We start from the raw sequence: 144,179 nt of genomic DNA, 5'->3' as shown, positions 1-144,179 counted from the left end.
TTAATAAAAAATTTGCACGTATTAGGACTTTAAATTTAATTTTTATCGATATAACTTTAATGGCTATTATATAATATGAAAAAAAAAAAGTTACGATCAAAATTAAAATTAATTAAAATTAAAAGATTTTGTCGACATTTTAAAATTTTAAAAGGAGAAAGAATAAATATTTATACATTTATACTTACAGGGTCCGTAGCTCTTTATTTATAAAGGGTCCTGCTATAGAAACATTCCAATTCGATATAAACACATAAAATACCTGTCATATGGTATTTATACATTTATACTTACAGTATGGTACTTTAATATTTTGGGTCAAAACGAGTATACTCGTATTTATACATTTATACTTACAGTATGATACTTTAATATTTTGAAACACTAGCTATGTGTATAATATGTATGACTATCCCTTTATAAACAAATGTACAATTGACCAATGTCATATGTATACAAACCTTTCTCTCAACAAACAAGCTGCAAATTGTATAGGTTTAACAATCACATATCTATGGAGCAATATTCACAATATTTGATGTGGGTTAGAAGCAAAGACACTATTATAAAGAGCTCATACAACCACTCATCATGGGAAGAACAAGCTTTCGCAGAGGATGCTCGGGGTCCCCTTGGCGGATTCGTATGGCCTCCCAAATCTTATTCTTGTAGCTTCTGTAGAAGAGAGTTTAGGTCAGCTCAAGCCCTAGGTGGTCACATGAATGTTCATAGGAGAGAAAGAGCTAAGCTTAAACAATCTCTTATTAATGGTTCACAACAAAACCCTAATAATAATAACAAATCTTTATTATTGGAGTATGCAAATTCTAGCTTCTCATTCCCATCACCTGATTCTCCTTCTGGGGTTTCTTCGATACCGTTGTTGGGTAGTCTAGAAACTAGTACTATTCTTCGTAGCAATTCAGATGCAATGAGTTGTGTTTGTGATGAAGTATTGGTGCTTGAATCTGTTGAAACAAATTTGTATGTAGGGGACGGCGGTGAGGAAGTAACAATGAATTGTAAGAGGCAGAAGACGATGGTTTCACCGATGATTAATGAAGCTTCCATGGAAGATCACTTGGATCTTGAGTTGAGGTTAGCTAGGTGAATTCTTCATCAATGAAAGTAGTAAAATATTAATTCAATTCATGCATACTTCTAGCTAAGCCAACAAGTTAATGAAACTGAACTTTGGCAATCTTGAAGCTTTTATTGTTTAATCAGCCACTATTAATTTGAATTCCTTGTCTAACTGTAATCTTAACTTGTTCTATATCTACCTTTTCTTGTCAAACATTGTTATTAATTTATTCGTAATAGTAACAAGTAATAAAACTTTCAACCAATGTCTGTACGTTATAAAGATTGACCACTCATACGCAGAGGCGGTACCAGAAAAAAAAAATTGAGAAGAGACAAAATTAAAAAAATCATGAAATATAAATCTAAAAGGGGATAAAATGTTAAAAACCTGGAAAAGTTTTTGGTCCAAGTGTCTTCAAAATTAAAGGTTTTCCCTTCAGAGTGATATCCTCAAGGGTTTCCCTTGGAGTAATAACGAGGAAACATGGATCGTGAATTGGGATCTGTGCTGCATAACTGCATATACTGTCTGTTTAAACGTCATTGTACGTGGGGCACTTGATCCCTTACAATTAACTGGAGGTTCTTAAATAAATTATATATTCAATTAAACTTTCAAAACCATAATCAGTCCAAAGGAATCAATCAATTAAGCTCGTAGCTGTGTTTTTAGTTAACTCTTGTAGTCTTGTGATCAAGGAAATTAATTAAAGGTTATATATATATATATATATATATGTGGGGGAATGATTGTCTTGCATGTGCTACTGGCTACCGCAATCCCGCTGATGATACTTGATTTCGTGTGCGTTAAAGCGTCGCAAAATATAACTTATATATAAACAGAAAGTTATCTCTACGAATGAAATGCAACATCTTACGTATGTAATCATTTGCATTTTCATATGAATTATCTATAGATGATATACACCAGTCAGTCTGAAATAATATTAACATCCTGTTTGATTAATTATTCAAATCAGAAATTACCAATTCTTAAATACGGAGTAGCAAGAAGTTGGACCAAAAGAAAAAGGGGCCGGGCTAGAATCCTGCAAATATATAAATAACTTGATAGATCATATATATCGACCGAACATAAAATGTTTAATGAAAAGTTAAACCCACAACTAACCAAAATATATGGCCTACTACTTTAATTTACTTATTTTTCTCAATGCTGATCAATCATGTTTGTCTTAACTTTATCTTGATCCAAACCATAAAGATAATTAAATCGTAATGAATGGAGATAATTAATCACAATGTATATTAACCTGTAAAGTTCTGCTTATAAAACTTTAATTGAAACGTTCAATTCCACCTTACAAAATTCGGTTAAGTATATGGAATGTATGTTGCTTGTATACTTCTTTTATTGTGTGTAAGAAAAACTTTCATTCAGTCATTAAATGTAAATATATTAGCCTGTAAAATATATCAAATTATTTAAACAAACGGCTAGATGTTAACGTGACATCATCTAACATATGATGTTGCACCATCTAACATTTGATGGGGCACAATGAGGAACCTCAACATCAGTATCTATCCGATAGCTTACATATTAATTATATACAATAAACCAGATGCAAATTTTTTCATAAAAGTTACATACAAGCTACATGTCAAAATCTTTGTGGAAAATCCAAATGTATCTTCAATCATTATTACAGTATTCCTCTCTCTTTTATAATCACACATTTTTGCTAAAATTATGACTTTCGACACAACTACAAACATAGTCGCATTAATTATCCTTGAAGTGGATCAACACAATGTATTGCTGTATAACATACAATTATATATGTGTCTCATTAACCAGTGACATGTGTTCTGGGTTAGGGTTTGACAACGAACATTTTTTGTAGATATATAATGGATTTTGTTTTTTGTAAAGTTAGTTTCGATTCAGATGTGCTGGAGACAATTTTAACTAGTGATTTGCTAGCTAACCTCCAACCCCTCCTCATGGAAAATACTTTGAGATGGGAAACCCAAGACTCGAACCAGAAACTTTGGGAAAAACTCACCTCCAGGATCCATGTAGTGGATTTAGAAGATATCCTGGCCAACCCACCTAAGTGTTTATTTTAGAGATTATGACCTGGGAATGTAATTAACTATGCCAAAATATTTATGTTATGTAACTAACTACAAAAACGTTTATGTAATGTAACAAACTACCTGTTTTCGTCTATAGTATGTAAATTACCGGTTGCCATTGGAAAGTAACTGGTTGTGCTTAGGGATTATGACCTGGGATCGTAACTAACTATGCCAAAATGTTTATGTTATGTAACTAACTACAAAAAGCGTTTATATAATGTAACAAACTACCTATTTTCGTCTATAGTATGTATAGCAGCAGATTCCGACGTTGTTGACTCACTATTCAATCCGATCCAATTCTAACAAAAACACAAATCCAATTAAAAACATCAATAAGTTACAAAATCAAAACACACATTTGTCTCATCTTTCTATTCTTCACCTACTAATGAAGATACAATAGATTATTTCATAAACTCGTCTCTCTCTTTCTCTCTCCCCCCCCCCCCTCTCTATCTCTCTCTCTCTCTCTCCCCTTCTCACTCACACACGAACAAACACACACAAGTCTTTCAAATTTGACATTCACCTGTATGCATCTGTTTCGTGGTGCTTAAATATCACAAATATGAAGAATCAATGTTTAAACAAAAAACTTTATAATGAAAGAATCTAACAGATCCATATATATATATAGAGAGAGAGAGCGAAAGCGAGAGAGAGATAGATACAGATATATATATATATATATATAGGGTTTAGTATCTGGTGGTGTAAGTAAATTTTACACTTTTTCTATTGTGTGAATGTAACTTTCATTTGGTTCATTGTATGTAACTAACTCGCTAAATTGAACGATTAATGTAAAAGTGTATACGTGACACACCATATGAGCTGCAACGTAGAAGTTTTTGATTGGTGAACATAAAATTTTTACATTAATCGTTCAAATTTAGCGGGTTAGTTACATACAATGAACCAAATGAAAGTTACATTCACACAATAGGAAAAATGTAAAAGTTACTTACACTTCCAGATACTTAACCCAATATTATATATATATATGATGGAGCAAGAAACTGAGGTGAGTTCATAGATCTATATATAGACGGTGACGAAAGAGATGGGGATAGCTGAAAGATTGGTGGTGGAATAGTCGGAAATTAAACTTCCATGTCACCATCTCGATCTGTACAACAGTGGCGGTGGAGATGGCGGAGCAACAATCTGTCCTACACATATATATATATTCTAAAGAAAATGGATCTATTCATATTGATATCTAAAGAAATTCCATCGATTCCATATCTATATGGATCAATCAATCTCGGTATACTTGTAGCATCATCTTTTTTCTTTTTTAAAGCAAGAATTAATGGGGTCGAGTCTTCTTAAAAGGAGTAAATGAAGCTCCGACAAGGGTTTAATCTCCGGCGAAGGTTTAATCTCCTTGCAGTCTTGTGGGTTTAATCTCCGGCCTGGGTTTAGATAGTGGTAGAGTTTGGATGGTGGTCTGGGGAAAATAAAAGAACAAAAAGAAACATTGATATTTGTCGGCGATGTATAGATACAGATTTGTCGGTGGTGGTGATGGTGTATAGATACTGATTCTGCTGGTGTCGTTAGAATCTCTTATCTCCATAAGCACAACCGGTTACTTTTCAATGGTAACCGGTAATTTACATACTATAGACGAAAACAAGTAGCTTGTTACATTACATAAACGTTTTTGTAGTTAGTTACATAACATAAACATTTTGGCATAGTTGGTTATATTTTCAGGTCATAATGGTGACCGGCTACGTGTTCAACCGGTAATCCTATACATACTATAGACGAAAACAGGTAGTTTGTTGCATTACATAAACGTTTTTGTAGTTAGTTACGTAACATAAACATTTTGGCATAGTTGGTTACATTCTCAGGTCATAATGGTGACCGACTACATGTTCAACCGGTAATCCTATACATACTATCGATGAAAACAGGTAGTTTGTTACATTACATAAACGTTTTCATAGTTAGTTACATAACATAAACATTTTGGCATAGTTAGTTATATTCTCAGCTCATAATCCCTTTATTTTAACCCTAATGTTCATATATCTTGATATATTATAATTCCATTCAGTTGGAGGACTGACTAATAATAGTGTTGATATAGTTTTATACTAATCAAGAATGTTTGTATTTTCTCGATCAATATTTAAATATTCCAACTCTATGTAATAAATCCAAAAAAATCATCCACCATGCACCAACTCTGAATGATCGATCCACAATATACTATGATAACTGTAAAGATCACAGACATATTTTCAATAATATTGCAATTAATTAATAATTGATATATACTTAATATATTTTATGTGTTAAATATTAAATAAAATACACATATGCCATTTGACAATCGATCATTTTTACGCGTATTCGATTTTAACTTGATTATTACTGTACCAATGGTTATCATACCATCATATAGCTATTTGCATTAGTGACATGGTGTCTTTTCCACAGACAACCATCACATTAACTTTTCACTTGTCTTTACATTTACAAACATATTCATCTTTTCTACAAACATACACATAATTTCCACATCACACCTATTTTCTTTTGCAACTTTTGTCATCTATTTCCACTCTTCGTTGTCCTCCATGAACACCCAAAGACGGATACCCTTCATCTCATCATCCAGAACAATATTCTTGTTACAAACACTCTCCATATCACCACATATTTTCTCCGTATTTTTATATTTAACATAAAGATGAATGGATCTTAATCCCCATCGTTGTACATGGTTCTCACTTGTCATTCCCTTCGTCGTTGGGGATTTAAGTTACAAAAGCATACATGTTCCCATTAGGTATCGGAGATCCCCATCGAGTAATCGAGGATATGTTTATTTGAGCAAGTATAATGTCATTGATGTGACCAACGGGTTGAAACCTTAGTGGTATCGCCATTATGTGACCACATAGGCCCACAGATGAAGGCTAGAGGTCACACGTTCCAAACTTGCCAAAGACAAGTGGAGAAACTATATATTGTGATCCCATGTGTGAGGATGGTGAGTTATCAGACATGAGTTCTATGCGATGTCCTTTGGGTACTAAAATGGTGCATGAGACTAGAGGGTTTCCACCCATATTTCTTTTTTTTAATGTCATTGATGTGGAAGATAAGTATGAGAATATGTAGTTCAACCACTTTCTTTATAAAATATGAATATCTATAATATAACTAAAAGAGGTAATTGTGGGTACACTTGGCACCCTTAATCCTTCTCTTTTAGCCTAATCCTCCATCCTTATTAATCTTTTAACTTTTTAATGTTAATCTAAATTAATTTACACTTTTTGGTTTTTCATCACCAATTTACACTTTAACCCCAATCTAAAACAATTAATTTACACTTTTTTGGTTTTCCATCACCAAATTACACTTTAACCCAATTTAAAAATAATTAACTTACACTTTTTGATATTTCATCACCAATTTCCATCACCAATTTACACTTAAAAATAATTAAGTTACACTTTTTGGTTTTTCCTCACCAATTTACAATTTCACTCAATTTAAAAATAATTAATTTACACTTTTCGGTTTTATTGGTAATCTATAATATAACTCATGTACGACAAAAAAAAAGAAACTACGATCAGCTACAAAAAGGTTTTTCTTTTTATATACTTTGCACATAATTAATCATTATTATTATTTTTAACATTGAATTCTTATGTTATTGTTATTATTATTTCTTTTAATTTAGTTTGAGGTTCGTTATGACTTTTTCTTCAACAACAAAAAATATGACCACATTAGTTCATCTTGAAGATCTTAAGCCAACACATGTTAACCATCATTTATGACTCCGTGTTGTGCATGTATAACTGTTTTGGAGTGAAATAACCCGAAGAAAATCAAAACGTTCGAGATGGTCTTTGTTAATGAATTGGTATGTGTTTTTCAAATTAGTTTACACTTTTAGAATATAAGAAACTGTAAAATTTTTATCTAACTAAAGTTGGAAAAAAAAGGTAAACTGGAATCAATATTTATATGGAGTCAATTTTCGTATGTTTCTTTTTTAGCTTTCGTATTGATTAAGTTGTGATATATGACTTAACTAATCTAAATATTATATATTAAATTTTGTATTTGTAACCTATATAAGCTCTTAGGATTTACGATTATATATTTCTATAACCTTTTAGATATAAAGTCTAAATTTGCTATGAGTAGGTTTATGATATATTGACTTTGATTATTTTGATATGGTTTTGAAAGTAGCTCATTAATAGTGTATACTTAAGATTTACGATTATTTCTTTCTATAAGCTTTTAGATAAAAAGTCGATTTTTGCTTTGAGTAAGATTATGATTATTTTAATATATCGACTATGATTATATTGAATCTGTTTTGAAACTAGCTCATTAATGGTGTATTTTTTTAGCCGCTGTTATTCTATCTAGAGAAAATGCTACATATTAAGATGATATTAAATGTTTAAGTATGATTATTTAGCATGGTGGAACAATTCATCATTTAGTTTGTGTATGACAGATATACTTCGAATCTTATGAAAATCATGATATCAACTTTAAATAATACCTTTAGATAAAACTCTTTGATCCACGTTATGTTTAGGATTTAACACAACAGCAGATGGCTTTGCAAGGTTAATTTGTTAAGCGTTTATTTTTTAAAATTGGATTAAATACATAGAAACACACTTACAGTTGTTACCAGTTTTTACCATGTTTTTTTGCTATTTGTAGGGCACTATCATACATGGCTCGGTCAATGGTGAATAGACGAAAAATTTTAGGAGTATTTTGACCGATGGAGTGACTATTCAGTTAGCAAATTTTCAAGTTGATTTCGGTATATCTATTTAATATATTTGAATTCCAATCTTTTACTTTTAGCTTTGATTAATATATTTTGAGACTACCCGTTCATTAGACGGTCCTAAACACTAGTAATTTTATATACAAACAAATATTTATATTATTATAAGTATAATATATTTAGGATTCGGATATATGGGTATGATAGATTTATAGCTTTTTTTTTTATGTTCGTCCCCATCTTCATTAACGAATAAAATTATATCCACATACCCGTCCTTATCCCCAATCAACTCAGGGTCAGAATTTTCTGGTCAAATCGAATTCAGATATCGAATTCTCATTCTCCATCAGATACGAACATTTTTGCTATTCCTAATTTAACATATATGCTAGTGTCAAATCATGGAATGGTTGGAAGACCAAAAACATGTGGAAACTGGCTTTATATAGAACATTGATTAAAGATTCGAAGGCTATAAAACCTAGCTACGATATATGATATTGACGAATTGAAGGTTCTTGCAGATTACACGGCGGTGTTGCCGAGACATCCAAGCGTCCTCATTATCCTACTACTTCTAGTTTCCTCTTATTTAATTATATTCTTCTAATTTTTATCTTTTGTTATTCTTATAGGAGTTATAGCATTATGTCAAATCTATGGGCAGATTTGGTGGTATATTTTATTTTTGTAAGCAACAATTATTGATAACGTACTATAATGTCCATCCATGATATATCCCTTTTACGAAGCCTACTCAAGCTCGTTAACGTAATAATTGTTTATTATCGGTATTTGACCTTTCTTTAAAGCATCAAACCATCTTAGCATCATTTGATGGACGTTACACAAACATCAAATCATATAGTTCTTTTCTTAATCAAGAAAGGCCGAACAAAATAACATTTACACTATATACGTATATATATAGATAGAGGGTTACAGCCCAGTGGTCACCTGCCCCCTTAAAAAGCGACTTGGTGGGAACATCACCCATGTTCGAATCCCTGCAAAAGCATATTCAACCAGCCAAGGTTTCTGGGGTCTCACCGCCAGGCAGCGTTGCAGGGTCGCTAGCTTAAGAGGAAAAATTTCTCTATAGGTAAGGGGTTCCTAGACATTTACCCCTTAAAAAAAAGCATATATACATCATACTTTCATGGTGTTTTCGAGAACTAATTAAGATATATGCTATTTAACAAGATATTTTTGTGACTATTAAAATATTTAGGTCAATTCCTATGCTCCATGTCTCCATAGTCCATACTCCATACTACGAGATGGATACCCGCACAATGCAGCGGCGATGGCGGCAACGGGTGGTGTTAGTGGCGGTGGTAGTAACAATGTGGTTATTAATCTAAAAGTAATTGACATAAATAGTAGTGTAGTTATTTTATGATTAAGGGATGTATCTTTTGATATATTGAAATTTATTAATAAAGGAGGTAGATAGTTTGAATAAATATAAGTGTAAAATATTTTAGGGATATATTGGATAGATTTAGTAAATGAGTTATGAATGTATTGAAAACTAAAAGTATTTTGGGTTTTAATAAAGGTAAAGAGTTTGAAAAAAATGGATGACAGTTTGGTTATTAATATAGTATAAATAAATGTATTATATCTAAAACTTAATCTATATTTTAAAACTGAAGGCTATTCGACTCGACCCACTTAGACGCAGCGTACCACTCGCAATCATAAAGCAGACTATTTCTGGACTAAGCCCAGTCCATTAAGAATAGATCTCTCGACTATTTCTTTCTTACATAGTTACATGAACAATTCAAATCGGGCTGACCCTGTGTTTATATTAGCTTTGTTTACAACATATATTTTTCTTTAATCTGGTCTATCAACAGTATCTTAACCTTATTTCAATCTTATCTTAATCTTAATACTAGCTAATAACCCGGGTTCAATCCAGGCTTATTAAAAAAAGTTTTGTAATATTAAATTACGTCGATGTCTATAAAACTATGAGATAGTTCAACTATACTCATAATCTCGAAATAGTATACCTTAAATTTCGAATATAAGAGCATGGTACCTGAGCAATGCGGAGGCAGTGATGGGGAAGACGGTTTAGTGGTGTCAGTGATTGTACTATTGGTGGTGGTGGCGGTGAAAGTGTCAAGTGGTGTAGGTTGATGTAATTGTGGCTTAAAGTGTTGATTATTAAAATAAAGATTTAAAGCATAAATTAATTCATTAAGGGCAAATTTGGTATTTTATAAAAACTTTTTTCATAGTGGGTGTTTATTAAGGGTACTTTAGTAATTCAGTATGTAACTATTGTGTAACTATCTCTAAATGGAGGGTGTGATAATATTTATAAATGAGTATAGATATAATTAGCTTATTAACCTGCATACTATGTAGATTATTTAAAAATCTATCATGATTAATTTATTTAGATGATAAAAATTTAAAAGACCATGTATAATTTGTTAGAGTTTTTAAAAGAAAATAAGAACTTAAATTTTTTTTTTTTATATAAAAAATGACATCATAAATAACAAAAATAAAAATGAAATAAACTTAAAGAAGGAAAGTTTAGTATCATAAGTAAATTCAAAAAAATAAATCAAATAGTTACATCTTAAGTTACATTGGACTTAAGTTAGAAAAAGACGTAAGTTATAAATCAATTAGAAAATAATTTAAACTTTAAATATAATGATGTCATAAATCAAAAAGGTAAAAAAGATAAACTTGATTTAAATAAGTGTAATAGTGACAAGTAAACATTATTTAAAAAATAATGATGTCATAAGAATCTTATTTTATTTATATAAGAGATATACTATAAGACAATTGAACTAATGATTTATTAACCAATTAAATTGCTTAATTTTATCAAATTGACTTCTGCTTATGTCATCATTTAATTTAATTATAAATTAAAATTCCTAATAATCATTATCCAAATATATTATTATATTTGAATTTGTAGAAAAAGTCTCACTAATTTATACTTTTTTATTTTTCATCAATAATTTACACTTTTTATCCCTAAATACTTAATTTATATTTATTTTAGTCCTCATTGTTATCAAACAGTATGAAAACAATCCTAATTGTCATGTAATTATCATATGACATGTGATTAAAAATAAACTTATTCGTGTTATGAGCCTGCATCATGATCAAAAAATTATGCTTAAATGTCAAGTACATAATCACAAGTATGTTTATATTTTAATTCTTAATTATCTTTCATAATAATATTACATTATGAGTACAATTGGTTTCAAAAAAATTTATAATAGAGAAATTATTGTAATATGTGCCTTGTATATATAATGAGTACAACAAACAATTTCATCAATATGTCACAGCTAATAATGACAATGACGAACTTGTGATTATTGTACTACGTACAACTTGCAAAGTATAACACTTGGAACCATATATTTTTAAACTTATAAGCTTTTATAACTTAAATATATGAAAATCTAATATTGATAATATCGTAAGTCCCATGTTCAATATTAGACACGGGTCTAAATTCTAGTTTTATTTTTATAGTACGTATCAATCTATTTTTGCTTATAACAATCTTAATCCTAGTTTTTTTAACTGATTTTTTGTTTTGTCCACTTCTTTTCCTTTGTGAGAAATCAAAAACATAATTTCATGGCGAAACACGGATTATGATTTCTCATTACAATTATTGTTTCCACACTGTAAGCCCGAGTGACTATCAATTCTCGTTTGCTACATTAGTGATTTCATACTATAAGCCCGGGTATGTCATAAGGTTGTAAATTTATGTGCAAGTAAATCATCATTTTAAAAATAAAAAGAGTAATAATAAGACAAGTTTTATAAATAAAAAAAAAAAAGAAAAAAGAAATTGCTATCGATTGACAGAAACACTTTATGCTTTTTTATCAGAGAAAAACTCACACTAATTTTTAATAGATTATTACTATATTGACCTTTACTATATCAAAGACGGCCTCATAACTCATAAGCTATATGGGTAGGCAAAGACAAAAATTCAGCTCGATATCAGTTAATATTCACTTTTACAATGGCACGGATTACACATCATTTGTGACTCTTGTATTAAAAATAAAATAACGGGCAAAAATGATCAACTAACCTACTGAAATGTTATAATTATTAGAAACATTCTTTTTTAACAAAACTTAAACAATTACCAAACACGGAAAGACGTTATCCCATGGATTGAATGGTCTTGTATAGTGTCCGGAAAAGAGTAGTTACTATCCTACACGGGCTACCCATGCTACAAATTCAATCAGTCCTAAGTCCTAACTTGCATATATACCCCATCATCAATTCATTTGCATGCTAGCCGGAGGGATTGTCAACACTCAACATCCATGCTCAAGCCCCAAACAAAATTACTGCTAATTTGGCTCCTTACAATACGTACGCCATGAAAAAAGCGGTAAAATTAACCTTTTCGCCAACATCAGTATACTCAAATATCAAAAAATAATACATAAAACCAAAGTACCAAACAACTAATTATGTAGGATAAATGAGTCAAGAGATCAAGTTGGTTTTACACTTTTACCTTTCATCCTAGTCAATATTAAAATTAGCTTATAAAAAAATTGTCATGCGATTGTAGATTGCCTGGTGTATTATTTATGGGGGATGAGAATATAAGGTTGTCGGGTATCTAAACTTAGGTGTGGAACACTCACATATTGTTTTTTAATCCATAAAAATCATGGGGGTCATGCATTTATTCATTAAACAAAAAATAATAAAATATTAGTATGTGAGGGGTTCCACACCTAAGCTTAGGTGTCGGACAACCTTCTATTCCCTTTTCCTTATTTATAAATAAATAAAAAATAATAACAATTCAAATCATAAAATAACTATTTATTTTATGGCTAGTTTGGGCATTACTTCACAAATCTACTCGTAATTGAGCGCAACCATTCCTATATGAGATGCCATCCAATACCACCACCCACCCTCCCCACATAGGTGCCACCAGTTTTGGAGAAAACCCACTGCTTAAATGCCCACTGTGGAAAAAATCTACCGGAGTCAAGGATTGAACCTGAGGCCTGAAGGTACCTAAGCCCTCCCACATTACTTTCAATGCCTCTTGATCTATGACCAAACACTAAAATCACTAAATCATGAAATAATTGACGCTATTTCAACTAGTGCGCTACCTATTTATTTTATAAAATCATTTACAATCAACCCAACCCAAAACGAATTTGACCCAATATGTCTCTCATGCCCCGCCTATTTGCAACAACAAAAAAATGCAGAAGCTTGTTAATTGCAGGTAGCACCAGCTAGTGATTATAAATTCCTACATCGTTACAATATAAACTCTTATAAAGTGGATTCCTTAGACGAAAACCTTCAAATATACGGGAACTTCCAAATAATGAATCTTGCACCGAGCGGATAATTTTGTCATTAACTTTAAAATCAAGTAATATATCCAGTGTTCTTTGATCATGTAGCCAAGAAAAATAATCAGGTTCAGCTTATGGAGAATAAATCTAAATGGAACATACCTAGATGGTAATTAAAACATTCAAAACAACACCTAATTCTGCGTTGTAGACGTTACACACTTTGTTTTTAGTGAGAAATTCCAAGTTCAAATCTGGACACCAACGAGTAATAGTTCAGGTAGTGTAGAAACAAATGAGTCCTATTAAAAATTGAGAAACAGATATCTTATAGTTATGGATTCCTATTATACAATATCAAAGGAGTGTTTCCATACTTTATCAACATACTGTAGAAACAAATCAAACATAATATACCTTGTGCAAATGAAAAAGGACTTCATAAGTCATGTGTAATTCGCTCATTGTTATTAAATAATTCAAACAGAATCTACTAGGATTATTGGTCTCAGTTGAGAATGAGATCATAACGATTGAACTTCATATGAGCATTTTATTTGTATAAAAAATTGGTCTTAGTTGAGAATGAGATCATAACGACTGAACTTCATATGAGCATTTTATATGTTTAAAAAGCCTTTTTTTTTTTCTTTTTTAAGACATAGTATCAGGTGATAAATTATTTGAAATGTATATTAAACAGCAATATGTTAATTTCACTAACACTTGCAGTTTAGATATATGTTATCGGATGTAAATAATATTTTCGCTGACTGAAATGATGACGGATAACATTCAACACATATAAACGAAGTTCTTATATAATTGCAAATGTTTTGTTACTATTCTTTCCAAATAAACATGATAATATGACAAATGAAGAAAATCAATTTACATAAACAATCAACAGATGACTTCGAGCTTGTCATAACAGTTCACAAAGATTTTCATCATAGTGTGACTTTGAAAACCTGCAGAAACCATAAAGACAAGTAAGATACAAACCAGTGAGCCATCATCAAAAGTAGCGTTTAAATTTCAAGAACTATGGTTAGCTCAGGATGTATAAGTGCCAAACATGGGTTAAAATGTGGTACTTTTAGCACATGCCCAGATGGGTTGTGTTGACTTGCCGATACTTTTTTTGTGTTACTTTATTTAAATTTTCTAAATCACAAACGTAATTAGCACATGCCCAAATGCGTTGCATAGACCAATTAGTATATAAATTGTTTGAATAGATCAATCCAAGATGTGAAAAACACTGAAATATCACTTTAAGCAACTTCCAACAAGCTTAACCACTTGACCCGTGTGGCTGTGTCATTGGTAAGTTTTAATAGTTGAAATAAAGCCATAATCCAAATCATATCTTTCCAAATGAATTTGACATCGGACTAGCCATAGAAAGCCATAAAAACTACCTGTCCTACGTCCTACTAGTTATTGTTTGTGGCCGCAGCTATTTAAAGATAAAATAAATAAATAAATCTACTTGCAAAATCTTATTCAAAGCATTTGACAATGCAAAATCAGCAGGATGCAAGTCCCCCTTTTCATAAATAGCAAGCAGTTCTTTGTAACTTGTAAATATCTATAAAATGTAAAAGAATGTATAACATCTAGTTGACTCATATGCCTTTGGATCTGTCACCTGTTACCGAAAAAAGCCCATATTGCCACCAGTAAGGTCAAATCAAGATCCAGAGAAAGTGGGGATTGAGAAGATCATAGCTCTTCATCCTCCATAAAGATGGCAGAAGAAGAGTCAGATTTTGACATCTTCTCTTGCAGTTGAAACAAACAAGGAAGCATGTCTGTAAAGCAAAAACAAGGGTCAAAAGTCACATTAAAAGGTAATAACAAAAAAGAAGTGAATTCACTTTAACCACGTACAGTTAAACAATATGACAGATTTAGTTTCCTATTGATGGCGTTACTATACTCCCATGCAACAATTTTAACTTTCGTGGCTTTGTGTCTAATTGAAAGATATCAACATTAACAATGAACAGATATATTTACTGACTCATTAAACTTATAAAACTATTCATCCAATTAAAGATAAAAACCTTAAGAAAATAATGATTCTACACAATGCATGCACATTAGAACATTTGGGTAGCAGTCAACTCATCCAGCTTACAGTGTCTCAATATTAGACAACACCTAGAAGCTAGAAGATCAATAATGCAATGATATGAGCCATGCAGGATAACATTAAAACAAACAGCAAAAACCAATTGATATTTATTATCCTACGAAGCTTGTTACTTTGAGCAATTCATAACCAGCAGTCAGTACTCTGCTCGTGAATGAATTATCTCAAAAAACCAGAGGAACTCTACATTATCTAAATTCATTTCAATGACTTTCCAAATCCTTCATCACAGTTATAAATTAGAATCTGTAGATATCAAAAAGGAGCAAGTTGCAAAACATACCATCCATGAGAATTTTTTTATCATGCATGCTCTGACTTTGTGGATTAGGGTCCTTTAGGTTCCACTTTCAGGATGTCGTGAACTGTCCTACCGATATTCTCAGAAATCTCTTTTATGTATGGAAAATCAGCCTCCTCAAGCTGCTTGCATGCTTCTTCAAACTTACCAATAATTGCCATATCACAACCTTCCATATCATCAAGTCGTATGTTTGGAAACTTTGTCTCCTGAATCTCCTGGATGACTTGCTGGCGACTTAGCAGGATGGCAAGCTTCTTCACCTTAGATAAAGGAGCATTGAACTCGTGACTACGATGGAGTTTTTTCACTACATGGGGCACCACTTCTGATAGAACTAACCTCCGACTACTCAAGGCCGCGTCCTTACTTCTCACAGACTGAGAATTCCCCGTCTTGAGAGCTTCATGGGTTTTTATAAGCTTATTTTCCCTCTCTGTGGCATCCCCAAGTTGTTCCCTAAGATGGGCGATTTCCTTATCTTTCGTTTCATCAGCAACGAGTTTTTGCTTAAGACCCTCAATCTCTTTCTCCTTCTCGGCTATAACTTTATCCATGTCCGAGATATTTGAGGCAACCTTGGCATTTCCAGACACACTATCATTCAACTCATTTGCCAGTTCCTTAAGCTTGGCAACAATCTCCTTCTTAAGAACTTCCTGGATTTTTATAAGCTTATTTTCCGTCTCTATGGCATCCCCAAGTTGTTCCTTCAGATGGACAATTTCCTTATCCTTCGTTTCATCAGCAACGAGTTTCTGCTTAAGACCCTCAATCTCTTTCTCCTTCTCGGCTATAACTTTATCCCTGTCCAAGATATCTGAGGCAACCTTGGCATATTCAGACGCGCGACCAAAATCACTTATCATCGTGCGACCAAAAAAAAGTTTAATAGAAAAAAGAGTAAATTGCATTTTTGGTTCCTTTGTTATCCCTCATTTTGCAGGTGCAGTCCAAAATCACTTATCATCGCAGCAGTGGTCCAAAAATTAGATTTTCGTTGCACTCTTGATCTAATTAGTGATGGTTGTCTATTTTTCATCGTTAAATAGGTGAAAAATTGGTAAGTATATATTTATTTATTCGGTTACAATTTATCATTGTTTTTTCAATAATCTTTCCGATGTAACTGTGTGAAAACGTATTGTATTATATTAATGGGTGTTCGGAAGATTTGAACTATATCCCTTACATTGCATTCTCGAGTTTAATATATAAGGAAAAGAAAAGATAAGAATTGAGAGGGGAAGAAACGAGAAGAAATGATAAACATAAAAGTCATTTTTGGGTTGAAAAAAACTTAAAGAAAAGAAAAGAATAGAAAGAGCTAATTACATTCTTGAGTTTATAAGGATTGGAAAAGAAAAGAAAAAAAAATATTTATTTTATTATTATGTCCTTATATATTTTACAACCATTCCAGAAACAACAAGGGTATAGTATTAATTTTTAGAAGCTTTATAAAATTTTCCTTTCAAGTCAGGCCATATATGGCCAACTTGTGATCAAAATAGGCTTAAGTTTTCCACTCCTTTCTTTTCTTTTCTTATAATAGAAAAACTCAAAGAATACATTTTTGTCAATTTTTCTTATCCTTTCTTTCTTTTTTATATTCTAAAAACAACTCAAGGGGTTAATTATTTATTTTATCACACGGAGAAAATTTAGGAGATGTGAGATAGAAGTATTGTACTGCTAGTTAAGGTCATTTTCTCTATATTAATATTACATTATAAATTGTAAGCCACTTGTTATAATTTTTGATTGGATAAAGATGGATATAAAGTCAGAAAACAATAATACAAAAGATAAAATCAATTATGATAATGTTGACACAAACATTGTTTATTATTTCCTCTATATAAAATCAATGGTGGATGTAACAAGAAATGCATTGCTTATGTGAAACTACATATTTACCTATACAACACCAGACTTGATTTAATTATACTCCGGCGCCATGACGAATATTAATAGCTCTATAACTAAAAATTTTAGATGGTCTTTAGCTGGAACCACGGCTCTAGTCACTGGTGGTACACGTGGAATAGGATATGCTGTGGTTGAGGAACTAGCCGAGTTAGGCGCAGCAGTGCACACTTGTTCTCGCAACGAAGCTGAGTTGACCAAATTGCTGGAACAATGGACCGCAAAGGGCTTCGCGGTTACTGGTTCTGTTTGCGATGTAACTTGTCGTCTGCAACGCCAACAACTTCTTGAAAAAGTTGCGTCTCAGTTTAGTGGCAAACTGAACATTCTGGTAAATTGGTCACTTTTAAGTTTTGTTACAACATTAGTTTTTCAAATATTATCTTGAAGTTTGAATTGAACTTCTTGTTGTGAATAGCCATGACCTTTTAGCAAGGAAATCCGAAAAATGAACCTGGCCCGAACAAACTTGGCCCAGCCCCATCCACCCGAAAGCATTACGATCCGGTCTTCGGTCTTCCAAATTTGTGAATTGTATATTCGGAAGTTACTATTATTCCCTCAGTCCCTCTGCCCACTACATGTGTCCTGTTTTGACTTTTTAAAGTCAATTTTTTTAAAGTTTGACCATTAATATGTTGTTGTGTTATATAATACTCGATGAAAGTTATACGAATAAATTGAGTTTTTGAAAATGTTTTTATTTTTAAAAATTTTATCATATTATATACAGTTTTATATAATAGAAATAAAAATATTTAAGGTAAAAGTTTAAAAGAAAAAGACTTTAAAAAGTCAAAACAATACACATATAATGTGACGGAAACTGAGGCAGTAGTATTTTGCAGATTACATTACCTATCATGTGATAAAAGCGAAAATACCTTGCTATTTTATGGTGTGTACACTATGGTTTATAGAACAGAGTTTAGAAATAAGATATCTATTCTAGTGTACTAGTGTTCCTAGTGAAAAGATAATTAGCATGCCACTTACAAGTTACTAATTTGGTTGTATTTTTTTTATTAAGTAAATCGATTAGACAGAAAAAATGATTAAGAAAATCGGTTGTAACCATTAGATCTTTATACCTATATTAGTACTTACTAAGTTTTGATGTATAGTTTTAGGTTGGAAAAAAATAATGCTCAAGAATAGAAGATATTTTTTGTAATGCAAAAAGTATGCTTTCGACCTATATCATATTATCATATCTCTAAAATGCTTGTTGTCAGGTGAACAATGTTGGGACTTACATAATGAAACCTACTGTAGAGTATACTCCAGAAGAATACTCTATGGTTATGACCACCAATTTGGAATCATGTTATCACATATGTCAACTTGCACATCCTCTTTTAAAGTCATCAGGGTCTGGAAGCGTTGTTTTCATTTCCTCAGTCGCAGGTCTCGTTCACTTAGTCTCTGGATCGCTTTATGGATCCACAAAGGGTAATGGTTGCACAATTCTATTTGGCCCATATATGGAAAGGTGTTTAGATATAATGTTGATCTGTTTAATTTCATGATTCCTAATCCTAGGTGCGATGAATCAGCTTACAAGGAATTTAGCATGTGAATGGGCTAAAGATAACATTCGGACCAACGGTGTAGCACCATGGATCACTAAAACCCCCCTTGTTGAAGATGTAATAATAACACCTCTATTATTAATATTAATGATATTGAAGCAGCTTCCTTTTTTTTTATCATGTAAATATATTGTTCATAAGAAATATTTGTTTTTGTGTAGTTACTTAATAATAAGGAGGTGATGGATAGAGTAGCATCCAGAACTCCCCTGAAACGACCCGCAGACCCAAATGAAGTTTCATCTCTCGTCGCATTTCTTTGCCTACCAGCAGCTTCTTACATCACCGGCCAAATAATTGCTGTTGATGGAGGGTTTACGGTAAACGGGTTTGACTAGTTAAGTGTTATTTGTGTATTGTGTATGTGCCTCAGTGCCTAATTCATGTTGATGTGAAAATTTAATTTTAACCATCTGCTTTCTGCTTCATAATCCAATTTCTAAAGGCCCTGTATTTGGCAACTGTAGCCGGCCCAACAGTACCAGGCCCATATAATATAGGGTTACGGACTTACAGCGCATCACTCCATCGTCCATCCCCAATTATAAATTCTACACCTCTCAAATTCCAAAAACGATCAAATGATAGCTGTTATTTTTTTTAGTAACCGATTCCGGTTATTTTAAAAAAAAAAAATTGATTACGGTTAACCGGTACCGGTTAATAACCGGTTTGGGTTTTAAAACCCTATAACCGGTGTAATCGATTTCGGTTAATAATAACCGGTTAACCGATACCGGTTAACCTAATAGGTTATTTTTTTAACCGCCCACTATCAATAATATATAAGCCAAAAGGGATTTTCTTTTTCAACATAAAACAAGTTGTTCCGTCCAGATCTACCCACAAACACCACTGAAAACATCACTTCTTTTCATCATCATCTGCCCCTCATGGCCGCCACATATATCGATGTATATATATATAACTGGGCGGTTAGTGGAACACACACACACACAGGCACACAGCCACACAGTACATAATATTTTTGATGATTTTGAAGAGGTGATTTAGTGGAGGATCTTGAAGAGGTGATCAGTTGGTTCTTTCTCCGGTCTTCAATGCTTTTTTCTTTCTTTCCAGATGTATGTGACTTCATTTTTCTTTTTATATCTCGATGTATATATATATATATATATATCACCCAGTAAGTGGTGAGTGGTAAGTATAAAATAGAAACAATCCCAATTATATATAATTAATCGATTAACCGGTTAAAACTAAAAATAAAAACCGATTATCGGTTAATCGATTAGGAATCGGTTTTTAGTTTTGAAAATGCAAATCGATTACTAACCGGCGGTTTTTCCTAACCTACAATCGGTTTGTACTGTATCGGTTACTAACTGGTTACGATTATAGGTTAACTTTCGAATCGGTTCGGTTAACCGGTTTTTTTGTGCACCTCTAGATGTAAATAAGAAGAATAATAACAAATACATGATATAAAGAAGATATGTCACCCGAATATTGTCCTGGTAGATATTATATTTATTGTGTTGTATAAGATGTAAAATTTATAACATGTTTTTAGAAACATTAAATAGCTCGAAAAACTTTTGAGTTTTTAATGAATAAAACTATTATATATTAAGGAAACTTGAGAGTATAATTTAATAACACATTAAGAAATTATTAGATAGATGTCTGCGCGTTGTGACAGCCAAACAGTGATGATTTTGGGGATTTATGGTTGTGGTTGTAGTAGACTGCGGTAATTGATGCTAGTGGGTGGTTATGGTGACTGGTGACATATGTGTGTTTAGTGTGGGCAGAGGAACGGTTAGGGGGAAATGAGGAGCGTGTATAGTTTATTTGTGTACATGGGTATTTTGGGTAAAAAAAATGTTAAATTAAGAACTTTCAGTTTATATTATAAGGGGGTATAGAAGTAATTTTTTATAAGTCTTTCTCAAAAGAAGTTAATTAAAGGCAATTGAATAGGATTAGAATCGAATGTCACTAAAAGAATATTAATTAAAGGCAATTGAGTTATTTTTATTTTTATTTTTTTTAATTCTACTTTTAAAAAAGAGAAAAATAACAAAGGGTTTTAACTTTTTTAGACTATATTATAAAGAAAATAACATTTTATTTAGGAAAGTGTTGATAATATGTAATATTTTCACTTACCACTTAAAATATTTTCACCTACACTAGTCACTTAACATTAATGATTAAATTACACTATCAATCATTTATCTTTTAAAATACACACACACACACACACATATATATATATATATTAACCATTGACATCAATTACTTTTAAATCAATTATCTACATCACTTAACGCTTCATCTACCACCAACAGCCGCCCCCATCATCACATCGTCGCCGTCACGACCACCACCGTATTGCACAGGTAACGTGCTAGTATAAGGTAAAATAAATAAACTCATAAGTTGTAACAGATTAGTTGTCATCTAACTAAGCCATTGATTTTAATATTAATTGTAGTTAATTCCTTTTCTTTTTCACACTTTTCACCTTTTCATATCAAATTTCTGATATTTTAAGGTCAATTTTTAATTTTGTTAAACTAAATTTAATCAACCATTTAACTTAAACCAAATGAAATGAAATTTAGATCGCTTGAAAACATACACTTTAGCAACATAGTTTGTACATCATTTTTTTTCTAATTATCAAAATAACAAAATTTTAAAACTAGTTATTTGATTATGTTTTGAGTTTCCTTTAAATTTAAATTTTTTATGGTTTTCATATGAAGAATTACTTGATTACTTTATATCATAAATTCATATGTTTTCTAAATCAACACTTTTAAAAGAATATCATATAGCATTAGCTCAATGGTTGAAATACCATCCCCTTATCCATGAGGTATTGAGTTCAAGCTTTGGATAGAACATAAGAAAGTCCCTATATGAGGGCTTGACATGGGTATACCTATGTTCAAGTCTGAGGGGGCAGGGTTTACCCCTATTGATCGTCATGCCTTCGGCCGGATTAATAGGGAGTTTTCCCCCATCGGGTATTTAAAATATACAATTCTACTTCGAGAGAGCTCTCTAGCGCGGACACGATTAAGACAATCTATTCTAGACCTTCCGCTGTCGAATCGCGACACGAAGTTTCCAGCGAAATTCACCTTTAAAAAAAAAAGTGAAGTATGAAATATATTGGAACACAAGGATTATTTTAGGATATTTTGTGTTAACACGTCTTTAATCTAGTCATCTAGTCATCATTAATTAGGCAGACCATCATTACAATTTCCATGACCATTTTTATATTATTTCTCAACCAACATGGACAATTTCTTATACACGTTAGCTATAATCTTAGGGTTTTATCTAATATATGTTATTATTATTATTATTATCACTGGTATCAAAATTATTAGCGCTAGGATGATTGGACATTTGGACTACACTTTGTCTCTTGAAATCAAATGAGTTGGATCTTTGAAAATCCAGAGCCGAGTATGCTCTCTATGATCAAACAAGAACTTCATATTTTAAGCATCCATGTGTCTCTTAAACTTTGCAAAAGCATTACTAATTAATCAAACAACATTGTTTTTCCTAACTACGATGTTACCCAATAGCTATAGGGATTTACATAATTAAATATTAATTGGTGTTCAAGATTGTACAACTTTTATTTGTTTTACAAAGCCTCGTAATTTCTTTTTATAATATACTCCGTATGTCAAAAGATTATACATTTTATATTTAATCTCTAAACTCTAAATTAAGTCACATAGTCTAATTAAATTTAGCTAACATGATTTAACCAGGATCATATTTGAATTCCAGGGTTTAGAGTTTTAAAATGTAATGAACTACTCGGGTGTTCAATAACTGAGATTTAAAAGTTCATTACATATATTGAACATCCGAGTAGCTCATTGCACAACATAAACATTTGTATATAGTTTGTTCCAATCCGAAACCTGTTGTTCGAAAAAGAAAAAAAAAATATCAAGACCTTAAACCCTAATTTTATTTCAAGTTATTACTTGGATATTTTCGAGATGTAATACATAACCGGAGTAAATAACTCGGTTTTTCTCAAATCATAAACCACCAAACTAAATTTAATAATATTATAAATTTTTATCAATCATAAATACACATTTATATATTCAAGAAAAATTTAACTTTACAAATTACATATAATTAGTGCGTAACCAATTCCATAGATAAAATAAAACCTAATTGAATAAACCCAAAATTACATAATGAAAATAAATATCATGTGCTTAGATTGATCATTAGATTGTTTTGTTAGGTTGATCAATTATTTTCCATAAAACAAATACTTAAAAGGAATTAAGCCGCTCCTATCATGATGATGTTTTACCATATTCTTAACTGTTACATAAGTTAAACTCCATGAAAGATATATTTAAACAAAAAAATATTTATGATATATATCATCTCACCCCAATTAAAAATAAAAGAAAAGTGAGTGTGTGGTTGTCATGTATCTAAGTTAGGTATAGAACCACTTACATACTAATTTTTTAATATTTTGAATAAATGATGGGCCCCATGTATTTTATATATTAAAAAAACAAGATGTGAGGGGTTCTATAACTAAGTTAGGTACATAACAATCACATACTCCTAACCATCTTAAAAATAATTATAAATGTACGTACACACATAAACATTGCCCCACACATTATCATCTTTCCTTTTTTAAATAGAATGTGATCCTTATATAACATGTTTTTGTCATACACAACAATGTATGCATTATATGATTGTACTGTACAATTATACAGTGTTATGTATGGCTAAAAATGGTTGTGTAGGGATCAATTTTTTAAATTTGGACGAGTCATAAAGATGAACACCCAAGATGAAGTTGTGCCTATGATGTCATGAAGTTGTGCCTTTGATGTCTAAATTTGGATGAGCAATTTAAGATCTCGGCAAACAAGATAAAGACCGGCCTGATTGACTAAAAATACTACGAGTACACTTAGAATTACTCGTCATCAACATTAGAACATTGGACATATTTTCATGGAACAGATTATTATTGTGGAAAATACTCACATGTACAATATAGAATATTATTAACTAATGTCCGGTTTTGAAATATATCGGTAAATTACAGAATTTACGACAAAAGTGGTCTTGTGTGTAGTTTTACTTTCTACTATTTGATTTTTTTTTTCTTTGCAGTCCATGTGACCATGTAGTGAGTATTTTTAAGTTATGACACATTTTTTGTTTAGAGTTTAGACAACATAATTGATCAGTGTATAGTTGGTGAATAAACCATTTACCCAATAATTATATACTATAGCTAGCATTCTTTAATTCTAAACGATCGTTATTGTTCCATGTGGTCTTTGACTCTTTTCTTCAATTTAGCTATATATTCTGTTTGTGGTCGGTATCACTAAATTTTAGATATATAAAACGGCAAAAGTGAATATATCGATGATTAGAATAGAATATTAGTTCACGTTTCTTTTCAATTTAGTCATACAACAATTAATTAAAGTTACATATATATATATATATATATATATATGTGAGGAGTTGAGAGGTAGCTAGGATATAAATTCTACAACAAACATTATACAGCTAACATTTAAGTCTGGCTGCAATGGAGAGCGATTCAAAACCTAGAAATCCTCGATGGTCTCTTGCCGGGATGACGGCCGTCGTGACAGGTGGAACGAATGGGATCGGTTACGCTGTGGTGGAGGAATTAGCAGAGTTAGGGGCAGCGGTGCACACCTGTTCTCGCAACGAGGCTGAACTTAACAAGCGCCTAGAAGAATGGTCTGCCAAGGGCTTCACTGTTACAGGGTCCGTGTGTGATGCATCTTCTCGTCCTCAACGCGAACAACTGATAGAAAAAGTGTCGTCTATTTTCAATGGAAAGCTCAACATCCTTGTAAGTTGTTCTCAACCATTTTTGGTTTCATTTACAACTAATTAATAATTAGTGTGCACCATCATATATATCTTTAGAATTCAAACACTACTTCTAGATCAATATATATATCCCGCTAAAATACTTTTAACAGTGAAGACTGTCCCTGATATCGAATATCGACTTACCATTGAAAAAATATATCCAACTAGATAAAAAGATTTTGATCTTGATATGTTCGATTTATGTCTATTAAATGAAATGGCGAATTTATGAAATTAAGAAGGTAATGCAATGGATGATAGTTAATTGAAATATTGAACAGATTATTGTTATGATCATTCCGCTATCATGTTCCATTGATCTATCAGAAAATAATGAATCATTTCTCTGTGGTGTTATTTGGTATGCCGCGACAAACACATGAATTAATAAAATTATCCAAAAACTGCAAAAATGCTTATATAAATATATGAAAAATAAATTATGAACTTGTTAATTTTAATCATTGTCAGGATTAAATTTGAGCCTGTGAGGCTTGTGATCTTTTATAATTTGATCCTTAAAATCTTTCGTATTAAAAGCTCTTTCGCTCTTCTAATCAAAACTCCGTCATCAACATACGTGAGAGAAAACACTGATCTGCCCGAAACTCTAATTTTATTTTATTTTTTATATCAAAACTTGTCCATTATTAAAGTCCCATCAACCAACACCAGTATTTTTTTTTTAAGTAACTACATTTTGTTTTAACCAACTGATTTTTACATAAAATTTAACTAGCACGGTACACATGCGATGCGGTGGTGGTCTTGGCAGTGACAATGTCATGGTTTAGCGACTGTTGATGGTGGAGCGGCATTGAGTTGTGTATATAATTGATGCAAAGTGTTAATGAACATATTTTAATTGATAAAAGATTGATATTGTAATTTAATAATGTATGTGAAAGTATTTTAAGAGGTGTTAAGCAAAAATATTACATATTTTCAACATTACCAAAAATAAAGAGAGCTATTCTTTATCTTCCTTAATATAATGGCACATTACCCGCGCAATGCGGCGTTGGTTATGGCGGCGAGGGTGTGGTGGTGGAGGCGACTATTGGTGGTAGAGGCGACGTCGGGGGTGTAGATAATTGATGATGTAAAAGATTACTAGATATATTTTAAAAGATAAATGACTCATAGTGTAATTAAACCATTAAGGGCATTTTAGACAATTTCCGTTTTGTAACTTTCAACAATGAGAATTATTTTCTTTATAATATAGTATAGATAATGGTGATCATTGTCGCACATCTTTGACAAAAACCTGAAAGTTAAAATTACGAATGCAAAAATGTCGCACATCACTTGAAGTACCACAAAAGCATCAAAAATGATTACATTGACTTGCCTGGTATTTAACAAAAAACTATTAAGCACATAAAATACAAATAAACCTGGTCGCAAAATGTTAAAAAGCCACTAAGCTTTACCAACTATGTAAAAGGATATTGATAGATAGATGCCTTTTCGCAATTTGTGAACGAAGGCAAAGGGATTTCAAGCTAATAATGTTGGAAACAATGGCTTCACAACCTTGTTGAAGTCTTCTGGATTTTACCAAATAGAGTTATTTTATTAGACGAAAGAAATTTTATTAAGAAGCAATTAACAAAGTGTAGTAATTAAGAATATATACATTTACAATATTTTTCGAAATTTACAAATCGAATTGTTGTTCACTCGTTCTACTGAGATGGAAGTAGGACGATGCTAAAGGGCATTCAGCTCCTTTCAACTAACACAACGTCTGATTTTATTTTTTATTTTTTTGAACAACATTCGACATAAGGGGATACCTTACCATATAATGGTAAAGCCTTGCACGTACTCTAGACTACGAGATGCAAAGGCACGAGATGCAGAGGCGGTACTAGGATAAAATTTCGGCGGGACAAAATAAAAAATTTCATGAAATGTAAATCTAAAAGGGGGCAAAATGTTAAAAACTTATAGAATATTTTTTAAAATCCATGAAATATTGAAAATTACATAACAAAATTTAAATTTTGAAGGAGGCATTAGCCCCCCTTGCCCCCCCTTTTAGGCACGTCACTGACGAGATGTAGATCATACGTCGTTACAACTTCTAATTTAAGTTTTCATTTTAAAAGTTAAATCAACAGTTAATTTTTTATAATTGCCCCCTATCAGCCAATCAAACAACTGACTACCCTTATCAACCCATATATCCTAGTTTCTTCTCTTTGTAGATAACGGATGTGTTTGGTAGAGGCTTTTTGGAGGATTTTTAGAGGCTAGAACTTAAGGCTTTTAAAAAAAGCTTCTGTATGTAAAATAAAACCCTGTTTGGATAAAAAAAAAAGGTTGGAGATTTTATTTTGAAAAAAAAAGCCCCTAATGGGCTTCTAAATGAAAGCTCCTTGAAGCAACGTTAGAAAAAAAGCCCCATCCCCTATTTAGTAAATTACACCATTGCCCAACAAATCACGTTCACCTCTCCAATGGGTTTTTTGTAATTTTTTTGTATTTTCTATAATCAATAACCTTATTCCTCTTCTTTTAAACATGTCTTTGTTGGCTTTTCCATTTACTCTGTATGTATTATTCGAATTGTTTTTATTCTCCTCCTAATTGATTGTTAACCTTAGTATATTGCAGTATATGACATTAATTATCAATGACCTTTACCGTCATTGTTTGGTTCTGATTTTTGAACAATAGTATTAACATTATGCATAACAATTGGTTGATTAACAAAACACTGAATTGCGCACTAAAATAACTTTTTATACAATAAGAAAAGTATATTGAATCTGAACAAAGATAAAAAGATATGCATTAGAACTGAAGTAACAATTCAGCCAAATTGACCAGTTTCAGTAGTTCAATTCCAAGTCGAGACAAAGAATGATGTTGTAAAAGATTTAACATTATCGCAATTTTTTTAAAGCAACATGACAGCTTCATTTACGTTTGCATTGTAGCAACAAAATGATGTTGTAAAAGATTTAAGATTCTAAATCCGTAACTAACTACACCCTACTAACAAAAATCACATCAAACTAGCCATGTTCAAATAATTCTTTTACTTTATTCACATTTTGCTTAGCAAATAATTTGCATAAGAATATACTTTAAATAAACATAATATATTCGTGCTTAAGTTGAGCAATTTGATCCAAATATGCTTTAAATAGGTTAAAATAATTGGGCATTAATTATTAAAAATTATACATTGGTTGTGGTTGTATTTTTTTCAAGTCAAATATTGTATATTTCAAAATACGAATTTAAATGACATTTAATATCTAATAATTTAACCATTGACAATACTTAATAGACATAGACATAGTTATAATATAAAAGGAAAGAAAGTATGTGGTTATGTATTTAAGCTTGAGTATAAAGTCTCTCACATCTTAATATATTTATTTCATTAATTATATGAAGCCTAATCATTTATCTATATTGCATAAATTTAAAATTTAGTATTTTATGGGTTTTATACCTAAGATTAGATATCTAACAATTACATACTCACTTTTCTGTCGGGTATTAAAGTCCCATCAACCAGCACCAGTATTATTATTTTTTAAGTAACTACATTTTGTTTTAACCAACTGATTTTTACATAAAATTTAACTAGCACGGTATCCGTGTGATGCGACGACTATGTGATGGTTTAACGACTGTTGGTGGTGGAGTAACGTTAAGTTCAGTATATAATTGATGTAAAGGGTTAATGAATATATTTTAAATGATAAAGATTGATATTGTAATTTAATCATTAATGTTAAGGGGAATGTATGTGAAAGCATTTTAAGGGGTGTTAAGTGAAAAATATTACATATTTTCAACATTACCAAAAATTAAGAGGGCTATTCTTTTTTATAGACGGGTGCCCGCTCAATGCAGCGGTGATGGTGGTAGCGACGAAGGTGTGGTTACGGCGGCAGTGATGGTGGCGATGTGTGGTGGTGGTGGCGTGATGGAGAATGTAAATTAATTGATGTAAGAGAGGTTAATATGGTTACTTAAAAGTTGGAGAAGCTATGTTATTAGTTATTTCATTAAGGGTATTATAGGTAAATAAGTGAAGATGTTTAAATTAGTGAATAAAGAAAAGAGATAATATAATCATTTCAATGTCTTAATTACTTAAAGGGTGAGAAGACAGTTTGCTTTATATAGAAGTATAGATATAAATATAGATATAGATATAGATATAGAAGTATAGATATAAATATAGATTATAATAATTTATAAGTTATATTTTATCTGTTAAAATGAATTTGAGATATATATGTCACTCTCGGGAAACAAATAAATTAGAGCTAAACTAGATATAGTCAGGTTGGTTACGACTTTTTTTTATAGCTATAGATATAGAACAATAGGTTGTAGCTATGGATGTCTTATAAATACAGCTACCGATTTCTTTAACTATCTAACGACAGATTAATTAAAGCCGGCCATTATTGCCGTCTTAGCCGGATGCATGGTTGATAAAGAATCCGCTTAAGCTTCGAAATTTGATTTTTCTTTTTTTTAAAAAAAATGTGGATCATTTGCGGCTCGCAATAAGGGATTTAACTTAGATTGTCTTATCAGGATTCGCGCTAGAGAGCCCCTCACCCTCCAATAAACCGTTTGAATGCACAACATTTAATTGAGATAAAACTTTACCCATCTGCAGTGTTCAGATATGCTTCACTGAAGTACTTTATTTATGAAATCCCTTGAAATGTTTTTCCATTTCTCGAACTCGAGACCTCTAGCATGTAAAGCTGATACTCAACCACTGAACTATAATAAGAAATACGAAATTTGATTTAATTAAAAGCCCCCAAAATATAATACATAAAGGTATATTGTATGATCGTTTTTTACGTATCAAAAAAGCTTATAAATTGATTACCTTTATATATTAACTTTACCGTAGACAAAATAAAATCTCATCTTTTAATATATTAAAACACAATTGCTCGAATAACTTATCAACTAATCACAACTCTTAATTTCCTTAAATTTACTTTTGATTTCAATTTTAATTTTAATTTACATTTTTTTTATTTTCATTGTCAAGTTACACTTTTTAACAAATAATTTCAAAATGTAAAGTTTAATGTTAATTGTTTGATGATGTACGTGGTCGTTTATTTTTGCGGACAATCCAAAAATACATATCGTTTTCTATCTCTAATAGTACCTGGAAGCATTTTCTCTACCTTTGGTAAAGGTAATGCTGTCTACATCTCAACCTCTCCCATACATCGTCAAAGACGGTATTAAGACCTAAAAACTCGTAGAAGACAACATTAGGAGTTACTTTACCTTTTTTTTGGATTACATAAAAGTGAAAAGATTAATTACGAGTCAATTCTTTCGAAAGATTATACTCCATATATATATATAATATGAGTTAAGTTATTATGAGAACTAAGTATTTGTTGCGAGAACTAATTCAAAACATTGGATGAGATTAATCAATGACTAATAATTAATATGCATTTAAAATAACTAGCACGTTACCCGCGTAATGCGGCGGTAGTCGTGGCGGCGACGATGTGGTGATAGATGCGACTATTTGTGGTAGATGAGACGTCGATTGATGTAGATTATTAATGGGAATATTTTAAAAAATAAAGGATTGATAGTATAACTTAATCATTAATGTTAAGAGGTAGTGTAAGTAAAAAATTATTTTAGTGCTAAGTAAAAATATTACATATCTTAAGGATGGTAGATAAAAATATTACATGGAAGGACATTTTATACATTTCTCCCCATGTAACTTTTAACATGGATGGTATTTTTTTTAATAAGTAGTATAGATAAATAAATGATAATAAAATGTAAAAGGGTAAATAAGGAATAAAAAAAAAAAACTAAAAAACCGTAACTTCAATTCCAAATCTCCATTAACTCCGGCATCCACAATTTGATGATTCAAATGGTTATTTGATTTCAAAATTATAAAATATTTCGTGAAGCTTACTACTTTTATCAATACACATAGTTTCTAGTTTTTTAGACCTTAACATAATTAACACAATATATACATAATTAACACAATATATAGGTAACTTTTTTTTGACAAAATTTACAAGTGTACTTAAAATAATCATTTATGAATTACGTTCACATATAAACAACTTTTATTAACACATGTGTATAATGATGTTCATGTCTAAACAACTTTTATATACGAATGTATACGATGATGTTCACATGTAAACAACTTTTAGAACACATATCTATGATGATGTTCAATAATAAACCACTTTTATCTATACATGTGGACGATGATGTTCAAAAACAAATTTTAGAACACATATGGTATGATGATATTCAAATATAAATAACTTTTATATACATATGTGGACGATGATGTATACATGTATACAACTTTTATTTACACATATATATAACTAGGTGAAACCCCGTGCGTTGTACTGGACTATTTTATTTTCTACATAATTCATCGTAAAGGACATGTAATAAAAATACATATTCATATGGATTCAACAATAAAATATTAACAAAACTAAAGGTGTTAAAATTTAAAGCACTATCATATAAGAGACTGTTAAGAATCAAAGGTGATCTTCATTAGATCTATTTTTATTCCTTGAAATAATCCATAAGTAACACAATAAACGAAGACAATAGCTAATTTATTGGCTCATCGCAAAGTAAATCTGGACAAGTATGAGATAGAGTGACTGGACTACAAGATATTTAAATATTAAGTTTTTTTGGCATATAGAAACATAAGAAGTTAAATTACAATCAAAACTACATTGTATATATTAAGATGTTTGTCTCATTTACAAAACATTATCTCGTTTAAACACATATAGGGCCTTGTTGAAAGCAAATTCTAGTTGCAACAAATAATAAATATATGGTGAATCACCTATTGTAAGGCTACCGCCAAATCATATGAACACTCAACTATGTTAGAATGTTTGAAGTGATCAATTGGTTACCCATTTAAAAGCCTTGATCATTTATTACTAATTGATCTTATTACTCTTTAGTCACAATTTTTATATACAAAAGTTGAACCAAAATCGAAAATCCATATAAAAAGAATGGAAGTCACAAGTGAGTAAAAAAAAACATGTTTATGTCTCATTTCATATGGCTTTCTTTGATAACTACCATGAAATTGATTTTATAAAATTAATATGTAGAATTTATAAGTATGCCTACATGTGAAACTCATAAAATGTACAATTAGGAAAAAAAAAAGTATAAAACTTGAATTCCATGACAAGTAACCAACATAGTGAAGGTACTTAAATAATAGAAAGTAAACAAAGGTTAAATGTAAAAAAAATTATAGATAACACAATCATCCTTGAAAATAACATATTTTCATGGATAAGTAGTATTGTCATCATTATCTAAATCAGAAACATTAAATATGTGTTTGTTTTTTACTGTTAAAATGACAACTTACAACTGACTATAACTAAAGATGGGATTTATCAAGTAAAAATCAATTTTGGCAAACTCTGTCTTGGACTTTTGTCGATAGTCCTCAAGTAAAAATCAATTTGGGTAAACTCTGTCCTTGACTTTCGTTAATAGTCATTGCAAAACATACAAATATCCGATGAAATAAGTTTAATGCTAGATTATCTCCATCTTTTTTGACAGAATAATATTAGATACTGATAAATGAAAATTTAGTGCTAGTGTTAATGCTTGTGAGTTAAGAATATGATGAATTTAATATTAAAATAAAATTAGAAACATCAATAAAGCATGTATATATCTCATTATATGTACAACCTTGTAACATAAAAAATTATGGATAAATTCATCAAATAGAAATTGAAATGATAAACCAAAACAATGAATAGTATATCAAGCATTTAGGGTTTAAATGTTTTTCAAACTAAAAATCTTTAAGTTTTATAGTAGTTATGATACGTAAATCACAATTGTATCAATTTCACTTTTTATTTGTATTAATGAAAAAATCTTTCCAACTATCAATTTTAATAAAATTAACTAATTTGAAATAAATAAGAAATCTTGTGAGTTGTCATTTCATAAAATAAGAGTGGAATTATATACGTGTGGCTCCAAACACTAGTTATTTATTACACATGGCATTACAGAAGTCAAGGTTGTTTATTAATTATGGATCTCAAAAAATAAACAAAACATTATGTAGTACAATTGGCAAATAAGCCTACACTTTAACATGGAGGTTGTGGGTTCTAACCCCATTTCTAGCATTTTTAAATAAATTTTAATAAAATATGACACTAATTCTAAAATGCTTATGTGGTGGCTGACATGTCTTTGAGATCGATATGGTGCCGCCACATAAGAAAATGCTGACGTGGCGGGCTTAGAGAGTGTCACGTGAGCACATGTAAAAATCTAAATAATTTTTTTTTTTGTCAGAATCAAACGATAACCATAACAAATTCTATAAACCCCAAAATAGTTTATTAATATTTATATTTGATGAGAATTTATTAATATATCTTTGCCATATATAAAATTTTTGGAATTCATTAAATATGTTTAAATAAAATAATTATTATAAAATTTATAAAAATGACACATGGGATAAAAGCTTATGTATCAATTTTTAAAAATAACTTTAAATTGAAAGAGGTTTTAAAATATTAGGATAACTACTCTTTAATAGATATATAGATAGATACGAGCATGGTATCCGCGCAATGTGGCGGCGGTGGTGTAGAAGACGGTCTAGTAGTGGCGGTGATAGTACTGTTGGTAGTGGTGTAGGTTGATGTAATTGTGATAGTGAAAAGTTTTAGAAGATAAGAGTTTAAAGTGTTAACTATTAAAATAAGAGTTTATGATGTAAATTAATTAATTAAGGGCAAAGTTGTTAATTTATAAAACACTTTCCATAGTGGGTTTTTATTAAGGGACAATTTGGTAAATTCCCCTGTGACATTTGAGTAACTATTTTTAAAAATGAAAGGGATGATAATCTTTATATAGGATTATAGATATCACATTCTCACAATTAAACTTAGCATATCCTGTACTTTTAAAAGGACACCTAGTCATCGGTCACCAAAAGACGAAAGTAAAATCTTCTAATATTAAATGACTAACAAGTTTAATAATGGAGATCACATGAAATAACTTTTTTTTTTTAGGAAAATGCTAAACGCAAATGTGCATAAAAGATTTGTATCTTCCATATTTCCACCCCGTGAATTTTATGTTAAGTGTACAACTACTTAATGCACCTTAAAGGCTGCAGTTAGCAAAACCCTTTTTTAATGTATGGATTCATTGCTCGTAACAGGGATCTAGCTTACGTTGTCTTAACAGCGTCTGCGCTAGAGAGCCCCCTCACCCTCTAGTAGGAGGAGAAACCACCAACTAAACCGTTCGAAGGCACGACATTTAATTATATTGGGGTAAAATATTGACCTATCTGGAGGACTCAAACCGTTCGAGGACTTTATTTGTGAAATTCATTTAAATGTCTTTTTCATGTCTTGAACTCGAGACCTACATCATATAAAACGGGGGTTAACAGATCACATCAAATAACTACGCATATTTATAAAGTGTCTACTAAATCCGTGATCTATTGATTGATATGTTACGTCTTGGGCAAAAATCCTTTAACTTTAAGCACTAATATATATTCATTCAATACATTGTTTTTACAAAATTTTATTTTTTTGTAGGTTAACAATGTTGGGACCAACATTGGGAAGTTTACAACAACAGAGTATACTGCACAAGAGTATTCAATGATAATGGCTACCAATTTAGAATCTTGTTACCATATGTGTCAACTGGCACATCCTCTTTTAAGGGCTTCCGGAGCTGGTAATATTATCTTCATGTCCTCTGTCGCGGGTCTAGTTAACATTTCTTGTGGGTCTGTCTATGCAATCACTAAAGGTATGGTTATCCGTATCCGTAATGAGACAGACATTAAATTTCAATTGGCAAAGGGGTGATTTCTAATTTATATTTTTTTGCATCAACAGGTGCAATGAACCAGCTTGCGAAAAATTTGGCATGTGAATGGGCCAAAGACAACATTCGGACTAATAGTGTAGCACCATGGTTCATTAGAACCCCACTTGCCAACCATGTAAACATATTATCAACTTTTGCTTCAAATTTTGTATAAAATAAACAAGTTTGTTGTCGTTACTCGATCTTCTTATGTTGCTACAATTTCGCTTTGAGTTTGATATGAAATTTTGTTGTTGTGTGCAGGTGCTAAACGATGAAGCGTTTTTGGAGAAAGTGGTATCTAGGACTCCACTAATGCGCCCTGGAGAAGCAAACGAAGTTTCGTCACTCGTGGCATTCCTTTGCCTACCTGCCGCGTCTTACATTACTGGCCAGACAATTGCTGTTGATGGAGGTTTTACGGTTAATGGTTTTCCATGACTATAATTATTTCACATTTTCATAATATTAAGAACTATAGATATGGGTCGATCGATCATCTTATGCTCATGTAGACAGTCTATGGTAATAAATTGTTATCTATGATCATCAAATTTGTAATTTTCACAATTGACCGTAAAGCTTTGTCTAGCTTCAATATTGTTCACACCTCTTGTTTGGATCTCGCTAAGAGACCACTATTGAACCCTCATATAATAGTGTTTAGTTTGCGGTGATTAAATTGAAGATTCTATAACACAATAAACATGTCAAAAGAGTTTAGTACTTAGGCCTCTCGTAGTAAGCCTTCGACGAGCTCGTTGAGGGGTTGTTCGTGGGTGTTCGCAAAATGAAGTTAATGCTACGAGGTTGTTCTTGCTTGTCGTTTTCCTCTCCATTCTTAAATCCGAACAAGGTGGACGAGCGGTGGTGGACCAGGAACCGTGGCTAGACAAAACAAAAAAACAAAAAATTTCAAACGGTTACTTCTTTCAAATACAAACGGCTACTTCTATTTTTGGTATATATATATATATCTTTACACTACCTCTAATAAAAAACTCATCTAAAGAAAGTGTAATGATCAATCCTTCTAAATTGTTAGCCTAAAAATCCTCCTAATTAATAGGATTGTGACATGTACGTGGAAAAAGTGAATTCCATGTGTTAACAAGTGGATATATCAGGATGATTTTTAGGAGGATTGGTTAGGAGAATTTATCATTTTCCCTAAAGAAAACACTACATTCAATCATTTTATTATCTATTCAAACGTGTCTCGCAACAACGAAAACAACCTTCTTTCGAACCAAGCCAACGAAATGTTCTTAAATCTAATTGAAAATACATTCAATCAATTTTATGAATTTAATGTATTTTAATTATGTATTAGGACCTTATGTATTATTTTTAATTATGTATTTTAGTTTGTTAAATGTAATGTTGGTTGTTATGTTATAAAATAAAAGTTTTATTAATATTTGGGTTAAAATAAAGGGTTTTGCTAAACAAAGCCTTAAGGACTTTCGTTAAAGTGCATTAAATAGTTGTACACTTACCATAAAAATCAGGGGGTGGACTTTTGATATGGAAACGTACAACCTTTTTATGCACGTTAAGTGAAGCCCTAAGGGCTTCATTTAGCATTTTACTAAAATAAAATATAATAAAAAAAGTTTAGGATGAGGTGAGTAAGAGGTCTTAATATTAGGGGTAGTTTTTATTAATTAGAACAACCTGACGTGACATTTATGAAGATGTAAGGAAGAGATTTAGGAAGGAGCTTATTAAAAGAGGCCTTATTGGGGTTCCGAAGATTTGATTGATTCGCATGAAGAAAAAGAGCTAAGCACCTATGAAGGTACCGAATACTTTGATGGTTAAGGCCAAGATCATGTGTAAATTTTGTTTTATTTAAAAGTGGGGTACTGGAGTAAATACCTAAGACTTTGCATGATTATTCATTGACAAGCATGAGGAGTTTTGTACAAAATTATGCCTAATGAAACCCTATTCACAGCTATAAATGTTTCGCCAACAAGAAAAGGGTAAACTAAGCAAATTAATTAATCATGAGAGTCTACTTAACCAAAATATTCAAATTAACTAAACTAATTAAGCAAAGAGTAATCATATGTACTATAAATAAAAATTACTGCAACAATTTAAGATGAACAACCTTGACGATGAGACACAAAGAGAATGATATAAAGTTTAAATGAGGTAAAGTGTTCGGTAGTCAACTAGTCATGACATTACCCAATAGTTGATGATTCAAAGACTAAAGAGTAGAAAAGGGCAAAAGGTTCAAATGTTTTTACCTTTTTGGTAAGCGGCCCTTTTGTAGGAGGTGGGCCGGGTTTGATCATAGACTTGGTTAGGCTAAAATGGTTTTAAAACAAAACTAAAAGAAAATTAAGTTTTAAACAAAAAGTCAAAAACTAAGACAATTATTTTTAAAAACTTAAAAATAAAATGTTTATGTGTTCTCAAGTTGAAGAATGTAACACAAACCAAAAACAAAATGAGAATAAAATTAATAATAATAATAATAATAATAATAATAATTAAAAAATATATATATTTGTATATTTCTTGTTTTTATCTCAAAAAATGTAAAACAAAATGATAAACAAACTTAAAAATTTTACACATTTGCTTTGATAAAATGTCTCCATTAAATAAAATTCTAATTGAAGATATATTGACTGATATAACTTTGATAGCATGCAAATTTAAAAAAAAAAAAAAAAAACACACACACACACACTAAAAATACTCTAACTTCAATATTCCCTTATAATACAAACTAAGTATTTTATTTTTTGAATCTCTTAATATTTTAAAACATTTATTGCATACATTTTTTATTTACTAAATTACCTCATTAACTCCTTAAATCACATAAATTATTTTATATCAATTATCTATTTTACTCGTCGTCGTTGTCACTACAAGTCGCCACCGTCACTACCGACACACCGCCACATTGCACGGGTATTCGTCTAGTTTAAATCAAAAGGTATTGGATCAAATGGGTGCGAGGGCCAAAGGGAAGGGAAAGAGGAGGCTTAGATTGGGCTAACTTCAAGTATTTCTAATTGTTTATTGTCACATAGAGATCGAATTTTGATGACAAAGGGATCTTCTATATTGATCATGCTATCTACATCCAAAATGAATGCATAATTATAAGATTATGGTATTTGTTAGTTTAATACGTAATAAGATATTGTACATAAAAATGAAGTATATACTTTAAAACCATTTTTCAACCATCACTGCGACCAGTGCCGTCTTTGAGAATGTAAAAAATTTTCGAGGTCTGGCTCGAAAATAAAAAAAATAGGCCTCTAATATAACGATTCAATGATAAAATATAATAGCATAATTTTATAACGATAAACGTTTTCAACAATAAAAACAAAATATGACAAAAAAAAACCTACTTTATATTATGAAATAAATATATAGATAAAGTGTATGACAATAAATTAAGCTCTACAGATATTAATTAGTAAAATCTAACTAAGTTATATGTTTTTTTACATTAATAAACAATTAAATAAAAAATTAGAGATATTTAAAAAAGTGATATTTACCTAAAATAAACAAAAAAAAAAATCCCTATTTTATGAATTACACACACTTTTTGAAACTAACCAATTTAAACATTATAACCGTGACCTTTTGGTAATTAACCCACGGACTCCCTCATTCAGTCAGAATCTAACAGCTGGCATATTCCTCCCCCACCTACATGCGGTCCACCCCGACGTTCTTTTCTTTCTTTCTTTCTTTTTTCTCTTCACCCAGAAGTCCAGAACACCCAGTTGTATCTCCTACAAAAATTTGCGAAGATAAAAATTTTGAATCTAATTTTTCTTATCTTCTTTCGCCAGACAAGCGTTCCTTCAATGTGTTAAACAACACAACCACCTCCACCATGAGCAATGCAAAATGTCTTGCGGAGTATTAGATGACAAACATTGGCACCAATCCAGCCATGAGTCATCAGACCAACCTAATAAATTCAAGTAATTTATGTTCAATGCAAAAATCAAAATCATTCATATGTCATGTTGCTATTCAAGAAAAAGCATATTAATAGAGTTGTTAAAAAACTACATTATGAAATCAATTGGTACTAGTTGATGATATCGTCTTTTTTTGAAAGGATAGGGAGAATTCATATGAAACTCTCTTGAAATCAATTGTATGGTAATTTGTAATCATAGAAAACCCAACATATATTTCATTAGAAGATGTTACTGTGAAGACGAATAAGGGGGGAAATCCTTCCCAATGCGAAACAGAAAATGTAGAGCCTTGATTTTAGATTGATTTGATAGAAGAAAGAATGGTTGGATTTGTGTTGTTATCATCTTAATTTGTTTAATGGGATCCTTTTTCTAATTTAGGTTTTTGAGAAAGAAAGATCGGAGGAACAGAGTAGAGAAGATGGGGTATTGGCCTATTGGGTGGAGAGAAAGGAGTCCATGTGGTTAATATCGAAAACTCACAGGTATATTGTTCAAATTAGTAAGTTTTAAAAAGTGTTTAATTTATAAAATAAGGGTTTTTTTTGGTTTATTTAGGTAAATATCTCTTTAAAAAATGAAGAATAGTACCTCTTAGAAAAAAGTGGGACTATGCTCAAGGATGAGACACGTGCGGTTGCAACTTGACAAATTAATACTTTTCTAATAATTTTAATATACTTTACATATAACATGAATTGTGGTATTTGGAAATAAAGAAACAGTAGGATGTGAGGTTAAAAGTATGGGTTTTTTTTTTTATTTCTTTCAATGTTTCACAATAGCCTACCAAACAATTTAGACTCCAATTTCAGATTTTGTACCAATGAAGTTAGGGCTGTCAATTTCGACCCAACCTGAAAAAAAATCAGGTTAGGGTTGAGTATTTTTGACCCGCCAACCCGTCAACCCACCAACCTGATTTTTTCTGGGTTGGGTCCGGGTTGGGTTGTTGGGTTGTCAGGTCGACCCGCCAACCCAATATCTTTAAAATAATTGAATTATATATAATAGTTCATACTCCACATTACACTAATTCATACGTTCTATTCTCATTTTTTATATTTTTAACCTAAAGTAACTTCAAATATGAAATAAAAGGAGGATTCAAAATTCTGTGAGATGATAAGTGATGTAGGATGAGGCGGTAAGTTTGTTAACTTTGTGCCAAGTATTATTAATACCCTCGTATTTCTTTTTTTTTTGTACCATTCGTTTTCGGCTTACACCATCAATGATAAAGCTTTATATTGGTTGATTTATTCCATTTTATATTTATATATATTTGCTTCCCGGGTCACATGGGTTGGGTCATGGGTTGGCGGGTTGTGGGTCAGGGTTGAAATTTCTGACCTGAAACTTTTAGTGGGTTGGGTTAGGGTCGGAGTTTTTCAACCCACCAACCCGCCAACCCGAACCTGTCAACCCGAATCCATTGACAACCCTAAATGAAGTAAATAGTATATATATATATATACTAGATTAGACCCCGTGCGTTACATATTTATATCTCATTTCATACCATTCCTCGAAAGTTATCGTAAGTTATAGAGTAAAAACAGTTGTAAAAGTTGAAATGATTGATTACATATTATAAAATATACGTCGGTATAGATTTAAGTGCAAAAACACATCCATATAGATTAATGTGCAAAAATTCGGTTAGGCTCACCATGAGGATGTCAACATTCATTAATGGTTTTTCCATTACAATGTCAAGAGTCGCATAATAAGTTAATCATTTAATCAAAAACATTGAGGTATGTCATTTTTCCCTCCAATGTTATGAATATATAATGATATATTACAAATAACTTATAAGTTATTTCACCGCTTGTTACACGGGTACAAAAAAAGCACATGAACTTGTTGTATTTGTTTATATTAAAATAATATAATCTGAACGTATCTATACTATTTTTACACATATGCTTGGAAACCAGGATTCTTTATTAATCCACCCCTACAAATATGGGAAGTGAAATTCGAACCCAGGTGGATCCTCCTAAGGTCAAATATCTTGTCAATGGGCCACCAACCCCATTGGCTCTATACCATCTAATAAAGCAATTGTTTTTTTTTTCTTAAACTTTCAGTGTTTGAAAAATAAAAAATACGCTTCTTTTTTAGTATAAACTAGTTCTTCTACCCGGGGTTGCCCCGGGAAAAAAACATAACTCTTGTGATAAAAATTACAAAAACATTAAGCCGAAAAACAAAATTTGCGTGACAAAAGTTAAGAAAATAAAAGTTATGGTTCAAAGTAAAGAAAATGAAACTTTGGTAATAAAATTTAGAAATCAAAAGTTATATCGTAAAAGAAAATAAAAGAAACTTTCAGAGCAAAGTTTAAAAACAAAGTTATATGAAAAAAGTACAAAAGTTAATAAACTTTATACCTAAAAACAAAGTTTGTATGTTGAAAGTTTAAAAAGCAAGAGCTATGTGACGAAAGGTAAAAGGGGAAATGTAAAAAAAAAAAAATTTGGTGGAAAGTTTAAAAAGTAAAAGTTATGTAGTAAAAAAAGAAAGAAAATAAGGGTCGTTAAGTCCGTCACCTAACAGTCATTAAGTCTGTTACCTAACCGTCGTTAAGTCCGTTAATTATGTTGGATGTTTTAAAGGCTTGTACCTTATGCTAAGGGGGGAGTACTTTTAGCTACAGTAACTCTCCCTCACATTCCAACTTTAGTTTTTAGTATATATATATATATATAATTTGAGTAAAAACTGAATTGTCTTAATGCAAAAGAATCGAATCAATAAGTTCTAGACATCTATTCAAAGACAAATTATGTAATATTAACAAAGGGTTGACGTAATGACTATTTTCACTTTTTATCTACCCGTATGTTGCAAATTCAAGTTTTGTTTTGCACTTTATCATTATTATAATGTAAGCTTATTAACTAATTAAATAATAATGACATGGATGAAACGTAACGTGTAGGATAGATGTGGCAACTTACGTGTCAATCTCTAAGAGAATGTCACGTATTATACAGTGAATATTTATTAAAATATTCTTTTATATCCATATAAAACTATTGTTACAAAATACAACTTATTTTATTTTTTATGTGCCGAGGTTATCAATATATAATTTATACTTTTGTAATAGACTTGTAATGAAAGTTAAAAATATATAAATAACTTGGTATTTTCCCCGTGCGTTGCACGAATTGTTATAAGTTATGATTTTGACATACTTGTTTTAATTAAAAATTTAGTTGTTGGCAATAACGATATTTTTATGCGTATTTATTTCTTTTCCAGCAAAGCATTCGATTCATACTTTAGATAATGTGTGTTTACGTCTCTACTGGTATACCAAGATCAAGCAAATATCTAATTCGTGATTTTGAATATAGACATGTTACAAACGTAAATATAAATGTTTAACTAAAAGGTTGCAGGTAATATATAATCGCGTCCACACTTGCCAACAATGAGAAAAATAAACAATTACCATGAACAATTACTCATCATTGTCATTTTATGATATGCATTTTTTAGAATTCATCTTTCATGATTCATGATACCGTTTGATATTATTTTATTTTATTTTATTTTATAACTTATGGCCTCTTATTTTTTTAGTCGTATAAACCTAGATAAAAAAACACAATAAACAAAATAAATTAAAAAGATACAATATATAAAATATGTTTCAAAACTTGTCATCTGACATCTTCAAGCATGATTATGGATTTGCCTATCTTCTTGAAAATTTAAAAGAGTCCAAATATATAATAAACGTTAAATAAGCATTATAATTTAATTCGTTAATCAATTAATAATACAAAGTAAAATAATAATGCATGAAAGAAAATACAGGGCAACAATTGATGAGAAAAAAGTGGAAAACATATATTTCATACTTTTGTAGATTTATTAACAGGATAAAAGTCATATGAATAATTAAAAAAGAGTAAAAAAACAAATCATATAAACCGTTATTATCCAAGGCAAAGTGGAGCCAATGATCAATCTCTAGAATATAAACCGTATTAATGATTCCGCAAGTAATAAAGTGTTAATCGTATCTACTTATTTCGAGAAGATAGTAGCCTTAGGTTTCTTATTGTGAGCAACTACTTCAAGGATTAATTATATATATATATATATCTTCATAGTTCAGACATATACTTCTTAACAGGAAAATTAATTCATAAGCATGAGGAAAAAACGACAATAAATGAACTAATCATATAATGATTGAGCAATGGTATTATTCGGCGAAATCAATATCAATATGTATTATGTATAGCGGCAATGTCGAGTATAAACCATGTACGTCCCATTTGAGATATCAACATATTTACTTAAAATACAAAGCTTTTTTCTTATTATTATACGAATAATAAGGATAAAAAAAATATGGATATTTTTTTTCTTATACACCATAAAGATTTCTTTTTGTGATGTATATATAGAAATAAATTTAATATTGTCAAAAATTTTTATGAAGATGTCACATAAGATAAATCCCACGTGGCAATTTTTTAAAATAGTTTTGAGTTTAAAGATTGTCTTAAAAGTCTAGGATTCCTACTGTTTTATATATATATATAGGGGAAAGATAATTTGAGACCAACTAAAAAAAGTCCAAAAAAGGACCATTGATTTTTGTAACTTACACACCACCATCATCATCTATTGCAATATACAAGATTTTTTTATAAAAACACTAACACTTTCTAGCGACGGGCCCACAGAGAAATCATGTGTAAGTTAACTTACACATGATTTTCTGGTGGGCCCGTCGCCGGAAAATCTTAGAGTTTTACAAAAAAGTCTTGTATGTAGATGATGATGGTGTACAAAAATTAATAGTCCTAAAATAAGAGGTGGTCTCAAAATATCTCACCCTATATATATATATATATATATATATAGGGGAACAATCAAATAAGAACAGTCTTAAAATAAGAACGGTGAGAACACTTAAAAAACATCATTTTGATGCATTAAAAGTCCATAAAACTAACATAGTGCATAACTAATTATCATTATTTAAGTGTTTAACAACACATTGATCCGTCAAAATCTAAAAAATCACGTTTTTTGGTGGATGCATCGTTTTGAAGAATATGCATCCAAGATGGATGCACAAAACAAAAAACATGATTTTCTTGATTTTGATAGGCCAATGTATTGTTAAACACTTAAATAATGATAATTAGTTATGCACTATGTTAGTTTTATGGACTTTTAATGCATCAAAATGATGTTTTTTAAGTGTTCTCACCGTTCTTATTTTAAAACTGTTCTTATTTGAGTGTTACCCTATATATATAGGGTAAAGTTATTTTGAGAACCTTTTTTTTGCGAGAACCTTTGAGAACTTTTTAAATCAAGCCCAACCGATGATTGTTCTTTACATGAAAATAGTTTTTTGATTGTTTTCTGAATAACTTATGTGTAATTTTGAAGTTTATAATTGTGTGGAGATTTGGATTCTTGATCACATGTGCACGAATATTGCTATGATCACATGTATGCAAGTCAATCACATGTAATCATAGCAATATTCGTGCACATGTGATCAAGAATCCAAATCTCCACATAATTGTATAACGGATGATAATCTATGCCTCCATACAATTATAAACTTCAAAGTTACACATAAGTTATTCAGAAAACAATCAAAAAAGAATTTTCAAGTAAAGAATAATCATCGGTTGGGTTTGATTTGAAAAGTTCTCATAAAAAAAGGGTTCTCAAAATAACTTTTCAATATATATATATATATATATATAAGCAAACTGTATAAAAAATAGTGGGCGCCTAGAAAAGGTGGGCCTGGCTTTCTAGCACCAGGTGAGCCACCTTATGGCCGACTCTTACTACAACGATTGGGTTAATTATTGTCTTAAAGATAATTAGTAAATTAAACTACGATATAGTATGTCTATCTATGCAAATTAAGCTAATTCAACTGGCAGATGCATCCCTGGTTTTTCATAGAGGTTTTGGGTTCGACTCTCAGGAGTGACAGGTCTGTGGGTTTTTTCTCTGAATCACCTGTAATGGCTTATGGTCTACATCTCGTAGTCTAAAGTATGTGCAGGATTTCACCATTATACGGTGAGGTGTTCCCTGATGTCGAATACCGACTAACTGTTCAAAAAAAAAAGTATGTTTACCTAAATATCTATAATACTTATTCATTATTACCTTTCACAAAAAATCTATACTACTTATTTTTAAAAAAATAATCTCTTTTTGAAAGTTACATGAATGAAAATGTCTAAAAATGCCCAACCTTATCTATTCAAAGTAGTCCGTAATACTTTTACCTAACACCCGTTAAAATATTTTCACATACACTATTTCTTAAACATTAATAAATATTTAACACTATCAAGCAATTATTTTTTAAAATATTTTCATTAACTTTTTAAATCAATTATTTACACCACTTGACATCCCTTTCATCACCAACAGTCACTCCTACCATCACATCGTCACCGACACGAGCACTGATGCTAGTTTTTATACAAAATAAAAAGGTGGTAAATACTTCTGGTGAGGGAATCTAAGTCGACTTACCCAACTAAAATTTCACCATTCATATTATCCACCGTTTTTGGATTTTGGGTTAGCCAACCCTTCCATTTCCCCGCGTCTATACAACCCAGCCAAATTAAACAACCCAAAAACAAACCCAAATCCAAAATGTCTGATAACATAAATCCAAGTGGAAATCATAAAAAGGATGTGAAATCATTGATTCAATACAGATCAGTTGCGAAACCATGGAAGTCTTTCATCGACAGCTCAGAGTTTATCATTGATCACCACACTCGTCATCATAATCACCGTCTGCTCGTAAGGTACAATGACGCTATACAGACCAAATATGTATCTATCCTAGATAATGATGATGTTACCGACAATGCTAGTTCTTTTGCCCAACACAAGTTTCCCCTTACTCTTCCCAATTCCATCAATCAACATACTTATTTCAATACCATATTATACGGTAGCTCTAAAGGCTTGTTCTGTTTTTATGATAATTTAGCAAAAAATAAAAAGTTGTTCTGTGGAACCCTTCAATAAGAAAATCTGTGTTACTATTGAAGTGCCTTGTGTGTTTGATACATTTTATACTACTATAATCGGTTTTGGGGTAAGTTCTTACTCTAGTGATCCTAAGCTCATCAAGATTCAAACTGACGTTGACCACCGGTTAGCTTGGATTTGACACCTAGGCAAGTCGAGCTTTATAGTTTAAGCACGGGGGAATGGAGAACCTTGTCGTCAGAAAATTTACCTCGTTCGTCCGTTGCATTCAATAATAATTCCCATATAGTTATAGATGATTTTATTTTCTGGCTGCTGAAATACGAGAACGGTATGCATATGGAACATAAGATGATTATGTTATATGATATGGTAAATGAAAAGTTTAAGGAAATATATCTTCCCGATAATGTGACAAAATACACTGACATTGAATTGTCTTTATTTAAGATACGGGAGTCTCTCGCTGTGTTTGGATGTAATTATAGGGTCGAGAGACAGGTTAATCATGTATGGATGATGGAAGGTGGTGTTTCGAATTCTTTTACAAAGATGTACACCATTGGTAGACCTGAAGAAGATGTATCAGTATTTGCATTTAGGAACAATGGCAATCCTATAATTGGAATGGGGGATGATGAGTCTTTTGGATCGGTTGAACTTTTTGTTTATGAACCAGACTCGGAACAAATTAGTCCTATTGGGATTTCTGGAAATATATTTACATGTTATGTGGGTTCCTATATGGAAACGTTGCTTTTGCTTGATCACTAAGATTGTAGTTTTTGGCTCTACAACATGTGAAACTGTGGACCTTACAACAAGCGAATTTTGGAGCACGCAAGCAATTCATGGAGATTGAGGTTCAATTTTGAGGCTGATTCGTCTAAAGTTAAATAGGATCGTTACTGTGCTTGTAGTAAATTAATATCTTTGCATTTGTTAGCAAAAAATCGAACAGATACGCTCGGTTATTTTGGGGTTGTCTGCAATTTTGTTACTTTATCTATGGTTCTATTCTATTACTAAATCCAATTTTGCAATAGGGAGGGTGTCTCGGCTATGTTCAGTGTATTACTTCAATTGTGTGTTCAACCTGCTATTATTCATATGAATATATAATTCTCCTATATCTAAATGTCACTTTTATATAATGGTAAATATCTTATAGTTTTGTAAGAACTTGTATGAATCACTTTGTGTGCTTTGGTTTTACTGTAAGTAAATAACTTCTAATGAGTTGATGTTTAGTAGAAAAAAACTTGATTATGGGACAAACTTACATATGCAAATTGTTAAATAATTGCTAATAGTATTATAGACAAATTAATCACAGAAATAAGTCACTCTAGTTTGGACCAATAGAGTAATATTTTTGTTTGTTTTGGTTTAACTACATTGAAGAAAAAGTGCATTAGTATATCCACTTGATCTACTTGAGGTAGTTTTAGCTTCTCTAGTTTATGATAGAGTTATTGCATACTATCCGAATTCTTTTGATCAACTTGCAATGAATTGGTCAGGGACGAACGTCATCTCCATTGGTCAGACTAATCGCTTTGCTAATAGAGTTCGGGTCACGATTGGAGTAGATGGGTCCCTAATGGTTGAGTTCGACTTGGATTTTGGTTGTGGGAAACCGAAAAAGCCTGAGGAACTTTTCATAGATAATCATGGTTAGATATCGATTGGTAAATACAAAGAATCACCAGATGGTATAACAATCGGTTTGTCACTTCCTACTAAACAAATGGATGCTTTTCTCGTGTATATAAACTTGAATGCATGTAACTTTGTTCATGTAAATAAACTTGAATCTTTCTCGTGTATACTTCCGTTTAGATTTTTCTTACCTCTACTGTGATGTTCGGTTTTTGCTTGACCCTACCGTTATGTAACAACAACGCATGTTGGTTTGGTTTCATTCATTGTTTTGTTGGTAATCTTATTTCTTTGGTTTTTGAAAGTACCCAAATCGTCAATGAAGACTAGTGCAACTGGTCAGAGACATCCCAGGTTTTACCCAAGGTCTTGAGTTCGATCCCTAAGGATGGCAAGTCTTGGGGTTTTTTCTTCCGAATACTTGTAACGGCCCATGATCAACATTTCGTTGTCTAGGGTACGTGCAAGGCTTCACCATTATACGGTGAGGTTTTTTCCGATGTCGAATACCAGCCGAATATTCGAAAAAAGAAAGTATCCAAATCCAAGGAGGCAATAAAAAACAACTTCAGAAAAGTAACTTTTCTTATGTAGCACCTTTTTCACCTACAATAAAAATACGATATAATTTCACTATATTTTCTTCTATACTTTTTTAAAGTTAGTTTAGCCTTTAATTAGCCATATGTCCAATTTTAAATAAACAAATCAGTGTGAAAATGTAAGTTGTTTTTTTATTTTGGAAAATGTTAAATATAGTCTCGAAACTATAGTTAATTTGTTTAGACACACATGATATTGTTGTATACTCAGTGGCGGATGTAACTATAGATTGAAGGGGGTACTGCCCCCTATGTTCCCCAAAATGCTTTTAAATGTAAGTGTCTTTTTATATTAAAAACCATAAGCTTTTAGCTATTTAGTAGGATTGCCCTCACCCTAATTTTTGTGTGCCCTCAACTAAATAAGCCTTTACACAATTTAACAAGCTTTTACATAGAGTAGTTATTGCTATGGACTTCCATTTGTACGTCGAATGATAATTTGTTGTATTGGCTCTACTTGATGTGTTTTTTACTAATAACATCGAAATAACTAGCTATTTTTTATTACTTTTATTGCATTTTTTCAATGTAGTTGCTTTGCGCTTCTTTTTCCTCACTATTAACAATTGTCAAGCTCGTATGATGTCGGTCTATATATACCATTTGGCCGTCACGATTTTCTTTTGCCCCCACTATATCAGATTTCTACATCCGCCACTGTGTATACTGATGGTTATGAATATTTTCAAGAGGTGATTAGATGAAATGTACAACATTTTTAAGCATGACCCCAACAAATTAAACATAGCCCAAGGGTTATGTTTGTCAAAAAAAATTAAGTGCAAGTTGTTTAATGTCACGTGTTGTGTTTGTTAATAAATATTAGAAATTGAATATTTTATCTTAACAAGTCTGTGAAAAAAGTTCAATGTAAATTAAATTAAGTATTTTAAAAATAATGATGTTATATTATGACTCTTTCAGATAACAGATAACAATAAAACCGAAAACTGACTACACAAAATACCGCCGTCCCAAATCTTCTATCCACTTAGACCATCCGAAGTGAGGCATGTTACTACACTTTTTCAGCATAGAACAGCCTAGGAACGCCCCAGAATGCCCTTTACACCACCACTGGAGGCGTGTTGAAGAGAGAAAAGACATAAGGCGTGAGAAATTGAACGCGTTTATTTTTTTTGATAAAAAAAAGAAGTTTAGGGCTCTTTTGACTCCCATTTTTTAGAAAATGTCAAATCAACAAACATTAAAGAATAAGAAAAATAAAAAGACGCTTCATAAATAATGAAAAAAAACCCTTTCTGATTAAAGATATTTTTAAAAGAGCTTTTTATTAAGGCTTCACTTATCGTAGCCTTGAGTCCTAAACATCAGAGTAACTTAAAATAACTATGTTTAAATAGGCATGTTAGACCATTCGTAACCATTCACCTCTTTCACCTACACTTTTACCTGCCACATCAGCATCATCTTCTCACCTTTTTCACCTTCTCTTTTCCCCTTAATCATTCACCAACCATTTGGTTCTCACCTTTTATTAATTAAACTCAATACATTATAGATAAAAGTTACATGTTTTATTAATATTTAAAAATAAAAATACAATAAAAAAAACTTGTCATAACGTTAATTGTAAAAGTTAAAACATCTTCTTTATATTAAATAAAATAAAATTGTTATGACATCACATTTTACAAAAATAACTAATTTGTCACCTCCAAATTTTTTCTTAAAATTAGTTCTTTTTTATTTAATTTATTTATGATGTCAAAAACACAATCCTAGTTTTTTCTTGATCAACACATGTCCTTTTAATTTATTTATTTTATTAAATTAAATTCTAACTCTTAGCTTATATATACAAAAACACATTATAACCTTATTTGATTTATCGTTTTCTCATTAATAAAATTATTTTTTTTTCTTTCCCAATTCTTTAACTCCTATTACTTATAATAAGTTAACATGAATACTTTAAAATTTTGAGTTTACGATTCGAAATCACAAGACTATTTGGAGTCATCTACTATTCTCACAAGTTCCGATTTTGATATGATTGTAAAAATTTTAGGTAAATCTAACACTCTAACTAAACATATATTATATTTATCATTACTGTTTATTATAATTTATTTCGATTATTGGTTTACTTTAACTACAATTTATTTAATACTCGGGAATCATGTATATGGCATATTCGAATTTCTTTATGATACAATCTATATAGCTACCGTACATCGTACGGGTATTAGGACTAGTTATCAATATAAGAAATAGTTTATGAAACAAAAAATACTTCGTAAAAACATATTTAAAAAGGAATCGAGACAACAATGATATAAATAAGTAAACAATATACTAAAAATATAGTTGTAAATTGTTATGAAATCACATTTTATAAAAATAACTAATTTGTCACCTCCAAATTTTTTCTTAAAATTAGTTCTTTTTTATTTAATTTATTCATGATGTCAAAAATACATTCCTAATTAAAGTTTATTTCATTTTTTTTATTTTGTTATTTTTGATGTCTTTTTTTTTATTTATTTTCTTTTGAAAAATCTAATATTTTATACATGGGACTTTTATATTTTCATCATATAAGTAATTTTATGATAACATAATTTTAAACTTTTGGCATATCATACATGTTAATAAACTAATTAAATTTATTTGAAACATAAGATATAATATTACGAGGTTATTAGTACCGTTGGACTGTCACAACTTAAATATCAAATATATGTTTCTACAAAATTTTTATTACTATTCCCGGGTTAAACCCGGGATACTTAGCTAGTAAAATTAAAAGATAACATTTTTGTTGGAGTCTATGTGGTGGGATGAAATATAGCACAGAAACTTTTTACTATCCAAACTAGTTTAAATGATTTAATATTTATGCATTTAATATAATATTTACTTAACTCTTTCTTCTATATTTGTGAATGGAAACAAAACAATATACATCATATGAGTCGGTGAAATGGTTAACCGATTGCAACTTCACCTAGACATCTTAAGGCTTTCACCTCCTTTCATTTGCCATATCACTTTGTTTCACCTTCTCTTCACTTAACTTAGGTGTCATATTTGATATGATTTCTCAATATATAAATACGATTTTATCTTTGTTATCCCTTTCCTTTTAGCAAAAAAGAAACGGGGCCAAACTAAAACTATATCCACAACAAGTGTCACAAAAAACACACCCCACCACATCAAAACACAACACCCCCGAAACATGTCAACGGCGGCTGCGACATCAAGCATTTCAGAAGCTAGAAATCCTCGATGGTCGTTATCTGGAAAGACAGCACTGGTGACAGGCGGTACACGTGGCATCGGTTACGCTGTAGTGGAAGAACTAGCCGAGCTGGGTGCGGTGGTTCACACCTGTTCTCGAAATGAAACTGAACTTAACCAACGCTTACAAGAATGGTCCGCCAAGGGCTTTACTGTTACTGGTTCGGTTTGTGACGCAACTTCTCGACCCCAACGCCAACAACTTGTTGAAAAAGTTTCCGCTATTTTCGGTGGAAAGATCAATATTCTTGTAAGTTGTTGTTTTTGATTTTTTATTCAATCTTTTTTTTCTGTTCTATATGTCTAATTTTGGGGTAAATTGTTAATTTCTATCTGATTTCATATGTACAGTATATAAAAATGCATTTGGGATAAATCTTTAGTGAACATGTCTGTATAGTCATTTTGGCTAGAAAGTTTTTGTACCCAAAATAGATAAATACTGTTGAGTAATTGCTAATCAACAATTTAAGTCACACATAATATGAAAACACATACACATGTGGGTTTCAGAATGCATAATTTTTATTGCAGTATGACTAATGTTGTAGGTTGTTACATGGTTTGGAGAGGACCGGAAAACCTTTGAATTATGTACACTTTAAAAAATAAAAGTACTTCGACATTAGATATTGCCTTAGGATTACACCAAATAACAAAGGTTACAAATCTAACGTAGGCAGTCAAAATTAGAGTAAGAACAAAGAGTATATGTATGGGACGTCATTTGAAATTTTGAGACCAAAACTCTTGATATATAGAGTATGAAAGGTTGAAAAGTTACACCGTCTAGTGAAAAGCTGTTTCATGAATAGAGTTGGCTTAAACAAGTGAAAATGCACCGACCAACTCATGGATGTAGTTACACCATTTGACAACTAGGTATACGTCTTTTTGTGAAAAGGCACCAACCTAGACATCCTTTCGTCTTAGTGGAATTGTTGCTTAAACAAGTGTGCACTCTGCACTCTCCTAGCTCATGTTTAAGCTTAAATCGGAAGTCCCTTGATTTAAAGTCGATCCCAATCACAGTAAATGACAGGTGACATTAAAATCACCAACAACTTCTACCACACATGTGGCATGTGAAGTTGTTCAATTAACCGAGAGCGAGAAACAAGAGAGAAAAATGTTTGAAGATTGTTTGTAGTGTAAAATTTCTTTTATGCAATAGCTTATGAGTTGCTGACAAGTTTTCGCAGAAACTTGAATTGTGTTTTGTAAAAATTGTACTTTAGGTAGAATGCTAACATTAAAATAATACTTTTGAAAAGGAAGAAGTAAGAAAAGAGAGTTAAGCAAAAGAGAAAATATAGAAGTGTTTGAGGTGTAGAATGAAGAGGAGGTGAAATTGTCAAAGTCGAATATTTTGAATCGTGTAAATCATTTTAAACCATGTATTAATAGTGCAAATCATTTCACAGTCTTGGTTATATGATGGAAACAATGGAACACTTCAGCATATGGTCGATTTTTCTTTTTTTGTTATTCCATTGCAGCATAAGGAAAACTTCGCATTTAGCTGCATTTGAACATTTCCAGGCAAACACCATGTGTTGTTTCTTATAAGCACCTAACTAAGCTGGTGTAAAGATATATGCATATGGCCTGTCATGCTAGTTTTTTAGGTTACAATAAATTTTTGATAGGAACAAAATCTTGCAATGGTAAAACAAACAATGTTTACCCAAATGCAAATATAGAATCATAGCAAACTGATTTTAAGAAAATTTGATAGCGAGTGGAGAGACAGGGCCGGCCCAACGGTAGTGTTGGGCTAGGCAGTTGCTTTAGGTCTCCAAAATGTTAGGCCCCCAAAATTTATACTTATTGGGCTGAGAATAAATGGGCTTTTTTTCAAAGCTAATAAATTAAATGGAAACAATTAAAACTAGGGATAAAGAAGAACAGCCGCTAGTCCGCTACTGTCTTCTCCTCTTTAAAATAGAAAAGTCATTCTCCTTGAAATCGTATCATCACACTTCTAGAAAACATAGGGATTAAAGATTCAAGGTAAGTTAATTTTCACTCTTTTCAATTCTGAATTTCTTACTTTCTCGTCTCTTGTTTTTGCAGACAGTTTAATGACTTAGCAAGATTAGTGTATATAGATTTGGCTCATGCTTGTTAAATGCATCTGCCAATACTTTTCTTTTTACGAATGATTTTTTAAACCATGTTGTCACAATTGCAGTTTCCTATTTTGCTAGGATTCTAGGTTTGAACTATATGAAACATATTTCGAGATTGAACCTTAAAACCTCTTACACTTAATTTGTATCATAATAAAATAGGCCTCAAAAATTAGTTTCGTTTAAGGCCTCTAAGTTGGTTAAGCCGGCACTGTGGAGAGGACAAGACATCAAGTAGAATTAAGTTTTTAAACTAGCTATTCGTAAATTGAATTTACAGACTAATATAATTTGCAAAACGTAAGGTCAATGAAGCTAAAACAAATAAATATATAGTAGAATTAAATGGTAAAAGATCTTATGTGAGTGCTTATATATTATGAACATATTTCGATTTACTTCTGTAGAATAATTTCATGTAGGTAAACAATGTTGGGACTAACATAAGGAAACCAACTACAGAGTATAGTGCAGAAGAGTATTCGATGCTCATGGCTACTAATTTGGATTCTTCTTACCATATGTGTCAACTTGCACATCCTCTTTTAAAGGCTTCTGGAAATGGTAGCATTGTGTTCATTTCCTCTGTTGCAGGACTCGTTCACCTTTCCTCTGGGTCAATTTATGGAGCCACTAAAGGTATCTTTTTTTTATATTTATTTATTTCCGATCCTTTAATGTATTTGCGAGATTATAATTTCTCTGTGCAAAGGAATTTTAACTTCCGTTTTCCATACATAGGTGCAATGAATCAGCTTGCTAGAAACTTAGCATGTGAATGGGCCAAAGACAGTATCCGGGTGAATAGTGTAGCACCATGGTACACTAAAACCCCGCTTGTTGAACATGTAATACATTTTCATCTTGTCCTTCTATCTCTATTATTTAATCAAGAGGTTGATGATAAATATATATATCTGTGCAGTTGTTAAGTAATGAGGAGTTTTTGGAAAGAGTGGTATCTAGAACTCCATTGAAACGCCCTGGAGAAGCAAATGAAGTTTCATCGCTGGTGGCTTTCCTTTGCCTACCTGCTGCTTCTTACATCACTGGCCAAACAATTTCTGTTGATGGAGGGTTTTCGGTCAACGGTTTCGCATGACACATGCTCCTGGTGGTCACGAATTTCTACTTTTGGCAGGTCCTTTCATTTATAAGATAATATGATCACTTCTTTAATTGTCCTTGTGTTAAAAAATATGTAATCGCGGCCTTCAATGTTTCCAATAGAACCAAGGAAATTGTTTTTGCCTTTGTATAATTGTATCTACTGTTTGCATGACCTCGATTTAGATTTAAATGTTCTGTTTTTATCAGTAATAAAGTCTTCATTTCAAACAGTGCAAAATCTTTGTTTGCAAGATGTGAAATGCAGTATGCCTCTGTGATGATAGGGAAGCATCGCTCACAGGGCTGGGACATATTATCAACAAAAGGGTCTCGTTATAATCATCTTGTTCGAAAACTCTATGAACATTTGAAGTATGCAATAACAGTACGATCTATTGTAAACTTCGCATTTCTTGTGTGGTTCCAATCCAAACGATCACTACGACAGTTTTACCTTGTTTTACTATTCCAAATTTTTTACGCAGACTAAAAAGGGAATATGTTGAGCTCAATTGCCGGAAAATAACTCAATATATCATTCCATATATTTATGAGGGTATCCCGAAATGTTAGTACCTAAGTCCAAAACCAACATCAGGGTATTGAAGTATGACACCTTGGTCAGTCTCCCGAAATTTGTATATGTATTTTGTACGAGCAAATTAGGTTTTGCGTGTTCAGGTTATTCTGAGAAGAGAATTTTTACTACGGTGTACGGGTTATGACGTAGGTTTTAATGTGACCATTTCCTAAAATGGTCACCTCCACGATATTTATTTAAGGACGATCAAACCTAAAACCTCTTGTAAAAACATCCAAAAGCATGAACACTAGTTCACTCTGTTGGGTGGTTAAATATTTATAAGTGTGACTTTTTAATTGACCAAATATTTCAATCTATGTATATGAAAGACAATTGCATTGAAAATTAATGAAAAATCGTTTTTGTGGTTAAAATTCCTATGGCAAATTATGATCGGTCATAGGTGGTTGAAAATTTTATCAGCCAAATTGTGATAATTCATATGTGGTCAAAATTCTAATAACATGAGTGTGCTAATTACATGGATATATATATATATATATAATGTATGCAAATTGTGTAGTGAACTTTTTAAGGGAAATAAGGAAAGTAGGTATTTGAGAGAAAGTAGGTATTAGAACTATAATTAATATATGGTGCACAAGGTTTAGTATTATTCCATGTAGGGGGTTTATATAGGCATATAAATTGCACTTAAACCCCCTCTCATAATTACAAATAAGTACATGGTGAATTACATGATAAACCCTTCATCTAAACAAGCTAAATAACAAGGACATTACTAATCTATATTTACAAAACACGTACTAACAAATATAAAAGCTAACAATCTCCCCCTTTAGTACTGTTTTGTAAATGATCATTGTTGAGCTCTTTTCTTCTTTCTTTGTCGTCTTTTTCGCTTCTTTGTTGATGATTCGGGTTTGTCATGAAGAAAGGTTTGGTCTTTAAAGGCTCTCTTTTTGTACTCGCTCTTCTTTCCCTTCCAATACTTCTTTGGGACAAAATGGTACTTTGGATCTGCTGGTCGGTCTGGTGGTTCAATTATGTTGAGAATCTTTGATGTGGAAAAGACTTTGAAGATTTCTCTTTATTTTCATTGTCTTCATGCAACTTTGACTGTTGGATTCTTAAACATTTTGTGAAGGCGGAGACTTGGGCTTCTTGCGAAATGAGGAAGCTTGGTATAAAGTGCGGAAGCTTGGCTTGTTGTAAATTTGGTGTGAAAAATGATTTATCATTTTAGCTCCCCCTCAAATTGAGCAAATTCTTCGGTCATCTTCAAAGCTTTCATTGTGATCCCCCTTAAATGGGCAATCTATTGTGCTCCCCCTTACAAAGACAATCAATATCAATCTGTAACACATTTCTCCCCCTCATGATGAACATGTTTAATATGTTCATCATGTAATAGTGATTGATTGCCCAAAAGGTGAATGAAAAAGTACAATTATGAAGTAGCGTCTCAATTAAACATGTTCTGAACGGGTTGTACACTGAAATGTGTACAAGCCAAATCACAACCACCTACTTGAATCCAGAAGTTGGGACCCATGTGAGGGTGGGTCCAACTGGATATTTGAAGAGAGAAGTAGGAGGTTGTGCATAGTCAAGCACTTTTTGCACACGAGGGTGAATGATTCGTGGTGCAAACTTAAATAACTCAGAGAGAGAGTACTTGATGGGAGTGCTTTTAGGTTTTGGGTTGGGTTTACTATGAAAAAACCAGCCATATCGATCTTTATAGCGAATGATTCCAGTGGTGGAATCCTTGTATCTCTGGCAATGGCTATTTATATGCTTGAGGGGAGATCCGGTCTTGCAAGGTGTGTAATATGGGTTCATTTGTTTGAAAGTAGAATGGGGTTTAGTTGGAATGGTTTTTGTTTTGATGAGATGAGGTTCTTTTGAGTAGTTGGGAGTTGTATGAGCTGGTTTGGAAGATGGCTGTGGGTGTTTAGTGTTTTGGTGAGATGTTTTGGTATTATAAGAATTTGTTTTGGTTTTGGAGGAAGGGTTTTTCTTGGTATTGTTTGATAATTTTGGGTGTGTATGGTTTGATTGGGTATTTGAAGGAGTGGATTTTATTTTAGTTGGAGATGAAGTGGTTTGGTTTAGAAGTTGTGATTCTGGAGCACAAGTTGAAGTATGATTCATTGGATATGACTTTGTTGCAAGTTGAGTTTCCAATGATAAAGAATGAGCTTGAAGTTGTTGGATTAACTTCAAACTTGTTTGCTCGTTATTCCTCGAAGAAATGGATTTGTTTTCCAATTCACGATTGAGCTTCGAAAATTGTTGTTGCAAAACAAGTTCTTTAACTTGGGTTTCGAGTTTGGTTTCAATGAGCTCTTTGTGAGAAATATCCAACTCATTGGTTAAATTGATGCAAATGATCATTGTCTTTTCGAAGACTTTCCATGTTTGACAAAAAGAGATCATTAGCAGATTTGAGCTCTTTGTTCTCAGATTTGATTCGGTCAACTTCAGATTGAAGACTTTTCATTGCAGACAAATGGAGATTATTAACAGATTTGAGCTCTTTGTTCTCAGATTTGAGTTAGTCATGTGTAGATTTACGACTTTTATCATATGTATGAAGAAGGTTTCTCATTTTCTTGGTCATCTCTAAGAGTTGTTCTCCCTGTTGAGAGTTTACAAGATCACAAATTGAACTGTCTTTTTGAAAACCTGAACACCTTTGATCTTTATGTAGTGAATATGACTCCATGTTTGGTTTAAACTCGAACTCTTCGGTTGACATTTTGAAAATAAAACTTGATGACAACTTAGTGAAAGAACAACCACACAGCAATACTCAATCAGAAACCGATTTTGAGGAACAGCTTAACTAATACCGGTATTCGATAATAGGAGATCAAATACCGGTTTTCAGCAACAAAAATGGGCAGAATATCGGCTTAGAGAATGAATGATAGAAGATCAAATACCGGTTTTGGAGTAAACCAGGTATTAATACATTCAAACAACAACCACACACAAAAATTCACACCAAATACCGGTTTTGGTAAAGGATGTACTAATACCAGTTTTCACGAAGATACGTGAACAGAATAATGGCTAAGAAAATGGGCGAAATAAAGAACTAATACCGGTTTTGGTGTAAACCAGGTATTTCAACAACCACCACACAGTGAATCACAACAGAAATCGGTTTTTAGTAATAGACTAACTAATACCGGTTTTCGTTTTTGGAAGAACAAATACCGGTTTTGGGGTAAACCAGGTATTAGTACATACAAAAACAAAAGGAAACCCGGTATTACAACTGTTATTCAAAACCGATGAATCCCGGTATTAGTACATGCAAAAAAACAAAAAGAAACTCGGTATTACAACTACTATTCAAAACCGATGAATCCTGATTTTAGTACATGCAAAAACAAGAGGAAACCAGGTATTACAACTGTTATTCAAAACCGATGAATCCCGGTTTTAGTACATGCAAAAAAAACAAAAGGAAACCCGGTATTACAACTACTATTCAAAACCGATGAATCCCGGTTTTAGTACATGCAAAAACAAGAGGAAACCAGGTATTACAACTGTTATTCAAAACCGATGAATCCCGGTTTTAGTACATGCAAAAAAAACAAAAGGAAACCCGGTATTACAACTACTATTCAAAACTGATGAATCCCGGTTTTAGTACATGCAAAAAAAACAAAAGGAAACCCGGTATTACAACTATTATTCAAAACCGATGAATCCCGGTTTTAGTACATGCAAAAAAAAACAAAAGGAAACCCGGTATTACAACTACTAGTCAAAACCGAGATGAATCCCGGTATTCAAGTCAGAAGGTATAAAATTCAAATTTAAGGCTTTGTGATTTGAGTTAGGATTTGAAACTTTATGGTGATGTTTTAGGATGGTAAGGAGTGGATTAAAGTAAGAAATTCGTTTACTTTAACAAGTATAGGGGATAAAGATCAAAGCTTTCGGTTTTGGTATAAAAACACAAAATAGCACACAAGAAGAACAAAATCAATCCATGGATCATTCACAAGTTGTGATTTTGCTCTGATACCAAGTGTAATGTATACAAATTGTGTAGTGAACCTTTTAAGGAAAATAAGGAAAGTAGGCATTTGAGAGAAAGTAGGTATTAGAACTATAATTAATATATGGTGCAAAAGGTTTAGTATTATTCCATGTGGGGGGTTTATATAGGCATATAAATTGCACTTAAACCCCCTCTCATAATTACAAATAAGTACATGGTGAATTACATGATAAACCCTTCATCTAAACAAGCTAAATAACAAGGACATTACTAATCTATATTTACAAAACACGTACTAACAAATATAAAAGCTAACAATATATATATATATATATGATAATTTAGCTTGCATATGAAAAAGATGTTATGCCTGTATCATAGTTTCCAAACTAATCTTTAGTTTTATGAACAACTTGTATTGTATGTGTTACATCCCGTTTTATAAAAGGCAAGTAAATTATATTTTTAAAGTAATTGATATTCATACATGGATTAATTAAGTTATAAAAAGTTAAAAACTACTGAATTGTAAAGAATTAACGGATGATCCTTCTTTGATATGATGATGGTGTAGATGAGAAAACAATATTTCCGGCTTACTTCCTTGTTTGATTATCGTGAATTTAACTTCATTTCTGGACAATCCATCTCTGCCTCTGGCTAAATAGCCTTTTCTTTTATCTATGCTTTTAACATAATCTATACAATCATGACATGTTGGATGAAAACTTACAGTAAAAAGTTACACATTTTTATTCAAATGCATTATTTTTCTACTCCATACATAATTTGATGCAAAATAAATAAATTAATTAATTGTCCCAATGTGAAAATTATTAACCTCCCAATTTTTATGAGAAAGTTGACTCTACCAAATTATTTTTATGTAGTACACAACTTTATATCGTAATAGCATAATAGAAAACATTACGAGTATTAAATGGAAAATAAAATCGGGACTTGTACTTATTTTTGTTGGTTCATATAATTTGAGACCAAAGTAGCAAGAAATGATAGGCAGAGATAGGTACTAGCAATGGAATCGACATTAACATTGCGTCAATATCATGACATGTAGAGAACGATTTACAAGTATACAAGTCCCATGGACATCACTAATCGTATGTATATCATACAAATTTTATTTTATTTTTCTAAATCGTTTTCTCTATAATAATTGAATAAAAATCTGAATGAAATTCGGGTTGGGCCGTCCTTTTGGGACCACATTCGTGTCAGTAAAGGAAACTTGTTCCCTAAATCCTACGTTGTCCACTTCTTATTGGGACACGCACCCCCCAATGCTAAACATTTTTCCACGTGGCAACCTATCGTATCAAACACCAAAAAGATTTTTTTTTGTTTAATCAACAGCCCGAATTCATCCTCGTGTCAGCCATCTACATCGTACCAACTTGAAAAGACTTGCCCGGGTCGGTGCCGGGCAGCTGCCCGTTCCCCACCACCCCCATTCTGCCCGGTATTATTGGTAATGGTCTTCCAAAAATTTCATTTTCAATATTAACTTCCATTTGTTTTATGTCTTTATGTTCCAATTTTAATTTAAATTGGTTCTTAACACATAATATATATATATAATATATTTGCAAGGTTGTAAGTATTTTTTGTGTTTAAACGTGATTTTGGGATATGGCGGGTATGTGTTGTGAAATAGTTGGTGAGACAGAAGCTCCCTCGCATGTCGAGTCCAGCGGCGCAAGACGCCGCCGGTTGGAGATTCACCAACTAAAGCTATTAGCCGCTCCCGCAGCCGATACTTTGGCTGCGGACAGCGGCATAATAAAACGAAGAAAATTAGAAAAAGGTGTTGAGACCAAGGCTTATGATGATGTTTTAATTTCACGCGAGTTACAAAAAGAAATTTTGAATACTTGTGATAAGTCTTTATCGGAGGCGGCGGCGCCTGCTGTTGAGAATTCGAGTGATCAGAATGAATCGAGATTTGGGGTCACGACGGTTTGTGGGCGGCGTCGAGATATGGAAGATGCGGTGGCTGTTAAGCCTTTGTTTTATGATGATATGCACTTTTATGGTGTTTTTGACGGCCATGGTTGCTCACATGTAATACAAATCTATCTAATATCTATATATTTAGTAATCGATTTTTTTATCTAAAAAAAAGGGATTGAAAAACAAGGTAATAATTAATATGTTTGGATTGTGTTTATTATATGTGTGTAGGTGGCGATGAAATGCAAAGATCGAATGCACGAGATAGTGAAAAGCGAGTTGGAAGGAAGTCAGGAATGGAAAGAAACGATGGCCAAAAGCTTCTCGAAAATGGACAAGGAGGTGAGTAAGTGGGACGAAGGCGATCCGAAGTCGAATTGTCGTTGCGAGCTTCAAACTCCTCAATGCGACACGGTTGGATCGACCGCGGTCGTTGCCGTGGTCGCTCCCGACAAGATTGTGGTCTCGAATTGTGGGGATTCGCGTGCCGTTCTGTGCAGGAACGGCACTGCAATCCCCCTCACCTCAGATCACAAGGTATGTATATATACACATATACAAATATTTAATTAATTAGTCTTAAAAAATATTTCATGAATCTGAATCAATCATATTTAATTGATGATTTTGAATTTTTAATGTATATAGCCAGATCGACCGGATGAACTAGCTAGAATAGAGGAAGCCGGAGGGCGAGTTATATATTGGGACGGCGCTCGAGTTTTGGGTGTACTAGCAATGTCTAGAGCAATTGGTAATTAATTTGACTTGGATTAGATGTTTGGTTTTACATACATTGTAAATTTGTAATTGTTGTTTGGTTGTGACATTAATATGATTTGTTTACATATATAGGTGATAATTATTTGAAGCCTTATGTGATACCGGAACCTGAAGTGACCGTAACGGAACGTACATCCGAAGACGAGTGCCTAATTTTGGCTAGCGATGGGCTATGGGACGTAGTCTCAAACGACGTTGCATGTGGTGTTGCGAGGATGTGTTTGAACTCGCAAAACCCCCCGTCGCCTATCAGGTCTCCATCGGGTAGTGAAAATGTCGCGGGTGGTGAGAGTTCTGATAAGGCGTGTTTGGATGCGTCTATACTTTTGACCAAGTTAGCTTTGGCACGACGAAGCTCAGATAATGTGAGCGTCGTTGTGGTTGATTTAAGGAAAAATCTATGACATGAAAAGGAAAAATCATGGATCATATGGAAAAAGTTTAGATCTAAATATGAGTATATGTTGTTTGATGTTTATTTTACAATTGTAATTCATATTATTAACATCAATTAATCAATTGTTAATTGTTATATCATCAATTTGTGACAAATATATATGCATTTTGTTTACGAACACCACACATGTATAGTTTTATTTGATTTCTTCGTTTAATATTGAAAGTTCAAGTTAAAAGTTAAAGAGTGTTTGAATTGAATCTGATGCTGGCTAGTTTAGATATTTTAATAAATTTAATAAGATGATGTATGAATGAAAGGGAGAACATAAATTGATTAAGATGGACGGTGCCACGGTGGAGTAGTGGGTAATGGATGCATGAAAAGATCAGGTGGGAGAATCAGGGACCCACAAAGGATTCGAGGATATGATAAAAACGAGGACAGATGTTAGAAAAATATGAAGCCAAGTGTACAGTTTTGATATTTTGGTCCAGAAAATAACGTCAATGTGTATGTGCTGGATTCCACGTTAGCTCATAAAGGAGAACATTAATTAAATATAACTATGATAATGACAGCCAGCTGAGTCATCAAAATATTTAACAATTAAATCGAAATGGTTTTGTTTTTCTTCCAAAGTTTAGGCTATCTACGATGCTAAGGACGCCTAGAAGTCCTTAGGTATTCTTGAGTTGCTATATCATATCTTTACAAATCTTTATACATCTTTATAAATTTTTCAAATCTTATAATTTTATCTCCAACTATACAAATATCGATAGATATCCTTACATATTATTTCTCCTCCAAATAAAAACAAAAATATATTAGGTAAGGGCATGCCCTTAGCTAAAGGCATGCATGAAAAAATCATTAGTTTTGAATAAGCTTTAACGACAAAGGATATTTAAGGACACCTAAGGACGCCTCCATTGGAAATAATCTTATGTATTGTTTATTGTGGTTAAATACGGACCGAAGTTTTCTAATATAGTTTTTAAATTTTCTTAGGAAAGTTAAAAAATTTAAGCTTTGGATAAAATTTAGGGATGATTTTTTATTTTTTTATAAAGGCAGCAACGGAGATGTGGGTGCGTCCGTGTCAATCGACTTCTGGCAACACCCTAAAAAGTTTACTTTTGTGTTGGATGGGTATAAAGTTACTAAGACCCAATTTTGACCGTTTCTCCAACTTTACTACAACTTTTGAGAATGTTTCCCTTTAATACTATTGAGTATTGATTATTTTGGTCCGAGTAGTTTTTTATCTTCGATCGGTATATGAAAGATATGTGCAATTCAACAGATCGAAGAAAAAGAGAATTATTATAACCAATGTGCACTTAAATTAGTAAGTAGGTTATTTCATTGTCAACTATGGAGTATGACCTCTTCATGGTTTGATTTATTTAATATATATATATATATATATATATATATATATCATAATAATATCATATCTATCAATAAGTTAAAACATGATTGTAGCCTCTTTTAATCGACATGTGATGCTATATTAAAATGAAAAGTGTCTTTTTAGTCATATTCATTAAAAAAAACCTATTTAATAAATTACTTTGTTATTATTTAAACTAGGATATCTATTAGTTTCCTACAATTATTAGTAACTTCTACTAATCCTATATGGTAAGTATTGATTACGAAACTTCATAAAAGTAAATCTTCTATTATTATTATTATTATTATTATTATTATTATTATTATTATTATTATTATTATTATTATTATTATTATTATTATTATTAGAGTTAATTACAGAAATCGTCTCTGGACTGTCACTTGCAGTTTTCATTCATAAGTTTCATAAATTACAGTTTTAATCCAAATAAGTTTGTTCCGTAAACAGTTTTGGTCCAAACTTCAAACTGACGTTAAATTACCCATCACGTGACCTACACATGATGGGTAATCTAGTCTTTCCCTTACAAAAGGACCAAAATAATTACTTTTGATATATATTTTTCCTCCAGATCTTCATCATCATCATCAACAAATAACATATCAATAACTTTTCCAAACAAAATCACTAGATCACTTACTTAAGTTTCATCTAAACAAATTCCAAAAATCTAATCTGTTTTCGTTTAATTGACTGAGAATAAGTTTTGAAGTAAATTTGGTCACCAAATTTCTTTTCTCAGTTTCTGGACTAAAATTTCAAATAAAACTAGTGCAATAACTGTTTAGGTACATACAAGATACAACGAGTCAACGAATATATATAATAATTAATAAGAATGTATCTGTTGTCTATATTCATGTGGGATAAGCACTCACGAGACTCGAACTGTATAAGCATGATATACTTAATCCCAACATAAAAGTCATAGTCGCGTAGGGCCATTATGACTAACTTAACGTTTTAACCCACTTTTAATGGATCCATAATCCTTCAAATAAAGGGCTACATCTATAAGGGGCCAAAAGAGTACACCCTTTTCCCAACCAAACATAGGTAGAAGCCCTCTTTCTCATACACAACGACGGTTCCAAGCAAGATGAGTAATTTATAGTTGACTCAATATCGGCGAAATCCCCCCATTTAATATCTTTAGTACCTATTCTCTTGTAGTGCATCCTTCATCGAAAGAGTAGGCGGTTGAAAGACCCACCTCTGAATAAAGCCTTTAGGTTGGGAGATCTCAAAGGTATCCGAAAACGGATGATATTTTTTTTCCTACAGGTTATGCCAATATCATGAGTCTAATTTGACTATAGTCTATAGATATATACGATCTAATAAAAGGGTCTTCCAAATTTCCCATACGCGTTTGCGAGCTATTTTTCTGATCACCCAAAAGGTTAACATAAAGAGGTTTCGAACTTAAAACATCTTATCAAAAAACCTGGCGCCTAACCACTAGATCACCTTGATAGTGATTTACTAGTACATAGTACTCTCAAATCTATTCCAATAAAAAAGAACTTCATCTAAAGTTTTCAACCTTAACCTTAATAATTTGTAATTCACCTTCTTAAATTCGGAGAGATGACATCCTAAGAATGACAAATATATAGATATAGCACGAAATAAAGGATTCATATTTTTAAATCACATAAAAATCTAGATACTCAATCCACTTATTTCTTGCTTCACTTTTTTTTTTTATTGTTGTTGAGGCAATACACCTTAATTCACTACTTTATTCATAAATAGTACATATAGTAGTTGTTAGCTAGACTTTCTTCTTGCGTAGGAATGACCAAACGCTTGGTGAAGCAGAGATAATCTTTCCATTTGGGCGGTATCGTTGTTCAGCTAGCTGATCATGATAGTTACTAGGCGACGAGCGTTGTGCTGGCCAAAGGAATGCACCCATTGCATACTCCCTTTTGGACTCTAAATCATGGTGGCCATTGGAAGAAAGACCATATTGTGCTAGTAACTGGTCAAGCATCCACTCGGGTAACTCCTTGTACTCCTCCTTTGTGTACCTTGGGTAGTGAAGCGGCATTTGGAAATTAGAACCACCGCTAGCGCTGTTATTACCAGTGCCAATATTCTTTCTTCTGTTGTCCATTGTCACTATGGATTTGGTGGATTAGCTGTTTGGTTTGTGCGTTTTACGGTGTTGGTTGTGGTGGTTTTATATGTGTGTTTCATGAAAATGGGATGGTTTACCTTCTCATGCAGTAGTTAAAGGTTTTTGTAACGTGATATATATGTTTAGCCTAAATAGGAACGTGAAAATTGGAATAAGTAGATGCTAAATATGAAGTAACTAAGATTAGAAATGACTCAAATGAGCATATTTAAGTTTGAAAAAAGAAAATTAAAGAGAAAACTGGCTCCTAACGATATGTTTCGAGAAACTAAGATTGCTCATACTAAGCCATTGGCCCGTTATAAAGAGTGACTATTCGTACTAACCCATTGGCCCGTTAAAAAACAGTGACTACTCGTCCTAACCTAGTGGTCCGTTATAAAGAGCGACTGCTCATAGTTTCATACTGACCCATTGGCCCATTAAAAACAGTGCCTGCTCGTACTAACCTAGTGGCCCGTTATAAAGAGAGACTGCTCATAGCCTCATACTAACCCATCGGCCCGTTAATACTAACTCCAACAACTTACTTGGGTTTATAACTTTCTCCATTGATCCCAAAAATATGGAATAATGTTTATATTGAAAAGAAGTTCTATGGTTCCAATAAATTTTACAAGATTTAATTAACAAATTAAAAGAGGTGGCATGTTTTCATTGTATGAACATTCTTTGGATACATAGATCAGGTTCAAGTGAGGACCAAGTGAAATGGAATTTTAAAGTCTTTTAAGTTCTAAACTTCAATGCAAGCAATATATTTTGTTTCAAGTTCCATACAACGGTTTTGGTCACAACCCTTCCAACGCTTTTTAATGTCATAATCAAGCCTTTGTTTATTACTACATACTTCGTATGACATAATCAAGCCTCTCGAAGTTCAACGCTTAGCACAAGTTTAGTCAAGATAGATTAGAAAGAGTGTGTGTTCTGTTCTCCACAGCAAACAACATCAAGTTTTTTCAAGTTCAAGCATTGAAGTTTAGTGATTTATGTTCAAGGTCAGTTGCAAATCGGATTACAATAGGTGCTATGTTCAAGCAATTGTTCAATAGTTTATCTCCTTATTAAGATGGTAGTTTCATTGCAATCAGGTAAGACATATCTTCCGCGTGTTTTGCAATGTATTCTTAAGGAAATGATCAGAGAAATGTCTATAGCGACGCTTGTCTAATAGTGTATTATCAATGGGAATTTCCTTAATCGCCTAGTTAGATTGTTATCTTATCTTTGTTTTCCTAATTAATCATCATCAAGTAACAATAAAAAAAACAGACATGTTAGTAAGGTCATCTAAACTTTATTAAGAGGATTTCAACTTCAATGAAAGATCAAAAAATATAAATAATGTAGATTCTACTAACATTTTTAATGATTCTGCAAGGGGATTTTCAAATTTAGTTAGCTCTTGGTGTAGCCCACTCCACTCGTAGAATGAGATTATCATACCCATAACCATTTAACTTCATAATAGCCCTTTCTGCGTCATCCTTGTTCACAAAATTGACAAACCCAAACCCCCGGCTCACCCCAGTCTTCTGGTCAATGGCTACATACACACGGCTCACTGGTCCAAAAGTTCTAAAAAGCTCCAGCAGATCAGGCTCACGAGTGTCTTCAGAGAGATTAGTAACCCGGACTGAGTTCTCTTCATTCCTACGCCTCATATCTGAACCAGCAGGCCTCTCTGCACCCGCTCTCATGCTGGGTGGAACGTATGCACCCTTTGTTAAACCAGAAGGTACAAATGGGTTTGAACCAGGTGGTTTATCCACAAACGAGTCAGTTGATGGGGCTAAGTCCTTATAAGGACACCGTGATGTCCAATGATCACCTTTTTTGCCACAAGTTCTGCATACCATAAGAACTGCACCGCCTTTTCCCAATTGTCCTAAAGTGTCTCCTGCACCTTTCTCTTCTGCTTTTGAACCTGTAAAAACAAATAAACACATGATTCCGTAACAAAATGGAGATCTGTGACCTCATACGAATAAGTGATCATACCAACGTGCCATAAAATATCAACAATGCCAACACGCAACGTAGAGTTGCAGAAAAAAAAAAAAGCAGTCAGGTTTTACATTGTTCAAGTGATTACAAAGATATAACTTGTGCACGACTCAATTAGTCTACCATATTGATTCCGTCACCGGGTTTCCATACAATCACACAGCAAAATTAAGGTCATTCATCGATATATTCCATTTATCTTTACCAATGACAATAACACCTTGTGGAAATAATGATTAATACATGAACTACAAATTCAAACCGAATAACAGATACTTGATGAAATCCTAACATGAAATAATCACACTCTTGTTGTGCTTTCTGCCCGAATAGTCGAAGCAGAGACAAATTCAACCCGAATATTGTTATATAGAGGTATAATGCTATAACTAAAGTATTAATTTGCATATTATCACATGGCTTGTCCTAAATAGAATATATCAACACTTTAACTAATGTACGGATTATTACACTAGAATATCATGATATTCATTTATATCTTACTAGATCATCAATAACCCATAATTAATATGGCAATTAAAATTATGTAAACACAAATTTGCATAAAAAAATAACAAACCAGGTGCCCTAGGACGTTCAAGCAAGATCTCTTCCGTGGAAACCATAGTAAGTCTAGACCCAACGTCTTCATGAACCGCATCACCAAACTTAGCCCAGCCACGACGTTCCATGGCTCGTTTACTAAACCGGGCCTTAGCCAATTTTCTAACACGTGTAGTGGTCGTGATCTTAACCTTATTACCATCATCATTAAATTTGTATTCAATAACTTTTTTGATCCCATTACTATCTGGCCCGATCACCATTTTAGGAGGAAGTAAAAAATCTAGCCCTTCACCATCGTCGTCCTCGAGTTCGCCCCAACGTAGTTTGCTTGGTTGTTTCTGGGCTGATCTGGGTCTCTCTAGGGCCATGATCTGGTCAGTATTATGAATGATGATATATAGTATTATGAATGAATGATTATATATATGATTGGAATATGGATCGTATGTACGTAGTGTCCTAAATGAAATGATATGTATATAAGAACGGTTGATAAAGTTTGGTACGATGTCGTTTTGTGATTATTGATGGATGGATGGATGGATCGACGTCGTTACTATTTTTTAGAATATTTTGTAGTACGAATAGTAGATGTTGTTAATAAGAACCTTAATTTTAATTTAATGAGTTGGTTGCAGAAATTCTAAAGTCTATCAGTAAGGGGGGAGGGAGTACTATTTTGTTACTCAAATTTACCCAAATCATCTTTCAATTAAAACTTTTCAACTCATAACTACCTAATTTTACTCAATTCTTACCCAAATCACTGGCAATACATACCCAATTTTTACCCAAATTCAATTTCTTTTCAAATTATTTTTTCCTACATAAATATATTATTAACTTAAAACATTTTATTTAAAACTTAAACAAACATTACACAACACATAAAAAAACAATACATAATAAACGGAAAAAAAAACACACATAAAAATAAAAAGACTACAATTATTAAGGAAAAAAACTAATCATCAAAAAATGTCAAGTCTTGAGCTCACACATGTTCGGTGAGGTCATAACGAAGCGATGATAGATGTCTTCTTTTAGTAGCTCACCTAAGACGCTATCGTCGAACACTGGTTGGACCGGCGAGTCCATTATGTGAACCGGTGAGATTGCTCTGCCATCGCCTTTTATGATCATGTTGTGTAAAATAAAAGCCGCATAAACAAACTGCCCGATCTTGTCTTTGATCATGGGTCGAAGAGGACGCCTAAGAATTTTTCATTTCCCTTTTAGAATGCCAAATGCACGCTCCACATCTTTCCTCGCCGCCTCTTGTAACTTCTTGAATCTTTTCTCCTTCGGGTCAGTAGGATACGGATATGCTTTTACAAACGTCAAGTACTTGCTGTATACCCGATGGGGTGGTGATTATTTAGGTGAATGGAGAAAAATATATGTGTTTTATGTATATATTGAAGATGGTTTAGTGTATATATATATATAAATATATATATATAAGTAAAAGGGTTTTTTTTTAATTCTGGTCAACTAGCCGTTTAGGGGGGGACCCACGCGTTTTAACGTTCAAATTTGTTACCCGCCTCTCGGTTACTTAGCCCAAAATGCTACCTGATTTTTGATACCCGATCGCTACCCGATAGGTGGGGGTGGTGTAGCCGATCGGGTTCCACGTACCCGACTGGTACTCCTGCCTACCTAAGAAAAGATGATATTAGTAAGTACGATGAGTAATTATTTGGGTTTTTTTGTGTGTTTTATATTTTAGAATTTAGAGTCCTAAGAGGATTGGGAAGAAAGAAAGAGGGGGGCGACTTGCGCCATGTGGCATGTGAGGTAGAAAGAGTTGCCCTAAAAAAGGGTGGAAATTGGTGGATTTTTAAGAGGGGGCGACTTGTGCCATGTGACACTTGCAATGATTGATTTTTTTTATATATTTAAAACAAAAATCATATTATTAAACAAATAATATGATTTGTATAAAAATAAGCTAAAACACGGTTTAGTTTTTGGAAAAATTCCATATATATCCCATTTTAAAGACATAATTTCATATATATCTTAATTGCAAGTTTTAATGTATAAATACAATGTTTTTATAACATGCTTTGGACATATATGAAATTATGTCTTTAAAATGGGACATATATGAAATTGCCCCTTAGTTTTATAAAGATTATTAATTAGAAATACATAAAGAAAAAAAAAACAATTTGTATAATTTTTGAGAATATATAAATAAAACTTTGGGGTTTAGTTGTTAAAAGGAAAACTTAAAGGTCCAAGTTGAAAACTTTAATACTAAAGTAAAAAAAAAAAAAAAAAGACAAAACATGGGTCAACTTCTTCTTCTTCATCCTTCATCCGATCACTTCTGCAAGTACCTCCACCATTTTTTTTTAATCATCAAATATACATAAACTATAAAACAATAATACAATTTATTGGAGTGTGGGCCGGTCAAAGAGGGGAGGGGCGAGCTGTGGAGGTCGTGCAACACAAAAGTCGCCCAAGGGGGATGGTGTGGGGGGTGACTTTTGGTGACAAAGGGCGAGGGACGGGCAAAGTCCTATCCACATTCCGTTTAGTCTTATATCATTAGAGTACCTCCCGAAGTAGAAATGAAATGGCATTAAACTAAAGAAGGAAAATTTATCTAAGTTAAAACATTTGCTAGCTCTTACCTATGATTTGTTTATAGAATTAAAGAATGCAACTTTCACTTATATATTTATATTTATATTAGACTTATGACCGCATAATGCAATGGTTGTGGGGTAATGGTGGCAACGACGAATGGCGGAGGTGGTGAGGACAAGTGGTTGCGATAGTGACGGTAGCGGCGGCGGTGGGCCGAGAATGGTGGTGAATGCAAAAGTAATTGATGTGTAAAGGTGGTAGTGTAGTTATTGTAAGGGTTGAGGAATCTATATTGTAACTATTTTATTAAGAGTATTATAGGTATATTAGGTGGAGTTTTTTAAATTAGTTAATAAAGGAGATGAGTTTGATTTCTCAAAGGCGGAGAGTTAAGAGAAACAAGGTAACCATTTGTTTTGTTAAAACTATTAGTACCACAACTATTATCACATCTACCACAATCATGCTCTACTAGGTTGTATAGTGTGAAATAAAAAATGTTTTTTGTGATAAATTAATCAAAAAAATTGGTACAATTATCACTTCTCTTTGTTAAATGGTATAGATATAGATTAGACCACTTCCCATTGGTCTCATCGGTTTGTTCATCACTTTGTTATCCCAACTGACGCTAGGCAGCCTCACGTCGCTTTGTGGAATCGGTTCTTCTCCGCGGTTAACTAACTAGCCAAAGACGAGGATTGCGGGTCATCTTTAATATTTGTGCTATATGTGAAGAAAAAAAAAAGATAATTGAGGGAACCTTATCCCCGGTACCACAATTGGATACCCATAGGTAATATAAAACAAGAATTAAAGTAAAAAAAATAAAACAATATGTTTTTTTTCCACTAAAATTCACCGTGCATCATGAAAATCATCGTGCATTAATATACTGTGTTATTTGTTTTACATTAATACTTATTTTACAATAACCAATCCTTATATACATGTATGTGTGTGGAATGGGTTCTTCTCATCAGTTAACCGACCAGCCAACCCGTCAACCCACCAACACGTTTGACCCGTCATCGGGAAGCCATGGACACCCGTCCGTTGTTTCATTCACATCAAGATGGTAATTAATTATCATACAAAACTATAGAAGATGTGTATTTAGATTTACAGTCATAGGCATTTAGCTAGGCACTATTTCAAGAACACACACTTGAATGTAAATCAAAAGCAAACACTTGAATGAAGCATCATCGATTCTCTTTAGCTCCGGCTGCTCTATCAATTACGTACGCCCATCACAACTCACCACGATCATAATTGTCGCACATCTTTGACAGTGACCTGAAAGTTAAAATTACGAATGCAAGAATCGATCACTTGAAGACTTGAAGTACCACAAAAGCATCAAAAATCATTACATTGACTTGCCTGGTATTTAGCAATTAACTATTAAGCACATAAAAGTAATAAAACACAAACCTGGTCGCAAAATGTTAAAAAGCCACTAAGCTTTACCAACTATGTATAAGGATATTGATAGATAGATACCTTTTCGCAATTTGTGAACGAAGGCAAAGGGATTTCAAGCTAATAACGTTGGAAACAATGGCTTCACAACCTTGTTGAAGTCTTCTGGTTTTTACCAAATAGAGTTATTTTATTAAACGAAAGAAATTTTATTAAGAAGCAATTAACAAAGTGCTAGTAATTAAGAATATATACATTTACAATATTTTTTGAAATTTACAAATCGAATTGTTGTTCACTCGTTCTACTGAGATGGAAGTAGGACGATGCTAAAGGGCATTCAGCTCCTTTCAACTAACACAACTTCTGATTTTATTTTTTTATTTTTTTTGAACAACATTCGACATAAGGGGATACCTTACCATATAATGGTAAAGCCTTGCACGTACTCTAAACTATGAGATGCAAAAGCACGAGATGCAGAGGCGGTACTAGGATAAAATTTCGGCGGGACAAAATTAAAAATTTCATGAAATGTAAATCTAAAAGGAGGCAAAATGTTAAAAACTTATAGAATATTTTTAAAATCCATGAAATATTGGAAATTACATAACAAAATTTAAATTTTGAAGGAGGCATTAGCCCCCCCTTGCCCCCCTTTTAGGCACGTCACTGACGAGATGTAGATCATACACCGTTACAACTTCTAATTTAAGTTTTCATTTTAAAAGTTAAATCAACAGTTAATTTTTTATAATTGCCCCTATCAGCCAATCAAACAACTGACTACCCTTATCAACCCAGATATCCTAGTTTCTTCTCTTTGTAGATGACGGATGTGTTTGGTAGAGGCTTTTTGGAGGATTTTTAGAGGCTAGAACTTAAGGCTTTTGAAAAAAGCTTCTGTATGTAAAATAAAACCCTGTTTGGATAAAAAAAGGTTGGAGATTTTATTTTGAAAAAAAAAAACCCCTAATGGGCTTCTAAATGAAAGCTCCTTGAAGCAACGTTAGAAAAAAAGCCCCATCCCCTATTTAGTAAATTACACCATTGCCCAACAAATCATGTTCACCTCTCCAATGGGTTTTTTGTATTTTTTTTGTATTTTCTATAATCAATAGCCTTATTCCTCTTCTTTTAAACATGTCTTTGTTGGCTTCTCCATTTACTCTGTATGTATTATTCGAATTGTTTTTATTCTCCTCCTAATTGATTGTTAACCTTAGTATATTGCAGTATATGACATTAATTATCAATGACCTTTACCGTCATTGTTTGGTTCTGATTTTTGAACAATTGTATTAACATTATGCATAACAATTGGTTCATTAACAAAACACTGAATTGCGAACTAAAATAACTTTTTATACAATAAGAAAAGTATATTGAATCTGAACAAAGATAAAAAGATATGCATTAGAACTAAAGTAACAATTCAGCCAAATTGACCAGTTTCAGTAGTTCAATTTTCCAAGTCAAGACAAATTAATTTTACATTTTAAAGCTTTGTTGAATAATTAGTTTAATCTATGCATATACATATTCTTTACTCATTCTAATTAATATTGTCCTAGATAATCTAATCAATAGCAGTGTTTACCTTTTTTCATTATAAAGAAAAAAAAAATTCTATGTCCATTAATGTAATTATACAATTTTAGCTATAGCTTGCAGCTTGTTTGCCAAACAGTTTTATACAATTCAAATTACAGTTTTACAGCCCTAGCTTTATGTTTCAGACCTAGCCCATAATTCCAACCCCAACCTCTAGCTTTAGCTACTTTTGCCAAACATACCCAACATCTAAAAGTCTCGAATTTTACTAGATAATCGTTCGGTATTATTTTTCGTATAAAAAAAATTAGTCATATTGTATGGTTTTTAATATAGAGCAACATGACAGCTTCATTTACGTTTACATTGTAGCAACAAAATGATGCTGTCAAAGATTCTAAATCCGCAACTAACTACACCCTACTAACAAAAATCACATCAAACTAGCCATGTTCAAATCTTTTCTTTTACTTTATTCACATTTTGCTTAGCAAATAATTTGCGTAAGAAAATACTTTAAATATTAAATAAATATAATTAGATATATATAATATATTCGTGTTTAAGTTGAACAATTTGATCCAAATATGCTTTAAAAAGGTTAAAATAATTGGGCATTAATTATTAAAAAAAAACTTATACATGGTTGTGGTAAATTTTTTTTTTTTTCAAGTCAAATATTGTAAATTTCAAATTACGAATTTAAATGACATTTAATATCTAATAATTTAACCATTGACAATACTTAATAGACATAGACATTTATTTATAACTAGATTAAACTCATACCTTACATAGAAATAGTTGTTGTCGTAAAAGTTTGTTAAATTTAAATAGTTCATCTTCCAATCTGAAGCATAAGACTACAATATTCTAACAACAATCTAGTCAAATGTAAATATATTAAGATCTTCTAAAGTTCGGAGGATGAAAAAAAAAAATTCACTATATCCATAGTAAAATAACTGATATAATCGATATATAATTATTACTCTAGATAATAACGTAAATAACTACGTGACTAAGTTTAAAGTTTGATTTTTTTTTATTCATTATATAGTCCTTAAATAATGTTTTTTTACTAAGTATTTCCGTTATTTGGTATCACAAACACTAATAAAAAGAAACTAGACGGATGTCCGTGTGATGCGGCAGTGATGGTGGTAGAGACGAGGGTATGGCGATGACGGCAGTGGTAGCGGCGATGTGCGGCGATGATGGTGGTGGCGGCGGTGGTGGTAGCGTAGTGGTGAATGTAAATTGGTTGATGTAAGAGAGGTTAATATGACTTTCTTAAGGGTTGGAGGATTCATGTTATAATTTATTTAATTAAGTGCATTACAGGTAAATAGGTGAAGATGTTTAAATTAGTGAATAAAGAAGAAGGATAATATGATCATTTTAAAATCTTAATTACTTAAAGGGGGTAAATAAAGTAGTATAGAAAAATTGATAAATATAATGATACGAATAATAACACTAGCCTAAAGTTATTCTCACTTAGTTAGATATAATGATACAAATAATAACAACAATAGTAAGAGGTTAACAACTATGCTAAGTAGTATAGAACAATAATAGTAAGGGGTTTACTTTATAAAGTAGTATAGAAAAAAGATAAATAAGAAAAAAACTTAACTAACACTCAAAAGACTTAGTTCACATCAGCCTAAAGTTATTCTCACTTAGTTAGATATAATGAGTTTGTGAGGGGGGATGATTTTGTATTTACACATGTGATTTTCAAGGAGGGGGGGGGGGGGGGAGTTTGTGAGGGGAAACATGGAAGATCCATGCTTTTAGCCGCATATTGGTTTTTCCCTAGGGCACGTTTGGTTCGCGGAATGTTTTTAGAAGGAATGGAATCTTTCAAAGGAATTGGAATCTGAAGGAATGGAATTTGACGAAATGTTTTTGATTTTTTGAAGATTCAAGTGAGGGACAGAATGAGATTCCTTCCCCCATCCCCAAGGAATGGAGATTCCATCAAATGAGGGAATGTTAACATTCCAACGGAATGTGATTCCTCCATCTTTAACCAACCAAACACACTAAGGAATGAAATTCAATTCCAATTCCATCAGATTCCATCAAATTCTGTGAACCAAACGCGACCTAATAGTAATAGTAATTATCATAATAAACACACAAAAAAAATCAATATAATTATAAATATGAAAAGAGATAAAGACGACATAATTATTTTTATTGTTATATTTTATTATTAAAATATGAAAAGAGATAAAGACGACATAAACAATATTCAAGCAAATATATATCCATAACTAAATATGAAATATATATTTTAATCTATCTATAATATGACTAAAAGAGGGGGTGAGAGTACACTTGACACACCTAATCTCTCTTCTTTAGCCTAATACTCTTTTCTTATTAATTCTCTATTTTTTAATATATATTTAATAAAAAATGACAAACCTTTAATAATTAAATATTATAAAAAATCTTTATTATTATTATTATCTACTTTTTTGTTTTTCTTTTTATTTAACTAAAGTTGAAAAAAAGGTCAACTTGAATCAATATTATATGGAGTTAATTTTCATATGTTTATTCTTTAGCTTTCGTATTGATTGAATTGTGATATTAGTCATACATGTTTTGTTTCTCTTTTTAATTAACTAAAGTTGGAGAAAAAAAAGGTACACTGGAAATCAATATTTATATGGTGTTAATTTTCATATATTTCTTCTTTAACTTTTGTATTCATTAAATTGTGATATTGGTCATACACTTTTTGTTTCACAATTATTATAATATATCTTGAGACTACTCGTCCAATGGACGGGCCTGAGGACTAATATATATATATATATATATATACATGTCATTATTTAAATAATGATTATATCTTAGAAAAATGACATTATAGTTGGCTTATAGAAAAAGTTACTACATAGGTTTAAACATATTCTCTTTTAGTTTATAAAGAGATTATAGTATTAGAGAAAAGAAAACATGTGATTGCTAGATATCTAAGCTTGGGTATAAAACTCCTTACATCTTGATATTTTAATACATAAAATACATGGAGCTCAATCATTAATCTATTTTACAATAAAATTTTAAAATTAACATGTGAGGGGTTTATATGTAAGTTTAGATATTTAACAATCAAATACTCACTTTTTATATATATATATAATAATATATGTAAAAAGCAAAAATTTTAAAAAATTTTGTTGATAGTCTGGTTTGGTCAATGATGATATTATAATATTGTTCTAAGGGTTAAAAATAGAAACACAGTTTAATTGATTACTTTTACTCAATAAAATAGGATTAAAGATATGAGATATCATTATATGTAAAATCGTTAACCTATCATTTTTATAAACATTTGGTGTACATCAAATTGTTGATTTTATGGACAAAACTTGAGTAAAAATGGTGTCAAAATGTCTCTGTGTCCTAAAAATGAACAAGGATTCCTGTAAGTTTTCTAACTTTAGTGGTCAATTTGGAAAAACTTTGACCATTGAATTATAATCAATAATCAAAATTTAAAGTTGTATTATGAAACTTAACCATTGATTTTAATTTAATGGCAAGATGTTTCTAACTTGACTCCTCAAGTTAAAAACAACTTGAGTAGACCTCCATCCAACATAAATATTATTAAAAAAAAAAAAATTAATTACAGAAGTTGCCCAAGTGATTTGTTAAAAATTACAAGTTTCATCCATATCTTTTATAAGTTACAATTTTAATTCATAACTTTTAACCTCGATCTACACTTTTGGTCCGAAAATCAATAATTTTGATTAAAAAAAAAATCAACATGACAAAAAGTCAACACTTTTAGTAAAAAAATCAACGCTTTTGGGCAAAATTTAATGCTTGGGCTCTAAAATCAAAAAGTAAAACCGTAATTTTTGATTAACTTAATGGATGATTTTGTAATTAAGTAACATAAAATACGGACATACAGTTGATAAGTTGATTTCCAACCCACTTGGTGGTTGGTACGAGTTTGTCCTTGTTTGATTACAATACAAATACAAATAACGAAAAAGTGATAAAAGTGTAACTAGTAGCCTCAATCGCAAGTATTAAAAGTGAAAAAAGAATGACTTAATCTTCTTCTTCTGTAATAATAAATCCAGCTCATTCATTCACTCATTAAACCCCTTTTCATATTTTTGCATATATATATAATAACCCCGTTCATTACCTGTATGTATCCATTTGTACATAAATAACCATCAATTCTTTTGTTAACTGTAAGCCTCTTCTTTTTTAGCTGAGGTAATCTTTTCTTCTATTATTCTTTTGTTAATCTTAATTATGTTTGGTTTTTGTTATAATGTCGGTGCATATGTTTTTATACAATTTATATTTATATATGCCTTTTTATTATAGATCTGGGAATTTTATAGATATGGGTGGGATTATTATTGTTTGAAGTTGCTTAATTTATTGATTTTTTATGAAGTTTTAGACTACATTGCTATGTGATTAGAATAGAACAAAAAAGAACCCTTTTTTTTATAAAAATTTATTGATTGTAGTGTATATCAATGTATAACAATTTTCAAACTTGATGGAAGTGTTGTCATAAAGCTAAAAATAGATCTAGTTTACTTCATTGTGTTCTAGTTTAGAGATGGGCTTTATCGGGCCGGGTCAAGGACTGGTCTCGGGCTTGGCGGATTTTTTCACCTCTAGCCTAGTTGGTTCTCGAGATGAGGGCATTCAGAAAGTTATCCCGGGTTCGATTCTGACCGGAATTAAGGATGAACCTAATTTATCAAAAAAAGTTAATTTGTGAATGTGGATCAGTTGTTTGAGCCCATGTGGGCGAGGGCCGAGGTGCGACGAAAGTTATAATGTACATCTCAGGTGTTGGTTATAGGCCAGTTGGGGATTTTGGAAAGTCAACTTTTTGGAAATATAGATATAGTTTATAGGGATTCTTACTTGTTTGATGACTTATTGAATTGAAGTGGCATTATGCCATGAAGATATATTTCGGCTTGAGATTAAATTTATTTCCGAAAGAGGACGTAAAATGATGTATTTGATGTTGAAGCAAATAGGAGAAACTTAACGAAAACACAATTAGCTGTAAAGTACCTAGCATACAATTAAGTAAAGCTAAAGTAGCATATCTGTCATCACTCATCATTTTTTATTAAGTAGTCTTTGTTACAATATATCAGTTGTTCAGCCTTAGATCCCACTGTTATCTCCATTTAACATCTTCATTAACCGATTCCCCTGCTCCTTTTTGGCCTTTGATACTGTCTATGAAGATATGACGGTCAGATTGTATTACACGTTTCAATTAATGTGAGAAGAAATAGAGTATGATTAATATATAGGCGAAGATGAAGTATATATGTTTTATTTGATTGATATGTTACTACTGTGTATAAGCATGGTGAGTTCTTATTACAATTACCGAAAGAGAACGTAGAATGATGAATATTTGAAGTCAAATAACTGACTAAAACTTATAGTCAACACCAAGCGTTATATACTAGTACCTGGCATATAAGTAAGTAAAGTAGCATGATTGTTATATGGATCTTGAAAGCAACATGTTACCATTTTTTGTTTACTCCTGTCTGAGATCTCATTTGTTTTCCATCTAATGTTTTTATCATGTGGCCCCATATATATGCCCGCAAGATATGCCGATTTAACTGTCATATAATTTTTGTTCCATGTAATTCCGTACTACTTACTCGTATATAGTTATAGGTTTGTGCTGTCTTTTATTTACCAATATAATATTGAATAGTCACTGGAGGTTTTTTTTTTCCTTATGCAATGAGAAAATTTTGTTTTTACCGATGTGTGGACCAAGAACTTCCGTAATAGTTAAGATGCTAGTAGCAAGCTTCTTGACTGATTATAGAACAACTTGTCAAATAATTATGATTTTGATTGGTAAATCTAGGTTGTAATGGTACCACGGTACAATTATATCTGATTTATGCATAATAAGTTGCAAGAATCTTTCTCTTTACAAATATGCCAAGTTCAGAGTTTTTCGTGTATCTTGTCCTCTGACTACTTGAAGCTACATATGCTTTTAATGGATATTATTTTTTGCCATTGTCCTAGTAGTTCTATGCTCTCCAGAGGGAACTACCAGTTGCAAATTGTCAAAATTGAAGAGAGAAAAAATGAGTAAGAGAATTAGGTGTTACTTTGGATTATTTGTACGAAAAGTCCTCGCTTATCATACCTATAGCGAACTTCAGCCTTTAGCCAGCTGGATATGTTTTATTTTGTAATCAATTTTGTCATGTTTCTCGTCAGGTACTGCTATAAGTCTTATTTTTTACCATCATCTCCGAATAGTGTTCATTTTGAGTACGTAGCTTGAAATTAGAAAGCTATTCCCAACACGGGATCGTTAATTCACTGGTCTCTGATTTGCTAACTCTTTTTTAAATTTTTTTATTCTTGGTCGTTTAATTGACAATTGCCTGTGTTATCCTTCCTAAGTATTTTGTTACAACTGATGTAAACTTTCTTTGTATATACTGTGAGAGGCATACTATGAATCTTAATAATTTTGTGTAGTGGTAAAACAGAAAAGTAAATACTTTGCCTTTTATTTCTTGTTTGTGGTTATGGATCCTCGAAAATCATTCACGGACCTTTTCTCAAAATCTGACGAGTGCATACCTATTTTTAGCAAATATCCAGCAGTTGATTCACCGACACTTCTATATCTTTAGGTGGGAATGAATGTTTTTATGATCATTTATGACCCTCAAAATGTCACTAAACAGGAAAAGAGTTACGTAAATGCACATCTCTCTTACTTAATAGATTTAAATAGAACGAATGGATTCACAACTGTGTATTAGATCACATCCTCCTTTCAAGGCTTAAATAGTTTCTTTTTTCTTTCAGTAGCCATATCTTTCCACCATGAAGGCACTTATTCTTGTTGGAGGATTTGGAACTCGGTTGAGACCGTTGACACTAAGCTTCCCGAAGCCACTTGTTGACTTTGCCAACAAACCCATGATCCTGCACCAGGTATGTAATCTTGACTAATTTTTCTTAAAAAGCTTGCGTATAAATAATTTTGCTATTAAGATTTATTTTTATCTTTTTTATATCAGATCGAAGCTCTCAAAGCTATAGGTGTCAGTGAAGTGGTTCTTGCCATCAATTATCAACCAGAGGTAAATTTTATATTCTTTTATTGACTACTTGCATAACAACATAACTAACACTGGTCTGATATCTTTTTTGTGTTACTCACTTAATCTGCACCTGCTAATTGGCTCAACATTTTTAATAAAACACCTCATGTTCCAAATATTCCGATATAAGGTAGTCTGACCCAGTTACCTGGTTAAAACGATGACATGGCAGTTTATTTTTTGGTGACGTTGACCTATCTTGACTTCCTTTGACATGATGCTAATGTGGTTCTAACGACGCACCTGGTTAACTAAGAAGTAATACCCTGAATGAAAACCTCTTTAAAAGTTTGAGCCTTCTTGTCGATGCAGATAAAGTATGTTACCCTAAATATAAATCAAATCAGAGTTCGTTATCCTTTTATGCAATTTGCCCAGTTTTGACAGAACATTCTTTATGCAGGTCATGCTTAATTTCTTGAAAGATTTTGAAAGTAAGCTTGGGATAAAGATCACATGCTCACAAGAGACTGAGCCGCTTGGAACTGCAGGGCCCCTAGCTCTGGCTCGTGACAAACTAGTCGATGAATCTGGTGAACCGTTTTTTGTTCTCAACAGTGATGTCATCAGTGATTATCCCCTTAAAGAAATGATTGCATTCCACAAGTCCCATGGTGGTGAAGCTTCATTAATGGTGACGAAGGTAAAATTCACTAAATAGTTTCCCCTTTGTTATATACTTTTATTGAGGGTGTGAAAATAGCAGGGCAGGGAAAGGTTTGGGAATTGCTGTATGGGTCAAAACTGGTTGGATTGACCATGAAAAATCTTTTATCCCTTGTTTAACCTTCCTATACTTGATATGATTACAAAAACTGTAGATTATAAATAATAATTTGATTATAGAATGATTTAGGCTGTATGCATTTACTATACACTTTAGATGACCTTCCATACATTTCCCTGCCACCGAAATTTCATGGTTTTATCCGTGGACCCATTGGAAATGGCTCAAAATTACTAGCTCAATCTAAGGCACGAGTTTTGTAATGGTTTTTCTGTAGGTTGACGAGCCCTCAAAATATGGTGTGGTCGTTATGGAAGAATCAACTGGGAAAGTTGAAAAGTTTGTTGAAAAACCAAAACTATTTGTGGGTAACAAGATTAATGCTGGGATTTACCTCCTGAACCCATCGGTTCTGGATCGAATCGAGCTCAAGCCCACTTCAATCGAGAAAGAAGTATTCCCAAAATTAGCATCCGAGAATCTGCTATTTGCAATGGTTTTACCTGGGTTTTGGATGGACATAGGACAACCAAAGGATTACATCACTGGATTAAGACTATACTTAGACTCTCTCAGAAAGAAATCTTCGTCTAAATTAGCCAGCGGGGCACACATTATGGGGAACGTTTTGGTAGACGAGAGTGCCAAGATCGGTGAAGGGTGTTTAATTGGACCCGATGTTGCAATTGGGCCAGGGTGTGTGGTTGAGCCAGGTGTCAGACTCTCACGCTGCACGATAATGCGTGGAGTCCGCATCAAGAAACACGCATGTATCTCAAGTAGTATCATAGGGTGGCACTCGACCGTTGGCCAGTGGGCTCGAGTTGAAAACATGACTATTCTTGGGGAAGATGTTCATGTGTGTGATGAAGTCTACACCAACGGCGGTGTGGTCCTGCCACACAAGGAGATCAAGGCTAGCATCTTGAAGCCAGAAATAGTTATGTGATGATTTATTTGTGTTCATATATACTACTTATATTTTAAGATAGTTGTCATGATATGTTATGTGTTCTTTGAAGTTGTTTTCTTTTTCAAGGGGGGTATGTTTTGTTGTAAGGTGTCATTTTGTCATGTAAATAGAATAATAATTTGTTGAGTTATTTAGTTCTTTGCTTCATAAGGGCTGGCCCTATGTTTTTATCAGAATTATTTGCAAGTTTTGGATAAAGGTTTGGTTTATAATTGTGAGTAACATTTTATTATGTTAAGGTGTATTATGAAATGTCATAGTTTTCTCCATCTGATATTTTCTTAAGACTCGAAGATGTAAAATATAACAAAGCAATACGAACCAAGGAAATACATAACATTCACAAAGAAAATGAAAATAATAATATTTACTATTTTACTGTATCTGTTGCTGTTTTCTGATTTAAATCGTCAGAGAGTCAGAGTAAAACAAACCGCCCGTCTAGCTCAGTTGGTAGAGCGCAAGGCTCTTAACCTTGTGGTCGTGGGTTCGAGCCCCACGGTGGGCGATTTCATTTTTAGCTTTTTTGCAGCTATAAATAAAGTTACCAGGTCTTAGAGGTTCATATTACTCGCAGTTGTTATTTTAAATTTCACTACAAGTAGTCGTAGTGTCAACGGGTCGGGTCATGTAACAATTGATAACAAGTTTGTCACTGAAATATGAACAATATTTTTTCTATAATTTTTTTGAAATTTGTAAGTAATGTATGAAATGTTCTTGTAATGCTATACTACTAAACTAGATTAAAAAATGCAATTTAAAATGTTACTAGTATTTGAATTATTGAATACACTTAACACAACTTCGAAATTTGACCTTTGAAGATAAAATATGACTCAAGTTTGACCAATGAAGTCATAACACATGAATTCAGAATTCTGATATCCATAAAAGGAATAGCATTTATACGGTGTTAAGTGCTTAACCATTTCTCTCATCATGGTTTATAGGTATGAACTTTTCTTTAGAACGGTTATAGCCTTATAGGTATGAACTTAATTTGAAGAAGTTTGTATGACTTTGGGGTATGAACTAGATTGCTCCAATCGGTATACAAAGCTATATGCATTAGACTATCTTTATCGGTGATTTGTTAGTTTGATTCACCCAATATAATAATAATATTTCATAAAAGGACAGATTCTTGGCAAACCAACTCACACGATCTGATCTTCATTTCAAACTAAGATTGAGCCATGTTCTTTCCACATGTCAACTATCTACTGGATAGTACCAATATAAGATAATAAAGCTATATATATAATTGTATTAATAAAATAAAAAAAATTGTTTAGGTTGGGTTGTGAATGGGAGTAAAAATTTGAGTTAGATTGGGTTGCATATATGGAAGAGAGAGAAATTAGTTTTTAATTAACAAATGGGTTGGTTTGGTTCACTGATGTGAGTAGTCTTAGAACCTATTAAATCCAATCGGTTTGTGGGCCTATTGAATCCAAGGTGGGGCAAAGGATCATTGTTATTCACCCAATACAAGTGTCAATGCTAAATGATGCGTAAAAAAACATTAAGCATTTGTTATGTACTTGTTGTTTGAAACATAAAATAGCCTAAAGAAAGATCCGAGGTTTTCAGTAAGATACCTAAATTTTACTTATAAGATTAAAGGTTTTAAATTCGACCCAAACTTTGAGGTTTTTTTGGAATGATACAAATTTGTTGTTGCTCGCCTCGGACAAAGTTTCAAAATCTAAAATTTGTTGCCCGTTTCTAAAAGAAACTATCCAATGGGGTTGATGACCTATTAGTAAAGTCTTTAACCATGAGAAGATCCATTTGGGCTTCATGTTTGAGTTTCAGGTCGCGTTTGGTTTACAGAATTTGATGGAATCTGATGGAATTGGAATTGAATTACATTCCTTAGTGTGTTTGGTTGGTTAAAGATGAAGGAATCACATTCGGAATGTTAACATTCCCTCATTTGATGGAATCTCCATTCCTTGGGGATGAGGGAAGGAATCTCATTCCGTCCCTCACTTGAATCTTCAAAAAATCAAAAACATTCCGTCAAATTTCATTCCTTCAAATTCCAATTCCTTTGAAAGATTCCATTCCTTCCAAAAACATTTCGCGAACCAAACGCGCCCTGACACTTGTAAATTAATAAAGAATTTTTCAAACATTCCAAATTTCATCTCAAACATTCCTATGAATTTCAAAAATTCCTATAATATATATTCCCTTAATAAATTTTAATGCACATAATACAAGAAAATGATGCAAGTATTATTATAGATATTTAATTTTTGTTGTTGCAATATCATTTTTCCATACTGTTTAAATAAAGATAAAATTTAGAAAATAATCCAACGGCTTGGATTGGCTTTACAACCAAAACCCTCCCACACCAGAACATAAACCGCCGCACCTATAGATACATTTTTGTGTATTGTAAAACCCCCCAAAATTTCCACAAAACCCTACCCTCCACCACCAAAAACCCTAACTCCCAAAAATGTCTCTCAACGCTATCTTTCGCAGATCGGCGCCTCTGGCAGCTCGATTACTGACCACCGGTCAAACCAGATGCTTCACCCACCAAAGCGGCGGCAGCGCTGCTCTGTTCACCGCCGTCAATCACCTCATTTCCGTTGACAAGTTTATGGCTCAGCAATCATTTTCTTATTCCGCTTCACCTGCTGTGAAACGACCTAGTTCTGATGATTCATTGATTCGTGTTATTGAATCGGAAATCAAATGCTCTGAAGATAGCTTTGAGGAGGTTCATTTTTATTTTATTTTGGAAATATGATATTATAATTAATTATTTTTATTTTGATATGTTTTTGTAGGTATTTCTCTGTAGATAATATTTATACACACACCCATATAGTTTTATGTTTTTTTTATATGTTTTTATTTTTTTTTATGGTTATGAGTGTTGTCTTATGTATCATAGTTATGTGAACATAGGTTTCTAGAAGAATATACAAATTACAAATGTCTGTTAGTCGTAGAAATAGGAGGGGGTTTTTTAGAAATTTTGAAAACTTGAAAAGTGCTTTCAAATAAGAGTTCTCAAAAGATTATTATTGAAAACGGAGATTAATCATTAGTAATACCTGGAATGAATTTGGTGTTTTAGTTCTATGTCTGCTTGCATATTAGTGTGGTTTCATGTTGTTCTTTTTGTATATAATGTGTTTATAACGGCTCGAGTCATGTTTGCAAATGTATTTTCATGGTTCGGACACTTGGTTGCTTAAGTACGTGTTTTTTGGATTGAGATCATCTTAATGTTATCCCCGATTTTACTAGTAAACTTCATGATCTTGACCATTATTCAAAGATGATTTTTGAATTTTGACCCTTGATTTTAAGCAAGGGTCAAAATGTCTACAACTTTATTGGTGAAGTTGAAAACAACTTTAGAGGATCCTCATCGGTGTTTTTTTTTTCAGATTTCATAGTGCGGTTCTGTATTTTTCTTTTGACATTTGAGATATTGAAATTGGGATTTCATTTTGTTGCTCTTTAAATAGATGACGGTAATGTATTTGATATCTATCGATGTGATAAATGCGTAGTGAATTTTGTTCTCTAAATTTATATCCATACTTTGAACCACAAAACAACTTATATTGTTATGGGACATGGATTTATGTATAACGAAGCTAATGTATGTATGTGCAGGTAGATGATATTCCCGAGGGTTTCCCTTTTAAGATCAGTGATAACCCTGGACAGCAAACCGTAACTTTAACCAGAGAATACCAAGGTGAAACTATCCACGTTGAAGTCGAACAATCTAGCCTTGTTACAGGTGAGGAAGACGATGAGGATGATGATGCTGATGATGATACTGAAAAAGACAATCAAGCAAGTCTACCGATGATTGTGAAAGTCTCTAAAGCTGGTGGGCCCTGCTTAGAATTTGGTGTCACTGCTTATGCTGATGAGATTGTCATCGATAGCTTGTCTGTGAAAGATCCAGATATGACTGAAGATCAACTTCCTTATGAAGGACCTAGATTTGAGTGAGTATTATTATCTTTCAAAAGCTCCTTTTGTATAGAATAGATCAACTTTCTAATGACTTTGTTGTGCTGTTGAAGTGTTTTTTGTAATCTAACTCCAATTTTCAAATTGTTTCCAGTGAATTGGATGAGAACTTGCAAAAGGCGTTCCACAAGTATTTGGAAATCAGAGGAATCAAGCCCGGAGTCACAAACTTTATGCATGAATACATGGTGAACAAGGAGCACAGAGAGTATACAAACTGGCTGAAGAACCTTAAGAAGTTTGTGGAGGCTTAAAAAGTAATGCTTCCTCTGAAGTAATTTTGATTCTGATAGCCCCTTATGGATAAACATATATTGAATGCTTACGGGTTTTGAACTATTAGGTACACCTATCCATGAGAATATAAATATGCTGTTTTAGCGTATAATGAGTTTTAACTCTTTTGTAAGTTAATGTGGAACCGTAAACTAATAATGATTATGGTTTAATGAACTGACTTTGCTATCACTTATTCTGCAATGTGTATGCATCTGGGATTTAAGTAATGGCACATGCCAACCAATTCTGGTCTACTTTAGTGAACCTAGAATCTTTGGTTATTGGGTCTTTTTAAGACTAGTAATAACAAGAACGATATGTAGTTGATTAGTGTAATGGTATACATTATGCCAAGTTACTCGGGAGTGCTTGGGACAGGCATGTGGCATGGTTTGGTTTCTCAGCAAAATACTGGTCAATTGGCCCATTCCATTATTAGTTTGACATCATTGCAGATTAGCTCTTTAAGTGCAGACATGAAGTAAAAAACTGTAAAAGTAATTCTTCTTAACACAGAAGAAATTACCGAGTTTTCCCATCTTGTCAGCCCTTCTGAAAACGACTATGGTGTCAATTGACAATTTGACCCTTGTAAACCTTGAACACATTGCTGCTCACTAAGCTACCACATTTGGTCCTAAAGAGCCTGGCCTCTATTTTGGGTATTAAATCTCAAATTTTATAGGCTTAAATTTATTAGGTCTGTACACAAATATTAAGTTAAGTGAGTAAGGTCTCTGAGTTAGCTGTTAGCCCCTTGGTTATCCACCCGCTAGCTCCCTATGGCTGTTTCGATTAATACTCATGATAGCTTTCATGAATCGGGTATCCTTTATATAAGAGAATCAACACATACATGAGAATGATAAACCAAAAATCAAAATACTTCTATGCAAAGGAGATGATAAAAAGTATCATATATAGGTTTTGATTATATTACCACATTGTACAACTTTCAGAACAGACTGTACAAGTGGCAGTTGTGTCAGTATGGTAGATTTTTTAAATATATGGTACTAATGTCATTTCCTTTACCAAGGTTACTTAATAGTTCTAGGTCTCAAGTTTGAATCATGTCCTAGATAAAACATATCGGGGGTGGCGATAGAAATTATTAGAACCTGCCATGGAAAGAAAAAACATGCTTATGTTGCTACATCTTAGTCAGAAATGACTGTCATCTCCTAGTAACCCGAACAAAGAAAACTTTCTACGTTTATCTGATATTTGTGTAACCCAGACAATAAAATTTTTCATTGATATATCTAATTTTCTTACTTTTGTTACACACAAATCCACCAACATCAATCAACAGAGCTTTTTTATGCACCACAAATTATATGTACTATAATATCATTACGTTGAGATTTTTATCTATAAGGATAACGCGTAAAACCATTTAAAATATTATGACATATCATTTTCTAAGAAACAACTTATGTTAAACAATAAACATCGAAGGATAAGTTGACATTTTATCAGATAATAGTAAATCATTAATCAAAGTCTTTGGGTTGAAAATCCTAGATAGATCATACATTCTAAAAATCAATAAAATTGACAAATTACGTATTAGAATGTAGATACTAGATACATACAAAAATCATTACCATGTTAGTTTTTTCAGAATTCACCATAATGAAATGAAACTATCAATAAAATGTTAGAAAATGAGATGCACTTAATGGCCTAAATCGCGATATGAAGCCAAATAATGTAAGTAGTTTGAAAGGTGAGTCACACTTGAAAAAGGATATACACTTGGTTTATGATAATTGAAATCGCAAAGATTACAAATAGAAGTTGTTACAAAACAACAAATAAATAGATGGTAAAAATGTGATTGATCGATCGATGTGAAGCCGGCCAACCTTTGTCAATGGATTTAGCCATCACAAAGGCCGATCAATTTCTTGAGTTGAATAGTGGAATCCCAATAAGGGAAGTGCTAAGGATATTAGCAGCCATTTTCCCTACCTTGGAGTAATTATTATTAGGCTTCCCCGGTTGTTGTTGTTGTTGCGGGTTCATCATCATTTGTTGATTGTTATACATTGTTCCATTATATAACGGCCTCCCTTGCTGTTGTTGCTGCGGGTTCATCATCAGTTGCTGATTATTATTATACGCGGTCATAGACATCCCTTGCTGCTGATGCTGCAGGTGGTTGACCATGATAGGTTGATGACTATTCGTATTAGTAACTCCATTGTAGCCATTGAATCCAGCTGTATGCATCCCTTGTTGCGGCTGTATCTGCTGTTGTTGGTGGTGGTTCATGATTGCAGGTTGACCATTATTGACTCCATTATAACCACCAAATTCCGTAACAGGCACTCCTTGTTGCGGCTGGTACTGGTGCTGGTTGATTGTCATCACAGGCGGCTGACTAATACTAACGTCGTTATATCCAAAAGATGTTGTCGGCATCCCTTGGTTTTGCACACCAAATCTTGTGGGTACATTTATATGCTTTTGTTCATTAATGTGGTTAAATATCAAAGGGTCACTATGGCTCCTTTGATGATGACCACCAACCGACGTAGCAGGTTGACCCCAAGACGACCCACCCGCCTGCTGACCATGGTCCAAATTCATGGACGGGACTCCATTGGCCGCGGGCGTCTGGATACATAGCGTATGGACGTCAAACTCACACGCTGGAATTTCACACGTGTAGCTCAACCCGTTGGTAAAGCCTCTACACACGTTACAAAAATGCGTGTCACCTGGTCGGTTAACTAGCATGAGCTGGTGGTGAGGATGAAGGTGGGAAGAGGTGCGGTATGGTGAGTTAGCACACTTTTCATGTAGGTCAAAATCGCAGGTATCACATCGGTATCTTACACCGTGTCCACCAGTGTTGCAACCGTCACAGTTAAACTCAAATGTCATGTAAGTTTTATGAAGAATGTGTTGGTGTGTAAAGTGTTGGATTTGTAGTTGATCAGTTGCTTGAATTGCAGATTTGGATTTCTGCAATGGAGCCATAACTTAATTTCTTGTATGTTGAAAACAAGATATTGAAATGAATATATGATATAAAGTTAAGACAAGGTTGTTAAACACATAATCATTTGCATATTTAGTTGCTTGAGGTACATGTTAGGTGAGAATTGATATTTTGGAATTTTATAATTAGTAAGTGATTCGGTATGTTTGGCTTGGTCAACTCTCCATAGTCCATACATATCACTGTAGGGCTAAAAATCGAGTATATTGAAAACAATAAAAACAGTAACACTGAATAAATGTTAAAAGGAAATGGAAAGGAAATTAATTAGGAATGGTAAAGTTTTATAATTTTCAGATCTTATCACAAAAACTTTAAAATTTGTTACTTTGTTATAACAAGATGAATTGTTTTGGGTATCAATACCAATTTCGCATTTTTATATCTTTTTCCAACAAACACAAACAGTTTTAAAAATTGGTTTGTGTTTTAAAAGGTTCTCTCAATTATATGTCATAATTTAAACGTTCCATTATCTAGGGTTAATGTATTCTAATTTCAAAGGAAATGTTAACGTATCTGTAATTTTCATTGCATCAGATCGAACAAAGATTATATCATTTTGTTACGTTTCTTGTTATAATTAAATAAACATGGTAATATAAGAAATGAACTTTTTAACTTCTGATTTTATGTTGTATGTCTGCTATTACTAAGCTTGGTAACACAAACTTCTAATGCTTGTTGTACAACTTCTAAATCATATTCTTTAGTTTGGTAAAGCAACAAATGTAAGGAGTTATAGAGTATAAATCATTATATATAGCAAGTGATAGAGTATTAAGTCATTGGTAGACTTGGTCAAATAAGATAAATAAAAGTTATATTATATAGATTTTATTCCTAAGTTTATTATACTTAAATTTAAATTTTATGGATGTATAGACTTTTTGGTAGAAGACTTGCGAAAATAGATCAAATCAAAGCATAATCTACTCAACTTGTCACTTGTTTTTAGTTAGTGAATGTCAACGAAACCCAAAAGGTGGCTACTTTGGTACCATGGTATTTGAATAGCCATACTGTCACAAACCAAGAAAATGACATTTGAGCCATTTATACATCTGAGGTCGTCGACAATCTTTAACAATCTTATTTAAAACCTTTTTTTTTTTTTTTTAATGTCGTGTCAACAATACATTAACACAACACATTAAACCACTTAAAATTATAACCATCACATTGAAAATTCGGTTTATTAATGTCACATTATCATTTAAATTACATTAAAATAATTAAAATAAATATTAAAAAGTAAAGTAAGATATGTAGACAGTCTTACTCTTACCAAAAGTAAAGAGGTTGCTTCCAGGTTCTACCATAGGTAGAAAAGGACTTCCAGTCTTGGAGGGCATGAGGATCGAACCCATGACCTCTGTTTCCAGAAGCATGAGCTCCAACCACTGATCCAACCCAGTTGGTTTTAATTAAAATAAATATTGTCACCTATAAAATAAACACTTATGATATTTAGTAAAAGCTAAAAAAAAAAAATTTGAAAAATGCAAAAAATTGTCTGAGCCCGGGTTCGAACCGGGGACCTCTAGTGTGTGAGACTAGCGTGATAACCGACTACACCACCCAGACATACTTGTTAGTCATCCTGCTTTAAATTATATAAAGTTATTTTGTTGATGAAAGTTTTCAAGTTAAAGGCAACTTAGCACTTCTGATTTCAAAGTGTATTGTAATTTGAAAATTAATATAGAAGTTAACAATCACAAATATTATGCCTATAAGGATTTTTTTGTAGTATCTTAAATGACTTTTCACTGATAATAAGAAATACAAGAATTAGTCTTAAAACTGTTTAAATATTGTTTGGTTTTCTTGGTCTTTATTAACTAACCAATGAGTTCAACTTTTTGGAGTAAAAAAAATAAAATAATTCATGTTCAGGAGGGTGTTTCACATTTATAATTGTGTTTTGGGTATTGAGTATTCGAAGTTAAGCTATAATATATCTATAAAGAGGTAAAAAAAAATTAATAAGTTCGTAGGTTTAGAAATAATTGTAAGAATATTGTGTTGAACATATAAATAATATATACTAATTTTGTTAAAAGGATATTGTCCACAAAATGAAATTTCAAACAAGCTACCAATCCATAAAAGTTATATTATAAAAGCAAACATAAAAAATATCATCTTAACGAGTCAACTTACAATGAATCATTCTTTTTTATAGCGACGTCACGTTGAGTTATGAACCATGTTCCTTCAATTTATTCTTTTTGTTGCGAGTTTGAGAAAATTGTGTATATTAAATTATCTTTGAATTATATGTGGTTGGCAGATGTTGAAATATTGTTGTAATGATGGTAATTTCGTTATGTTGGTGTTGCTGGATTAGATAATGAGAGAGTGGGGTATATAAAACAATTTCTTTCCCTTGATAATTTTTTTTGCGTAAATGATTTTTGGTTCGTTGATGTGTGTTTTTTTATAAGTATGCTTCATTCACAACAACCCTATTAATAGTGAGAAGACCAAACACTACAAGAATACAACTATAACTACATATATAGCCTTTTTAAAAAAAAAAAACCCCCTACATATATAAATACAGTTATTATAAGGATGAAACTACGATAATCTTACCATCTAATATATTTTTCTTTGATTTATATTTATTCATTGGATGTTTTGGAAATTCCTCACTGAACAAGCCTCCATGTTGTCAAATTTGTTATCATTTTTGGCTTTTTAAATACTTCAACATGCAACTATAACTATTTCTTTTAATACCTTTTTCATTTTCTTCCTAACCTCACGAATTCGTGTAATGTTGTCAAATCTTTGACAAATAAGATTATAAATGGACCAGTTTTACACCAATTACTAATCATCTTCTGCAATAATATACGACCTAGTAAATGATCTATGGAGTTGATTCCATCATCACACAACCCACAATAAGCCTCACCAATCCAACATTTTTTACCGAACAAAGCAATTATAGTTAGAACACTCTCCATTAGTGCTCTCTACAAAAGTTTACATATTTTGTGCACTCATTTGTGAATGTAAATTGCAAAATGACTTGGAAGATATAAAAGAATTGTAGCGATGTATAAATTCTAGCAATAATAATAGATTAATTTCTATATATTAGCAAGTTGCCTGTGCAATACAATATTATTGAAGCTGACTAACCACCATTACCTTTAACTTATTTACTTAACAAAGATGTATGTTACATTTTTATCATTTTAACTTTTAATAAATCATGTATCACTATACATTTCGCTGTTATTATTTAATAATAATAATAAAAATATGCTATCACTAGATATTTTACAAAGCAAAATGATTAATCCTTTTTAATATGAACCTAATAATCCTTGTAAAATATTAAGAATTAGACAAGTTGATTCCATTTAATCCCTTTCTTAGTCCTATTTTAATTTTTATATGCCACTTTCTAAAAAATTAGAAGAATTTTTAGGTTAACAAATTACAAAAGATTAATCATTTCTATTTTACAAATACAATTTTAATATCAACTAAATGGCAAACATGATGGGTGTGGTCTAGCATGCAAAATTTTGGAATTTTTGATAATGATGAAAACAAAATGCGTTTCCTATCTCCCTTCCACACCAAACCAATCTTCACCAAACCTTTATTTTATTATTTATCACTTTTTACAACTTGATCATCACTATCATATTTTACACTCCTACTTCACAACATTTCTTTCTTATCATCATTAAAATTCTTCCATCTTAGTCACCCCCATCAATAAATCATCATGGCACAAGGTATTATTATTTTTATTTATCTATTATTCATGATAATCAAAATAAGTTATTTTAGTTTATCTTAAAAATACTTGAATTTGACATATCTGTTGATGCTTTTGTTGGTTTATTGATAAAAATTGAAAATGAAGAAGAAGATGGTGGGTCCACTGACCAAAAACTTGATGCTACTGCAAAAACTTATGATGAAGCAATGGACAATTTGTCATCTTTAATTACCCAGAAATATCGTGCCGATGTTTCGAATAGCGGCAACAACTTTAATCTCATGTTTGACTATGTTAAGGTATTCCTGTCTCTATACATTGTATGTATCCGACTTTTATGTGGTCGTGTTCACTTATATTAATGTTTCTAATTTATGCATTATTAAATTATCATATATTGTAAAGTTGGAGATAGTTTTTTTAAGTCGATTGTCGATTTTGGACTAATGTGTAATACATACATACTTATATATGAACATTGCTTTATTATTCGAAATTACTTAGAAATGGAATGTCGTTTTAAGTTGGAAATCGGAAATAGACTCGTTGGGTATCTAGTGACACGTATCTAGTTTTTTTGCGATTTTGTAAAGGCAATGGTAGAAGTGTTTTGAATTTACGGTGCAAATATGTTCGTTGTAGATTTTGGATTTAGAGGAGGCGATTTCAAAGATGAAGATCATTCATGTTGCAGGCACGAAAGGAAAGGTAAACGTGTTGGTATCTTACCTTAGAAAATTTGTCTAAACCCTTTATGGAAATACCGTTGCTTTGTTTCCATCTTGTTGCATAGTTGGTACTAAAAATGGGGGCTTTTGTTAAGTATCTATGAGCTATTAGAAAATGTCACGGAAAATTTGGTGGGCCACCATCTGAGCAGGCCGCTTGGTTAGCTTGATTTCCGCCCATGTGATGGACCCTAATATCCAATTTGGATTGCCAGAATGTCAAACTTTTGGGAATGGCATTTTAGCTTCAAGGAAATGCATGAATATATTACGCATAGCAATTCAGCTCTTATAGAAAAGTTGATACTTTATGACATGCTGCTACATTACTTCTGATATGATGGAAACTTAAACTTTTTAATGTCAAACAGCACTAAAGGTCTAAAGTGAGTTAGGTTTGAAATATTTTTTTAATGTCTAAAACTATAGTATTAATCTCATATGTTTCTTTACATCTGCAACAAAAGATGATCTTTTTTTTCTTTTTCTGAAGTACCTGTTGTAAAAGGAATCTGCTATTTCATAATTGGCAGTTAGATGTTTTGTTGATTTTGATACAATGTAATATTTAGATTATTTATAGGGATCAACATGCACATTTACTGAGGCAATATTACGCAATTGTGGTTTTCGCACCGGGCTATTCACATCTCCTCACCTTATTGATGTTAGAGAAAGATTTCGGTTAGATGGGTAAGACTTCCAGGTTCTATTAATGTCGAATTCATGACTAAATATTTAATACTTGTTATCTTTATAATGTGGGAGCAAGTAGTATTCAAGATGTTTCCAGTTTCCGTTGTCAAAGGATACTTAATTTCTACATTTTTCTTTGTACCCTTCAGTGTGGATATATCTGAAGAGAAGTTTTTGGCATACTTCTGGTGGTGTTGGGATAGACTGAAGGCATGATTTCTGATCCATAAACATCCTGAATGTAATTTACCATATTGACAGACCTCATGCTGTTTCTTAAGAATTTATCAATAATTATGATATAATTCTGCTATTATGTTACCTTTTATATAATTTACATTATTCTCTTCTCTAAAACTGCTACTTATTCATAGCCTGCAATGAGCTTTCTTAAATTTTTAGTGCTATCACTAAAAGATGCAGTTATTCTTTACGAGTATTGTTCCCCATAGAGCATTTGTAGCGTTGATCTCAATAAAAGTGACATGGTAACTTTATATATGCAAGAAAAATGCTGTGAATATTGACGTCTGATGATGTCCTTTATTTCTACATTAACAACTTATCATTTAATTGCTTGTGGTTATACATGTAGGAACAATGCAGTGATGAGATACCTATGCCAAATTTATTTCGCTTCCTCGCTTTACTTGGTTTCAAGATTTTTGCAGCAGAGCAAGTACGGGCACTTTTTATCAACTTCCTCCCCTTAAGACTAGCTAAACAACATTATTCTAAATTCCCAACTTATGAACACATGGCTTTTGGATACAGGTAGATGTTGCTATTATGGAGGTTGGACTAGGTGGAAAGTTTGATGCAACGAATGTGGTGTGCATATATCTTTGCTTCCTTAAACTAGTATAGATGGCTACTTTGAATAGTTACACGTAATCCATGTATTCTAAATGCGTTGTGCTAATCTTCAGGTTCAGACACCCGTCGTATGTGGTATTGCATCCCTAGGGTATGATCATACAGAGATTTTGGGTTAGTCTTGACATATTCTTATACAGTTATACCTATATATTAACGTTACACCCGGAAATCAAAATAGTTTGATTACTAGACTAGTCTTGAATGGTCACCATATAAGGACTTCTATTTGGGCAGGAGATACTCTTGGATTAATTGCTGGGGAGAAAGCTGGTATCTTTAAGGTGCTTCCTAGAATTTTATGTCTATTTGGACGGGAGATACTCTCTGATTTCTCTTGCAGTTGGTTTAGGTTCTAATTTGTTTATTTCTTCATACCCATGTCTACTTTATGGTTTCTTATGCAGAAAGGTGTTCCTGCATTTACTGTACCCCAACCTGACGAAGCTATGGAAGTGCTCAAGGAGAAGGCTTCACAATTAGATGTAATTTACATTATCTCCTTCATTGTGTGGTTGAAAATGTCATTCAGTTGTGGTAGTTTTGACCCGTTGACTTATGAATGAGCCAATTCAGGCTATGGTTTATTTGTAGTGGATCATATGGGAAAAATAGACTAATTCATTGTAGAAGAAAATGGGGTCAATTGGTTAAGAAGTCACCTGAAGTGTATTTTTTTAATACATAATACCTTGTATCATTGTATAAAATAATGTTTGTATTTATATTTTTACACTAGTTCTTTATAGAGTATATTGGACCACAAGCGTTTCTGGTCAGCCTGATTAGACTGGTTTAAACTGGACAAAAATGTACCGCCTTGACCTGATACCCTTCCGGCCTATTTTGCCGCCATTCTAGAATCAATGACACAATGTACTGATGCAAATCATGATGCTACAGATACCTCTTGAAGTAGCACATCCTTTGGATGGCAAATTACTGAAGGGATTACATCTTGGGCTTGTAGGTGATCACCAGTATCTAAATGCCGGACTTGCCATCAAGTTATGCTCTACATGGCTCCAACGTACTGGTCATCTAGAACCTGATTCCATGGACCAAAATGTAAGTTCAAGTGAATGAATTTTCCATATGCCAAACTTACTGATAAAATCCATTTTTTTAAATTTAATACAGAGTTCACTGCCTCATCAGTTCATCAAAGGGCTAACAACAGCAATGTTACAAGGCCGGGCCCAAATAGTTCCTGATCCTACCCTTGATATTGAAAGTTATGGAGAACTGGTGTTTTATTTGGATGGGGCACATAGTCCTGAAAGCATGGAAGTTTGTGCAAAATGGTTTTCTCTTGCTATCAAAGAAGATGATAGACAACAGAGCTGTTCTAGTAACCAGGAACTTGATAATTCCAGAACATCAGAAGTACCTCTTAGCCATGGTGAAACTACTAGCAAGGATTCTGCACAGGTTAGGGCAACACTTAAGGTGCATCTGTTTCGTATTAGCCGAGATACTTACTAAACTGTCATTTAATGCTTTCAGCCATTTGTCACGTGCTTACGAGACTGCTAAAAAAAATGCTTACAAGAAATTATTAGATATCACCATACATGTCTATATGAACCCGATGGTCTTGATGTTTTTAAAAATAGACTGTTTATTAATGTTATTAACATGTCATTGGCAACCACTTAAAATCTTAGTTCACGATAAATTTGATTCCCATAGGCCATAGCCACCAATTCCTGTATTATCTCTATATACTTAAATCTGCTTGCCATAGTTTTCCTACTTTGACTCTGAATATCAAACAGATTACCTCCATATTTAGAAAATAATTATGTAGTCGAAAAATGAATTATCATTATAGTATTAGAAACAGTAAAAAGGAATAAATAAACTATGCTATAACGAGTACAAATGTGACATCATAAGGTTAAGGAACAATAGTTGACGAGGAACGAATACTATTTCTATCATACTATCCCAATTTAGACGTTTTTTTTTTTAAATTTAATTGTCAATTTTTTGCAGATATTATTGTTCAATTGTATGTCAGTGAGAGACCCCCAGCTACTCCTTTCACGGCTGATGAAAACATGTGGTTCTCATGGTAATTATCTCGTTCAGAAGCTTTAGCTGTATCATCATCATTCTTGTCATTCTGGAACTATTGCTACTTTTATGCACATTTATTCACCTTTGTACAATTGTTGTTGCAGGTGTCAGCTTTAACAAGGCACTATTTGTGCCAAACATGTCCCTTGTCACCAAAGTTGCATCGAGCTCATCATTGCCATCAACTATTTCTGTAGATATATCGTGGCAGCTCACTCTTCAAAGAGTATGGGAGAACATGATACTGGGTGAAAGAGGTATTGTTTACACTCTTATTTTCCCTAATATGTATAAGAGTTTGACTTATGATTGTAATAGCGGATCCAAATGGAATTCTATAATGGATCCAAATGAAAATATAACCTGGCCCATATTGGAAGTTGGCAAACCTGAAGTGGAATTTAATAGGACCTTATAGAAATCTATCCTGTATAGGGCTTGACCATTAGGTTTTGTTGACGTATTAGGGTTGAATGAAACTATGAAGGTACAAATCTGTAGCTAGGATTCTCATCGTGTAACATTTTTCATAAGTTGAAATCAGAGATCTCCTTTTCTTGCCCATGGAGGTATGGATTATACCGATCATGCCGAAATGACACAAACATACTTGTGTTTTTATTTTTTGTTACTTGTTAGGATATCTGCTTTGTGGCATAACATCATCCTTGGTTATTTCTAAATTAAGACCCTTGGATATTTCTAATTTACTTATACACATTCCTATCTAAATTATAGGTTATACACATTAGTGCATTACTATCTAGATTATCGGTGAATAGGTAAAAGTAAAACTATCATTGCTTTTGTAACTCAACTATATGATGATTCTCAGGGAATACCAATAACGTTGACTTGGTTCCTATTGAGAGCAAAGATCATACTGAGATGAGCTATAAGAGTTGCGAAAATAGTGTGGTATTTTCGTCCCTTCCTTTGGCTATTAAGTGGTTGAGAGATGCAGCTAAAGAAAATAGATCTGTGCGACTGAAGGTAATGATACTTTCCACTCTGATCTTGATTTATGCGCTTTTTTCCTCAAACATTGATTTGCATGTGTCAGGTTCTTGTCACCGGTTCATTGCATTTGGTTGGCGATGTTATTAAATTACTGAAGAAATGAGTTTCCTGACCTTTTGATGGATCGATAACAATTGTGCACTATGAATGCCATAACTAAAGAATATCCAAACATCGATTGGGTACAGTATACGGGATCATACATCATAGGTAGTTCACAAAAAAGTTCCAAAACAACATTGTCTTGAGGGTGCAAAATGCAAATGCAAACACACATACATGATCTTTTCCTCTTTCTTTTCCAGTTTTTAATGCTGTTGGTTATATGGCAAATGTCAATTATAAGACCCTTTTTTTTACTGATTGGAACTTGTAAAGGCCTTGATTTGGCTGTTGCTGGTTTTGAATTGTTATTGAAATGTTTTTAAGACGCGTGTATACTCTTAGAGTGAAATATATCAACAATTTATATTTGGATAGTTATTGATTAAATTATATTGTTTTCGTGTATACTTCTACATTAGATATTATTCATGTTTAAATTACGGAGTATATTGTTTTTCGTTTATTCTTTTTTATTTTTTGAACATTTTTCGTGTATTCTATAATCTATATTAGGTGTTATACTTGACAATTAATTCAAATTCTGTAATTAGTAATGGTCTTGCATTGGTAATTCATAAAATCCAAAAGCCAACATTCTTTTTAAGATGTTTATGTTCATCAAGTTTAAAAATATTAACTGTTTTGCTTTTAAATTAGTTATGGATATCAAGTTCTAAATTCGTATATAAATCAAATATAGATTACTTGTAAATATAATTATATAATTGTTATATATATATATATATATATATATGGGATTGAGTATTGTAAAACAAGTATTAAAGTAAAACAAATAAGACAAGATACTGACCCTTACATTATGATTAAATTGATGCACGAAGATTCACAAAGCAATTGATGCACAATAATTTTGATGATGCACGGTGATCTTCAGTGAAGAAAAAACTATTGTTTATTTGTTTTACCTTGTCCGGCACCTAAGCTTAGGTGTGAAATCTCTCACATACTAATATTTTATTAGTTCTTATTCAATGAATAAATGCATGGGCCCCCATGATTTTTATGGATTAAAAAAACAATATGTGAGTGTTCCACACCTAAGCTTAGATACCTGACAGCCTTATATTCTCATCCCCATATATATATATATGGTATCTATAATAATATTTTCTAAAATATAATCTAAAAGGACACATGTTACTTAAATATTATGCCATGTATCGATCAAATAATGTTACAATCATGTTTTAGTTTATTGTGAATATCATTCTATGTGTTTATTATGGGTGAAATTCTAAACACCTTTATTCCGAGCACGGATCAAAGGTCATAATTAAGTTGTTAAAAACATTAATTTTTTTAATTTATAATTTTTTTTCTTGAGGGAACAAAATATAAGTATAGCCTATTTTAATGTATTTATTATCATAATCATAATGTTACGAGCCGTATAAGTAAATTATGCATGAGGTTGAGTACATGTATGGAAACCAATGTTTACGCATATAGCCTCTCTTTTCTTATATAATTACTAGGGAAAGTGCCCGCACGTTGCGGCGGTGAGATGGTGGGGGTGATAAATCATAGAGTGTGATAGCCAAATGCTTTAGTCGTACGGACTCCGCCCTCGGATTTAAAAATTCGTTGAAAGTATATATCAAATGACATCTCTAATGAAAGAGCATGAAATTTTAAGAGTACTCATACAATTTTTATAATTTATCGATAAACGCTTTTTGAGATAAACGATTTTGAATAAATTAGAGGAATAAAATGATTTATGAAGGAGAGAGAAAAAATGAGTGGTTGAGATTTGAGGAGAGTGAAGAAAAATGAGTGATTGAGATTTAAGGGTATATTAGATAAAGATGTTTAAATTAGTGGAAAAAGAATAGGGTATTGTGGTTAGTTCAAATCATTTTTTTAGATTTTAAAAAAGGGGAGTGATATATTCACAACAAAAATTTGTCATTTACAACAATTACACATATTTACTGCACAGTGTACAACTGTTTGAAGCAGGCAATTGTTGTAGATGGCAAATTTGGGTTGTGAATATATCACTCCCCTTTAAAAAAGGGCAAAATGTTTTATAAGATGATATAGATATAATCTTTTATTATATGAGTAATTAAATATGACCATAAAATGAAATTAACAAAATTTACGCATAGTACTCTATATATATTGTCATGGACTACTCTTCATTCTATTCCAATAGTACTTCAAACCACCAGCAATACCTTCCTTAAAATAAAAATGATTCCCAAGAAATGGTTTTCTATGAAATGTTACCACAGTCTTCTTATGGAGGGCAATCCTCACAACATACGACGTCTTCTCCACCCAAAAAAGTTAGCAACCGAGGGGTTCGTGCACGGAGGTGGGGCAAATATGCAGCGGAAATAAGGGATTCCTCAAGGAATGGTGCTAGAGTTTGGTTAGGTACATTTGATACACCTGAAGAAGCTGCTCTGGCTTATGACCAAGCTGCATTGGCTGCCAGGGGTTCAATGGCAGTTCTTAACTTTCCTATAGAGACCGTTTACGAGTCCCCTCAAGCAATGGATTATGGATATGAGGAAGGAAGCTCTCCGGTTTTGGCGTTGAAGAAGAATAACTCCATGAGAAGGAAAGCGGCTGTTAGAGAGAAGAAAAGAAAAGAGATCGATGAAGCTGGATAATGATGATGGTAAGAATGTGGTAGTATTTGAAGACTTGGGTGCTGATTATTTGGAGGAGATTTTGAGTTGGTCTGAATGCCCCAGTTCTAATTGGCAACATTTTTTTGTCTCTTAAACTATTTGACTTTTTGCTTACTGCAAGTATTATAGTGTTCTTTACTACCGAATTCAACTTACATATTGTGAAAGGATCCAATTTGAAGTGGATGTGAAAGTTTCAACCCACTATCAAATGCGTCAAATATTAAACTTTAGCTTACAAAAAATAAGTATAGGTCACATGGGCTAAACAGGTCGAAATCACCCAAGGTGTATCTTTAATGAATAAAACCTCCCTTATCATTATTAGTGATGTGATCATATTTGACATACTAGATATATTTATTTAAATACATTGACCAAATAATGTTTAGGACCAACCAGATCCAACCCGTTTAGGCCCTGCACAAATAAGTAACCATTTTAATCTGAACCTGTTTTAAACCTTTATCCAACCCGTCCATTTTCCGACCTATAATCACAACCAATATACAACAAACCTTTGGCGGATCCTTCAGCAATTCAAGACGTTTGATCCATTTCATTCTTTGTTCCTTTGCTAAAGGTCCTGATAAAATATAGAACCCTTGTTAATCAAGATGAAAAGACTGGAACTGTCAATGGATGGAAAAAAATGGAATCAATGGATTACCATAAAGATGTTCTTTGAGAGTCCCATTGTGCATGAATTCATAAACAATAATATCCTTCCCTTCTTCTGGACAAAATCCATAAAACTTCACTAAGTTACTATGATGCATTCTTGATAGAAGACTCACCTTCATTAATTCAAATATAGAGTCACCTCATAAGCCAATTTTATCCACTTGCTATTAAGATGAACATAACTCTATAGTGAAAATTTACCTCATTTGCGAACTCCTTTTTACCCTGTTATTTCCTAGAAGCTTGACAGCAATTTCCTTTCCATCACTCAATTTACCGTAGTATACAGTGCCAAGTTCTGCTAGCGTAAAGCATTGGGCGCCTTCTGTGTTGGGTTTTATAACTAATTATCACAACAAATCACAAAGCACGCATCGGAAGACAAGATCTATGTAGTTTAACTAATTAACCAAGGAATAGAATGTGTACCTTAATATGGAGAGATTGAAGACAAAACAAGGTTTAACTTAACCTCTCTACGTTTCCACACTCAACGGTGGAACGTTGTATGCTAGTACTTGATCACGAACAACCCTTTGTTTAAACCCGAAAACCTAGCTAACCGAAAACCCTTTTTCTTGCTATGCTAAAACCGAAAATCAAAACCCTCTTGGGGTTGAAGATCGGCCGAGAGAGAGAGGAGAGAAAAGAGAGGAGAAAACCCTATGGATTTAATTGTGTGAAAAACCAAATAACATAGGTTTGTATTTATAGGTTTAGGAAACTTAATGACCAAGTTTTGAAGGGTTTTGGAACCCTATTTCGACCGGCCCCCTTGGAATCAAACAAGGGAAGTTTCCTAATTGTTTCCTAATTCCAACTCTTCTCCGTTAAGTCCGTTAATTAAGTACCGTTAACTTTTAACTCTTTTAACGAACCCCCGTTAGATTTTCGTGATCAAATTAATCAATAAATTACATTTAATATATTAATTAATTTATATTAACATTCACGTTGAGGTGTGACCCCGTAGAATTAAATACTTTTCGGACATACGTTCATTTTACGTGATCATATTCCAACAGCTCCCACTTGAGCTCGTAACGAATGAAGGTAATAACATTGCTAAGCGTCTAGCAACACCGCAATGCTCCCGAAAACATTTAAGTACTGTTTAAATGATTAAGACATTTATTATCCCTTTGTTCAGATACCTTTGTTAAATATGAATATGGATCGAGATCATTTCATCATTTAACGATTATGTTTCTCATTTCACAACTAATTAATGATTACCAAATATAATCGAGAACAATCTGGATTTATTTGGGCACGGCCATGCAAACATCTTTAATCAGTCCCAATGAGGGCGCCAATGGTATCATACTTCAATTTTCAAATCGAAGGAACAAATCCTATATTGACTACACATGTCAGTCATCATATTTCACGACGCTTTCTGAAAATAGCCCTTTATGTACCCCCTTATACAGGTGAGTTAGAACTACATCTAGTAAGTGCGATTCATATATGTTGACCTACTTGCATCTCAAGTCAAAGGATCAATAAAAGTAACCATTTACGAATTTCACTTATGACGACGATCCATAAAGCGATAATTCGTTAGTGGGGTAGTCCGTTATGCATCCGCTATGGATATCATGTGAGTTTGGTGGGATCCATCCATTACATATTCCAAGAATATAACCAATCACTCACATTTGTCTTTGTTTAATTATATTCCCATATAATTAATCGACAATGGACAATTTAGAATATTCGATAACATATAAAATATTAAACGAAATATTCAAGGATTAAACATGCAAATATAGGACACAATTTAATATTGAATGAAATCAAACATATCAAGTACTTTATTTCATTATAGAAAATATAAATTGTTTAACATCCCTTATCCAAATACCGAACAACAGATTTACATGAAATAACTAGCTAACTTAAGACCTATGCCATCGGCATGCCTTTCAAGCTTGGGCCTAGACAAAGCTTTCGTGAAAGGATCAGCTAAGTTAAAATCTGTGTGAACTTTGAGTAATTTGATTTCACCTAGTTCGATCTGCTCACGAACATAGTGATATCGTCTAGCATAATGTCTGGCACCTTTCTGAACTCCGGGTTCGTTGGCAATGATTAATGCACCGGAATTATCACGGTACAAATCAGTGGGTAATTCATTTGAGGCGATCACGTCAAGCCCGCTAATGAACTTCCTTATCCAGACTGCTTCCATTGCGGCTTCTGAGGCGGCAATGTACTCAGACTCTGTTGCAGACATGGCGACTGTGGTTTGCTTCTTGCTTTTCCAATCCACAGCTCCTCCGTTTAAAACGAAAATGAATCCTGATTGAGACTTTGTGTCATCTTTATCAGTTTGAAATCCAGCATCACAGTATCCGGTCACTTTGAGCTCTAAGTCTGGATTTCCTCCATATACCAAGAATATATCTTTAGTAGCTCGTAGGTACTTCAGAATATTTTTAACAGCAATCCAATGGCTTTCACCGGGATTCTGTTGATATCGGCTCACGATGTTTTGCGCGAACGCCACATCGGGTCTAGTGCATCTAACCGCGTACATAATAGATCCTACAGCCGAAGCATAAGGGATTCTACTCATACGCTCTACCTCACTGGGCGTAGAAGCACCTTGTTTGACAGATAAACTAAGTTTTTCTTGCATAGGTGTAGACCCACGCTTAGAGTTCTCCATTTTGAATCGCTTCAAGATCTTATCAATATAAGCACTCTGACTTAGTCCAATTAATCGCCTTGATCTATCTCGATAGATTTTGATTCCAAGAATGAATGCCACTTCTCCTAGATCTTTCATGGCGAAACACTTTCCAAGATGGGATTTAACATCTTGCAACATTGGAACGTGTTTTCCTATGATTAATATGTCATCGACATACAAGACAAGGAAAGTAACATTACTCCCACTAGCTTTGCGATATACACATGGCTCATCGGGATTTTGAATAAAACCAAACTTTTTGATTTCTTCATCAAACCGTTTATTCCAACTTCTCGATGCTTGCTTAAGTCCATAAATGGATCTTTGAAGCTTGCATACTTTGTTGGGATGTTTCGGATCAATAAAACCTTCCGGTTGATCCATATAGACTTCTTCATCCAAGTAACCATTTAAGAAGGCAGTCTTAACATCCATTTGCCATATCTCAAAGTCATAGTACGCAGCTATGGCTAAGAGAATCCTAATAGCTCTAATGTCCGCGACTGGAGAAAAGGTTTCCTCATAATCAACGCCGAAACGTTGAGTATAACCTTTCGCCACGAGACGAGCTTTATAGGTGTGTACATTTCCATCCATGTCAGTCTTCTTCTTGAAGATCCACTTACACCCAACGGTCTGAGCATTTTGTGGAAGATCAACCAAGCACCAGACTTGATTGTCTTTCATGGATTTCATTTCCACATTCGTAGCTTCAAGCCATTTGTCAGATTCCGGATCTGATAATGCAGCTTGGAAATTCGGAGGCTCATCAAGATCTCCAACAACGTCTTCTTCTACCATCAGACATAGTCTTTCGGTAGGACGTCTTGTCTTTTCAGACCTACGAAGTGGAATCGCTTCATTATTATCGACTTGAGGTTCATCACATTGAACATTTTCCCCCCCAAGTTGATGATTGCTAGTATCTTCAGAAGGTGACACATCTTTCTCTTGAATCTCATCAAGCTCTACAACCCTCCCACTGTTCTCTTGAACTAACTTCTTTTCAAAGAACTCAGCATATCGAGCAACACGAACAGTGTTTTTGGCGGGATCATAGAAGTCGTAACCCATCGTTTCCTTAGGGTATCCGACAAAGATGCACTTAGTAGTTCTAGGTTCAAGTTTGTCAGGCGTATCATGCTTCACAAGTGCCTCACATCCCCAGACTCTTAAGTAAGACAAATTAGGGACATCACCATGCCATAATTTGTACGGTGTCTTGTCAACCTTCTTGGTTGGAACCATATTGAGAATGCGTACCGCAGTCTCTAGAGCATAATCCCAAAACGAAAATGGGAGAGTTGTACGGGTCATCATCGATCTTACCATTTCTAGCAAGGTTCGATTTCTCCTTTTAGACACTCCATTACGCTGAGGAGTGTATGGAGGAGTAAGCTGTTGGACAATGCCACACGTTTTAAGATAATCCTTAAACTCTTGGCTTAAGTATTCACCACCTCGATCCGAACGAAGAATCTTGATGGTTTTACCGAGTTGATTTTCAACTTCATTCTTAAACTCTTTGAATGTTTCGAAGACTTCCTGTTTATGTTTAAGCAAGTAAACATAACCATAACGACTGAAATCATCCGTAAAAGTTGATGGTCCACGAATGCACAACTTATGTTTAATTTAGAATACAAGAAAGAAAATAAGCAGGCAAGTAAGCAACAAGAACAATGTAAAGTTCAATTGTAATACATCAATGCAAGGATAATCATATGTATCATTGATTAAACAATGAATACATGGTTGATCTTACACTTGACTTACAAGAATACAAAAGAACAAAGATAATTGCTAAGTCTAGACAGAAAAGGAAAACTTAAGCAATTACAAGTGATACATGTTTTTAGATGGACGGCAAGCCACCTAACACAATGTGGCTGTGTTGCTTTATATAGGGGAAGACATGAGGCAACACAACCTGCTTTGATTGTGACTTGATGGTGGTTGTCGAACTCCAATTGGCTCATGGTACTTGAATCATGTGCTTGTTGTCTTCTATACCAAATCGGGTAAGAGAGAGAGAGAACCCTTGCTTTGGTCCCAACATGTACATTTACCATTCAGGGCAAGTTACAGTTAGTTAACCACCATGTGACTTTTTGTCTTTATGTAGTTTGAATATTTCCCGCCAAGACAAACTTAGGTCAGCATGCATCCCGCTGAAGACGTCTCTTCATCTGCTGACAAATTGTAAAGAGACTTGCTGACGACATGTGTCAATTTTCAAGTCTCCTTCAGCGAATCCCAGACTTAACAATCTCCCCCTATTAGCTGAGGAGACTTGCTGGATGAAAAAATTACTTTAGACAGATAAGAATTAATATGGGCTGAAGATGTCTTTTATATCATTACAATGGATTACAAGTTGAGCATAAAGCTTTTGAAAAATAGACATCTAAAGATTTGCAGCCTCTATCTCCCAGGCATCTTCCTGCTTGGCAATTCTAAGTACTGGATCATCTCTTCTTGCTGGCTTCATTAATTCTTCATCAATCCTGCTGATTACTGAGCGAGCACTAATCATCTTTGCAAATCTTCTTCTGATGCTGATCAGGAAACCAGTGGATGCTTGTTCAAGTTCTGCCAGCCTAAAAAAGAGTTGATCATTTCTGAAGTTTTGAAAGAAAATGCCAGCAGGTTCTTCAAGAATTTTTCCTTCTTGAAAAAAGCACCTGGGAGGAAGCCTTAGGTTTAATGCTGCATCACCAGAGATAGGAGGGAGGTCAGCAGGCAAGGGTTGTGCAGCAAGCTTTCTTTTTAGGACACGCCTGCCTGCTGAGGAGGATACAGCTGCTGGAGACCCGAAGACTGCTCTCAGCATGGGAAGGTCTGCCTTGAACTTTGTTTCAAACTTCAGTGCCTTTTCAAAATAACTTTTCAGCATCCCCTGAAGTTGTTCATAGCTGGCAGCCTTTTTATCCTTAATGATTGTATAGATTTCATACCATTCTGAAGCCCCCAAGTTAGTCACTTTTACATCTTCAATCTTAGTTGGGGCACTGTGCCCTTCTCTTAGGAACTTCAGATTGGTTTTCGTTCCCATGGCAGCTTTGTGAACTTCAACTGCTGTAATTCTCTCAGGCCTCTTTCTATCATTCATTATTTTCAACCACCTGGCCTTTTCTTCTTCAAATTTCTCTCTTTTTTCTTTTATTAGCTGCTCTACATCAACTTGCTTTTGTCTGTAGAGAGCTTCAGGCCCACCAGTGGTTAGCAGCATTCTTTGCTCTCCATCCATCTCATCCTTCTCCAAGAGGGCCAGCTGCTTGATATATTCAAGGCTTTTCTTCTCATTTTCCTTGTTAGCTTTCAGCCTATCCAGCTCCTCCAGGGCCTCCTCTTGAGTCTTTCCCTCAGCAGTGATTGATAAAACATCAATGACTTGAAATTGATTTCCTGCTGGGGATGTGATGGATGTATTCTGTGCACTATGACTTTCCTCTTCTTCAACTTGGGGAGCTTCAGCAACTATCAGTTGTTGCTCCCCCTCAACAGATGCTTCTACAGCCGTCTCCCCCTCAACACTAGCAGGGAGAGCATCGGTCCTTGTCTCCCCTTCAGTAACAGCAGGGGGAGAATCCACCTTTTCTTCACTAACGGCCATGGCCGCTACAGTGTTTTCTTCGTTTACAATCTTGTCAGCTGAAGCTTCATAAATGTCATTAACAGCTTTATTTACTGCTTCACTGACAAGTGCCATTACAGCAGCATCTACTTTCTCCCCCTTGGAGGTAGTATCATTAACTACTACCTCCACCGTTGCTGCTGGAGCAGCCTGCTGCTGAAGAAGTTGGGACAACATCTTCTTGATATCCCCAACTTCTTGCTCCAATTTTTGTTGGCACTTACGATCTTCCTCAGTAAATGAAACTTGAGGAGGAGGAAGATTGGCCACAGTGGTTTCCAAGGCATTGATAGCCTTGGTGTTTTCTTCAACCTGGGTGGAAAGACGAGAAACCAGGTTGGCCACTGTTTTTACTTCAGCAGCAGCTGAATCACTACTGCTGCATGCTTTTTGTGCTGAGAACCGTACAGCAGGTCCCATTTTGCACAGCGATCGAGAGAGCCCACGAATGACCTGCTGATCCTTTTTGATAGAGTTTGTATAGGTGCGAAGTTTTTCTTGATCAGCAGCCATAGATATAGATTTTTCTTTTATTGTCTCAATGCTGGCAGTGTTTTCATTCTGCTTGCTGTACCAGTTCTCCAAGATCTTCACCAATCTGTCATCTTCATGAGTTTTGAGTTGTACAGCGATTGTGGCAGCCTTGGTGAGATCATTCAGTTGGTGTTAACTCTAGTCAGCCTGTCAACGATTTGAGAATCGACAGACATGACTTGAGGTTGCACCTTAATTACTTCAGTATTAGCTGCTGCATTATCATCAGCAGCAGCTTCTTGTGCACTTTCGTTAGTCGCTGCTGCAATGTAGTCAACAGCAGCAACTTCTACATTATCGTTTACGGCTGCTGCTTTTTCACCATCAGCAGCAGCAGCCTCTTCATCCACCTCCATATCACTTGCTTCCATTTCATCAGCCTGGATGGAGGAATCCAGCTGGAATTCATCCGCCACAAACTCTCCCAAATCCAGATCACTCTCATCATCATCATCATCATCATCATCTTCAATATTATCAACTTCCTTTACACCACTTCCTTCAACTACACCACTACCTTCAACTGCCATCCCTTCTCCAGAAACATTTAGAGGGGTAGGGGAACCGGGTGCCTCAGCTTCAGTGTGTTGTATCACTAAAGCATCATCGGCCGTAGATTTTGTTGTCTCTAGCATCACCTGTGATATGGCTGCTGACAACGACTCAGAGGGTTGAGAAGAAGAGGGAATGATTAATTCGGTTGACTCAACTCTAATGGGCTGGGGTGTCCCTTGATCTTCACCAACCTCGCCTACAGAAGTTTGAGGTGGTTGCTTGCGGTTACCCTTATTCTCGTCAGCAGCCTTTTTTGAGGCTGCTGATGGGCTGGATGGGTCTCTATTGTCCTTGGGCAGTGAGGACTTCTTAACCTTAGTAGTTTTGCCCTTTGATACTCGCTGCTGCTGTTTTGGGACAGCAGCAGGAGGTGAAGTGGAAGAAGAAGAAAGTGTTTTGGTTTTCTTGGGAGCTTTGGAGGTTGCTGGGGGGATTATCAGCATACCAGCTCCAGCAGGGTTGGGTCTATATACATCAGGATAGACAGAATAAAGTACCTGTTTCATTTCAGGGGTGAGTACAGCGTACTTGGAATCAAATTGTTCAGGATCACAAGCAGGAATCTTGTACACGGAGCTTGCAACCCTGGGAGAGAGAATGAATTGTGCCCCTTCAGGGAGATACTTTTTCTTCAGCTCTTTCTTGAAAATTAGTGAGAGAAAGCGAGTGAAGGGGACAGAGTTTGATCTGTTCTTGATAGTGACCTTCCCTTTTAAATCTTCAAAAATTACGCTGGCAAAGTCAATGTTGCGACCGTTTGCCAGCGCATAAATCATCTGCATTTGTGCAGCAGTGGCCTGATCAAAAGAGCCACTGTTGCCACCCAGACACTGAATTACATGGGTGAACAGCAGCCTCCAAACACCAGGCAGATATTTCTTCTGTGGGTTGCTGTGCACAGGTTGTGCAGGTTCAGTGTTGGTCCCATACCCAATGGTTAACAACCATTCCTTCCATACTCCAATGGGGACCAACTCCACATATGGATGCTCTTCCGATTGTTTGGGAAGACGAAGAGCATCTCTCAACGATTCTACTGAGATGGAGATAGTATGTTCTCCTTTCAGTACAGTTCCAGTGACGGTGCTACTGGCAACCTTGTAATCACATGTCCACCAAAACTCTCTAAGAAGGTGGACACACATTTCCTTTGGGTCAGAGTAGATGGCCTTTCTGACTGGGCACCCCATAATGAAATCCAACATGGAGAAGTACCCTTTTATTTTTGATGGGATCTCTACAGATCCCAGATAGTTATTGGCCTTAATGACCAGTTTTGATGCTTGGAAAGATACTTGATTAGAAGGATTTATGCCCTCATTATCAAATACCTTAGAGTTGAGATAAGAAATGTTTTGTTGTTCTGGTGAAGAAGTCATTTTTTTTTTGATGAAAGAGATGAAAGATTAGAGTGAATGAATATTACAAGGAAATGAGAAAGATTTGAGAGAATATGAAGAGTTTAAGAGGATGTGAAAGATTATTAGAAAGAAATGAACGTAAGAGAGAGTGAAATGGAAGAGATTTGCATATATATGGCATGGATATGGGTCCCATATCTGTAAAAGTGAGTTGTAGTGGGTACTCTCTTTCATACGTGGCAAAAAAAAATTATTTTAGAAAGAAATGAACGTAAGAGAGAGTGAAATGGAAGAGATTTGCATATATATGGCATGGATATGGGTCCCATATCTGTAAAAGTGAGTTGTAGTGGGTACTCTCTTTCATACGTGGCAAAAAAAAATTATTTGAAGTAAAAGGACACTGTACTATATACGTATGAGAGATGTATGATGTGACCAGAGGAACCACGATTTCAACTGCACTCGAGTTCATACGGCGTATACAGTGTACAAGTAGCCCATTTGGGAGTAAATCGAGGTAACCGTTTGGGATATATATAATATAATATTAACAAAAATACGTAGTGGAATACACTCGGATATCTTGAGGTATCCACTGAAGAGGTGTATAGTTTTGAAGAAATAATGGTTACCAAGTTTTTATCAGTACAAAAAATGGATGCTGATGAGATTTAAACAATTTTTGGCAAATTGTCAGCCATAAACGGATTTTAGATGTCTTTACCAGCAGCCGTTTGCTGCTGGACTAGATAGGGACTTTCAGCACCCTATTACTTTTGTTATGCTTTTTCCCAAAGCATCAGGGATCAACGGATTTTAGACGTCTTTACCAGCAGCCGTTTGCTGCTGGACTAGATAGGGACTTTCAGCACCCTATTACTTTTGTTATGCTTTTTCCAAAGCATCAGGGATCAACGGATTTTAGACGTCTTTACCAGCAGCCGTTTGCTGCTGGACTAGATGAAAACTTTTGGCTTTCCATTGCCTTTATTTTGCTTTTTCCCAAAGCAACAGGGATCAGCGAGTAGAAGAAAGAGCTCGCTGATAACTTTGACTTAAGAAGTCGCTGCTCATTTTCATAAAAGGAATATGGGCAGCAAAACATGAGTGATCATGTTGGATTAGTAAAATCACCATTTAACATACCCAACCTGCTGACGAGATCCTTGAATCTCTTTTCATCTAGAGGTTTAGTGAAGATGTCAGCAAGTTGGTCATCAGTGGGGATAAAGTAAATTTCAACATCCCCTTTCATGACATGATCACGAATGAAGTGATACCTAATGTCAATATGTTTAGTTTTGGAATGCTGAACAGGATTATGTGTGATAGCAATAGCACTTGTGTTATCACACATAATGGGGATTTTAGAAAAATTTAGGTCATAGTCAGCAAGTTGGTTTTTCATCCAAAGGACTTGTGCACAACAACTTGCTGCAGACACATACTCTGCTTCAGCAGTGGAGATGGAAACTGTATGCTGTTTCTTACTAGACCAACTAGTCAGCCTTCCCCCAACAGTTGACCCATCCACCACTGGTACTTTTCCTATCTAACATGCAACCAGCATAGTCAGAGTCAGAGTATGCAACTAAGTCAAAGGAAGAATCCTTGGGATACCAGAGACCTAAGGAGGAGGTCCCTTTGAGATATTTCAAGATACGTTTGACAGCGAGAAGATGAGACTCCCTTGGGGATGCTTGATACCTTGCACAAAGGCAAGTAGCAAACATAATGTCGGGACGACTCGCTGTGAGATACATTAGAGAGCCAATCATTCCACGATAGAATGTGGGATTCACATGCTTACCATCAGGGTCAGCATGGAGATTGTTAGGAGGAGACATGGGAGTAGACTTAGTAGTAATATTAGACATATCAAACTTGGCCAGCATGTCTCGTATATATTTTCTTGGTTTATAAAGATGCCATCAGTGAGCTGGCGAATTTGTAAACCAAGGAAGAAGGTTAGCTCACCCATCATGCTCATTTCAAAATGAGAGGACATTAGTGAGCTAAATTTGTTGCAAAGTTTCTTACTGGAGGATCCAAATATGATGTCATCGACATATATCTGTACATAGAGAACATGAACACCCTTTTATAGATAAAAAGGGTGGAGTCTATAGATCCTCGCTGAAACTCATGAGAAAGAAGAAATTCAGAGAGAGTGTCATACCAAGCTCTGGGAGCTTGTTTAAGACCATACAATGCTTTGTAAAGACGATAGACGTGGTTTGGCTTGGTTAGATCTTCAAAACCAGGTGGCTGCTCCACATAAACTTCTTCTTCGAGTTTTCCATTTAGGAAGGCACTCTTGACATCCATTTGATATACTGTGAAGTTTCGATAAGCAGCATGTGCCAGGAATAAGCGTATTGCTTCGAGTCTAGCCACTGGTGCAAAGGTTTCGTCATAGTCGACTCCTTCTTCTTGAAGGTACCCTTGAGCTACTAACCTAGCCTTGTTGCGAATAACAACACCATCTTCATCCATTTTATTCCTATAAACCCACTTAGTTCCAATGGGTTCTTTGCCAGGAGGAAGAGGAACTAAGAACCAGACATGTTGTCGTTGGAATTGAGTTAGTTCTTCTTGCATGGCTGCAACCCAAGATGGGTCAACCATGGCTTCTCCAATATTCTTAGGAGTTATCATTGACAAGAAATTTACATACAGACATGTGTTTCTAGTCGCTGATCTAGTCACAATGCCCTGCTGAGGATCACCAATAATCTGGTGAGCAGGATGACTAGAAGTCCATTTAAGTGATGGAACACTTGATGAACCTAGAGGGGCAGCGGAAGATATTTGTATGGGATTAGCAGGAGAAGAATAAGAGGAGAAATCAATGGTAATTGAAGGATCAAGAGAAGCTTGATCAGTGGAGCAATTTGGCTGATTTAAGGTTTCAATGATGGGGTCCTCAGCAGACACCATGTCTTCAGTGTAAGCTGAAGCATCATGAAATTCTTCATCAGCAGAGTCATCTACTTGCACATCATCAGCCAGTGATCTAGGTTTGGCTGATGCTGCATGGATTGACCTTAATATAGGCTCAACAGGCTCAATTGTATAGATATGAGCAGCAACTTGCTCAAGCTCAGGGTCTGCTGAACTATCCTCAGTGAGTTGCTGAGCAAGAGGAGGCGAGCAAGGAGTATCCACATATGAGTCAGCATCCTCCATAGGGGGTCACTGAACTCATTGAAGATTTCTTCAGTAGAAGATGGCTGGATATCTTTAAGATCAGAAGAGCTCTCATCAAAAGTGACATGAAATGATTCATCCACTTTTTGAAGACGAGTATTGAATACTCTAAAAGCTTTGCTAATAGAAGAGTATCCAACAAAGTAACCATCATCAGCTTTAGGATCAAATTTCCCTAAATGATCCTTATTATTCAGAATGAAGACAGGACATCCAAATACATGAAAGTATTTGATTTGAGGTTTCTTTCTTCTTAAAACTTCATATGCAGTTTTGTCATGTCTTTTGACAATGAGGCATCTATTTTGGGTGTGACAAGCAGTGTTGACTGCTTCAGCCCAAAACCTATTTGGAAGAGAGGACTCACTGAGCATAGTGCGTGCTGCCTCTATAAGAGTTCTATTTCTCCTTTCAGCAACACCATTTTGCTCAGGAGTTCTAGTGGAAGAGAAGTTTTGTGAGATCCCTTGATCAGCACAAAAGGTTTCAAGAGTGTGGTTTCTAAACTCAGTGCCATGATCGCTTCTGAGTTCTTTGACCCTTATGCTGTTGAGATTTTCCATTTTCTTAATGAATTTGATGATTTCATCAGCAGCGTCACTCTTAGAATTTAGGAAGATTGTCCAAGTATATCGTGAATATTCATCCACAATTACTAAAGTGTATCTGCTACCCTTTAGACTTTGGACATTCACTGGACCAAAAAGGTCCATGTGAAGAAGGTGAAAGCAACTTTTAACAGAGTTGGCTTGTTTAGTTTTAAAAGTAGCTCTATGGCATTTGCCTTTTTCACAAGCACCACAAAGTCTATCTTTTTCGAAAGAGAGAGGAGGAAGACCACGAACAAGGTTCTTTTTGGCCAATGAGTTTATGGTTTTGAAATTCACATGCGACATACGCTTGTGCCATAACCAATTTAACTCAGATGCTGACTTGGCAAAGAAACAAGTCTCACTATCAGTTTTGATAGGAGTGAAGTCTACAAGATAGACATCTCTTTTTCTTGGAGCAACCAAGACGACTTCCTTGTTGATGTTTACTACAGTGCCTTGATGCTTATCAAGGATTACTTTGTAGTCAGCATCACATAGTTGACTTATGCTGATGAGATTATGCTTTAATCCATTTACATAAGCAACTTTTGAGAATTTTATGAGGCCATTAGAAAGAAGACCATACCCTTCAGTATGTCCAGTAGAGTTATCACCAAACACTACTGTAGGACCAGGTGCCTCAGTATAGTCATCCAGCAGGGATTTTGAGCATGTCATGTGTTTTGAACAGCCGCTGTCCAAATACCACACTCCTTTACCTAGCGAGCCCTGCATGGATGAAAAGAGGATAAGGATTACTTTATTAATCCAAACCTATGTAAGCAGGATCTTTTGGAGATACTTCAGGGGAGGAAGTAGGCTCTACAGAGAGAGCGTCTACCAGAGTGAGGTGATTTCCCACAGTGACTGGGATAGGGTTTTCTTCACTTGTGGGCAGAATGCTGGTTTCATTACTATGAAAGTAAGCAAAGCTGCTCACAACATCAGGAGCACTGAATTCAACCAGCATTGAGGGTTGCCCCCAAGCATTTGAAACAACTCTTTGAGAATGAGGAATTTCGATGCGCTGAGCAGCAATGTAGTCAGCAATACTTGAATTTGTGACAGAGGAAGAGTCACTGATAACAGGTTCAGTAGAGAGGTTCTCACTGATTCTGTTAGAGGAGGAAGATGTTTCAGCAGCTGTAGGGATTTTAGGTACACATACAACTGCTGGAGCATCTTTAGGACAGAATAGAACACATTCAGAAGCAACATGTCCTCTACTGCTACAGAGATAGCATTTATTTTCAGAGGATTGGCCTTGACTTTGAATGAGAAAATCCCTCAGTTGAGATGAAAGATCATTCACTCGCTGAGTGAGTTCATTTATCTGAGGAGATGAGGAAGAGGAAGCCTTGCTCTTTTGCTTAGACTTAGACTTATTCCTTTGTCTAAGCTTAGGAGGGGGCATTTGAGGAGCAGGGCCAAGTATGGATTCCTCATGATGATTTTGAGGCGGCTGATGTCCTCTTAACAGGGTCCATGCTTGCTTCCCAGCAGGATGAGAAGAGGAGTTACCCTGCTGAGGCAGATTCTTACGAATAGGAGTTGTGGATCTGACTTGATGTTTTGGAGAGATCAACCTCATTTGCCTATGAGGTAGATACTCCTTGTTGGAAGTAGAGGATTGACAGTGCTGGGAGGGCACATGTCCTCTTTGAGGAGTAACAGACCTTGTTTGCTGATGAGGCATATATCCTCGCTGAGGAGTTATAGGCCTTACCTGCTGATGAGGGAAGTGTCCTCGCTGAGGAGTGTCAGATCTATTCTGAGAAGGCTGTCTTCCCCTTTTTGGAGTGACATGCCTTATATTTGATTTTGAGGGTAAGGAATGAGATACAACATCAGCATGTACACCCTTTGTGGAAGGTGCTTGCTGGTGTCTTTCATCAGCGAACCTGACCCTTCTATTTACTTGTTCTGACATAGAATTTGTATGAGAAGGTTCAAGTTGAGAAGATTTAGCACCAGAAGTTTGCTGACCGACATGATGGTCCTGCTGAGGGATACCATAGTCATATGGAGCAGCAATGGTGCTTCTTTTGAAAGGCTCAACACCTTTTGAAGATAGAGGCTGAGGAGCAATAGGCACATACCCATCACTCGAGATATCTCCTTTGAAGGTTCTTGGAGGAGAATTTTGAACTCTCCCTTCGTGTGGCAACATGCCAACAATAGGGAGATGGGAGAACATGTTAAAAGTACCGGTAGAAGTACTAGTACTTTTAGCATTTTGAGAAGAGGGATCACTAGAAGATGCTGAAGCTTTAGTGTCCATCTCAGCATGATAGTCATTTTGTCCTTTCACAAAATTCAGCTTTTTCATTTCATCTAGTGAGATGGAAGACGAACAAGGTGGAGGAATGGATACTTCAGGCTTTACATCATCTTTAAAGGAGTAAGCAATGGAGGCAGCAGCATTAAAATTGCCACCAATTACTGCTTGTACTTGAGCAGGTACTTGTTCGCTCAAGCATTGATGATGGAATTTAGAAGCCTTTGACCAGGAGGTCACAATCTTCTTTAGATTAGAAACTTCAGCCTTGAGAGATTCATTCTCAAGTTGAAGTTTTTGAGTCATCAACTCATGAGATTGAAGTTCAACATGAACATTCTTCAATTTCATAAGTTTTTCAGATTTTTCACTCAACTCTACTCCAGCAGAGTTAAGTTTGGATTGAAGTTCAGCACGTAGACTTTCTACGAACTGAAGATCACAAGACAAAGACTCAATGATTTTGGTCTTGTCTTGATTTGAAGAAGAGAGAAGAGAGTGTACCTTTTTAACAGTGACGTTCACCCACTGACTAGAGGAGACTTGATCCTTGGTCAGAGCATCACTGTCAGCAAGTGCCATAAGGCACATAGCATCAACATAATCGTCATCAGAATCATCTGAGTCAGCCCAATCATGTTCTTCAGCAATCAGTCCTTTTGCTGGAACTTTATCCTCTGTTTCAGCAACCTTGGCCTTTAGCTGATAATATTTGTTCCTATATTCATCAGCAGATTTGGGAGGATTAGTTTTGGAGACATTAGGATTGGGTAAGGAGACTCTACACTCCTTTTGATAGTGGCCTTTCCTGCCACACCTCCAGCACTCTTCTTGTGATTTGTCAACAGGAGATTTAAAGGGAGTAATCGTTTTTCGATTATTCCACCTTTTAGAGTATTTTCTCCCAGCAACCAGGGCAAAGCCCATGAAGTCATTAAACATTTCTTGTTTTTCTTCATCATCCAGCTCATTAATGAGAGTCTGAATTGAAGCTGGAAGATTAGAGGTACTGGCACCATCATAGAGATCGATGGGCTCAATAGAGACAAGAGCGACAGGGTCAGAAATAGGATGAGAAGAGATGCTGACAGAAGAAGAGGAAGAGCCAGCATGCCTTTTGGCATTAGCAGAAGCTCGAATATTTTGAGCCAATGCTCTTTCTTCGAATTGAAGAGTGCCAAAAAGTTCTTCAAGATCAAAGTCTTGGATTTTCTTCGTTGTACGAAGAGTTTGTCTTAAGTTTTGCCACTTAAGAGGAAGAGAGTCAATGAATTTGTGACATACCTCAAAGTTATCATGGGTAATGCCAACATTTGTCATGTCATTGAGCAACCCTTTAAAGCGAGTGTAGGTGCTCTCAAGACTTTCATCGGGGAGGGAGAAGAAATTTTCATAAGCTATTTTTAAATCAATTTTCTTGATTTTAATGAGGTCAGCAGAGCCTTCATAGGTGCTGACAAGTCTATCCCATACTTCCTTTGAAGAGGGATACTTGATGACCAGTTTCATGATTTCAGTAGGAAGAGTAACTATAATCATGTTTTTAAGCCTGGCATCAAGATTTACTAGCTTTCTTTCTTCATCTGTCCATTGGACCTCTAGTTTAACCAGGTCAGTGACTATTTCAGGAGCTTCAGGTGTAGCTCCTGGAGTTCTTTGGACATACATCGGTACGTATGGACCCTCAGTTAATATGGTCATTAAATAGGGCTCTACACCAGCGATGTGAAGAAGCATTCTCTCCTTCCAAGACCCAAAATCTTTGGGCTCGAACTTAGGAGGTGTCGACACGTAACCAAAGTCACGTGTGTTCACAAGGCTGGGAACAGAAGACATGGTTCTTGCTGGAAAGAAATTTAAGAGGGATTACAGAAAATTTTAAATATAAACAAAAGAAGGCAAACAGATCTTGTTCCAATGATTTAGGAACGGTGGCTCTGATACCACTTGATGGTCCACGAATGCACAACTTATGTTTAATTTAGAATACAAGAAAGAAAATAAGCAGGCAAGTAAGCAACAAGAACAATGTAAAGTTCAATTGTAATACATCAATGCAAGGATAATCATATGTATCATTGATTAAACGATGAATACATGGTTGATCTTACACTTGACTTACAAGAATACAAAAGAACAAAGATAATTGCTAAGTCTAGACAGAAAAGGAAAACTTAAGCAATTACAAGTGATACATGTTTTTAGATGGACGGCAAGCCACCTAACACAATGTGGCTGTGTTGCTTTATATAGGGGAAGACATGAGGCAACACAGCCTGCTTTGATTGTGACTTGATGGTGGTTGTCGAACTCCAATTGGCTCATGGTACTTGAATCATGTGCCTGTTGTCTTCTATACCAAATCGGGTAAGAGAGAGAGAGAACCCTTGCTTTGGTCCCAACATGTACATTTACCATTCAGGGCAAATTACAGTTAGTTAACCACCATGTGACTTTTTGTCTTTATGTAGTTTGAATATTTCCCGCCAAGACAAACTTAGGTCAGCATGTATCCCGCTGAAGACGTCTCTTCATCTGCTGACAAATTGTAAAGAGACTTGCTGACGACATGTGTCAATTTTCAAGTCTCCTTCAGCGAATCCCAGACTTAACAAAAGTAATGAAGTAGCTAGCTCCTTTTCTTGACACATGTCTAAATGGGCCACAAACATCGGTATGGATGAGTCCAAGAAGATCTTTAGCCCTTTCTGGCGTATGCTTAAAGGGTTTTCGTGTCATCTTGCCGGAAACACATGACTCGCATATATCAAATGATTCATCATTCAATTTCAAGATCCCTTCACGTTGAAGTCTTTCAATGCGATTTTTGCCAATGTGTGCAAGACGACAGTGCCAAAGATAGGTAGAGTCCAAGTCAGTCTTGGCTCTTTTGCTAACATTATACATTGAATTATTTGAAACACAATCACGCATATCAATTTCATAAATACCATTAAAAGCAATAGCATTAAAATAATGAACATTATTTTTAGAAACTGAAATACCAATATCATTAAAAACATTAATGAATCTGTTGTCTTTCAACAGAAATAACACCTCTAGTAATAGAAGGTGCATAATGACAATTGTCTAATACAATAATTAAACCGGAAGGAAGAACTAAATGAAATTCTCCGATTGCTTCAACAGCTGCTGGTAGACCATTGCCCACTATCAACTGCAAAGCTCCGGGCTTCAGTTTCCTCCTTTTCCTAAGCCCCTGTAATTCATTACAGATGTGAGTGCCACAGCCAGTGTCATAAACCCACGATTTACGCTTAGATAAGGAAAATAATTCAATTGTGAAGATACCTGAAGTACTAGCGCCGCTAGTATTCTTCTTCTTCAAGTTCAACTCGGCAAGATACTTAGGACAGTTCCTCTTCCAGTGCCCGACTTCATTACAATGATGACAGCTCTGGTCTTTAGCCGTTGTACCCCTTTTCGTTAAAGGCATTATATTGCCCTTGGCGATTGATTTTCTTTTCTGGACTTTTCCCCCTTTTCTATCAAGAACTTGGGGCGTTGGAATTTTCTTGGGAAGCTGTTTTTCATACTCAATTATCATAGCATGGAGTTCAGTGACGGTATTACTCGTCCCATGCAAACGACAATTGCTCACAAAATCCTCAAAGTCCTTAGAAAGTGACTTGAGAATTATTCCAATCATAATTGGAGGAGCATAGCATTATCCAGCTTTTCCAATTCCTCAAAATACATTTTCAATTTCAGTGTATGAGGTCCAACTGGTGTTCCTTGTTCGTGTTGTAGGCTAAGAAGTGCTTTATGCAAATCATACAAATATTGCCCTACATCCACGATATCGGTTGCACTGAACTCATTAGTTGCAACACCAATTCTAGGAACAACTGATCTCTCCTCATCAAGGACTTCATAGTTGTTTAGAACATTTCTCGGTCTATGAATGAGATCATTTGGATTTTGTCCAGAAAGACTTTTCCTTTCAATCTTTTGCCGAAAAGTATTGGTGTTTGTGGAGGGATTCATCGCCATCTACAAAACAGATTAAGTTCAAAAATCAGTATTTTCGATAATCAATCCTTGAGAAATTAATTACCCAAATGTTTATGGAATAAACAATTAATCTCATCAAGGCTAGGATCCAATTGACATACAACCATTTCATAGGTTGATCTGCTAGAAATGATTGCACTCAAAAGGTAAGTAACGATCAGTAATTGCATTACAAGTGCAATTCCTAGAAAGTATGGGACCTACGTAAGACGCTCAATTCATCAAGCGATCTTTTGTAGTCATGTTTTGTCCCATCTTTTGCCACGGGTCAAGGTCTCACCGCTTAACTCGCTTTAAGTCGTCCAACTAAGAACGTGCAAAATTGACCACCACTGTGTACCAGTGAATGGGTTTTGCCATGCAATCGTCATTTCACCACTGTGTACCAGTGAGTAAAACAACGACCCCATGTGTCCTTGACAAATTGGATGGCAATGACTTAAGTTTATTGGGTCATACAATTTGATATGTGATCAAAAAGTTATGTTTCGAAGATTCATGCATATCTTCTAAACATAATATTTAATAAAATCATTTGTATAGTCTTAGCAACACAAGAGAGCTCGGTAGCTCCATTTGAACGCACAAAGAAGCACAAGGGCAAAGGTATGCGATAAACGCGATTTAAAAACCCGCCCTTTTAGAAGGCTAGCGCACTCCGGCTTATACCTCTCTTAGAGTTATTTCTATCAGAACTACAAAGTTTTAGCCCTATGTGTTGAGAATCTACAGTTCAAAGCACCGCTTCTAACTCATTACGGATTAAAAGATATGAATTTTTTAGTAAACTGTCGCAAAACAGAAAGTTTATACGAAAAATTCACATTGTCACACAATTAGTTTTACAATTATCTAGCATAATTAACCCTAATGATCAAGATTTCATATCAATATATCTAAGTAAGAATCATGAATGATTTGAATGAAAAATTCATGATTTTTACTTCTTTTTAACAATTAAAAGTAAAGGTACAACATATAATTACATACAATTTATCACATAAACATGTAATTAAATCAAAACTTGGATTAGGAATCCTAAAAAAATTTTTTTTTTTTAATTTTCAGGAAAAGATTTTCGATCTATATATATATATATTTAATAAAACCCTTTTCATATTAAATAATGTAATTAAATTACAAAAACAATTTAACTATATATATATATATATATATATATAATCGAAAATTTTATAAATCAAGAACCCTAACCCCCCTTCAAGCCACTGTTGGGTTTTATAACTAATTATCACAACAAATCACAAAGCACGCAGCGGAAGACAAGATCTATGTAGTTTAACTAATTAACCAAGGAATAGAATGTGTACCTTAATATGGAGAGATTGAAGACAAAACAAGGTTTAACTTAACCTCTCTATGTTTGCACACTCAACGGTGGAACGTTGTATGCTAGTACTTGATCACGAACAACCCTTTGTTTAAACCCGAAAACCTAGCTAACCGAAAACCCTTTTTCTTGCTATGCTAAAACCGAAAATCAAAACCCTCTTGGGGTTGAAGATCGGCCGAGAGAGAGAGGAGAAAACCCTATGGATTTAATTGTGTGAAAAACCAAATAACATAGGTTTGTATTTATAGGTTTAGGAAACTTAATGACCAAGTTTTGAAGGGTTTTGGAACCCTATTTCGACCGGCCCCCTTGGAATCAAACAAGGGAAGTTTCCTAATTGTTTCCTAATTCCAACTCTTCTCCGTTAAGTCCGTTAATTAAGTACCGTTAACTTTTAACTCTTTTAACGAACCCCCGTTAGATTTTCGTGATCAAATTAATCAATAAATTACATTTAATATATTAATTAATTTATATTAACATTCACGTTGAGGTGTGACCCCGTAAGCTTAAATACTTTTCGGACATACGTTCATTTTACGTGATCATATTCCAACATTCTGAAGTTGTATTACTCATAGAAGACACATGGAAGCTGCCTTTAGGCTCTGCCAAAATATAATATAATCAAGAAATATTGAACACTTTACACATATTTGGAAAAGAGCAGGAATCTTCATTCTAGAAAGTAGATAATTCAATTGTTAATCTACACGAGTACAACACAGAAACCATGGTGCTTCGAACGTCCTGACCGGTGCATTAAACATAAAGTACCTTGCTTGTGATCTTTCTTTCGCCGGCGAAGGATCAAACATTAGGTTATAGATCCTATGCATAAAGCAGCAACCCCAACTGCTAATCAAAAGATAATGTATTTATCGACTCTCCCTGCACTACCTCGTTTATGTAGACTTTCATTTTCAGTGTAACTGAGAGAACCAAAAATAAGAAATACTTTAGATTGTGCATCTACTTTTAATATAAACCTTGATCTATCCCAAGAAGATTGCAACTATTTACAGTTTTCAAAAGTGTTCAACTTACAGTTACGTGATAATACTGACTTGCGCCCAAAACTTTAAAGATTCACTTTTCTCTGTCATATTTGTAGGGTCATAAACATATAAACATTTACCATTGGTATAAATTTATTACACTTCTATTTTTGGAAAGTATATGGTTACAGTTATGCCCATTCATCAATTCTGATATATATTATTCTGGATCTTCACCATTATATAGAGTATTATTTGTCATAACTTCAAGGTATTTTAGGCTATTCGCAAATGTCAATCCCTTTCCCAAAGCTATGTGCACAGGCAACCATTGCAATTCATAGAACAGATCAAGTAGCCATCAACTTCAAAAATGATAAATTGGGAAAAAAAACTAACTTTAAGACTATGTTCTTGTTTAAAAGAGCTGATGGCACATATCCAGATAGCAAGTTGTTCTACACATACCTGCATATACATAAACTTCATCAAAAGACCATCGTACTGTGTTTTAACTTTCTAAAGAATTTGTTAATTTGTAAAACTTGGGCTATGTATGACCTTATAAAGTCAAATTCAGGGTAGTATATTAAGTACTTACAATTTGCTTAATTTAGGTAGGTTTGCTAAGGAAGAGGGTAGATCACCAGTCAACTGATTGTTCTCAAGATGTCTTCACAAGCAAAAGTTATAATTAGCTTATGTAGTAGTCGAGAAGATATGAGAACAAATATTAGATAGGATAAACTATCTAACTTACATGATCATGGAACCGGAAAAAAATCAGGGATTGGACCTGTAAAAGCATTCCCATCGAGCCACCTATTGTAAGGAGGACATGTAGTAAAAGTTATAAAAGTATCTACAAGAATCCAACATCAAATGGAGGATGAAAGTACATTTATTCCTCATATCTCACATGAAAATGTAAAATAATCTCAAATTTGTCTCTATTTTACCAAGCACTGAAGTTAAAGTTACCGTATCACACTCCAAGAGAACTTCCAATAGTCGTAATTTATTTGGATACGAGGTATTTTAGACAGCCGATGAATAGTCAAAGACCATTATTCTTGCGTGTGTAGAATAAGTAGTTACACTGTTCATGAGACACAAGGATGGATGTTGAAACTTACAACTCTTCTAAGCTGCTCAATTTGGCCAAATCTGGGGGGACGCTTCAAGTAATGTTCTTACTTGACATTTTTGCTGCATAAAAGTTCTCAAGATTTTAGGCTTCATTAGCATACTTTTGGTCAAACTAATAACCCAATATAATAATGAGAATTCATCAGCTTTTGACTTTTAGCAGTCAAACTACAGAATCGACTAATAGTCAAAGGCCTCATAGTACATGTTGTATGTAAGTCATGCTTTGTAAATTTTATGTTTTCAAATCTAGACTCGGATGATCAAATAACCAATAAAGAAAAAGGAACCAATTACATTGAAATGATCTTCGGTTGAGCGTCTGAATTACGCTCCAACCACGACCATGGAACCGGCAAGCACGGATCACCGCCTTCTTGAGCCCAATATAAAGACTTGTAACCTGATACTAAGCTAGCAGCCACAGGCCCTGAAACCAAAAAGGCAAGAACACCCCCATGATCGTTAACTTTTTTTTTTTTTGTTATCATTATTTCCGTAAAAGAGGAGGTTTAAATATTCCATGCTTAATTTCAACTTATTTACTGATCTCAATTGCATTTATAAGAGGCCCCTCAGTAGAATCAGGTGTCTTTGAAAATCTAAAAGATAAAACAAACGGAAGTGATGTGTTGTAGTTGTTGGATTTTATAACTAATTATCACAACAAATCACAAAGCATGCAACGGAAGAAAAGATCTATGTAGTTTAACTAATTAACCAAAGAATAGAATTTGTACCTTATAATGGAGAGATTGAAGACAAGAACAAGGTTTAACTTAACCTCTCTACGATTGCACACTCAACGGTGGAACGTATGTATGCTAGTACTTGATCATGAACTCACAAACCCGTTGTGTATCTCCCTTAATTCGAAACCCCAACACTTGAATCAACAAAACTCCTTGGTATTCGTCGAACACAAGTTGGAAGAAACAAAATACTTGTTTCGGTCGAATTCAATTCGTCGAACAAAACAAAAACCCCAAGTGCAATTAATATTTAAATATAATACTTGTTCCACGAATGGAACCAATCTAAAAGTTTAGATTTTGGTGTTTTGGTTTTTCGACTGAGAAGAATCGGAGGTGAGAGTTATTAGGTTTTACAACTCTAATTGTCTTGTGTGAATTGATTGAAAAACCTTTGAATTAAGCCCTCTATATATAGGGAATAATTAGGGTTTTTAATCTTGGTGACCAAGTAATCTTAAGGCCAAAAAGCCTTGTAATTTTCGGCCCCCATGTTTAGGGAATTAGAGTCCAACACTAATTTCTTAATTTCACATTTAATCCTCCTAATTAATTTAAATACAATTAATCTTTTAATTTATTTAAATTAATTATTCCGTGATCAAATTAATCAATACATTACATTTAATATATTAATTATAGTTACATTCACGTTGAGGTGTGACCCCCTAGTCTTAAATACTTTTCGGACATATGTTCATTTTACGTGATCATATTCCAACAGCTCCCACTTGAGCTAGTAACGAATGTAGGTAATAACATTGGTAAGCGTCTAGCAACACCCCAATGCTCCCGAAAACATTTAAGTATTGTTTAAATGGTCAAAACATTTATTATCCCTTTGTTCAGATACCTTTTGTTAAATATGAATATGGATCGAGATCATTTCATCATTTAACGATTATGTTTCTCATTTTATAACTAATTAAAGATTACCAAATATAATCGAGAACAATCTGGATTTATTTGGGCACGGCCATGCAAACATCTTTAATTAGTCCGAATGAGGGCGTCAAACGGTATCATACTTCAATTTCAAATTGAAGGAACAAATCATATATTGACTACACGTGTCAGTCATCATATTTCACGACGCTTTCTGAAAATAGCCCTTTATGTACCCCCTTATACAGGTGAGCTAGAACTATATCTAGTAAGTGCGATTCATATATGCTGACCTACTTGTGTCTCAAGTCAAAGGATCAATAAAAGTAACCATTTGCGAATTTCACTTAATGACGATGATCCATAAAGCGATAATTCGTTAGTGGGGTAGTCCGATATGCATCCGCTATGGATATCATGTAAGTTTGGTGGGATCCATCCATTACATATTCCAAGAATATAACCAATCACTCACATTTTTCTTCGTTTAATTATATTCCCATATAATTAATCGACAATGGACAATTTAGAATATTTAATAATATAAAAATATTAAATAAAATATTCAAGGATTAAACATGCAAATATAGGACACAATTTAATATTGAATGAAATCAAACATATCAAGTACTTTATTTCATTATGGAAAATATAAATTGTTTAACATCCCTTATCCAAATACCGAACAACAGATTTACATGAAATAACTAGCTAATTTATGACCTCTGCCCTCGGTATGCCTTTCAAGCTTGGGCCTAGCCAAAGCTTTTGTGAAAGGATCAGCTAAGTTAAAATCTGTGTGAACTTTGAGTAATAATGTCTGGCACCTTTCTGAACTCCGGGTTCGTTGGAAATGATTAATGCACAGGTATTATCACAGTACAAATCAGTGGGTAATTCATTTGAGGGGATCACGTCAAGCCCGCTAATGAACTTCCTTATCCAGACTGCTTCCATTGCGGCTTCTGAGGCGGCAATGTACTCAGACTCTGTTGCAAACATGGCGACTGTGGTTTTTAGCTCATATCATTCCACCGTGCCTTCATTTAAACAATGAAGACGTATCCCGACTGATATTTTGAATCACATTTATCAGTCTAAAATCCAACATCACAGTATCTATTCACTTTGAATTCTGGATCAGGATTTCTTCCATACACCAAGAATAATTCTTTAGTAGCACACATGTACTTAAGAATCTTTACAGCAATTCAATGATCCTATCCAGGATTTTGCTGATAGTGGCTAACATATTTTGCGCGAACGCAATATCAGGTCTAGTGCATCTTACCGCATACATAATAGATCCCATAGCCGAAGCATAAGGGATTTTTCGCATACGCTCCACCTCATTAGGTGTAGAAGCACTGTTTTTGCTAGATAAGTTAAGTCTTTGCATGAGTGACCTTATCAATATAAGCACTTTGACTTAATCTAAACAACCGCTTTGATCTATCTCAGTAGATCTCGATTCCAAGAATAAATCCCGCTTCTCCTAAATCTTTCATGGCAAAACACTTTCCAATATGGGATCTTGCAAAATTGGAATGTGTTTTCCTATGATTAATATGTCATCGACATATAAGACAAGGAAAGTAACATTACTCCCACTAGCTTTGCGATATACACATGGCTCATCGGGATTTTGAATGAAACCAAACTTTTTGATTTCTTCATCAAACCGTTTATTCCAACTTCTCGATGCTTGCTTAAGTCCATAAATGGATCTTTGAAGCTTGCATACTATGTTGGGATGTTCCGGATCAATAAAACCTTCCGGTTGATCCATATAGACTTCTTCATCCAAGTAACCATTTAAGAAGGCAGTCTTAACATCCATTTGCCATATCTCAAAGTCATAGTACGCAGCTATGGCTAAGAGAATCCTAATAGCTCTAATGTCCGCGACTGGAGAAAAGGTTTCCTCATAATCAACGCCGAAACGTTGAGTATAACCTTTCGCCATGAGACGAGCTTTATAGGTGTGTACATTTCCATCCATGTCAGTCTTCTTCTTGAAGATCCACTTACACCCAACAGTTTGAGCATTTTGTGGAAGATCAACCAAGCACCAAACTTGATTGTCTTTCATGGATTTCATTTCCACATTCGTAGATTCAAGCTATTTGTCAGATTCCGGATCTGATAATGCAGCTTGGAAATTCGGAGGCTCATCGAGATCTCCAACAACGTCTTCTTCTACCATCAGACATAGTCTTTCGGTAGGACGTTTTGTCCTTTCGGACCTACGAAGTGGAATCGCTTCATTATCATCGACTTGAGGTTCATCACATTGAACATTCCCCCCCCTAAGTTGATGATTGCTAGTATCTTCAGAAGGTGACACATCTTTCTCTTGAATCTCATCAAGTTCTATAATCCTCCCACTGTTCTCTTGAACTAACTTCTTTTCAAAGAACTTAGCATATCGAGCAACACGAACAGTGTTTTTTTGTAACAACCCTACTTCTTAATATTATATACGTGCTAGTTAGGTTGTCTATGTTCCCGCAAGCCATAGCTATACTTGAAGTTAGTAGATAATGCCCTTAAATTAGTAATCTAAAGCTATTGATTAGTTCTAAATTCAATTTAATAAAATAAGATTTGAACAAAAACTTTATTAATGTTCAATCAAGTTATAATTAATAAAGCGAGTCTCACAAATTGAGATAACCATTTAAAAATCCCTATAAATGTCCAACAAATTGTACCATCAACCCAACTAAATAATATTTGGTCAAAAAAAAATGTCATGACCAACTTAAAATATATTTATAAATCTTAAAGTGATATGTACGTAAAAGTGTCGAAACATTAATAAGTATGCGTATATATACTTGGAAAAAAAAATACAACTTTACAACTAATAGCTTACATAACCAACTAATAATACAAAAATATATCCATACACATATATATACATGACTTATACATACATTTATATATTCCTAAACAAAACAGCCAATTACTTACATTTAACTAACATAACACTTACAAAACAAATACCCACTTAACTTATACTTACACTACCACATATACACTAATTATATACCAAAAAAAAAAAACCCCTTCAATACCCCCCCCCCCCCATGGCCGGCCTCATACACACACACATACATCATTTTTTTTAAATTTTGCATGCACATTTAGTCTTGGAAATCACCACTTAAACACACACTACACCATCATTTCACACACACTAGTTATTTCTATCTCAAAACTCTTCTCTTCCACCTCTTTTGTTGAAGATTTCGGCAGCCAAAAGGAGAGCAAAAAGGCAAGCAAAAATCAACTTAAACTTATATTAATAATAAGGGATTAGATAGATTAAGTAAGGGTTTGATTAAGCCACATATTAAGGGTTGTTTTAAGGTTGAAACAAGGGTTATTTGGAGCTTTTTGGGTCACAAAAATTCTGCCTCTTTTTCATCTTCAAAAAGTGTTCTTCAAGGGTATATATCTTCATCTCTTTATTAGATTAATCTTGTTCTTGTTCATATTAAAAAGGTTTTATCAAAAGTCCATGTTTTCTTTTGAATATACACTTGATGAGGGCAAAGTTGATAGGATGTTTCTTTCCATGCTCATGCATGTGGAATCCATGAAGAAAGATCCAAGGATTCAACTAGTTTAAAGACCCAAAAGTGTAGATATATATTATATAGCTTTTGATATGGTTTTTCTTGTGAAAGATGGTCATATTAATATGTATTATGAAGTTATATTTTCTGGAAAAATTTTATAAAAAAATATGGATTTTATGTTGTGTTGTTAGATCTATAAAAGTTAGCATGAAAAAGTGTTGGTTGTGTTGATAGTTTGTAAAGTAACTTTTTATATAAAAAGATGAACATATTTTATATAATATTTGTACATATATTTCTGGAATATTTCATAAAAATATGTTTTCATGTTGATGGATTTGAGATGGATAAAGATTTATGTTAAAAAGTATTGATTTAAGTGCATACATGCTAGATTTAAGAAGGTTGGATTGTTGTTTGTATTATGAGATGGTTAGAGACTTATATCAACTGAAAAATATGTTAAAAGTCATGCAAATATTCTGGAAAAATTCACAAAATATCAATTATATAAAGCTTGGATCAAAACAAGTTAAAATATGCTTGAAATCGTAAATCGAAAGCTTGTAAAATTGCATTTTGAGCACACACATGCACCATAACTTTATGAACATGAGAATATGATGAACATACTGGAAATATGACATATCAAAAGTATAAAACTCAAGTCATTTGATGCATGGCAAGAATAAGCTCAAAAATCGCCTTTTCGGGTCAAATAATCACTAACCGAAAGCACTAAATTGCACATATCACACCACCACCACCATCACGACTTGAACCACCAAAATATGATGAACTTACTGTGAATATTGAATTTAGAATGAAAATCCATTTTGAAGTACCTTAATAGCCTAAGAAATGAGACAAAAATCACTATTTCGGTAAACGATTTTTAACCGAAAAGTCCTCAATTTAAGCAAGACACAAGAGAGGTTGAATTGATACAAATTTATATTGATATAATTTGCCTAAAAGGCCTGGGATTTTTGGACTAAAACTCTTGTGGTGATTTGTAAGAATTTCTATGATTTAATGAATTAAAATGGTAATTAAAAAGATATATAAATTAATTAATAAAATTATATAAACCATGAATCTGATCAAAGCTACTTAACCAATGATAAAAGTGACCAAAACCTACTGGGGAAAAATAATTACAAGCAAGGGAACAAGAACTATACAATTTAAAAGTAAATTATTAAGTAAAAGTCACTAATTAATCATTATTATTTAATAAATAGAAATAATGCACAAATAAATATAAAAATCACAATGTTACAAATAAAAAGGCTTGGAAATCAGTAGATAATCCATCTATAATTATCTATGAATTTTAGAGATAATTTAAGGACTTAAAAATAATTATAAGGAATTATTTAATTAATAAATCAATAAAATAAGTAAATAATTAATTAGATAATATTAAATTAAATAAATAATTATAAATCAGTAAGATATATCAACATTAATATTATAAGAACAGAAGTGTCAAATATGGTTATTAAACAAAGTATGCAATGGAAAATATATATAAAACAAAGTTAAACTATCGAAATTCCAGTAACCGAACAAAATCGTATGAATGACCTTTACTACCAAATGTCTTCCAACCAAATGAGGTGAACAACATAATGTACTTGAATTCCATAATTAAACAACAACCAAAGTTGGGCAAGTCTACTAGCATACATCTCATGATCTAGTTTACTAGTCATGCAACACACACTTACGTTATGCATATTTCGAATACCATGGTTTAGGCTTGCTTGAGGAAAGACACCACTAGCCGAAGATCTCACTTTTGATCAGCCCTCTTTCACTCTCAAATCAAGTGAGTCATAGCCCCTTTCAAACTATTTATGTGTTTTAACTATCGGGGTGAAAAGCATGATATATAAGCTAAATTGCTTTTATATTACATATATATGAAATGATTCTTGATATTATGATTATGAAATGAAATTGTTTCGTATGTTCATTATGATAAATGATTTATATGATGAGCTTGAGTTCTGTCAAACCACTTTCTTCGGTTCACTACTATTTACTCCGATTATAGAGGCCTGTAGTTAGTTAGTTGCGCAACTAGGTTTCGTCCACCCACCCATTAGTGTAACGGTGGAAGGTTGGTTGCCTTTGTGACAACTTCCACTTCCAGTCCGACCATGGGTGTTCTAGCTACCTTACTTAGGTCGTCTCCATGGCACGGCCCATTATTATTATTATTATTACGACACTTGATTGACAGCTTGTGCAAGATTTATTTATATTATTGGACTTGAATAAAATGGTAGTAGTAGTGACTCAAGCATTTACTCATCTAAGTTAATTGAATTATACCCTTGTGGTTATATGATAATGATTTTATTATGATTGATTATAGTAAGTTGAACATACGCTTTTCAAATGATATATTGGAGGTATACGTGGAAGTTTGGTGACTCTCAAATTTTTGGTTATGATGGATATATATATACTTTATGTTGTTAGTTAAAAACCTATGAACTCACTCAACTCTCGTAGTTGACACTTCTTCTTCTTCATGCTTTTCAGGTTAAAGCTTTAGGTGCGTAGCTTGGACCGCCCTTTTGGACTCTATAATGCTTGTATGGTTGGACAAGTATTGCAAACATTTGATCATTTTAATTATGGAATTGGTTATGTAATGGATTTGGACGTCATCTTGAATTTGTAATCTTTTGGATTTTGAATGTCATTTGAAATCTTGTGTTGACGTTTTATATTTAAATCTTTTGTACCATGTCGTTCTGTGGCATCTCGTGTTTCCGCCTTAGTCGGGGTGTTACATTTTTTGGGGGATCATAGAAGTCGTAACCCATCGTTTCCTTAGGGTATCCGACAAAGATGCACTTAGTAGTTCTGGGTTCAAGTTTGTCAGGCGTATCACGCTTCACAAGTGCCTCACATCCCCAGACTCTTAAGTAAGACAGATTAGGGACATCACCATGCCATAATTCGTATGGTGTCTTGTCAACCTTCTTGGTTGGAACCATATTGAGAATGCGTAAAGCAGTCTCTAGAGCATAATCCCAAAACGAAAATGGGAGAGTTGTACGGGTCATCATCGATCTTACCATTTCTAGCAAGGTTCGATTTCTCCTTTCAGACACTCCATTGTGCTGAGGAGTGTATGGAGGAGTAAGCTGTTGGACAATGCCACATGCTTTAAGATAATCCTTAAACTCTTGGCTTAAGTATTCATCACCTCGATCCGAACGAAGAATCTTGATGCATTTACCGAGTTGATTTTCAACTTCATTCTTAAACTATTTGAATGTTTCAAAGACTTCATGTTTATGTTTAAGCAAGTAAACATAACTATAATGACTGAAATCATCCGTAAAATAATGAAGTAGTTAGCATTTTTCCTTGACATATGTCTAAAAGGGCTACATACATCGATATGTATTAGTCCAAGTAGTTCCTTAGCCCTCTCCGGTTTTATGCGGAAAGGGTATTCTTATCATCTTGCCGAAAACACAAGACATGCATTTAACAAATGATTCATCATTTGATTGTAAGATCCCTTCACGTTGAAGTTTTTCAATGCTTTTCTTGCTAACGGTACTTCGAAAGACACGCATTTATCAAACGATTCATCATTTGATTTGTAAGATCTCTTCACATTGAAGACTTTTAATGCGTTTCTTGCTACTTATAATGCCGAAGATACGCATTTATCAAATGATTCATTATTTGATTTGTAAGATATCTTCACATTGAAGTCTTTAAATGCGTTTCTTGACAAAAATTAAACAAGATGACCATGTCAAAGATAGAGTCCAAGTTAACTTGACTCTTTTGCTATTGAATTATCATTTGAATCTCATCAACACTTATAATTCAGTTAAGAAGATACTTGAAGAACTGGTTAAACCAACTTGCTTCTTCTTCTTGTTCAACTCAGCTAGATACTTAGGACAATTCCTCTTCCAGTGTCTCACTATAGCATGGTGATGACAAGCCTGGTCTTTAGCCGTATGCTCCTTTTTCCAAAGGGTCTTTTAAGGTTTTGAGACTAAACACTTTGTTTTCTCTTACCTAAGTTCTTGCCTTTAGCTTTACGGTTGTTTTGCTTTCTAAACCATTCCCCCCTTGATCATAAAAACTTGGGGTATCTCAGATTTCTTGGAAGGTTTTCTTCATACTCAATCAACTTGATATGAAGTCCAACTATGCTATGCAAATCTGCAATTATCTCTTATGCCAATAAGAATCGACAGAAGATACGCATAGTTTAATCCTTTCTATAATGCTCAAAGTGACTCTTCATCTTGAGTACATGAGCATTTACCGGTTTCCCATACTCGTGTTCAAGTTATGGAGTGACTCAATTAGCTAAAGTAATTCAACTCCAACTTGTTTTCCGTACATAGACTTGAGTTATTTGATCATATCACACGGATGTTGCAATCCGAATTGCTTTTTGAAGTTTAGGAGACATGCTTCTAGCATCAAATAAGCAACCTCAATGTGTCTATTGTACCGAGTAGTTTATGCTTCCAACTGCAAAGCAGTGGCATTCGCATTAGGAATAGCGGCATCTGAGTTTCAATGACATCGGTTTTCTTTTCAACTCTTAGAACAATTCTATATTGACAAAACAGTCATTGAAATTGGTTTCAGAAAGTTTTCTCTTTCTAGCATCGACCTGAAAGCCGATTGGTGTATGTTTTGTGTAGGATTTGTTGCCTTTTACAAAACAGATTTAAGTTCAATTATCAGTATTTTCGATAATCAATCCTTGAGAAATTAATTACCTAAATGTTTATGGAATAAACAATTAATCTCATCAAGGCTAGGATCCATTTGACATGCAACCATTTCATCAGTTGATCTACTAGAAATGATTGCACTCAAAAGGTAAGTGACGATCAGTAATTGCATTACAAGTGCAATTCCTAGATAGTATAGGACCTACGTAAGACGCTCGATTCATCAAGCGATCTATTGTAGTCATGTTTTGTCCCATCTTTTGCCACGGGTCAAGGTCTCACCGCTTAACTCGCTTTAAGTCGTCCAACTAAGAACGTGCAAAATTGACCACCACTGTGTACCAGTGAATGGGTTTTTCCATGCAATCGTCATTTCCCCACTGTGTATCAGTGAGTAAAATAACGACCTCATGTGTCCTTGACAAATTGGATGGCAATGACTTAAGTTTATTGGGTTATACAATTTGATATGTGATCAAAAAGTTATGTTTAGAAGATTCATGCACATCTTCCAAACATAATATTTAATAAAATCATTTGTATAGTCTTAGCAACACAAGAGAGCTCGGTAGCTCCATTTGAACTCACAAAGAAGCGCAAGGGCAAAGGTATGCGATAAATGCGATTTAAAAACCCGCCCTTTTAGAAGGCTAGCGCACTCCGACTTATACCTCTCTTAGAGTTTGTTCAAATGGGTGAGCCGGTGTATCTCAAGGTTGTAGGACTCCAATTTTATTAAAAAATCTCTTATTTCGATATTGCTTAGTCATGTTTATCTTTTCTCAAAACAATTTTACATCACAATTTATCTCAATAAATATGCAAAATTATAAACAATAACTATTTAAGCATGCAACGAGTTATGGTAGGCCACCTAAACATGTCACTATGGTTTATTAATGTCTAATCCGGCTCCCCCTTCAAAGAAGAGGACCACATACATCAAGTTGTCTTGATTGCGTAAGCCTTAAACATGTACAACACAAACAATTATCATATAATCACATAGTTAGCTTTCTGGAAATTCCAGTAGCTTCACGACCTGTTTAGACCTGTTCCTGGTCTGATTCAGATTTCGACCAGAACTACAAAGTTTTAGCCCTATGTGTTGGGAATCGACAGTTCAAAGAACAGCTTCTAACTCATTACGGATTAAAAGATATGAATTTTTTAGTAAACTATCGCAAAACAGAAAATTTATACGAAAAATTCACATTGTCACACAATTAGTTTTGCAATTATCTAGCATAATTAACCCTAATGATCAAGATTTCAGATCAATATATCTAAGTAAGAATCATGAATGATTTGCATGAAAAATTCATGATTTTTACTTCTTTTTAACAATTAAAAGTAAAGGTATAACACATAATTACATACGATTTATCATATAAACATGTAATTAAATCAAAACTTGGATTAGGAACCCAAAAAAAGACTTTTTTTTTTTTTTTTTTTCTGGAAAAAAATTTCGATCCATATATAAATATATATGTATATATACATATATTAAATAAAACCTTTTTCTTATTAAATAATGTAATTAAATTACAAAACCAATTTAACTATATATATATACATAAAATCGAAAATTGGAGATCAAGAACCCTAACCCCCCTTCAAGTTTTGATCTTTTGGTAATCAAAAAACATACATAGTAGGCTCGTGATACCACTGTTGGGTTTTATAACTAATTATCACAACAAATCACAAAGCACGCAACGAAAGACAAGATCTATGTAGTTTAACTAATTAACCAAAGAATAGAATTTGTACCTTATGCTAGTACTTGATCACGAACTCACAAACCCGTTGTGTATCTCCCTTAATTCGAAACCTCAACACTTGAATCAACAAAACTCCTTGGTATTCGTCGAACACAAGTTGGAAGAAACAAAATACTTGTTTCGGTCGAATTCAATTTGTCGAACAAAACAAAAACCCCAAGTGCAATTAATATTTAAATATAATACTTGTTCCACGAATGGAACCAATCTAAAAGTTTAGATTTTGGTGTTTTGGTTTTTCGACTGAGAAGAATCGGAGGTGAGAGTTATTAGGTTTTACAACTCTAATTGTCTTGTGTGAATTGATTGAAAAACCTTTGAATTAAGCCCTCTATATATAGGGAATAATTAGAGTTTTTAATCTTGGTGACCAAGTAATCTTAAGGCCAAAAAGCCTTGTAATTTTCGGCCCACATGTTTAGGGAATTAGAGTCCAACACTAATTTCCTAATTTCACATTTAATCCTCCTTCTAATTAATTTAAATACAATTAATCTTTTAACTTATTTAAATTAATTATTCCGTGATCAAATTAATCAATACATTACATTTAATATATTAATTAATTATAGTTACATTCACGTTGAGGTGTGACCCCGTAGGCTTAAATACTTTTCGGACATACGTTCATTTTACGTGATCATAATCCAACAGTAGTATCCGGGCTCATAAACACGAAAGTTTCCTTGAGCATTTCCTTGAATATTGACAATAGCTTTACTAAAATCCGGTGCTCCAGGAAGAATCAGACGAAACTTTCTGGTTTCTGTAGGGTTTAAATATGCATTTCTGCAAGATATGTATAAGCCCAACCAAATCCCAGGAATCCATCCAAGTTCAGACGATAAGTTAAAAGAACCATTTCGGCCCACGACAGCTGTTTGCATCACTTTATGAGGTGGCAATTCATCCTTTCCAGTAACAATCGGTAAATTTGTTGAAATTTTTTCTGTCCCTCAAGCGACATCTACGAGGTAATTTGCTTTTTTCACCGGATCAGATTGCCATATTCTATCAAAAAAGGATCATCTAGATATCTGAAATGTGAATAGAACAACTTCTATAAACATCTTGAATACAAACCATATAGATCATGACTGTGAACATGGCAATCTTGTTAAAAAAAAAAAGAAGAGTTCCCATTTACACTTTGGGGGGAATTTGACATTATCCATTGTATCATAAAAGCTGTATGGTCTGACTTGGCATATCGTTCATTTAACATTCTTTTTGTAAAGGTATCGTCCACATAACATCATATGAAACTATGCAAAGTTCCTCTAACAAACATGAATAAACCAATGTGGAGCGGAGTCAATATCTCAAGTAGTCAAGCTATGGTTTGAACTGTAACAAGCACATATAACTTAGAGATTTCCGTATTAATGAGATTTCACAAAAGGAGAAGTGTTGCAATGTTCACTAGTCATGGAAGGTACTTATGCTACAAGGAAAAAGTAAGAGCGAACTACTCTTTTTAGCTCAATAATTAGTTAAAAAGTTCATATATACAGTACATCTTAATAACAGATATATACAACAAGGAAAATTACTGGTTTCATATAAGTCACAAAGTTCATATTGGTTATGAAGTCGAAAAAGAACTTGGCTTGTCCTTCGTGGTGGTGGTAAACTCATAATACTTCAATTGAAGATAAACCATACTTGTTTTTCACATAAGGCCCCCCTTCCAAATGTAAGAAACAAGATATAATACTCATTTGATAAACTAACATCATGTAAGCAACAATTTAGTGGATAACCATATTCATATCATTAGACAGCAACAATTTAGCATTACACACTTCATCTAGTGTCATACAAAATAAGAAGAGACAAGCATAGATAGTGCAACCATAAAAGATAGGACATCATAAGTCATAAACTGTTCACAAAAGATAACAAGACTAATTAGTTCATGGTAGACCCCCAAAGTCAATTTAAATAAAGTGGCCTCATGGGCAGACAACAAGCTGACATTAAAAGTAGCTACTCCAATTAATTGAAACCATAACACTTCTCCCATCCAGTTGATCAGTGTAAGCAGTCACCCCATACTGCGCTTCCTCTTGTTGGTTGAACCATGGACTCCTGTAATTCGTTGTATGAAAGAATTAGGCCACAAGGTAAAGAAAACGAATCAACAAAACAAGTTTTCAAGCATTCCACTCATGAAAGGATCAGGAGGCTTGTTCAAATTTCTGTCCCTTAGGAATGTCTAATATTTATGACTGCCACCACTTTCAGATAGAACAGGTTGGTCTCACACAAGGCAAGAACCTGTCCGAGATTAACATTTTGTTTTCGATGTCCATATAATTAAATAAATCCCATACAGAACAGATGGGTTGGCATATGGAAACAGCTTAACTACTCTGAAGACTAGTAAAAGCATAAATTTGACTCGGAAGTTTTAGCACCACCACGGGATATCAATAAGGTCAGAAATCAGTAGCAACAACGCCAGCAGCTGAAGCAATGAATATTAGAGGACCAGCTCATACAAAGACTATTTGTATTGTATTACCATGTAGATGTAAACGCTTGAAGACTTTTTGATGAAATCTACTTGTACTTATTTGAATAAATATGTAATGAAGTTAGTCTTTCATGTTGTTCAAGACCGCCACAATTCTGTCGATAGCATCTCGCATAAGTTTTTTGACGACCTCAGTCAACTTTGGCCCGAATCCCTTGTAGCAATAAACCTGCTGTAGACCCAGTGTGATAACTGAACCACCACCCGTATTGCTACTGCTACTGCTAGTGTTCTGGAGGCTGTTGGAGCTAATGGCAACCCCTGATAACCCAATTAGAAGAAAATGCAGAGGAACTCGATCATGTTTGGCAAGAACAAACGACTGTTTTGTAAGCAAGGACCACACCACTAGTGAACCAGACGGGCTGACACTCGTCTCTTGTAATAAGAGCTCATTGAGGACCGACTGGTTAGCCTGTTGCAAGTTGCAACAAATGTCAACAGTTAAACACTAAAGTCACCCCAAAAAAAAAACGTGTGTAACAACATACCTGAACGGATATCTTGTTCCTGGGGTCATCACCAGTTGTGTAACATGTCACCTCTGTGAGTCGGCCAATCCTCCCAGACGCATCCAGCTGTGAAAACAAAATTAAAATGAGATATAACGAATGTACTGCGTATGTGCGTGTGGATGTATAGAAGGGTACCTCATGACGTCTACTTTCATCTCCAAGGATTCTTTAGACGAAATCTGGAGAATGCGGTACACTAAAGGTGGTGGTTGTAAACAAGACATATTCTTCTGGGTTACCACGATTGGGAGACTCTTGGATCTTTAAGTAAGCAAATGCCCGAGAGGGGGGAGGAACACGCGAGGAGGGGTCAGGTTGGCGACAGAGAGGGCCAATGTTCAAATAGAAGTCATGAACCATCCTTTTTGAGATCATCATCACACGTCTCTTCTCAAAATCCAATCGATCTGTGGTCCATAAATCAGATACTCAGTTATGATATGCAGATCAACGTACGGTTAGTCATTCACAACTACTTAAAATGTTGATGAATAGGATAGGAAAAATAAATGTACCTTGTCCTCTTAAGCGTGTGAGAGCTATATCAGGCATGGATGGACGATAAGATCTTCTTTCACACGATCGTGCAAGGCACGCAACCCATCGTTCGACACCGAACGCAAAGCCTCTACAGCACAGATCGTTGTAGAGCTTGGGGTCCAGGTAACTCTGTTCGAGTTCCAAATGCTCCACCCATGTGACCTGTTCATCAAATCACCATGATGCAATTAGGCGTGAAGAGACAATTAAGAAATGTGTCATGCAACAGGATGTGTTTGTGTTTTGTTAACGGACAACAGATTAGTAAAGGAGAAGGTCATAAACACCTGGGACGATCCATCGGCTATTCCTTGTATCAAACACCCGCAAGGATAACCAACGTTCAGCAAACTATCAACTGAGACGTCGGCTACTACCCAAGTCGATTCATCAATCTTCTTACAAGCTCTAAGGATAACAAAGGTCCTTGCGGGAACAATAGGTGTAGTCGCCTGCAATGATATCTGGATCTGAGAGACAAAACACAAGATCATGATAAATAAGCAAGCAAGGGGAAGAAGCACATGTATATATGCGTGAAGCTTGAAAACAATGAACGAGTGGAGGCCAGGTGACATACAAGCTGCACGGAGCCATCTGGGTTACAATACGGTGATCCCTGAACCAAGAATCGAAGGCCTGTAGATTTTGACACTATGGATGGGAATAGCTGTTCCCAGTCCCTCTGGAAATTAAAAAAAGAAAAAAAAAAGGGGGGGTTAAAAAGGTTGGATAACAAACTCAATACTAATTAAATTGACAAAGAGAGAAAATATGTGTACATCACAGCGTATGGTGAGCTTCTTGGCAAGGAGGGTGTGTTCCATCTTGACAACAGCAGAAGCCCGGGATGCGCGAGTCCATGAGGAATTAGCATGACCATCATCTGTCCACACTGCTTCGGGCCGGGGGAAAGTCTGTTGATAATGTAGCTGGTTAAGCAGGCCGTCGTTGGTCCAGAAAGAGCCATCTTTGTCGAGAGCAAGAGCGGACAACTCATGGACAGCGCAGGCAGCAACGAGGGAGTGGTCGATGTATCTTCCATCCTTTGTTAAGAAACTGCTAAGGACCGACCGTGATGATGAATCAATCTGCATGTACGTACCGAATTAACACATCAATGTACATAATCAGGGTCCAACTTTGTTGATGTCATGACATAAAAGCAAGAGGCGGGTCCAGCTTTGTATGAGGGTGTCCTCAAGATGAGCCAACTATTATCAGAATATTTCTTATTTCTAGCATATATTTCAGATAGCCCAACCCAAAGGGCTGGGCTAAAGAAAATCTTTTCCAAGCCCACATGTGTATATTTGGAAACCATTGCTTATTTTCAAGTCTTCCAGTGTATATTATGAGTTTTTAATAAAATGATATTGCTTTAAATATCATTTAAGATTTAATAACTAATGTGGAGCACATAATATCTTGATATTTTCAGACAAGTATTCAAAAGTATATGTATTTTCACCATTAAAGAATATTTCTGGGCCGGGGGTCGGGGTCAGCACGCTTTCATACAGTATATACATATATGTATGTATGTATATTAATAACATAATAAGCTATTCATCCATCCATATATATGATTGTGTGCGTGTGTGTGTGTATAACTTGATTGATTGTTATAAAGGGCAGGATTATAATGAAGAATTGATAAATAAACAGTAGCTAGCAGATATATATATGTGTGTGTGTGTGTGTGTGTGATTACAAAGGTATTTTTTTAATAATAAAAATAAAACAAATTAACCTGTCGCTGGTGTGGTGGATGAACAGCAGCAAAAGAAAAAGCACCTTTAAGCAGCTTACATTCAAGAGATACCCGGGTTGCTTGTAAATGGCGTATTTGCTCGTGCTAAAATAGGAAAAATCATCAAATCAAATCAAAATCAAAATTAAAATAAAAGTGGGTATTAGTAGATATAATAACTGATTTGGGCTAAGCAATATTCCATTGAATCGGTTCTTACATATAAGGAGGTAAGTACGTACCTTACTATATTCATCTCCAGGATCCAAAACAATTTCTCCATCCTCAGTTTCTTTTGGGTATTCTTGTGTAGAGCAAATTTCTTTTGGGATTAATGATGCCATTGCCATCGATCGAGTAATCCTTTGGGACTTTGTTTTAGGGTTTCCTCGCTTTTCCCTTATTTATTTATACTCTCTCGTTTTCAAGGGTTTTCCTCGCTTTTATCTCTCTCTCTCTCTCTCTCTATATATATATATTATTTATTATTATTTATTTATTTTATTCCTACCATTTCTATGAGAACGTTTCGACAGAACACACACACGTTCGTTCTCCGTTCATCTGGTATATTAACCTCAATTTTGTCTTCTTATATATGTATCTGTATCTATAGATGCGTATATGTATTTGTATCTAGTAATTTCTATCTATATATGTGTATTTGTATCTGTACCTATTGTTGAAATATAGTGATTCCGTTAGCTTAGTTTTATTTTATGGCTAATTAAGTGTTAGTTCGATCTCAAGTCATAGATTGAAGCTTAATTTGTTACTTCTTCAGGCTCGTGAATATATATCTAGGTTAATAGTCTCTTATCCGATTTCATTCCAGTGATTTTATGACTAAAGAACCTTTCAAAGTTTGATTTAGTTGAGCGATAGTTATTGTGTGTGTTTTCACTGTATGAATCACATAGACATGATTTACTATAGAAACAACCAGCATGTTTCATACAGAGAATGGTTCACGTTTGTTAAGCATGCCCTTGAGAACAGGTTTTATGCATGACTAGAAAGGTTATCACTCTACTATTGAATGTGACTTCATAAGAGCTAAAAGTGAGAAAACAACAAGTTATTTGTACTGATAGTTTGGATGTTTATTTTGTGGATCAAATACATAAATTAAATCTCTAAATGTTTATGGTACAAAACTAAGACTTGATATGGATACTACAATAACTGAATACTTCTGAAGATGATCGTTAAAAACTTGGGGCCTAGTTTAAAAGAATTAAGTATCTCAACTTATGTTGTTAAACTACTAATAAAAAAAAAATTTAGAGGTTGATGCAAAAATCAATATGTTCACCTAGATTACATTATCAATCTTGTAGAGATAAATCAATATGTTCACCTAGATTACATTATCAATCTGTTGAACTCACATTTCCATTTTTAGCAGAAAGA

At 33.7% G+C, this 144,179-nt stretch overlaps 11 protein-coding genes, 1 long non-coding RNA gene, 2 other non-coding genes and 1 pseudogene across 15 annotated transcripts; 10 read left to right on the top strand and 5 right to left on the bottom strand.

Moving 5' to 3' along the window:
* Positions 1-514: 514 nt before the first annotated feature.
* On the top strand, positions 515-1,111 carry LOC122587981 (probable transcriptional regulator RABBIT EARS). The gene has a single exon (XM_043760129.1). The coding sequence runs from the start codon at positions 515-517 to the stop codon at positions 1,109-1,111; it is 597 nt and encodes a 198-aa protein (XP_043616064.1).
* A 16,531-nt stretch (positions 1,112-17,642) lies between these two features.
* On the top strand, positions 17,643-19,779 carry LOC122586888 (tropinone reductase homolog At5g06060-like). The gene is made up of 4 exons (XM_043758905.1): positions 17,643-18,090; positions 18,995-19,211; positions 19,302-19,408; positions 19,513-19,779. The coding sequence occupies exons 1-4, from the start codon at positions 17,791-17,793 to the stop codon at positions 19,687-19,689; spliced, it is 801 nt and encodes a 266-aa protein (XP_043614840.1). The 5' UTR covers positions 17,643-17,790; the 3' UTR covers positions 19,690-19,779.
* A 5,096-nt stretch (positions 19,780-24,875) lies between these two features.
* LOC122587078 (tropinone reductase homolog At5g06060-like) lies at positions 24,876-35,822 on the top strand. Its single transcript, XM_043759153.1, has 4 exons — positions 24,876-25,241; positions 34,936-35,155; positions 35,245-35,351; positions 35,480-35,822. The coding sequence occupies exons 1-4, from the start codon at positions 24,948-24,950 to the stop codon at positions 35,654-35,656; spliced, it is 798 nt and encodes a 265-aa protein (XP_043615088.1). The 5' UTR covers positions 24,876-24,947; the 3' UTR covers positions 35,657-35,822.
* A 15,784-nt stretch (positions 35,823-51,606) lies between these two features.
* Positions 51,607-55,447, top strand: LOC122588882 (tropinone reductase homolog At5g06060-like). Its single transcript, XM_043761101.1, has 5 exons — positions 51,607-52,008; positions 54,313-54,529; positions 54,632-54,738; positions 54,816-55,031; positions 55,252-55,447. Exons 1-4 carry the CDS (start codon positions 51,697-51,699, stop codon positions 54,990-54,992), a joined length of 813 nt encoding a protein of 270 aa, XP_043617036.1. The 5' UTR covers positions 51,607-51,696; the 3' UTR covers positions 54,993-55,031; positions 55,252-55,447.
* A 5,704-nt stretch (positions 55,448-61,151) lies between these two features.
* LOC122587491 (protein phosphatase 2C 37-like) lies at positions 61,152-62,862 on the top strand. The gene is made up of 4 exons (XM_043759677.1): positions 61,152-61,653; positions 61,774-62,079; positions 62,191-62,296; positions 62,398-62,862. Exons 1-4 carry the CDS (start codon positions 61,222-61,224, stop codon positions 62,727-62,729), a joined length of 1,176 nt encoding a protein of 391 aa, XP_043615612.1. The 5' UTR covers positions 61,152-61,221; the 3' UTR covers positions 62,730-62,862.
* Positions 62,863-67,575: 4,713 nt separating this feature from the next.
* On the bottom strand, positions 67,576-69,302 carry LOC122589651 (eukaryotic translation initiation factor 3 subunit G). The gene is made up of 2 exons (XM_043761970.1): positions 68,882-69,302; positions 67,576-68,221 (listed from the first exon to the last, which is right to left on the bottom strand). The coding sequence occupies exons 1-2, from the start codon at positions 69,234-69,236 to the stop codon at positions 67,689-67,691; spliced, it is 888 nt and encodes a 295-aa protein (XP_043617905.1). The 5' UTR covers positions 69,237-69,302; the 3' UTR covers positions 67,576-67,688.
* Positions 69,303-78,550: 9,248 nt separating this feature from the next.
* LOC122588809 (mannose-1-phosphate guanylyltransferase 1-like) lies at positions 78,551-83,494 on the top strand. The gene is made up of 5 exons (XM_043761015.1): positions 78,551-78,720; positions 81,346-81,474; positions 81,561-81,623; positions 82,048-82,287; positions 82,649-83,494. The coding sequence occupies exons 2-5, from the start codon at positions 81,364-81,366 to the stop codon at positions 83,318-83,320; spliced, it is 1,086 nt and encodes a 361-aa protein (XP_043616950.1). The 5' UTR covers positions 78,551-78,720; positions 81,346-81,363; the 3' UTR covers positions 83,321-83,494.
* Positions 83,495-83,779: 285 nt separating this feature from the next.
* On the top strand, positions 83,780-83,852 carry TRNAK-CUU. Its single transcript has one exon. It is a non-coding gene; the product is annotated as a tRNA-Lys (tRNA).
* A 1,900-nt stretch (positions 83,853-85,752) lies between these two features.
* LOC122588632 (uncharacterized protein At2g39795, mitochondrial-like) lies at positions 85,753-87,820 on the top strand. The gene is made up of 3 exons (XM_043760788.1): positions 85,753-86,087; positions 86,999-87,342; positions 87,462-87,820. Exons 1-3 carry the CDS (start codon positions 85,821-85,823, stop codon positions 87,619-87,621), a joined length of 771 nt encoding a protein of 256 aa, XP_043616723.1. The 5' UTR covers positions 85,753-85,820; the 3' UTR covers positions 87,622-87,820.
* A 4,352-nt stretch (positions 87,821-92,172) lies between these two features.
* TRNAV-CAC lies at positions 92,173-92,246 on the bottom strand. Its single transcript has one exon. It is a non-coding gene; the product is annotated as a tRNA-Val (tRNA).
* Positions 92,247-94,304: 2,058 nt separating this feature from the next.
* LOC122586453 (folylpolyglutamate synthase-like) lies at positions 94,305-100,291 on the top strand. Of its 2 annotated transcripts, none has more exons than XM_043758442.1 (16): positions 94,305-94,423; positions 94,555-94,709; positions 95,053-95,118; positions 95,722-95,831; positions 95,984-96,044; positions 96,430-96,513; positions 96,609-96,665; positions 96,764-96,824; positions 96,948-96,994; positions 97,118-97,195; positions 97,614-97,778; positions 97,869-98,141; positions 98,709-98,787; positions 98,897-99,049; positions 99,628-99,785; positions 99,856-100,291. In XM_043758442.1, exons 1-16 carry the CDS (start codon positions 94,414-94,416, stop codon positions 99,913-99,915), a joined length of 1,617 nt encoding a protein of 538 aa, XP_043614377.1. In that variant the 5' UTR covers positions 94,305-94,413; the 3' UTR covers positions 99,916-100,291. The 2 variants fall into 2 exon arrangements, with proteins under 2 accessions (XP_043614377.1, XP_043614376.1); XM_043758441.1 differs by having other exon boundaries at positions 94,306-94,423; positions 97,851-98,141.
* Positions 100,292-102,151: 1,860 nt separating this feature from the next.
* Positions 102,152-102,562, top strand: LOC122586454 (ethylene-response factor C3-like). Its single transcript, XM_043758444.1, has one exon. The coding sequence runs from the start codon at positions 102,152-102,154 to the stop codon at positions 102,560-102,562; it is 411 nt and encodes a 136-aa protein (XP_043614379.1).
* A 381-nt stretch (positions 102,563-102,943) lies between these two features.
* LOC122587980 lies at positions 102,944-139,734 on the bottom strand (annotated as a pseudogene).
* Positions 139,735-140,290: 556 nt separating this feature from the next.
* Positions 140,291-140,870, bottom strand: LOC122586423. Its single transcript, XR_006321989.1, has 3 exons — positions 140,609-140,870; positions 140,450-140,536; positions 140,291-140,373 (listed from the first exon to the last, which is right to left on the bottom strand). It is a non-coding gene; the product is annotated as an uncharacterized LOC122586423 (long non-coding RNA).
* A 65-nt stretch (positions 140,871-140,935) lies between these two features.
* On the bottom strand, positions 140,936-143,116 carry LOC122587979 (homeobox-leucine zipper protein HDG11-like). Its single transcript, XM_043760128.1, has 6 exons — positions 143,009-143,116; positions 142,767-142,871; positions 141,796-142,104; positions 141,594-141,698; positions 141,301-141,483; positions 140,936-141,175 (listed from the first exon to the last, which is right to left on the bottom strand). Exons 1-6 carry the CDS (start codon positions 143,114-143,116, stop codon positions 140,936-140,938), a joined length of 1,050 nt encoding a protein of 349 aa, XP_043616063.1.
* Between the last annotated feature and the right edge of the window lie 1,063 nt (positions 143,117-144,179).

The sequence above is a fragment of the Erigeron canadensis genome, chromosome 2 (assembly GCF_010389155.1).
Source record: "Erigeron canadensis isolate Cc75 chromosome 2, C_canadensis_v1, whole genome shotgun sequence".
NCBI classification, from domain to species: domain Eukaryota; kingdom Viridiplantae; phylum Streptophyta; class Magnoliopsida; order Asterales; family Asteraceae; genus Erigeron; species Erigeron canadensis.
The sequence above is the reverse complement of the archived record's forward strand: the minus strand, read 5'-3'. Positions and strand labels throughout refer to the sequence as shown.

Bases quoted from the DNA above. Each gene is read 5' to 3' on its own strand.
- LOC122587078 (XM_043759153.1), top strand. From the start codon at position 24,948: ATGGAGAGCGATTCAAAACCTAGAAATCCTCGATGGTCTCTTGCCGGG. The intron at 35,156-35,244 runs GTATGGTTATCC...TTGCATCAACAG, and splicing joins TGTCTATGCAATCACTAAAG to GTGCAATGAACCAGCTTGCG. The intron at 35,352-35,479 runs GTAAACATATTA...TGTTGTGTGCAG, and splicing joins GAACCCCACTTGCCAACCAT to GTGCTAAACGATGAAGCGTT.
- LOC122587979 (XM_043760128.1), bottom strand. From the start codon at position 143,116: ATGGCAATGGCATCATTAATCCCAAAAGAAATTTGCTCTACACAAGAA. The intron at 141,699-141,795 runs GTACACATATTT...TTTAATTTCCAG, and splicing joins AGCTCACCATACGCTGTGAT to AGGGACTGGGAACAGCTATT. The intron at 141,176-141,300 runs GTGTTTATGACC...TTTGATGAACAG, and splicing joins TAGCCGATGGATCGTCCCAG to GTCACATGGGTGGAGCATTT.
- LOC122589651 (XM_043761970.1), bottom strand. From the start codon at position 69,236: ATGGCCCTAGAGAGACCCAGATCAGCCCAGAAACAACCAAGCAAACTA. The intron at 68,222-68,881 runs GTTTGTTATTTT...TTGTTTTTACAG, and splicing joins TGAACGTCCTAGGGCACCTG to GTTCAAAAGCAGAAGAGAAA.
- LOC122587491 (XM_043759677.1), top strand. From the start codon at position 61,222: ATGGCGGGTATGTGTTGTGAAATAGTTGGTGAGACAGAAGCTCCCTCG. The intron at 61,654-61,773 runs GTAATACAAATC...ATATGTGTGTAG, and splicing joins ACGGCCATGGTTGCTCACAT to GTGGCGATGAAATGCAAAGA. The intron at 62,297-62,397 runs GTAATTAATTTG...TTACATATATAG, and splicing joins AGCAATGTCTAGAGCAATTG to GTGATAATTATTTGAAGCCT.
- LOC122586888 (XM_043758905.1), top strand. From the start codon at position 17,791: ATGACGAATATTAATAGCTCTATAACTAAAAATTTTAGATGGTCTTTA. The intron at 18,091-18,994 runs GTAAATTGGTCA...GCTTGTTGTCAG, and splicing joins GTGGCAAACTGAACATTCTG to GTGAACAATGTTGGGACTTA. The intron at 19,409-19,512 runs GTAATAATAACA...GTTTTTGTGTAG, and splicing joins AAACCCCCCTTGTTGAAGAT to TTACTTAATAATAAGGAGGT.
- LOC122586454 (XM_043758444.1), top strand. From the start codon at position 102,152: ATGGTTTTCTATGAAATGTTACCACAGTCTTCTTATGGAGGGCAATCC.
- LOC122587981 (XM_043760129.1), top strand. From the start codon at position 515: ATGGAGCAATATTCACAATATTTGATGTGGGTTAGAAGCAAAGACACT.
- LOC122588882 (XM_043761101.1), top strand. From the start codon at position 51,697: ATGTCAACGGCGGCTGCGACATCAAGCATTTCAGAAGCTAGAAATCCT. The intron at 52,009-54,312 runs GTAAGTTGTTGT...AATTTCATGTAG, and splicing joins GTGGAAAGATCAATATTCTT to GTAAACAATGTTGGGACTAA. The intron at 54,530-54,631 runs GTATCTTTTTTT...TTCCATACATAG, and splicing joins AATTTATGGAGCCACTAAAG to GTGCAATGAATCAGCTTGCT.
- LOC122588632 (XM_043760788.1), top strand. From the start codon at position 85,821: ATGTCTCTCAACGCTATCTTTCGCAGATCGGCGCCTCTGGCAGCTCGA. The intron at 86,088-86,998 runs GTTCATTTTTAT...ATGTATGTGCAG, and splicing joins CTGAAGATAGCTTTGAGGAG to GTAGATGATATTCCCGAGGG. The intron at 87,343-87,461 runs GTGAGTATTATT...AATTGTTTCCAG, and splicing joins TATGAAGGACCTAGATTTGA to TGAATTGGATGAGAACTTGC.
- LOC122588809 (XM_043761015.1), top strand. From the start codon at position 81,364: ATGAAGGCACTTATTCTTGTTGGAGGATTTGGAACTCGGTTGAGACCG. The intron at 81,475-81,560 runs GTATGTAATCTT...TTTTTATATCAG, and splicing joins AACCCATGATCCTGCACCAG to ATCGAAGCTCTCAAAGCTAT. The intron at 81,624-82,047 runs GTAAATTTTATA...TTCTTTATGCAG, and splicing joins CCATCAATTATCAACCAGAG to GTCATGCTTAATTTCTTGAA.
- LOC122586453 (XM_043758441.1), top strand. The intron at 95,119-95,721 runs GTAAACGTGTTG...GATTATTTATAG, and splicing joins TTGCAGGCACGAAAGGAAAG to GGATCAACATGCACATTTAC. The intron at 96,995-97,117 runs GTGCTTCCTAGA...TTTCTTATGCAG, and splicing joins AGAAAGCTGGTATCTTTAAG to AAAGGTGTTCCTGCATTTAC.